The 120,524-nt window shown below is 38.3% G+C and overlaps 9 protein-coding genes, 2 long non-coding RNA genes and 1 other non-coding gene across 28 annotated transcripts; 9 read left to right on the top strand and 3 right to left on the bottom strand.

The window, feature by feature from the left end:
- Positions 1 to 12,488: 12,488 nt before the first annotated feature.
- On the bottom strand, positions 12,489 to 13,985 carry LOC133745865 (inactive protein RESTRICTED TEV MOVEMENT 2-like). Its single transcript, XM_062174027.1, has 2 exons — positions 13,793 to 13,985; positions 12,489 to 13,695 (listed from the first exon to the last, which is right to left on the bottom strand). Exons 1-2 carry the CDS (start codon positions 13,926 to 13,928, stop codon positions 12,650 to 12,652), a joined length of 1,182 nt encoding a protein of 393 aa, XP_062030011.1. The 5' UTR covers positions 13,929 to 13,985; the 3' UTR covers positions 12,489 to 12,649.
- Positions 13,986 to 17,456: 3,471 nt separating this feature from the next.
- Positions 17,457 to 19,803, top strand: LOC133745302 (uncharacterized). Of its 2 annotated transcripts, none has more exons than XM_062173361.1 (4): positions 17,457 to 18,264; positions 18,803 to 18,890; positions 19,288 to 19,374; positions 19,540 to 19,803. In XM_062173361.1, exons 1-4 carry the CDS (start codon positions 17,943 to 17,945, stop codon positions 19,643 to 19,645), a joined length of 603 nt encoding a protein of 200 aa, XP_062029345.1. In that variant the 5' UTR covers positions 17,457 to 17,942; the 3' UTR covers positions 19,646 to 19,803. The 2 variants fall into 2 exon arrangements, with proteins under 2 accessions (XP_062029345.1, XP_062029346.1); XM_062173362.1 differs by having other exon boundaries at positions 17,467 to 18,264; positions 19,526 to 19,803.
- A 10,894-nt stretch (positions 19,804 to 30,697) lies between these two features.
- On the top strand, positions 30,698 to 43,670 carry LOC133706447 (DNA (cytosine-5)-methyltransferase CMT2-like). Of its 3 annotated transcripts, none has more exons than XM_062131981.1 (23): positions 30,698 to 31,166; positions 33,012 to 33,046; positions 33,147 to 33,852; positions 34,841 to 34,875; positions 36,032 to 36,134; positions 36,343 to 36,447; positions 36,548 to 36,667; positions 36,801 to 36,894; positions 38,034 to 38,239; positions 38,333 to 38,398; positions 38,495 to 38,716; positions 40,000 to 40,058; positions 40,126 to 40,192; positions 40,278 to 40,607; positions 41,066 to 41,134; positions 41,211 to 41,297; positions 41,378 to 41,465; positions 41,886 to 42,004; positions 42,120 to 42,224; positions 42,529 to 42,572; positions 42,646 to 42,715; positions 42,793 to 42,896; positions 43,240 to 43,670. In XM_062131981.1, exons 1-23 carry the CDS (start codon positions 30,804 to 30,806, stop codon positions 43,406 to 43,408), a joined length of 3,366 nt encoding a protein of 1,121 aa, XP_061987965.1. In that variant the 5' UTR covers positions 30,698 to 30,803; the 3' UTR covers positions 43,409 to 43,670. The 3 variants fall into 3 exon arrangements, with proteins under 3 accessions (XP_061987965.1, XP_061987964.1, XP_061987966.1); XM_062131980.1 differs by having other exon boundaries at positions 41,847 to 42,004; XM_062131982.1 differs by lacking the exon at positions 33,012 to 33,046 and having other exon boundaries at positions 31,031 to 31,166; positions 41,847 to 42,004.
- A 725-nt stretch (positions 43,671 to 44,395) lies between these two features.
- Positions 44,396 to 49,109, top strand: LOC133743998 (uncharacterized). The gene is made up of 10 exons (XM_062172096.1): positions 44,396 to 44,727; positions 44,808 to 44,873; positions 45,055 to 45,235; positions 45,607 to 45,803; positions 45,954 to 46,004; positions 46,586 to 46,677; positions 46,868 to 46,932; positions 47,393 to 47,481; positions 48,465 to 48,569; positions 48,661 to 49,109. Exons 1-10 carry the CDS (start codon positions 44,446 to 44,448, stop codon positions 48,796 to 48,798), a joined length of 1,266 nt encoding a protein of 421 aa, XP_062028080.1. The 5' UTR covers positions 44,396 to 44,445; the 3' UTR covers positions 48,799 to 49,109.
- A 462-nt stretch (positions 49,110 to 49,571) lies between these two features.
- LOC133707579 (small nucleolar RNA snoR80) lies at positions 49,572 to 49,665 on the top strand. The gene has a single exon (XR_009845194.1). It is a non-coding gene; the product is annotated as a small nucleolar RNA snoR80 (small nucleolar RNA).
- Positions 49,666 to 49,838: 173 nt separating this feature from the next.
- Positions 49,839 to 56,491, top strand: LOC133743201 (mediator of RNA polymerase II transcription subunit 17-like). Of its 2 annotated transcripts, XM_062171056.1 has the most exons (10): positions 49,839 to 50,003; positions 50,103 to 50,304; positions 51,249 to 51,362; positions 51,545 to 51,630; positions 52,382 to 52,754; positions 52,850 to 53,311; positions 53,393 to 53,710; positions 53,828 to 55,097; positions 55,750 to 56,044; positions 56,189 to 56,491. In XM_062171056.1, the coding sequence occupies exons 1-8, from the start codon at positions 49,915 to 49,917 to the stop codon at positions 54,149 to 54,151; spliced, it is 1,968 nt and encodes a 655-aa protein (XP_062027040.1). In that variant the 5' UTR covers positions 49,839 to 49,914; the 3' UTR covers positions 54,152 to 55,097; positions 55,750 to 56,044; positions 56,189 to 56,491. The 2 variants fall into 2 exon arrangements, with proteins under 2 accessions (XP_062027040.1, XP_062027039.1); XM_062171055.1 differs by having other exon boundaries at positions 55,750 to 56,491.
- LOC133744683 (uncharacterized) lies at positions 54,901 to 56,249 on the top strand. Its single transcript, XM_062172752.1, has 3 exons — positions 54,901 to 55,064; positions 55,750 to 55,834; positions 56,076 to 56,249. Exons 1-3 carry the CDS (start codon positions 54,901 to 54,903, stop codon positions 56,247 to 56,249), a joined length of 423 nt encoding a protein of 140 aa, XP_062028736.1.
- A 10,975-nt stretch (positions 56,492 to 67,466) lies between the features above and the next one.
- LOC133745489 (myb family transcription factor PHL11) lies at positions 67,467 to 71,006 on the top strand. Its single transcript, XM_062173572.1, has 6 exons — positions 67,467 to 67,993; positions 68,504 to 68,580; positions 68,708 to 68,771; positions 69,038 to 69,116; positions 69,604 to 69,673; positions 70,315 to 71,006. Exons 1-6 carry the CDS (start codon positions 67,834 to 67,836, stop codon positions 70,729 to 70,731), a joined length of 867 nt encoding a protein of 288 aa, XP_062029556.1. The 5' UTR covers positions 67,467 to 67,833; the 3' UTR covers positions 70,732 to 71,006.
- A 662-nt stretch (positions 71,007 to 71,668) lies between these two features.
- Positions 71,669 to 74,929, bottom strand: LOC133745014 (proteasome subunit alpha type-3). The gene is made up of 2 exons (XM_062173019.1): positions 74,772 to 74,929; positions 71,669 to 72,703 (listed from the first exon to the last, which is right to left on the bottom strand). The coding sequence occupies exon 2, from the start codon at positions 72,669 to 72,671 to the stop codon at positions 71,922 to 71,924; it is 750 nt and encodes a 249-aa protein (XP_062029003.1). The 5' UTR covers positions 72,672 to 72,703; positions 74,772 to 74,929; the 3' UTR covers positions 71,669 to 71,921.
- Positions 74,930 to 75,658: 729 nt separating this feature from the next.
- Positions 75,659 to 80,225, top strand: LOC133746157 (uncharacterized). 9 transcript variants are annotated; one of them, XR_009864000.1, is made up of 7 exons: positions 75,659 to 76,806; positions 77,435 to 77,489; positions 77,699 to 77,753; positions 78,199 to 78,232; positions 78,330 to 78,591; positions 78,713 to 79,297; positions 79,985 to 80,225. It is a non-coding gene; the product is annotated as an uncharacterized LOC133746157 (long non-coding RNA). The 9 variants fall into 9 exon arrangements; XR_009863999.1 differs by having other exon boundaries at positions 75,661 to 76,806; positions 78,199 to 78,286; positions 78,419 to 78,591; XR_009863993.1 differs by having other exon boundaries at positions 75,667 to 76,806; positions 78,419 to 78,591.
- Positions 80,226 to 90,879: 10,654 nt separating this feature from the next.
- LOC133706870 (uncharacterized) lies at positions 90,880 to 100,643 on the top strand. 5 transcript variants are annotated; one of them, XR_009844766.1, is made up of 7 exons: positions 90,880 to 91,424; positions 91,718 to 91,789; positions 92,672 to 92,877; positions 98,079 to 98,198; positions 98,921 to 99,162; positions 99,368 to 99,562; positions 99,766 to 100,643. It is a non-coding gene; the product is annotated as an uncharacterized LOC133706870 (long non-coding RNA). The 5 variants fall into 5 exon arrangements; XR_009844767.1 differs by lacking the exons at positions 90,880 to 91,424; positions 91,718 to 91,789; positions 92,672 to 92,877 and adding an exon at positions 95,739 to 96,115 and having other exon boundaries at positions 99,766 to 100,639; XR_009844764.1 differs by lacking the exons at positions 90,880 to 91,424; positions 91,718 to 91,789; positions 92,672 to 92,877 and adding an exon at positions 95,740 to 96,075 and having other exon boundaries at positions 99,766 to 100,638.
- On the bottom strand, positions 94,654 to 101,311 carry LOC133706869 (isoflavone reductase homolog). The gene is made up of 4 exons (XM_062132417.1): positions 100,665 to 101,311; positions 95,407 to 95,647; positions 95,080 to 95,283; positions 94,654 to 94,943 (listed from the first exon to the last, which is right to left on the bottom strand). The coding sequence occupies exons 1-4, from the start codon at positions 101,004 to 101,006 to the stop codon at positions 94,780 to 94,782; spliced, it is 951 nt and encodes a 316-aa protein (XP_061988401.1). The 5' UTR covers positions 101,007 to 101,311; the 3' UTR covers positions 94,654 to 94,779.
- Positions 101,312 to 120,524: the final 19,213 nt, after the last annotated feature.

Genomic DNA, 120,524 nt, shown 5'->3' with positions numbered 1-120,524 from the left:
CCGACCTCACTGGTGCATATCCTCCGCCTTCAATTGATGCCCCTACGACACCCAACTCGTCTCGATCTCGTCAGGAGGTAGATGGGTTTTTGGTTCAATCCAATTTTGAAGATGGGTTTTGGTTTGTGTTGGCATCAGAGAGAGAGAGAGAGAGAGGATATGGGTTTTTGGTTTGCGTTGGCATCACACAAAGAGAGAGAGAGAGGGCGAGGGAGAGATGAAAGTACCAAATTACCCCTTAAAAAATAAATAATGGGATAAGGGTTAACAGTGTTAGTGACGGCATGTACACAAAGTGTGTCGGGTTTCATAGTCCATGTACTGATGTTGGGTTATATAAAAGTTGGCCACCAAAATTCAGAGTGGCCTTAAGTTCATGTACTGTTCTTAAAAATTTCCCAAATATCTATGTAATATCTTGTTCAACAGGTGTTCTAACAGTTCCATCTCTTGTGAATGTGCTGTTATCACCAGATACACTTGGCTTCCTCTTATCAAGGCCAAACACAAATCTTCCTACACCTTTGATCTCCAGATACCAGCTCTTGAACAGCAATCATGAGATACTTTCCTTCCTTGTGGATATCGAGACTTGGATCTTGAAGCTACATCATATAGAAATGGATTATCACTCAGAAGACCTAGAATCACTTCATTTTCTTTTGTGTAAGTTTCAATTTTCTATCGTACACTACAACAAAACTGAGCAACAGCCACACTTTGGTTGCCCATGATTTAAACAACTGTGGGTAATTCTCTATCAACAGTGACTTTAGTCCCACCAGTGCCTAGGATGGTGGTGAAGGCAATTGTTTATTAATTTTTATCTTATCTAGTCACAATTATCTATGAACGTGGCTAGCTTTATATTTAAAAATGATGGGATGGACTGATGGAGGGTTATATAGTGTGAAGACCAACAGGAAAAAAAAAATCGATTGTGCTGTTGAATGCACTCTACGGATTCATTGTCTCACCCAAATTCTCTCTCCCTTCCAAACCAAACCTAGCCGCCATCCATGGAGGGCATACACCACCAAGTCCAGATCTCCCTATATGGTGGAAGCCAAGCCAAGCCAAGCTGGAGCGAGTCCATCTTGAAGTTCTTAAAGGTTTAGAACTTCAGATCTTTCCCTCTTTGCTACTAGTACATGATATATTTCCCTCCTTCTCGATCGTTCTTGCTCTCCTTAGACTCATAATGATTCAAGATCTTTCCCATTCTGCATTTCAGTTTTTGGTCTTGTGCTTATCTGTAAAGTTTAGAAATTGTTTTTCTATGTATTTAATTTTACATTTTAGATTCTGAGTCAAATTGAATTAACCCAATTTAGTCCGAAAAAAAAATGTTTGGTAATCCCTGTAGAAACTAACAAGTAATTGCTCCATCTACCTTTTTTTTTTTCCCTGTGAATTCAAATCTTGGTTTGAATTTGTGTTTTAAGTATTGTAATTTCAATTCCTTACCTTTGAAATTTAAGGAGGATCATCCTCATATGAATTGTACGTGTTTTCTGGATGAAACATTATTTTTAGTTTAGCGACATGACTGATATTAGGTTGTTCTTGGTTATTTCAGAGTTTAGCCACATAATTGGTCTATGATCTAAATGCATGGGAATCCTAATTGGTGAACCTTGCTAAGATGATGTAACAGTAACATTCGGGTATGCTTATTGATTATAAGAGTCCAGAAATAAATTTGTTTCTTAAAAGTTCATGTCAACTTCATTTACCTTGAACTTTGACTTGTGTGGAAATACTTGTATCTATGCATGACAAACTAGCACTTAATGCTTGTCTGCCTTTACATGACAGTTACTACCTAAATTAGAATGCTTAATATGATTACCTTTTCATTTCCACTATAAAGACTGATTAATGGTCCTAACACATACAAAAAACCTCTGATTTTCAAGTTGTTTATTTCATTTGTTTACTATTGCTAGGTGATGGAAGCTATTTTGGACATGCTAAAAAGGATGGAAAATATCTTGATACCTATATTGTGATTCAAACTATGAGGTAAATACTTGTTGACAATTTTCTTTAAATTTCTATGTGGTTTGATTAACCTTCATAGGTGCAATGCATAGTTACAAGCAAACTATTATGTGTATCTAGTTATCTACTGAGATTATTGATATGCTAAAAGTAAGCGCGCAATTTAACCCTGCAAAATGTAATTGTTAGTATAAAATAAGTAAGGATCGTTCAAGCCGGGGATTGAGGGTACACCTGTAATTGCATAAACAAATAAAGAATTAATAAAAGAAGGAAGTATTATTTACAAAAATAAAACAAATAATGAAAATATACACATGAAATTAAATGGGGGATTTAGGATTATAAAATCAAAAATTAAAATAAATAAAATAAAGAAAATGTAAAAACACATATTCAAGGGTGGAACGCAAGGAACAAAGATCAAAACCACATTCATATGCAAGAAATCCGATTACAATTCCTATAGTTGATTTTCTATGTCATGAAAAAGAAGTTGACCATGTAAAACATTAATAAGCAAACGATTTCCCATATTTTACTTTCCTTGAATATTTAATCTAAGTGAAAGCACCTAAATTAAACCTATTGAACATGCAATCATAGTCTAGAAAGCTAGCTAATCAAGAACACATTCAACGCATTAAGAACAAAGAAAGGATGTCAACCAAAGTGCACAATCTAGTATGAGAAAGCTCATCTATTTGCAATCCTCCTTAATTGATTTCGACTTTTGTCCAAAGCCTTTACTAAATAAGCAAACGATTTCCCATATTTTACTTTCCTTGAATATTTCATCTAAGTGAAAGCACCTAAATTAAACCTATTGAACATGCAATCATAGTCTAGAAAGCTAGCTAATCAAGAACACATTCAACGCATTAAGAACAAAGAAAGGCTGTCAACCAAAGTGCACAATCTAGTATGAGAAAGCTAATTTATTTGCAATCCTCCTTAATTGATTTCGACTTTTGTCCAAAGCCTTTACTACTTATGAAATAGGTTCACAAAACTATTAGGTGAATTGTTTACCTAAATCTAGCCCCAATTACATGCATATATCCTAAGTTGGCCACCAAAGAACACATACATATAAAAGTTTTCTATAATCCAAAATCAATTAAGCAATCTCACATAAGCAACATAGAAATCAACACATAGAAATCAAAACTTTATTTCAAAACATATAAACGGGCTTTAAACTTTGCCCTTAACGTCATGTTAACTAGAATTCATAACCCTACGAATCAAACAAAGGAAAACAAAAGAAAGTATGAAATACACCGTGAAAGATGGATGACAAGCCTTGAGACGAAGAACTTGAAGATTCTTGAAAGCAAGCAACCTTCTAGGGACGACATAAGGGTGGATGGCGGCTAGGAATTTGATGTATTGCATGCCTTCTTCTCCTCCTTGCTTGAAGACGCAGAACTAGAAGACTAGAGAATGGAATTGATTTTTTGGTGTGTGAAAAGAATGAAAGAATTGATGAATGAGGACGTCCCAAGGATGCATCTATATATAGGGGATGTCCAAGCCTTCTGGATCCTTCTTTTAATTTCTAGGAATTATCTGATTGATCCACACAACTCCAACCAATCAGATAAATCCACGTCAGCATTCTTGTGTCATTGAACCAATGAGAAGCCTTCAAAATTGCACCTTGATTCTAGGAAGATAATCTTTGCTGAATTAAAATGAATATTTTCTGATTTTATCTCCTAAAATTCGTCCAAATAGGGGTGTGAGCAACAAGCAACGTATCTGGACTTGTTTCCATCCTTTCTGCATTTTGTAATCCCTTAAAACTCTCCAAGGATGATGCCAAACCCTTCTGGAAACCTCTAGGACATCCCCATGTGTAATATTATCTGAAATATGAAGCATAAATTCGGCCATGGACTTCCTGTTGTGATTTGGGCCTCCAAACAGAAATTCCCGTCAAAAGTCCGATTCCCAGGCAGCTTGACCTTCCTGTACTAAATAGGCCATAACTTCTTCTAGAAAAATGATATTAATAAGCCATAAAAAAATCTCTGGAAACTAGACATTCGAAGCTTTCCATCAATATAAAGATCATCATCTAGTTCATTTTGACCTGCTCTCAATGCTCTGTCGAAGTTGACTGACTTGCACGGGCAGATTTCTTGATTTGGACTTTCATGCGTTTTTTCTCCAAGTGCTCTCAGGTTTCCTAGCTCCATCAAAACTCCTTATGTCTTCAGGACTCCTAATCAAACAAGGACTCTTCACATGAAATGTTCTTGAACGTTCCAGAATCTTCTTTTTCTTTTCTAGTTCAACTAGGACTCCTTGTGTCATTAGGATTTCTTCTTTGACTGGGTTTCCTAGTCGGACCAGGATTTCCTGGATGGACCAGGAAAATTTCATTTATTCATTTTAGCTCATTTCTCCATCCTTATGCCTTGCCTTTGTCATCTCCAACGTCTCACATCCTTCTCATGTGTCTTTAAACTCATTTCTTATCCATTTGCTCTAAGGTACCTAAAAATAGAAACTTTATTAAAATTGATTTATTTAAGGAAATAACTAAGTAAAATATGAGAAAATAACTATTAAAACATCGCATTATAATGCTCCTATCAATTATGTGTTTAATCAATTCTTTTTTGGTGACTTGGGTTTCAACATACATCAATCTATTTTTGTGTTTTAAGTTTTTTTTCACTGCTGTCCTATCAATTCAGATGCTATTTGAACTGTGATGATATTGATGCAAACGCCTGATGACTATCTGAAGTCAGGGAAGCTTCTTGCACCAGAACTCATAACATAAATGTGATACGCAGTTGTGGAGTTATGTATCTTATAACATAAATGTGATATGTAGTAGTATGTTTCCCTCATCTTTACATGCTTTAACGTGGTCCTTTTAAGTTTAAATATGTTAACCTCGAATTATAAACTACATACTCATTGCTTTGCACTATGGTGCTAGTGGTTTGCTGTGCTAGTTATTTTTAGCAACTGATTACCCATGATTGATCCTACAGATGTGAAAATGCTTGTTGGGCTTTGCTGCTAAATTTGCCTCAGCAAGTGTAGTTGTTCTAGGATATCAAGAAGGCGCTATCAAGACAATTGGAGATAAGGTTGCGGCATAAATGAGGCAAAGCTTGTAGACAAAATATTCTTAGGTTCTGTATGCATTATTATGTGGTTGCTTGAAGTTGGCAATTGATTTTCATGTTTACAGTTTGATCCTTGGTACCATAATTATTAGTGAAATGCACTTGTTTCTTTCATATGTAGAGAAATTTGAAGTTGTAATTGAATGATTTCAGGAATTTTATAATTAAATATTTTGGAATGATTAATTTTATGCATCTTTTTATTTAATAATTTTTTTTTTAAAATTGCAAATAGAGATATTCACAGTTTGTATTAATGGTTTGTATTGAACCTAATAAAATATTGTTAAAATAGTTTAGAATTGGCACACATAATTGTGGGTCCCTTCATTGTCATACCCACGAAAGAGTTGGAATGTGGCACATTTGAAGGATGGCAACGGCTCCACAGCGCACTGACATTTTTAAAAGTGGCTGCAGCGTGGCTTTGGGCATTGGACACGAATAAACGTGTCTCTTACTTGTCGTTTTCTGTATAAAGCCATGAACATGGTAAGTGGCTGTAGCTTATAATTGTAGTGGTGGTATTGGATCAAAGCAGCATTTTTTACAAAATTCAGGGCATGCTAGGAAGATACATAATGTTGGAATTGTGGAACTCAGTATACAGAACATGGAAACCAGTCAACAATAGCCATTTATTTCAAGGAGAGCGTTGCATATTCCTTAATTAGACTGATAGATTGATATATTAATGTGTATGAATCTAGTACTAAAGGCCAAAAGCACCAAACTTGGTAAGGTCTTAACTCTTGAACAAAAATGTCTAATAGCTCATTAGTCCCATAAACATAATGATGCATGCAAATGTAGGCTTTCTTATGTGCTAGTTATCTCCATCTGAAAGAAAAGAAGGCGGTTGAAAACTTGAAAATAAAGTTCTTAAAAGAAGTAGACCATTGTACACAATTTTTGATAAAATTTTTGTAATGACAAACTACAGAAAAAACATTGATACAAGTAGATAAAAAGAATTGTCTAACAAGAGAGCCGCTTCTTTTATGGTCCCCATTCATCTATGTTTATCCTTGCAAGTCCACAAAGTTCACAGCTTCAGAGAAAGTAGCAGGTAACCATTCTATAACTAAACTTAGGCAGAGAAACACACCCATAAACAACTACCTTGACCCTAAAAAAGCTTGATTCAATATACTTCTATGAATGCAAGATTTCAGGGAGAAAAGTGAGTGTAACAAATCTAGACGGGTTGCAAGTTCTGCGTGTTATGTTGTTTAAGTGAAATCATTTTAGACTCACCTTCTTCTGAATAAGCACATTAAGCTCTTCTTTAAGCTTCAAATAGCAGTCCATCAAACTAGGATCCATGAAGAGGAAAATTCTAGTATATGTTGACGTATGTCATACATCAAGTTTTTTGAATATTTTAGACCGTTGGATTTAATTAAAAGTTGAATATATCTGACGGTCTGAAATATTCAATAATGGTAACCTGCTTACCCGTTAACCTGTATCAACTTTTTTTTTTTTTTTTTTTTTTTTTTTATGATTCCCAATTACATATTGAAAATAAAATTTAGAAAACCCTAAAGTAAAAAGGAGAAGAACTCCTTCGATTCTTCCATCTTCTTACACTTTCTTTGACTTTCAATCTGGGTCATCCATTTACTGAAACTGATGGATGAAGATCCCCCTTGGCACGCCTCCAGTAAAGGGAAGGAGAAGTAATTCCCTATTCCTTTTTCAATTAACCATAATTGTACTATAAGTGCTTCTGAACTCATTGCGGTTCTCCGCCTTTAGTGCTCTGTGCACGCTTTTCTTCTTCCGCTTTTTCTTTAATGTTGTACGACTTTTGCTTACAGTTCTTTTGTTTTTACAGGGTCGCGGATCCTGTTTCCCCTACCCATCAAAAATTAAAATTATTTGAACGGGAAGAAAGAGGAATTAATGTGGATCTTTCGGCGCTGGAGAATGTGCACTCCGAATTCCGCTATTGTTTGGTGGGTACTGTTCTTTCTGAGCTACCTTATAACTATCGCTACTTCAAAACCATGGTGATCGATCTATGGCGGCATCCGAATGATTTAGTGATTCGTGATTGCAGGGACAATCGGTATCTCTTCCAGTTTACAAATGCTGATGAGATATTGGATAACGAACCATGGGCTTTTGACAGGAAGTTGATTGTGTTGGCTCAAGTTGGTGGTGCTTCTCCAATCTCTGATGTTGTTCTAAATTCAGTGGCCTTTTGGATTCGTGTGTATCACTTGCCACTTCTTAGTATATGTGATCGTTTGGGAAGATTAATTGGTAACCAGATCGGAGTCTGTCAAGAAGTGGACTGTGATGTTAATGGGGATTCTCTGGGTGATTAATTTCGCATCCGAGTTCGGTTTGATGTCACTCAATCTCTATGGCGGAGAATGTTAATTCATTTTAAAGATTAGAAGGATCGTTGGGTGGAATTTCCTTATGAACTTCTTCCAGATTTATGTTTCAAATGCGGCATGGTGGATCATTGGACTAGTGATTGTAATCTCTGTGGAGTTCCTTCTCCTGGTGAAGGGAAACCGTTTGGGCCTTGGCTGAAGGTTGAAATGGATCCTTTTCGTAGGCATCGCTATGGCGGATGGGGCATGAAAGGGAAAATTTTAGAAATAGTACATGAAGTTTAGCCCACTATGCATTTGTGTACACGAAGTTACAAATTATGAACTTTGGTACACCAAATGTAACGTCCGACCCACTATATAGACACAACGTCATTAACACCGTTTACTCTAATGTCATTACTCATTTATCAGAGGGTAACTTAGTACTTTCACAAGTTTCCTCTCTCCTATTCCTTTTTTTTTTTGTAGGTATTTCTCTCCGATTCTCTCTACACTCTCTCTTTTTCAAGTTTTCCACAAATCCACCCCTTTCTCTTCCTCCATGGCTGCGACCGGAAGCTTACCAAGCCGGAGATAGGCCACCTGCAGAAGGCAGGCGCCATGCCTCTCCGCCACCTTTAGAAGGCCCATGACTCTCACTCTCTATCAGACCCCGAAATTTCCAGAATGGAAAAGCCCCAAATCGAAGAATTCCCATAATTTCCGTCTCTGAAATTTCCCAGTCGTTATATAACCAAGAGCTAAGCTACAATTTTTACATGTCAAAATGCAAACTTACAATAGCAAAATCAACAAACATCAGTTCATCCACCTCAAAAATTACATCAAATTGACAGACTCAACAAGACCCGGATGGTAAAGTAAAAGTAAAGAACCCAAATCGAGTCCCACCAAATCGTTCCAAGAAAGTCTACAGGGAACCACATCAAGTCTCACTAGATGGGTAATGCGCTGCTATTTCGACCGTCATTACTTAGTTACGGTTTCGCTAGATGGGTAATGCGCCGCTAGATTTTGCCAGGAAAGTTTTGCCGCTATTCTATTAGATTTGTCTAAATTTGAACACAAGATTTCTCTAAATTCAAACACAAGAGAAACTAAGGATGGAAAGAAACTAAGAATTGCAGTGGAGAAGTGATAGGAGAGCGATGGTCAGGCCGCCATGGCTCTGATATACTAGAATTTCAACTATGGACCAAGAAGGAAGAAGAGAGAAAGAAGAAGAAAGGAAGAGAAAGGCAGATAGATCTGATCTTTTGAGAGGAAAAAAAAACTATTTAACCATATTCTCTTATAAAGTTATAATAGAGGTCAAAAGTAGTAATGAAGGTTGTAATTTTGATAGTGCTTTAATATTCCAAGCCTAAGTCATATAAAATTGATGACGTAACGAATTATTGTAAAAAGTGGCAATCAAGTTGTAATTAGTGTTAATATTTCATTATAACAAGTTTGAGAGCCTTTTTACAAATAAAACAACGAATTGTGGTAAAAAGTGGTAATCTAGTTGTAATAAGTGTTAATACTTCACTATTATAAGTTTTCATAATCATTTTACTAATAAAACAACGAATGTGTTGCTATACTGGTAAAACTTCATATATTTAAGTAAATTTGTGGTGAGTTCTTTATGGTATAATAAGGTCGTCAATCTTGTAACTACTATCCTTTAGGAGTTATTTACTTATTTGACGATGTTTTTTTCCTGATTTTACGACAATCGAGGTCCAAAGTAGTAACCAAGGTTGTATATATTTGTGGTAATTCTTCAATATTACAAGTTTGAAAACCATGTGATTGATGAGACAACAAATTGTTGTAGAAGTAGTAATCAAGCTCTTATTTGCTGTAATTTTTTATATTACAAGTCTGAGAACCATTTTACTACTTTGACAACAGATTGTTGTCAAAGTGGTAAAACTTTATGTATATATAGTAAATGAGGCGTGAGTCCTTAATTGTACATTAAAGTCCTCTATTTTGTAACTAATACTTTTCTTGTGTAAATCTTATCATCCATGAGATAATTACTCGTCTGACAGTGCATTTTACTATAAATTACAACAATCGAGGTGTAAAGTGGTAATTATGGTTGTATTTATAATAATTACTTGAAATATGATTCCATTTACAAAAAAGACGATCACTTTACCAATGTTACAACAAATGTTTTGTTTATATGGTAAACGATCATATTAGACCAAAAATTTCTCAAGTCCTTATTCTTGTAATCTAGTTGTTCTTTTTTATAATTAAAGACCTTTCTTTTGGAAATTATATCATCGATGAGATACTTTACAATAAACGACCACATTGGATGTATTTAGTAATAATTATAGTTGTAATAAAAGTAATTACTATATTTACGATCTTCATTACAAGTTTTTGAACGATTTACATATAAAACAATAAATGAGTACTTAGAACAGTAATTTTTTTTAAAAAAAGTACACATGTCAAATTATAAGTGGATAACTTGTTGACCTGTACAACAGGTTTCACTAATTAATTTAATTTAATATATATCTATTAAAAAGTTGATGCATGACAAACATCAACACACCTTAGACTTCCCCCCATGAAGAAGTCAATATAGCCATCCAACATTTTCAAATGCCCAGCCTAAGGGTTGGAAAAAATATATAGAGGAATAAATTGAGAAAAAGGGAAGATATGGATCAGAAAATCACAAGCCAATTCCCTGGGATGAATGTCATTAAAAATCAAAAATGCACCCCATGGTTTTAGGGAACCACAAAACAGGATCAAAATGGAATCAAACACACTAGTAGAATCGAAAAGGCAAATGCTCGAGGAGGGCGATTAAGATGAACGCTCAAGGACAAGGAGATCATACAGCATCAAAAGAGAGGGAACCTCCTAATTGGGTTTAGGTCGAGACCAAATTTTAGAAATTTCCTCTTAGGACGAGTGTCCTAAAAGAAAATTTGGGGGTACTTGTAGGGGTGATCAGTAAATTCGGACCCACAATCATGACAATTAACCCCACCATGAATATGAGAATGATTTCAACCATGAATCCGATGATAAGTACGATTGTAAATTCAACAATGATGACGACCATAAATCGCGACAATGATTACAGCAATAGTGCTGTAATCGTTACAGCCATAAAGCACGACAATAATGACTGTCATAAAGCTTACAGTAATTACAGGCAAGGACCAAAATATCGACTATCGAGGTCAGAAAAATAGATATTTTGACCGAAATGTCGAGAAAGTATCGATATCGATAAATTTTCGAGAGAAATGATGGAAAGAGGGTAAATATATGAAGAAGGTATATATGTGAAAATGTACACCCAAATTACATCTCAGTGGGGATGGTTGAGGAGTTCTGACATACCATGGGCAACAAGGTTCAAATCACCTTAACGTTACCTTGCATTTTGCAAATTAGATAATTTCGAGTTTGGGCCCAAGTTGGGCAGTTGGGCCATTAGACAGAATTTCGAGAATTTCAGGAAAATTTCCCAGAATTTCGAGTTTCACATGATATTTTCTTGGTATATTAATTAAATATCGAGACTCTGAAGAAAAAAATATATATTGCTGAAATTTTGGGGATATTTTCGTTTTTTTCAGTTCTTGATTACTGGTATTAAGATGGTAGTAATTACAGGTATTAGAATGATAGTAGTCGTGACATATGACCCAAGTCCTCCCACACCTATAAAAAGGGGGACACGACGACCAGGTATAATAGCTCATTCTGACTCATTTGACTTCACTCAACTAAGAGAGTTACTAACTTGGGCATTTGAGTATTTTCTACAGGTACCCCCATTCCGCTTGTCCGGGCCACAGTCAAACTCCAAGTTAACGCTCAAAAGAAGCTTCTTGGTCGTTCCTGGTCAGCTCCCGTTCCAGTTCGCATTCATTGGTGAGTCAAAAAATTATCTTTGGAATTTCTCTTCACCAACAGCAAACCCCATACATCTTTTATTAGACGTGTGTATGATGACATTACCTTTCATCTTCAGGAGATGTCGGGTTCTTATTTCACTCATGCTTACCGTCAAGCCAATGTTGTAACTCACAAATTAGCTAGTTTTGCTTTTATTAATTCTCTATCTTCATAGTGGGATGTTATTTCTCCTACTTTTGCTTTTGTTTCTGATGTAATTTTGAAGGAGGCTTCTCCTTAATTTGAATAAGAGTTGTCATTTGCCCTAAAAAAAAAAAAAAAGGAAAGAAAAGGAGTTGTTGACCCTAATTATACCAATCTAGAACTGCAACAACAAACCACCTCACTACTATCTTTCTATATATATATAGAGAGAGAGAGAGAGGGCTTCCACTAAGAGATTTTTTTTTTGGCCATTTTAAGGAATCGCTTATTAGACCCACTTTTTGATCGTATTTCGGCATCCCGACTGTTCAGTTTTTAGTCCTAATATATAAATCATTTCTGTAAATTTTCAGCTAAATTAATGATCGTTAAGGTATCAAACTAGATTAAATTAATGGACGAATCAAATTTGTCCAACCTGAACCGTTCATGCTTATAGTGTAAATCACAGTTATGAATGCCTTAATGATTATCAATTTGGCTAAACATTTGCAGAAGTGATCTACACATATAGACCTAAAAACTGAACGGTTGAGATCTGGATATGTGATCAAAAAGTAGGTCTAATAAGCAATCCATAAAATAGTAAAAAAAAATGGATCCCTCACTAAATGGGCCCTATTTCAATTGAATCAGAGAGTCAACCAGCTCTATACAATCTCAATTGTCCTTCAGTTTATTCTCCGTCAGATTTCAACGTTAACTTAATTACATCTCCCAGCTCCTCTTTCAAACCCACAACATTAACAAGTATAAAACAAAGTAGAGGCTAACGTTGAAAACCCTGTTTCACAAAAATGTAACAGAGCTTACCGTGGTACTAATTTCCGGGTCTTAAGTTGAAAAAAAAAAAATCCCCTGATGAACTCTTCATCTGTTGCTTAAAAGGTAATCGTCAGTGACAAGTGTGCTTTCATTCCAGTGGGAGTTATAGATTACATCTTTGAATTAAGGTAAACTTCGGTGTATCTATACAAATGCATGCTTTTGTGTACATTTAGTTTGTAATGACATAGTATACGTGATTTAGAAGAGATACTATGCTTAGTTCTTGGGTTTTCCGGAGCACCATAAGTTGTAGGTCGTGTAAGCCCCAAATGCCACAAGAACAAGAACTGCTGCCCCCACATTTATTAACAGCTGCTTTTCTTCATTATTTACCCACTTGTCTAGATTTTTTATCCCTTGCTTTGCAGAATTGCAAACCTCTTCCCCAACACCAGTGCCAAAACGTTTGCTCTTCTTCTTTATCTTATCTAAAGTATTTGGGGCAAACCTTTCGATTACAGCTTCTTCTGTGCTTCTCTCACCAGTCATCTTACTCAGAGGTGTGTCGACAACATTTTCAGCATTCTTTGGTTCTCCCGGCTTCTCATTTTCCTCGCTTATGTATCTATCCTGAACCTCCTTTTTGTAGTCCGCCTTCGCCTTTTCATCTCCCATAGTTTTTGGTGGAATTTCATCCCTACCCTTTTGAGGTTTGGGCTCACTTGCAGCACTACTCAACGCGATCACCCTCTTCTCATCCCTTTGTGCCTTTGGCTCTGGAGCAGCTACTTGGGGGTCTTTAGCAGCAGTAGCAATAGCTGTTTGGTGAATGGCATCCTGACCCTTCTGTAAATTGGGCTCGACAGCAGGTTTTTGAGATGGAGGAGCAGCTACTTGGGGGTCTTTAGATGGAATACTTATCTTTTCCTTTTGTTTTTCGTCTCGGGCAGCAGTAGCAGCAGGTTTTTGAGATGGAGGAGCACGTATCTGGTCCTTCTCTTTCGAAGGAACCTTGTCGTCCTCCAAGACTTTCTGTGGCTTTGCCTCAGTAGCAGCAGCGGCTTTTGGCTTTGTCTCTTGGATTGGCTTGGCTGCAGCCGCTGCTTCTTTAGGATCTACTTTTGGGACTTCCTTTGGCAATGTAATGGTAAGAACGCCATTGTTAAACTTTCCATGAATTTTACTTTCGTGGCAATTTTGTGGAAGAGGAAAGGTTTGGTTGAAACGGCTCCATCTGTTGTTGCCAAGGGGTCGTTGTCCATGGACCCTGATCACACCAGGGGCGTGCACAAATGTAATCCTTACTTGCTCTTTCAAAAAACCTGCAAATAATAAACAATACAGAAAGCAATTGATAATTCTAACACACAAGCTACAAATTAATTGGAGTAATTTGAACTATATTAAAAAGTAACAGACCAGGAAGTTGAACATATATGATGTGAGCTTCAGGTTCTTCCTTCAATTCAAACTGGGGCTGGAAATCCTCATAAGTGGGACGAATGGATTGTCTTGGACGTGTATTAGTAGCACCAACGCGTTGCCTCATAGCCATCAATCTCTCTTTGTTTCTTTGTTTTGGTTCTCTATCTTAATTCCCTTGTTAATTTGCATCAGGTTCTACGTTGTATATATACATGAGAGTAAGTATTGGGTTTTCTTATGAATGAGACTATTCCTTTTTTGCTGATTTGGTTTTGTGGTGTTTTACAAGCTAGGCTAGGCTTCTATGTGTATCCCTGTCCCTGGGTCATCTACCAGGTATAACGTCTTCTACAAACAAATTCAAAGTTGGCAGCTGGCCAGCGGCTGCATGCTTATACCCTCAAATTGAAACAATGGAGTAAATCATTTCAGCTTGTTCTCTATAGTTGGAAAAAGATTCAATTTTCGGAGGTCAAAGTGCAGGTTGTGTTCTTCTCAGTACGTACAAAAGTGGAGTGCAGTAACATATATGATTAATAAAAACTATTAACTATTACCGTATATAGTGATCGTCTAAATAAACTTCTCTCTGTCTCATCTTTACAAAATTGACATATGTGGACAGAATACTTAAATAAATAAATAAATATATATATATATATATATATATATAGAGTCCGGTTCTGAAGAGGACGTCCGCACTTCGCTAACGTGCGGACGTCGACGCAGCTGAGGCGTTCGAAGCGGTGACGGCGGCGCGCGGCTTGCAGGAGGGAGGCTGGAGGCATCCCGGACAGTTCTGGGCAGTGTTCGAGGTCGGAGGAGGTCGGGGTTGTAGGTTCTGGGCAGCAACCCAACCTGCAACTGCAGGTTTTCTGCAGTGAGCTGCAACCCAGTCGTCGGCGACTCCACCTACTGCAGACCGCTCCGTCCGACCCCTGCCGTCCGCCCGCCAAGGCCCGCTGCTCCGTCAAACCCCGAGCCGAGCTGCAGTGCCGACGTCCGCACTTTAGCAACAGTGCGGACGTCCTCTTCAGAACATTTTCGTATATATATATATAGAGGCCGGATCGAGAGCGGACGTCCGCAACCCAGAAAAAGTGCGGACGTCGCTCCTCCGGCGTAGGGAAGGCGGCGATCGCTGCGCTGCAGGTGCCGGACGCACCCTCTGGACATCCCGGACGACCTCGAGCAAGCGGCGAAGGCGAAGGTGATCGGAAACTCAGCGGTGTGCTGCGAGCTCGCCGGAAACCATGGAAGCCCATCGAGCTCGACGTCGATCCCTTCGTCGACGACTCCAGCCGCTTCTGAACTGCTCCACGTCGTGGCCTGGTTCCGTCCGGCAGCAGAAACGCCGCCGTCGCTGCTCGATCGAGGTCGGAGGAGCGACGTCCGCACTTTTTCTGGGTTGCGGACGTCCGCTCTCGAACGGTTTTGTATATATATATATATATAGGATTTTTCTCAGGTAAGGATGTCCTTACCTAAGGTTTAGGTACGGATTTGGTGTTTTCACCCACTTTCTGATCACATTTTCACATCTTAACCGTTCAGTTTTTAGGTCCTAATGTATAGATCACCTCTGCAAAATTTCAGCCAAATTGGTGATCGTTAAGGCTTCCAAAACTGCAATTTACATGAACGGACTGAATCTGTCGAACCGGAACCGTTCGTATTTATAATGGTAAATTGCAGTTTTGGATGCCTTAACGATCACCAAATTGGCTGAAACTTTGCAGAGGTGATCTATACATTAGGACCTAAAAACTGAACGGTTAAGATGTGAAAATGTGATCGGAAAGTGGGTGAAAACCGGAAATCCGTACCTAAGGCTAGGTAAGGATGTCCTTAGTGTAGCCCATCCAGAGCGAGGTTAGGGATTAGGATCACTTTTCGGTCGTATATTTACATCTCAACCGTTCAGTTTTTAGGTACTAATGTATAGATCATCTCTGCAAAATTTCAGCCAAATTGATGGTTTTTAAGGTCTCTAACTCGCTTAAACTAATGGACAAACTGAATCTGTCCAACCTGAACCGTACTAGTTTTAAGGTAATTATCAATGCCTTAACGACCATCAATTTGGCTAAAATTTTATAGAGATGATCTATACATTAGTACCTAAAAATTGAATGGTTGAGATATGGATATGCGACCGAAAAATGACCCTAAACCCTAACCTCGCTCTGTATAGGATATGTATGTATGTATATATATATATATATATATATATATATTGCAAAAAAGTTTAAACGGTTTTGGATCATCAAAGATTCAAAATAGATATACAAGGTGTTCCACAATACAATCCTTCAAATTAAAAAAGAAGGAAAAACAAAAACTGAAGAGAAAAACTCCATGGCAACCAAAGTCAAGGAGATCAAGACGATTAGAATGAGTCATGATATTAAGTTTTTTTTTTTTTTCTTTTGATTCAAGATAGAGAGGTTCTATCCATACCTCCACAATTGTTATATGGACTAATTTTTGTAAAATTTATTTTTTCATTCTGCTCGTATTAAATCTTAACTAAAAAAAAAAAAACATCATCTTCTATGTCCATAACTGCAACCAAAGTATGAATATTTTTGGGATCAATCCACTGCCTTGGACCATGTCCTAGAATCTCAATATTTTAAGACTCCTCTTGTTTGAATTTTCCATCATAAGAGAAGAACAATTGAAGTGTTGAACAATTAAATCAGTTTGGTGTGACTAAAATCGCATCTCCAGCTTTTAGGTTATAGTGACTTGTATTGGATGTTGAATCATCCATTATCTTTGTAATTATTTGTCTCTATCAATCATGTCCTCCTTTTTTAAAAATATTATTATTATTATTATTATTATTATTATCTATACTATTATTAAGAGAAGAGAGTTTGTCAGTCAAAACAGAAAAATTTTATCAAAATATCCCTCAAATATTAAAAAACATTTGAACTGAAATATTTGAGAAAGACAAAATGGTCAATTCACAAATAAAAGAAAAACAAAAGAAATTTAACCAAAAAAAAAAATCAAAAATCAAAAACAAAATATGTGCATCAGTTTTCTCCACATTCTGTAGAATAACTTCCCACGTAATTATCCACACCCATAGGGTGTGTTTGGAGTCTAGTTATTATTAAGAGAAGAGACTTTGTTAGCCAAAATCTAAAATTTTGATAGAATTGACCCTAGAAGATTAATAAACTTTGAGAATTAATTAAATCACAAGGATAATTAAGACATTTACAAAATGTATTTTTGTTAAAAAAAATTTATAAAAAAAAAATACCCATAAGGCCATAACCCACTTTTCTCTCTTTCATTTTCATTTCTCTGCAATAACCAACTCTTTTCTTTTTTATTTTCTGGAAAAAAAAATAACAATAATAACTTGCACATGCAGAGTATGTGTGGAGAAATGCTAATTATTATTATTATTATTATAGAGTTACTGTTTATCATTTAAGAACTTCATGTTTCTCATCCTCTCTTTCTTAATGTTATCATCAAACTTTAGCATGATTGATTGGAGAACTACCCTTGTTTGAGCAATTATGGGGCTGAATTGTCCAACTGTAATTCATGAAAGTCCTATCAGTAATCATCTCACACTACAAGAAAAATGGTCTACGACAACATCATATTTACAACATATTATAAATGTTCGTTGTTGCTTATAGTTTTCCACAACGGGCAAACAATGTGTGTTGTTAAAAACTGTATACCACAACATGCGTCATTTGCATGTTGTTAATTTAGTTATTGACAACTCACCTTACACGTTTTTATTTTTAAGTTGTCAATTAAAACATTAACAAGTATAAATGCATCTTGTTAAATATTTTCAAAACAACAACGTGCAGCGAACACTGTTAAAACTTTGAGAAAAAAGATACAAGAAAACTTGCAGAACAATTGTGCTCAACAAGCACCTGTGGGCTGTGGACTAAAGTCACTACAAACTCAACTCGATCTTTCTCAAAGAAAAAAAGAGAAAAAGAAAAAAAATATTAAAAAATCAGCCCTCTGAATCCATCAGAGATCCAAAACGTATAAAATCCTGGGCTTGAAGAATTGAACTCTGAAGCTCTAGACTCTCATTCTCTCAAACGGCTTCGCCCTCACCAGCTTAAACCCTAAACCGCACGAAACGATGTCGTGGCTTCCCTCCGCCGTCGCTCTCAATTGCATCGACGACTTCGCCATGAAGCAAGACCACTTCTCCGGCGTCGCCGCCGTCGAGCACATCCCGCTCAGCCACTTGGCCGACGGCAGGATCGACTCTGCCTCGGCTGTGGTCCTCCAATCATTCGCGTACCTCCCACGTGCCGCCCAGCGTCAGCTACGTCCTTACCAGCTCATCCTCTGCCTCGGCTCCGGCGACTGCGCCACTGACTCCACTTTCACTGCCGACCTCGGTTGTCAATCTCCGAAGCATTTCGATGGCCGGATTTCTGGCGTTTACGGCTACGAAGGTACTTCGTTCTTTCTTCATATTAGGTGTTCCACTGTTTCGCACCTTCAATTTCATCGTCTTGGTTCCTATTGCGTTCTAATCAGCACAGCATGTTGTTTAGCTTGAAAATTGTTTGAAGAACTCAGCTTTTAGCCTCGCAGCTGCAAAACACTGTTATTCATTTGCTTCTTCATGTTTGCTTGTTCCTCCTGAATTGGCATATTGTCGAACACTAGGTATGCATTGAAAATAAAGATGATTCATGCTAGATAGTGAAATTGATATAAAAATTCGATTGAAGGATGTGAGTATGAGACATTGCAGTCTTACTGTGTACAACTGTGGACAGTATAATGAATGTTCATGAGAATTAGATAAAAGTGGTTTTGAGAGTGAATTTGAAATACTTTAATTTTAGCTGTATTGGGAATCATCCTCTGAGAGTGATGGTCTAATGGATGGTGTATCAGGTATTTGTGGCAACGTTTGATGTTTCGGTTTGTGTAATTTGCATAACGATCGATCAGATTGATGTTAATGTGGTTGTGTATATGCAGATGATGCAAAATGTGGTATGCCGACATGGATCTGCAAGGGGCTTACTTATTTTCTTATTTGCAGGCCTGGTTTACTTCTATCTCTAAGGTTGGTTTGTTGCCTTAAAGTAATCTTCAACTTAATTATTACTATACAGTGCTTTGAATTTATGCCCTTCTTTTATGTGATCATGTTCAGGCTTTTGATCTGTTGGAAATGGTAAAGGCAATCAAAGGTATTGTCTAGCAGAATGTTTTTGATAGAAAGCTGCAAGTAGTCAAGCAGTTAGCTGCTATCGTTACTCCATTATTGGTAATTGGATAGTCGGGTAAAACTATAAATGTTGAGTAAAGAACACAGGTTCAAAGATATTGTTTTGGTCATGTATTTCACTAGGGTAATGCACATAATGGTTTTGAGCAGAAGGCTAGAAGTTGCATGGCAAATGTTGCTCTGTACTCCATACATTTTGGTTACATTAACTTTTAGGTTTTCATTTGCATAGCTTTTCCAGCAGTCCATGGATGCTTAGAAAGGGGATTCTTGCAGCAGGAGAATCTGTTGCAACATGGTCTTCCTGTTGTGCTCTAAGGTAATTTATTGCTGGGATGCAGTAATAATAAACTAATCATCTTTGTTTCCTTTTAAATGTCACTCCACAGGTTAATCGATTTAATAACCTAAAACACACAGATGATTGGTGTTAGTTTCCTGACTGTTGGACAATGCTTTCATGTTTTCAGTATCTATCGCGCAGGCATAGCTTTAGATATTACAGGTTTCGTTGGCCAAACCAGCTGCTAGGATTCTTGAAGTTACTGGAAAAACTGCACAGAGCATTAGAACCCGATAGGATCCATTGAACTTCCTCTTAATTTATGATATTTGTAGTCACAACAATGCTTGTTTTGTCAATTACCAATGATCCACAAAGGATTCAGTACTTTGTCTTGCATTTTTTGTTAGGAATATATCTATTAGACAATATGGTACTCTTAATGAAATGTATATTTTTCTTTTACATGGTTAGTCTACTAATATTGGCATGGGAATGTGCTCAAGTAATGGTGAATGTTTACAGAGTAATCGAGAAAGGTAAAGGAAAGAACCCAGCAAATTGGGTGCAATAATATATATTGAAACATTATAACAACGTATTCAGTAATATGACAACATACCATGTATGCTGTCGAAAACTAAAGACAACATGCTGAGAGTGTTGTTAAAACTTACAACATACACTTGAAACGTTGTCGAAAATTTATGACAACGTGCAGAGCTCATTGTTGAATAATTACAACAACGTGCGTCGCCTCTTTTTGACAACGTGCAAAGCGCGATGTTAAGGACTCATGGACTTTTAATGACTCTGGCATCTACAACATGCGCCAAACGTTGTCAAAAGTGATTGACAACGTGAATTGCAAGTTGCTAAACGTGTTTTTTCTTGTAGTGATTTGACTAAAGTCATCAGAACTCTGGACCTCATAAGCAAAACTTAGTCTGATTAGCATGTCAGATAAGGAAAAAATAACTTGATCATCCTCAGTCTCTTTCAACTTGAAAGTACCCTTGATTTTGCAAGCATGATGAAACATTCCACATAGGAATTGTGATTATACTATGAAAAACTTATGTATCTACATATTTGGCTTGCTGAAGTTCTTCCCCTTTGAAGGTTTCAGGCCGGTGTTGCTTTCCATTTGCCAGAGCAATAGAAGAAGCTAGTCGGGCAGTCATGACATCCACATAATTGATTATGGTAGGTTTTTTTTTGGAATTTGCAAAGCAAACTAGCTCTAATCATTGGTTAAGGGAGAAATGATTGTGTTGGATTTTTTTTTTTAATTTGTTAATCTATTATTGTAGGTGAAATTGAGAAATGTGTTTAATGATAACTGAAATTGGGAGAGAATTGAGTCATGCTTTCATTGATAATAGAAGTCTCTTTATATAGAGGATTACGAGACATAGAATCAGAGTTGTACAAGGAAAGATAATCGTACAATTAATCGGATATCTATGAATATCTCCGAGAATATCTCTAATTCAAACCCTATTACAATTAGGTCAAGTAACCTAGAGTTTGGTCCAGACACATATTCTGGATTTACTTGAACACTCCCCCTTGTGTCGCCCAAACGTGGTGCTCCTCTTGTTGCCTCATTAAAAACCTTGCCGAGTAACAAAAACCCTGTGGGACAAAAATAACCTCGTCAAAGGGGAAAAAGAGCACAACACACTCTTCACGTTTCGAGACCATACATGTAGACATCTCCCCCTGATGTTTGCATCTCCCCCTGATGACAACGGTCATGGGAGTTCGGATAACTTCCGCAAACGATGATTCCAACATGTTTCTCTAAAGTGGAATTTAGGTAATGATTTAGTGAGCAAGCCTGCCACACTGTCCTCAGATTGAACCTAGTTCACTTTGATCTTGAGGAGAGTCTGTTGTTACTGATTATGCTTAGTGTTGTCGCTTTTGATGTAGCCTTGCTTCATTTGTTCAAAACAAGCAGCATTATCCTATACGCTCATAGGCTCATCTGTGGTAGACTTCAAACCACAATTGTTCGAACATGCGTAACTATGGATCCAATCCATATACATTCACGAACCACTTCGTGAAGAGCAATAATCTTTACATTGTTAGAAGATATAGCGCCTAGGGTCTATTCTGTAGACCTCCAAGATATCACGGTCTTACCCATGGTGAACACTTAAGAAGTTTGGGAATGACCTTTGTGTGGGTCAGAGAGATACCCAACATCAGAAAGACCTTCCAAAACACATGTCGTTTTGAGATGGGGATAGAGGACACAAGCTAGTGTTGGCGGCGTTCCTGGTGTGTGATGGGTCCGAATCCATCATATCTCTGTAGGGATAGAACAAGCCCATATCAATCGTACATCTCAAGTACCAAAAGATATCTTTTACACTAATCCAATGGCGTCGCGTTGGCGCAGAGCTATAACTAGCTAACAAGTTCACTGCAAATGAGATGTCAGGTCTTGTGCATTGAGCTAAGTACAATAATGCGCCTATTGTACTTAAGTAACGCATTTCTGCCTCTAGCACATCTTCGTTATCATCTTTCGGACGAAGAGGATCCTTTTCACGATCAAGACTACGGCCGATCATGGGGGTGCTTGAAGGTTTGACCTTGTCAAAATGCCTAAGCATCTATCAACACGATGCTCAAGTTCCAAACCGAGACATAATCGTGTTCTCCCAAAATCCTTCATCTCAAACTCAGATTTCAAGTGTTCAGCGGTTTCCCTTAACTCTTTAAGGGCTTCCAATGAAGATCATGTCCAACATGAACCGCGATAGAATCCGAAACTTATTATGGAAACGCGCGGGCATATCCCTTCCCAATCAAGTAGTCACTTTAGTGAGCGTTTCAATCTTATTGTAAACGCGCTCCGTGGTCTAGAGCCACTTGATTTGGGTAAATGAAGTTCACCATGAACCTTCATGTATATTCCGTATCTAGATCCCCATAGAGATATGTAGTGACCACATTCGTAAGCTGCATGATCAGTTATTCGGAAACTACCAAACTGACAGGGTAGTGGAGTGCAGTGACATCCATTACGAGAGAATATGTCTCATCGTAGTCGATTCTAGGGCGTTTTATGAGAATCCTTGCGCCATAAGGCGAGATTGCCATCTCTTTTTCTCATCACGCTTTCTAACGAAGACCCATTAGTCAATAGGTTTTATGTCAGGAGGTGTTGGCATCACTGGCTCAAAAACCTTCCTCTTCGTTAGAGAATCCAACTTAACCTGGATCACATCTTTCCATTAAGGCCAAATTTTTTTACGTTGGTATTCATTCATCAACGGAGCGTGGTTCGATATCATCGGACTCAACAAACTCATACGCAACTACATCATCAATTATGATGAAGTTTCTATCCCACGTCTCATGTACACTAGTGTAATTTTCATAGAGCTCTATATTCTCAGAAATAGGTTCTGACATTGAGGCGTCCCCCAACGATAACCATAATCTGGAAGATTCTCATGAGACAGATTTTGAGTGTCGATGATCCAATGATTGGTTTGTGCCAAAGTATCATTCGAACCCACGGGCCTCCCATGCATCCTAGCTGGGGCCATGGCCTATAACGCCAGAGTGCCACTCTCTTTGGCGTTGGCAACTTAAAAAAGAGAACATATCCAGGATTCCATCGGCCTTGAGATGCTGGCGGACATCACAAACCCACCTGTGATATCCAGAGCCAGTTGTTCTCAATGGAGCAAAGTCCAATTTTTTCAGGTTACTCATCCTGAAAGAGAACAAGAAAAATGGTTAGTTTCGGAGCGGAAAAAGCTACCACGAAAACATATAAAATTTCTGAGCGTAATCGCTTCCAAGAAATTAGGAATTTCTGAGCGTAATCGCTTCCAAGAAATTCAATTCCAAGAGGTATTGGATTAGATCGAAACAATGACGTAAGTGGTCAAACATAAATTCTCTACAAACTCTAATTTTGGAGATCTCAACAAGCTCTAAGCTTGGAGTGCGCATGAACCCCCACAGTTCGGCTTAATTAGGTCTCCCCTATGATGAAGAAAGGGGGGGTAGAAGAAGGGAGTTTGCAAGTCCCTGAGAAGAAGAAGAGAAATTGAATAAAAACTCAAAAAAGGGGAACTTTTAGTAAAAAAAACCTCGAAATAGGTTGCTGGAAAATTTGGCTGGAAAAAGTGGAAAGAAAAATGCCCGGAAAAGTCGTCGGAGCTTCTGACGTGGCACTGATGTGGCGGAGCTGTTGCTGACGCGGCGACGCTGACGTGGATAGGCTTCTAGGCTTGGTGGGCTTCTCTTCTGCTTCTGGGCTTGGGCTTATCTTCTGCTTCTGAGCCGTTGACTTCTTCTGCAGTGGGCCGCATCAACCCCTTTTTTTTTTTTTTTTTTTTTTCTGGGCCGCACATGCACGTGGGCTGCTTTCTCCTTTCCCTTTTTTTTCTTCTCTTTTTTGCCGGTTTTCTTGCAGTAGGGTTTAGCTGCCGGTTCAATATCTTCTAGACCGGTTTTTGGGCTATTTCTTCCTGTTCCTGAATCGTTGGTTTGGATAGCTTTTGCTGGAAAAATTTGGTAGAAATTGGAGGTCCGGAAGGTGGTGAACCGGTGGAGTATTTGTTGTGGGTGATTTAGAGATTCCGGTGGCCGGTTCGATAAGTTTCCGGCCAGTTCTAGTGGTCATGCCGCCGGTTCTGGATTCTTGGGGTCGAGGGCTTCAAGTTGTGTGGCGGAGGCAGAAAAGTTATCAAGGTTTTGTATTCGGATTTAGGGTTTTGGCTATTAGGTTTTAGGGTTAGGACGTCGTGCTGATAACGTGTTTAAGGACAACTGAAATTGGGAGATAATTGAGTCGTGCTTTCATTGATAATAGAGGCCTATTTATATAGAGGATTACAAGACATAGAATCAGAGTTGTACAAGGAAAGATAATCGTACAATTTATCGGATATCTATGAATATCTCTAATTCAAACCCTATTACAACTAGGTCAAGTAACCTAGAGTTTGGGCCAGACACATATTCTGGATTTACTTGAACAAAATGTGATTTTTAGTTATTTTTTTAAAAGAAATGAAAGATTTTTCACCTTTGATGAGTTAGAAGAAATCATCATTAGGACACACTCCAAGTAGCTAGGTGGGCGAAAAGTGAATGACCATTCTCATTGGAAATTATCAAAACAAGTTCATCAGCATTCAAAGACAAAACATTTTTTGGAGAATGAAAGCAAGAAGTTTGGATATCTTATTCAAACAAGCAGAGTCAAGTACCACTGTGCTATAGAACGTTTCTGTCTACTAAGTTTGGACACAACAGTAGTTTTCAGAACAATTTGTTCCTACACCTTACCAAAACTTGGAAGTGAAGCAAATTTTTTAGTGGAGAAACCTGCCATATCGAATAAGTTACTTTGGGGCTTACGAAGAGTAGGGTTCAGCTGAGCAAACCCCTTCTTAAAATTCACTACCTGTAAATTCAATTTTAGTCTTGTAATAACAGTAATAACGGTCTGGTCCTGCATGTGGCCATTCGGAATCGTTCGCTCAGTTCAGGCATGTGGTTTGGGATCGATGTTGTTGCTGCGACGGTGGGGAGGATTCAACGGCGGCCGTGGTCTGGTGTGGACGGTGGTGCGACTTCAGGGGTACGACATGAACGTTCGTGGGCCGGGCATGGCCTTCTCCCAATCTTGGATGGTTCTTGGGCCTGGGTTTAGGAATTGTGCCCAACTTGGGCAGTTATGCTTATTGCTTTTAATTATTTTGTTTTGTTAGTAATTGCTTATTTATTGTTTTCAATAAGGAGATGTGGGCGTTGTCCCGGTATTGGCACCTTGCGTGTCTTGATTGTCTTAGTTAGGTGGCGAGTTCCTTGCTTTGTCAAATGGTCGCAACCTCCTAGTGGCAAGATGAAACAGAGTGTCGCCAGAGTAGATTCCGTGCGGCAACATAGTAGGAAAGCTGTGCTATTTGTTATGATGCTTCTCCATTGTAGAGTTAACTTTCTGTTATGTCACCGCTTTGTCAAAGCAAATAGAGTTGCCAGACGTGCACTCTTTGCTAACTGGTGCATGTTAGAATACATTACATATTGTAATACGGGGTTCAGGCTCTATGTCCCCCCTTGTATTCTATGGTTTCATTAATCAAGGCTTGAGGGCAGCCGCACCGGCCCTCCTTCAAAAAAAAAATAAAAAAAAATAATAGTAATACTAGATGGTGGTGCAACCTTTGGCAATTCAAATGCCGCACTCCCTAGTTTTCGCGTTTCATGAGGCTATGATAGGGAGACACCTTCTATAGCCAATATTAGCGTCCTGGTTTTCAAGTCTGCCATTTCTTTCACCACATCTCATTATTTTATTGTACTAATTACAAATTTTTAAATAATTTTTCTTATATTATCAATGAGCTAGGATGGAGGACCACTAAAATGAGGATTAATTGAAGACTTTCTAATCAACGGTTTGTGAGACCTACTTTTCAATTACATTACGGCAAATCAACCGTTAAATGTTTATGTATGCATGAGTAGATCATTTCTGAAAATTTTCTTCCAAATTGCTAATCGTTAAGGTACTGAATTAGATCAAGTCAATTTACGAATCAAATCTGTCAAACATGAACCGTTCATGTTCATAACTGATAAATCACGATTATGAAAGTCTTAAGAGAAATTTTATTAACACATCCCTAAATACTTTTTTTTTTTTTTGAGTGGAAGACATCAATAGAACCAACACACACACCCATGCAGTGTATCCCAGCATAGCCAGACTAATCACTGCACCGCAGGCGCACGAACCATTGGGTGTTTTAACTAACCCAGGTCCCTCAAATCTGCTGGCCACTGGATGGAGCTGTGATTCGAACTCTAGACCTGGGGGTTCCAGACTAGGCAGCTCGACCAACACACCACACCACGTGGTTACATCCCTAAATACTTAATACACATTCTAATTTTTTTACATTTACAATCAGATTATATGGGTAAATGAAATGACTGAAAAGACATTCATATTAGAAAAGGAACTATAATTGGAATATGTTTAATAGCTTTTAATATTGTTATAAATTCAAGTTGAAATCTTTGTCATGAGTTCATGACAAGCTTGATTATTAGCAATTATGCATTACAAAATTCTTATGATCGTTCATATTGTTTCTTGGTAATTAATAGAAAGAAAATAAAACCTAGTATGATATATATAAACCCTAAGGCCCCGTTTGTTTAGCAAGAATGTCAAAATAAGAAAAAGATTTATTTTCCTTTCCAGACCTATATGGAATGGAATATGTTTTAGTATTTCCATGTGGGTGTTTGGAACATCACTGAAAATTAAATTTTGGAATTAATTTTCCATTCCTATTGTAGTGTTTGGTAAGTCATAAGAATGAAATATAAAATTATAATTTTCAATAACACCCTTTTACTAATTAAAGTACAGATATGACATCAACTTATAATGAATATTGGTGGGGGAATATAAATTTTTTAGAGGGATAATTAATGTAATTTTGTTTTTTTTTTTTTTTTTTTTTTTTTGAAATGGGGCTGGTGCGGCTGCCCTCAAGCCTTGATTAATGAAATTACAGAATACAAGGGGGGGACGTAGAGCCTGAACCCCAGATTACAGTAAGCATAAAGAGAACATCCTGAAATAATACCAAGACTCTCTACAAAATCTATGTACTCTGACAAGCACCAATTAGTAAAGAGTGCACGAATGACTACTCTATTTGCTTTGAGATAGCGGTGACATACCGGAAAGATAACTCTATAACGAAGAAGCATCATTGCAAATAGAACAGCTTTCCCACTATGTTGCCACACGGAAATAAATCCGGCGACACTCAATTTCATCCTGCCACTAGGAGGTTGCGTCCATTTGATCAAGCAAATAGCTCGTCGCCTCACTAGACCAGACAAGGCACACTGAGTGTGCAATCCGGGACAAAGCCCACGTCGCCCCACCAATATTCGATAGGGACTTATTTCTGGCATAAAGCCACGTTTAACAAAGAGTACAAAATAATAGAACAAAACAGAGAAATAATCTAAATAATAAACTGGGCCTAGAGCCAAAGCCCAGGCCCATGTACCGGCAAGCCCAAGTCTATGAAGAGAAGTGCAGAGAGCACGACGCATCCATCTCGCCTGCTCCTCCCACGCCGTCGCACCACCGGCAGCTCCATCACCGCCAACTTGACGACTTGCAAGAGCTATCTGACCCTCCAAACCTCCATCCTCCCCACTACTCCGGCAAGCCAGGCCACCCCTCCCCATCTCCAAGCAAATCTGGCCAAACCCGATCAAAGCAACCTGATCGGGTCGTAAACCAGAGGAAGCCAGCGACGCCATTCGGGCACCACCAACAGACCTCCGATATCGCCAACCACCACGCCGTCCGCGCGCCATTCTAGGATAGGACGACCCCGCTTGCCTGCCCTCCAACCACTGCAGCCCTTCGCCGTCAGAATCTCCAAGCGATCTGGAAAGCGCCGTCAGCCCCCAGCAACATCTTATCCGACCGGACAGCTTATTTCCGGACACGAGGTCCATTCTGTCCCGTCCGACGATGACGCCGTGAGGGTGCGTCGCCGGACAAGCACAATTCCCTGTTTGCGTTTTCTCTTACCTAGGGTTTTTCTCTAGAGAGTTTTTGCCTTAATTCTCTCGTACTTATATTGTAATTTTGTCTTTGACAGTGAGAAATGGAAATAGAATACCACTCCTGACTAGGTAATTCTATTCAGGCTTTATGAGGGAGTAAATTTCCAGTCAGATCTCATTTTTTATTTCCTTTCCAATTTCTAATTACAACCAAATGACACATCTGAATGGAAAATGAAATTAATTCTCATTCCATACCATGATTTCCTGTCAAACGGGGCCTAATTGGAATCTTCTTCTACAAGCTTGACTACTAGCAATTTTGCATTACAAAATCCTTATGATTGTATATGTTGTTTCATGATAACTAATGGAGAGAAAATAATAACAATGTAGTTATAAACCTAGTTGGGATCCTCTTCATGTGTTCTTGATTATTTTTCAACAATTTTGACTACCAGCAATTTTGAATAACAAAATTGTTAAGATTGTACAGGTCGCATGATAATAATTGAAAGAAAATTAAAATTATTATGATGATTCTGATAATTAAATGCATTTAAATTCATTATGATATATATAGAATGTTGTGATTATGATAAAGTTTAGCATGATGATTTTAATATTGATTTATATATAGTGATTTTATATAGAATTGTGAGATTTGAGGATAATTTAGGTAGTTTGAGTGGTGTATTTAATAAAAGGGCTAAAGTCTGTTTAGTCCCTGTACTATGTCTCTCTCATCGTTTCAGTCCCTGACATTCTAATTTAATCTGAAAAGTCAGGAGGTCTCAATTTCCGTCTAATAGATCCTTTCCGGGGGAAATTATGAATTGGCATTGGGTGAAATGTCCAATATACCCCTCAGTTATTTATTTATTTATTTTTTCTTTTTCCTTTTTAATTTCTTTTTTTTCTTTTTTCTTTTTCCTTTTTAATTTCATTTTTCCTTTTTTTATTTTTATTTTTTTCCTTTTTCCATTTTAATTTCTTTTTTTTCTTTTTTCTTTTTCCTTTTTAATTTCTTTTTTTCATTTTTTTCTTTTTCCTTTTTAATATCTTTTTTCGTTTTTTTTTTCATTTTTCCTTTTTAATTTCTTTTTTTTCTTTTTTTTTTCATTTTTTTCCTTTTTAATTTCTTTTTTTCCTTTTTTCTTTTTTCTTTTTCATTTCTTTTTTGCTTTTTAATTTCTTTTTTTCCTTTTTTATTTTTCCATTTTAATTTCTTTTTTGCTATTTCTTTTTTTTTTCTTGTTCCTTTTTAATTTTTTTTCCTTTTTAAGTTCTTTTTTCTTTTTCGTTTTGCCTACTTTCTACTTCCTCAACCCACCAATCTCATTCCGATCAAACTCCACAACCCATCTGTTTCCCAATCAGCTCGGAAATTTGCCGCTAAACCACTTCCCTCTTGTTTTCACAGCCTACTTCTCTCTCTCCCACTCAAATCCCACTTTCTCTCTCTACATCAAGCCTCAATTTGGAAACTTTTCACTGAAAATTACCATTTTTTAACTTTTCACTGAAAACTACCATTTTTTCAAACTCTGAGGTTTTTGGGTCTTGCTCAAAATGGTGATTTGGATTTTGGGTTTGGTTGAAATGGTGGTTTTTGATGGCCAAGTTGACAAAAACCAGAAGTGAAGAAGAAGAATAGTGATGGAAAAGAAAAATGGCCGCTGGCGTGGAGAACAAGAATTGGGGTTTCGGGTCGATTTGGATTGGTTCGCCGACGTGGCGCTACTGATGCAGCAGAATACGATGGTCATTAAAAAGGAAAAAGAAAAAAGAAATAAAAAAGGAAAAAAGAAATTAAAAAGGAAAAAAGAAAAATAAAAAAAGGAAAAAAGAAATTAAAAAGGAAAAAAGAAAAATAAAAAAAGGAAAAAATAAATTAAAAAGAAAAAAGAAATTAAAATGGAAAAAGGAAAAAAAGAAATTAAAAAGGAAAAAGAAAAAAGAAACAAGAAAAAAAAAAGAAATAAAAAAGGAAAAAGAAAAAAAAAATTAAAATGGAAAAAAAAAAAATGAAAAAAAAAATAAAAAGGAAAAAGAAAAAAGAAAAAAAAGAAAAAAAAAAGGAAAAAAAAAAGGAAAAAAATAAATTAAAAAGGAAAAAAAAAGAAAAAAAAATAACTGAGGGGTATATTGGACATTTCACTCAAGGCCAATTCCTAATTTCCCGCGGAATGGACCTATTAGACGGAAATTGAGACCTCAGGGACTTTTCAGATTAAATTGGAATGTCAGGGACTGAAACGATGAGAGAGGCATAGTACAGGGACTAAACAGACTTTAGCAAAATGATAGAATAAGAAATCAAATGGGTGGTGTATTAAGTAAGAGGTGTGTATTAAAGTATTTAGGGATGTGCGAACAAAATTTCCCATATCTTAATGATTTTCAATTTGGTTAAAAAATTGCATAAATCATCTACACATAAATATCTAAACATGTAACGGTTGATTTGTGAAAATGTAATTGAAAATAATCATGTCTCACACAAAACTCTTCAACTAGTCCTCAGTCTAGTGGTCCTCATTAGAAGATCTCCTCCAAAATGGAAGGCTCATAAAATAATTTAATTTCTCTTCCTTGTAGAAAATAAAAAGTAATTACTTTCTTTTTCGCTAACGAAACGTACTATAAAAGAATAATAGAATAATAGTACAATTAGCCTTAGACTGTGGAAGTGCTATTGTACCCTAGACCATTAATAACATGTCCTGCCCACTGACTGCCTCGTTAGCTGTGTCATGTGCTAGAGGACAGTCGACAGTGGACAGTCCCTTTTATCACCTTTTCGAACTCATTGAAAGTTAGAAACCACCACACTCCCATAAATCCGATTCGCTTTCTACTACCTTCTTCCCATGGCTTCTCTCAAATCCAAATCGGACCCCAATTCCCTCGCCGTCACGGTGTTCGACGAGAATGTGGCTTGCGACGAACATGCACGGCCGCTGAACTTCGTCGATTCGAGATCTGCATTCTCGGCCGGCCTGCCGGAGCTCGCTCCGGCGCCGGAGATGGCCGTGAAAGACGGCGTAAGGGAAATGCAGGAGCACCGGAGCCTGAGAAGGTCGCCGAGACTGTCTCCATTGCCCGATCTGCCCTCGCCCAGCAAGAAGGCCAGGGGTAGTTTGGGAAATGTGGCCATTGACAATTGTGTGAGGAGGTCGCCGAGACTTGCGTCTGCTGACGTGGAAGCCGGAAAGGGCAAAACCTTTGTTCAGGTGCATGCGCCCTCTCACCCTTTTTGATTTATTTCTTTTTAAATTTTTTATTTTCCGCCGTTATTGTTTTTTTCTGGGTTACGCGTAACTGCACATTCTTTGTCCGAAAATGATATTTCTTTTTTGATGAAAATCAGGAAATGATAATTGCAAAGTGTAAGAAGACAGCTTTTTTTTTTTTTTTAATTAAGATACGTTTTTTCTGGCCAATAAGTGGCTATTTTCAGGAAATTGATAATTTCAAGTGTAAGAAGACACTTTATTTTTTATATTTTTTATTAAGACACATATTTTTGGCCAATAAGCAATAGAAATTAGCCACTTATTGGCTAAGTAGAAAAACATTAGCCAAAATTAGTCATTTAATTGTTGAAAATTGCCCAAATTTAATTCTAAAAAAAAAAAAAATTAAAGTTGAGTCACTTCATTAATGAGGTGGTACAAAAAGGTCTGTACATTTCCAAATCTACCCTTTGATAGGGTAGATTAGAATTTAGAAGTATAGGGGAGTGAAAATAGGACGTAGCCCACTAGATGACCAGCTGGGCTGACGTGGGGCCAGAGGTCCACAGACCAGGGAACTTGGGTTTAAAGTGGGGCTCTGAGTGACCAAGCTGTAGCTGTAGGCTGTAGGCTGTAGCTGTAGCTTGCCCTCCAAGGAACGTGGAAAACTGAAAAAGAGTAGTCACCAAAAGTCGGTGAGAGGGACCAAATAGAAATGTCCTGTTTCCACAGTTGTTTTGGCAGGAGAAGAGTAGGTGTAGTAGCAATTAAGGAATCCAAAAGAAATTTCTTTTCTTTCTTGATCTTCCGGTGTAGCTTACGATTACATCTTTCCTCTTTTTGAATTTTCCTTATCGTTTCCGACTTACTCTCCATTTTGGGAATGATCTACTAACTTGATGAGGACTTCACCATTTATGCACCATTTTCCTTCTTTTGCTTCCTTTGCTTCCCAAACCTATAAAGTACAATACACAAGTAAATTACTCAAAATAGCGAGAATTTAGCCAAGTAAATATGGAGAATTTGATATAAAAGTATAAATTATGCATCTATCAGTACTACAAAAGTAGTTTAGTATTTATATTGATGGAATTAGGAGCCTCACTCTCTGCTCTTAAGCATGAGTTTATCTCTCTAGTCATTGGCAGGATACACAAGGGTCCAGATACTTTGATGTCCTTTTGTCATGATGTAGTCCCTCTAGTCTGTAATATCATAGGCCACTAGATGGGTCAGAATTAACGGTGCTCAGCCAGACTCACAAGTGAGAAAGTGTGTCTGGTACTGAGGTATATCAACTTGTTTTCATTGTAGATCAGTGAATTTTTGGGCCGAGCCGGAGTTGAACCAGCGTAGACATATTGCTAACGAATTTACAGTCCATCCCCATTGACCACTTGGGCATCAACCCAGGAAAAATAAATTCCAGGCTTATTGATACCTACTCATACTCTGGGATAGACATAAATCTTAATTGAAGTTAGGTCTCTTAGATTTGTTTAAACTCTTACCATAACAATTAGCAAGCATGAGAGATGTTCCTGTTTTACATTTTGCACAAGTGCAATAAATGATTTTGTAAAAATTTGTTAACTAATGATGGTTCACTTTGGATAACTCTATTTTTTATTATCCCTCAGAGGATGTTGAGGATTTGGAATGCTTGATTTTTCTCTTGACCGTTGACCTGGCCTGTTTCTTTATTTATATTTCAAAGAAGTTATTTTGGTTTATGTGTCCAATTCATTTGTGTGTTTGCCTTGAGTATTTTTTTTCCTGTCATTTTTTTATCATTTTAAATTATTCTAAATCTACGAGTGGATTCCTTGGGTTATACAGCATAAGAAGTGCAAGGGTGGAAGCATGGGATCGAAGTGAGTGATAGTTCACAGACATGATAGTTGTGTGTTTCTTCCCAGTCTTTATACCATTCATAGGCCACGTTCATTGACTTTTGCATGTTCACTGTTGCAGTGGGGATGAAGAGAAAGATACTGAGAAGTTTACAAGGAGATCTCCGAGGTTGATGAATCAGTCTGAAATGAAATGTTGCTATCCAAAAGTTTCAACACAAGAGTTATCTTTGAGAAACTTGGAATCCTGTGAAAAGGGCTGTTCCAGGGCCATGTCATTGAGAACTGCAGACGCTGAAAGATCACCTAGAGATATAAAACTTGAACACTTATCTGATTCAAAGGAGAAATGTCCTTCTAAGAAGATTTTGGTCAACAAATTGAATGAGAAGCACATAAGAAGATCTCCTAGATTTTCCCCTAGTGTGGCAGCAGCAAATTCCAATTCAAATTGTTCCATTGAATTGTCTGGTTCAAAAGGTAAGGGTTCTTCCAAGAAGATTATGGTCTCATTAGGAACATCTGATTTAAAATGTTTTGATGGGAGATGCTTGAGGCAATCTCCAATAAGAGCGACATCTATGTTTGAGGTTAAAAGAAAAGAAACAGAATGTGCTTTCATTCAATTGCCTGAGACTGAAACTAGAGAAACAGAACATGCTTTTATTGAATTGCCTGAGACATTTGTGAATCTACCTCCAAAGAACGTGAAAACCTTCGGTTCTTCAAAAAACAGAAAAAAGAACTGCGAAACTAGTTTCTTTATCGGAGATCCGATTCCTGATGTTGAAGCACAAGAAAGATGGGGTTGGCGGTATCAATTGAAGGTAATGATCAACTTATTACTTACTCTTTTGCATTCTTCCACTTCACCTTCATTATGCCATCAGGGGAACATGATACTTAGTTACGTATCTTTAAACAAACTCTCATCACTCTGCCTAGATTTCTCTTTCTTCTTCTCTTCTCTGTAGATGCTAGATTTCTATCTCCTTTAAATTATTACTATCTTTTTCTTATCCACTACTGGATAAGCCTTGACTGCTACATACTGGAACTAGTAAGAGCACCTAATTGGCAACTTGACAACCGACCTTTAGAGAAGGACCTAGCCTATCTAAAATAGTGTGTCAAGTGTGACTTAGAGTGAGGTGTGCCATATGTTTGAATGCCTCTTTGGTTAAGTTTGTTGAAGAAACTTTCTTTGTGTTGGGCAGCTACAATGTAATGTTCATCCTTTTTTTTGTTTGTTTGTTAAAGTCATAGTTCTTGGTGGTATGAAGAGGGGTGAAGCATTAGGCAGATCCGGACTGATGGGCATGTTTGGGGATAATTGTTGGGAAAGAACTAGGATCACTTTTGACCGATAGGATGAGGGGTTGGATTTCTCTGTGTTATAATAGGTTTTTGGGAATTTTATTTGCGCTTCAGTCTCTACCTGAATTCTCGAAATGTCTTTCTTTGCAATACTTTTAGATTTACAACACTGCTGTTCTTTATGATTCATGCTGTATTATTTTTTATATTTTTCTCATTGGTCAGTTGAAGGTAACCTGTTTTCACTCATCTGTGCCTCTCTCTCTCTCTCTCTGAAATTAATCAATGGTGGTTCCTTCAAAAATATATAGTGGCTTTTTCCTACCATAGCACTTGTATCGAAAAAGGGGACAATCTCTCATTCTACATCACTTCAGAAATATACGTTTGTTTAGTCATTTATTTATTTTTATATCAAAAGAAGTCTTATTTTGTAGTAAATTACATGTCTATAGTCTTTAATATGTTTTTGTCTGTGTTTTTGTTGGAGTTTTGCAGAGTCAAAGATCTAACAGTCAGAGCATGAAGCTAAAGTGAGTAATCATTGTTCACAAATTTGTCTCTTTTGTTGTTTTACTGTGTCTTCCTTAACGGCATCTTATTCCAAGGGGGTGAAATTGGCACCCTCTTTTTTACAAACCACACCCCCTCCATGCACATAACGGGGTGCTAATTTCAATCCCCTATTCCAAATGCTGATTCTTGGCTACCTTACTGTTAAAGAGCACATTGTCTGGACCAAGTTTAAAAGATCAGCAGTGACAGATATATAAGTACTGAAATGGGGTATATCAGAAATGGAGAACATTTGTTGGAAGACAAAATATCAACCCTCGGAGAAAAGAAAATATGGGCTGATGTAGTTGAATATAGGCAGATAGTTCAAACCTTGATCTGGGCTGGTGAGGTGTTCCAAAATGTAATGACATATGTTCCCATATAACTATTTTACCACTGTTTCTTTAAAATATTTAAAATTGAGATGAAAAAAAAAATCCATTTAGATTTCACCCACACCCTGTGTTTCCCTTCTGTCTTGCCATCTATATGTCTATATGTTGCTGCTTCTCAATGTTCTCAGAGCACATGGCACCGGGAAATTAATTATCTGTAGGTGGAGCAGAAGGAAGTGACACCTACACTGGGGGTCCATACCCTTTTGTGGCTATAAAGTATTAGCGAGAGAAGCATCTTCTCCACAAGTGGTGAAGTGTTTATTACTCTGGATGGAGAAAAATTTCAAGGCAGGGACCATTTTTTAGTTGGAGATAGTTGCCACTTCCTTGTGCTCCTGAAAGGAAGTTTTTTTTTTTTTTTTTTTTTTTTACACTTCATGGTGCCATATTATTTGAAAGCATATGCGATGAGATTAGTTGCTCTTGTTGCGGAGGGACTGTTGGTAATGAGATTGGAGGAATGACATGATGACAAGAGAAACGGAAAAGAGGATAGTGGGGCGAGATAAAACAGACTTTTTGATTTTGTTTTATTTTATTTATTTATTTTTCTTTAGAAGGGAAAGCATGTTTTCAGATGAAGGTACATGGAACATGTGCCATTACATAATTGGGCCACCTCACTAGTTAGGACAGTGTGCCCTTGCTAGTGAGGACTGAAGCTTATGTACTTTTCATATACACCATTTTGGTTCTACGTTTCTTTGTTATTAAAAAGCATGCATTCTTGTAGCGATGATGGAGAAGATGAGATAATTTTGAACGTGGAATGCCATTTTGCTCAAGCTAAAATTGGCAATTGCATCTTCAGTCTTGGGGATTGTGTATATGTACAGGTACACTGCTGACAAGGCTTAATATTGTTCTTTATTCCTTTTAGATATAGGTAGTTATCTACTATATAGTAAAACTCAGTGTAGCTCTAGTTACAGTTGTATTCGATTTATAATAAGGCTCATGCATACTTTTGGTTCTCTTGGGTATTTCTATTGGAATTCCTACATGGAAGCAGCATTTCACTTAAATGTTAAAGTAATATTACAGGGTAATGAAGGAAAAAAAGATGTGGGGAGGATCATAGAGTTTTTCAAGACAACTGATGGAGAAAATTATTTCAGAGTTCAGTGGTTTTATAGGGTTGAAGATACTGTGAGTTTCTGAATATTTTAATTCTATTATATAAAGTATGGACTGGTCATTGATAGTATTCATTGTACTAACCATGCTCTACTTTTTATCTGTTTCTCAGGTTATCAAAGAAGTTGGAAGTTTTCATGACAAGAGGCGTTTATTCTATTCAACTGTAGTGAACGATAATTTGATAGATTGCATTATTTCGAAAGTCAATGTTACACAGATATCACCTAGGGTATAACTAATTCTCAATTATGCCATTGTCTCATTGTTTTTCCTTCTGTATAATCATCTTACAGAATGGATTTTTACAGGCATACGTGGGATAGGATATTAATTAACTATTAGTCTGCTGTGATTTTTTACAGGTAGGATTAAAAGTGAAATCCATTGCATCGTCTGACTTCTACTATGATATGGAATACTGCATAGACTATTCCACATTTCGCACCTTGGTCACTGGTGAGTTGGGTTCATCTCATCATCAATTAACTGAAAGTGAGTTGATCACAATGTGACAGTGAGAAATTTATATATCTCATCAGACCAACTTTCTAATATATATCTCACAATATATATGGTTCGCATATTGATAAGTTAAGATATCTTTCTTGTGTCTCTGCATGCACCGATGAGATAATTAATAACAAAAGGAGGTACCTTGCAGTCCATTTTAGCCAATTCCCAGAACTTATTATTTTCTTTACTTAAACGTTAGTTCTTTTTATTCTAGTCTACGTTTTGTAGTACAGAATGAGGAGAGAATTTGATATTGGAAGGATAAGCAGATTGGGTGACTCACCCTTATGTTAATTATTCCATTACATTTATTTTCTTTATAGGTTATTACCTATTTGATCCATATCAATTTCTAGAACTAGATGACTTTCATTCCCTACTTTGGAGTTGGATAGGTCTAGAAAATTTGAGATTTGAATCTTTAGAATTTTCTTTTGCAATGCCATGAGTCATCCCTTTATATTTAAACTCATTCTCAGCCTGGTTAGATACAAGTTTAAGCTGGATTGTTCTTGGAAAGGGTCAAGACTTTTCATCTTCCTGTATCTTTGTTTATTGCAATATATCATGCTTATGGTGGAAGGAAAAAGAGGCAATTGTTTTGTTGAATTGAATCCCAATGGCTTCGATAGTGTTCGATTTACTGGCATATTTATCGGCATTTCCAGGCATTCCATTTCTTCATCCTTGTGGATTTGGTGGACACTTTTTCCTGAGAAGATTTTGTTCCTTTTGTTATATGATGTTAAAGCTAAAGTTTACATATTTGGTGGACTTATGCTTCACCTCTATTACAATTTTGGTTCTTAATTATTATCTGTTTCTTATGAAAGTAAGTAAACATAATGAGGCTTTTTTGCTGGAAAAAAGTTGGGATGCTTTCTTGAATAATTTACTAACGAAGATGATTAAAATGGCATTTGGAAATGGTTTGGTAATTCTAGTAGCATCTTTAAAACTTGTAGTTCTATTACTAGTACTCTTTCATGGGACTCTAATATCTATTTAACATGCGTACAAATTGTTTATATTTGTACAAAATGCAAACTCAACATTTCTCAGTTGTTTTTTTTTTTTTTCAGATAATTCTCTTAGGAGCCATAGCTTCTCATCAAGCAATTTGATAGAAATGGAGTCTACCTTGCAAACTGCCAAGTCTCTGGGGAACAGTCCCAGTTGTGATACTTACAATGCAGAGTTTTCACTTTTAGATCTCTATTGTGGTTGTGGTGGAATGTCAACTGGATTGTGCCTTGGTGCCAAACTTTCTTCTGTTAACCTTGTCACGGTATTTATGAACTTAAATTTCAATTTCTATTCCTTTTGCATTTCATATTAAGAATAGCTTCTGTACTTATTAATCCTTCTTGCCTACATTAAGAAATGGGCCCTTGACAGTGATAAATCTGCCTGTGAAAGCTTAAAGTTGAATCATCCAGAAACACATGTGAGTATGCCTTATCTATTACTTGGTTAACAGCCAATCAATCGCTGTTTTTAATGTTTAATATCATTGAAGATAGTTCTATGCTTCTCTCTGTAGGTCAGGAATGAAGCTGCCGAGGATTTTCTTGAACTATTGAAGGAATGGGAAAAGTTATGCAGACAGTATGAGGTCGATAATGTAGAGAGAACTAATCGATCTAGATCGGAGACCTCAAGAGTACCCAAGCACAATGATGAGACTGAATTTGAAGTTTCCAGGATTATTGATATCTGCTATGGTGACCCCAATAAGACAGGCAAGCGTGGAGTAAACTTTAGGGTAAATATATATCTTTCTTAGATGAATGTGTCATCATTTTATTGCATTTTCATTTAGCACATTTTATCAGTGCCAGGGAGATTGGCAGCATATTCATAAATAAAGTAAGAAATGCTGCTGACGATTAATCCTATAATTTCTAATGAATCTTTAGACAAAAGCGACTTGTTTTAGGATATGACAGCGTTGCTACTTGTACAACAAAAATACAATTGACTAACTCAAGAGCTTTGACAATGAAGATACTGCTAATTAAGGTCAAAGCAAGCAGAATTTCACCAGTTTATTAGATATCATTATTTGATTAGTGACTTTATAGGTTTGGTGCAGTCATGAGTATAGTATCACATTCTATGAGATTATTACTGAAATACACATGACTAATGCAAACTAGAAAGAACAAAGTTTCCTTCTGTATGGCTAACAATTCCTTGTTTTTGGTAATTGACATTTTACCATGTTAGTTTGTCCCGTGGTAATTGAGATTCTACCCAACTGTGAATTGTTGACCAATCTTATATGGTTTCACAGGTTGTGTCCCGTGGAGCTAGGGTTGATCAACTTTTCTGATTTAAGAGATACACGTTGGTATATAAATTAAATGGATATACATAAAATTTATGTCCAGGATATTATATTCGGTGCATTTTAGTCTAAGTTTTTTTATGAAATCTAAGAAGTGAACATACTTGGTTTTGAGTCATACGGTAGTTCTGTATAGGAAGAGCAAAGTTCAGGGCCATACAACAGCCTTGAAAGTTAAAAGTCTCTTTGCGACTCCAAGATATTTATGTAAGGGAGAGGAGGCAACGTAGTGGTCCATGTGTAAACCATGTATGCTTCCCTTTGATATATCAGGATTTTACACAAGGAGTGTAGCAGTGTTATACTACCTTTTTTACTGGATGGCGGTAGAGATTGGAGTTGCTAAAATTTGTCATTTCCGATTAGTAAATAGATAAAATAAATATACATGCATGTTTCCTATCCTATCTCACGTCATGGATCGATGCATGCAGTATTTCTGTTGCATAAGCCTTGTGTTCTTTTCATTATACGTCTAGCAAAAAGAACTATATTGGTGGTTAATGGATATGATAATGTAGCTACAGCGATGCAGACTACATTCCAATCTCTTATCTAATTCAAATCCATGAGTAGTTCAAGAGCCCTAGACTTTAAAAGATATCAGAACCTTCTTTTTCTTTATAATAACTTGTATCTGATGATTCTGATCAGTAATCTTCGCCCTAGATGATTCATTCTTCTACCTGTTTCACTAGGTGCGTTGGAAGGGTTATGGTAGCAGTGACGATACATGGGAACCAATTGGAGGCTTAAGGTATTGCCACTTGTTGTATTGGTTTTATGTATGTGTGCATCGATACTTACTTCTTGTACCTTCTCAGTAACTGCAAAGAGAGTATACAAGATTTTGTAAGAAATGGGAAGAAGCTGAAGATCTTGCCACTTCCAGTAAGTAGTAACTTATTGCACATCACTGTAAAGATATTGGTATTCTGTTCCCTTATACTGAAGCTAATAAATAAATATATGCCAGGGGGATGCTGATGTAATTTGCGGGGGCCCACCTTGCCAAGGAATTAGTGGCTATAATCGCTTTAGAAATGTCGACTCTCCTTTGGATGATGAGAAAAATCGTCAAATTATAGTCTTCATGGATATAGTAAATCTGTTAAAGCCAAAGTATGTGTTGATGGAAAATGTAGCAGACATTCTGAGATTTGATAAGGCTTCTCTTGGAAGGTATGCGCTCAGTCGTTTGGTGCAGATGACTTACCAAGCAAGGCTAGGAATAATTGCTGCTGGTTGTTATGGCCTTCCACAATTTCGATTGCGTGTTTTCTTGTGGGGTGCTCATCCTTCTGAGGTGACCTTTTAATGTTTGAAGTTTATTTTATTTCGGATGCTTTGAGGTAATACAGACACAATGGTTCATTTCCATGAGTTACCTTGGAATCTATATTTATGAGTCAAGTATCCTTTAGTTAATGTTAATGTTAGGTTTTCTAAAATACAAGAGCAGTCAGTACATGTATTTCATTAATACATAGTTACCGCATGACTGAGCCTGTGGCCATCCCCAGACTTGAAATGAAGAATTAGATCAAAATAAATACATTTCTCTGTCAGTATATCCAATGATTAAAATGTATGTGTGAGGCTCAAAAGTCCATACCTACTGCTATCCAATGCTTAAAATGCCTAATGTTATATGTGATGAATCAAGCTTGGCAAAGTTCTTGTCGGACAGCTTGACTAACATAATCATTCATGTGAACCAAACAAGAACATGACTGCATTTTTTTTTGCCATTTTTGCTCGCAGAATCTACCCCAATTTCCTCGTCCCACACATGATGTTATTATTAGATACTGGCCTCCGCCAGAGTTTGAGGTACTCCTTATTACGTTCTATGGTAAACCTCAATTCCTGTTTTCTTTCCGGTTAAATTGTTTACCTTCATGTGCAGCGCAATGTTGTTGCTTATGATGAAGACCAACCTCGTGAGCTAGAAAAAGCTCTTCTTCTTCAAGATGCCATCTCTGATCTTCCTGCAGTGCGTTCATTATATTTAAACCTTCTACATATTCTTTTACATTTGAGAAAGAATCTAATTTAGCTTAGTTAATGCTGCAGGTCAAACACAATGAAACAAGTGAAGAAATGTTGTTCAAAAACCCTCCTGAAACAGATTTCCAAAGATATATAAGATCAACACAATATGGTAATATTAATACTCGGATTCTGCTCTGCAGCTAAATTTTCAAATCCTTTGCTTTTGCTATTATTAGTATGGGTGTTTGTTTTGGTTTTTCCACCTGATAGGCAAATAGGGCCAGAGGAAAAAGGACTTGTACTTTTGGCTTACACACTAAGGCTGACATCTGGAATAACTGTGTGTCACATATAGCGTATCTCGAAAAAGAAAGAAGTTATATATATCCTTCATGCTTAGCAACATTTTTTCAGATAATGATATAAATACGTTTCTACTTTTCATGTCATACAGAGGTTTCTTTAATAGTAACTTGTCAATCTAATTGATTTTGTAACATAGATAGTAGCAACTGAATTTTTCATATCTTCTATTCTGTGAAATGTTTAGGTGACTTCCATCTTTACTTTGTTTATGCTGCTTCTGCAGAGATGGTTGGATCTGCATTAGATGACACTAAGAAAAAGGAAAATTTGCTGTATGACCATCGATCTTACCCTTTACACGAAGATGATTATGCACGAGTTTGTCAGATTCCGAAAAGAAAGGTTGGATGTACATTAGCTTGACAGTATGGTTGAAAGTACTTCTATGTTGCTATACCATTTGATATTGTTAATTTTTTGACCCATCTTCTGTTTCCAATCGATTAACCATTTCCAGGGAGCAAATTTCCGGGACCTACCTGGTGTTGTTGTAGGAAGAGACAATGTGGCTCGGAGGGATTTGACTGAAAAGCAGTCAGTGTTGCCATCTGGAAAGCCATTGGTAAGTGCTGATGTTATTTAGCCTCAAAGAGAACAATATATGTGCAATATAACGTTGAGAATCTGAACTTATCCTTTGTGCCCCAAGATCGTATTTGTGGGGGTGCAAGTGTATACATAATGTATGGCCCTAGTTTACTCTGTCAGTTATTTGCCAAATTATGTTCCCATAAATTAGTAACTAGATAAAAATTTAAAGATACTATTAGATGGAAGGTGAAAATCTAGATTATGACTTTTCCCTATATTTCTAGTTTTGAGTATAATGAAGATTGGCTCATAAATACTTCTATTATTTCTCTTAGGTACCAGACTATGCCTTTACTTTTGAACAAGGGAAGTCTAAAAGGTGAGTCCTCATGTTCTGGTCTTACATTTACTCTTTACGATATGGTATTCTTCTAATCATGGGGTTTGGTTAGACCATTTGCGAGGTTATGGTGGGATGAGACCGTGGCCACTGTATTGACATTCCCAAGTTGTCACAACCAGGTTTGACCTTCCTCTTCTCTAGTTCATTATGGAATCTCAGGTTTCAGATATTGTATTAACATTATAAACTTCTATAGGTTGTATTACATCCTGAGCAGGACCGAATCCTCACTCTACGAGAATGTGCAAGATTGCAAGGCTTTCCTGATTATTATAGGTTCTGTGGCACGGTTAGAGAGAGGTATAAGGACCTGATTGACATTGCTTCTTGAGATATTAATTCTTAAGGGCTTCCTTGGTTATTGTAGTTGAATAGAGTTTTTTTTTCCCTTCATATTTTTGTTTAAAATCATAAAAAATGGAGAACTATGAGAAGTTGCCACCAGAACTGAATCTTTGAAAAATGGTTGGCACTGGTGTGCAATTAATTGGTAACCAATGGTCTTGGAAGTGTTATATTTGAAACAAGCTTACAGGTCCAAAAAGTGCAATAGCTTGTTTAGTTTACTTTGCAAAATAATGACATGTTTTGCATATACTGTAGAATATACTGTCAATTGGATTAACCTGTCTACTGTATGCAGGTACTGTCAGGTTGGAAATGCAGTTGCAATTCCTGTCGCGCGAGCTTTAGGATATGCATTGGGATTGGCAGTTCACAAATCCAGCGGGAATGAACCACTGCTGACTCTCCCCCAAAATTTCTCTCATTCAAACTATTTTCAATTCACAGAAATTTTGCCCCCACCATAAGTTGCGGCATCATACAAACTTTGTATCAAGGGAAAGTGCATCTATTTGGGGTGGATAGGATTTCGACCACAATATTTGAACTCTGATTTGTCCAATTTTAGTCCCTTTCCAAATCACCTCCTAGTTGGACTTTCCCGACGCCTTTCCTTCTTCAAGGGCTGGTTCGATTTTTCTCTATCAATTAGATAGGGATTGCTTCATTTAACCAAAATCCTAATGTTGTGTTATAATCCCCAAATGGGTAATTGTTTACATTTACAGATATTCACCACTACCTCATTCTTTCAATTTACCTAGCATATTTGACATTTTATGTATGCATTCCTAACGTAGCTCGTCACATTCTGCCATGCATATGAGTTGCAGCATAGTGCTACTTTTGAAATTTGGAGTGCAAAAAATGGTAGCTCATGAATTGTTTCCAAAATTACACTTCCAGACTCTTGAACCTTGTGATTAATTTTAACCTAAGCATTGATAATCTCTCTGATTAATCGGCAACTTAAGTAGCATGTATACCTTTGGTAATTCATCTTCAATTCTCAAAGGGACTCAAGTTCAGTTCGGTTCTCGGTTTCGGCTCAAAACCGAACCGAAGCAAACCATGTAGGAAACAAATAGCTAGGGTAAACTTGCTCCGTTGGGTCACCATGTCACCTACTATTCACTACTTTTTAGTGTTAATTTCACTCTATGGGTCACGGGCACAGTGTATTTCGTGTCCTGGGTCATCCGGAGTCACTTTTTGGGTCACCATTGTGACATGCAAAGTGATCTGGTGACCCATGTCACCATGAAAACTGTGCCCGTGACCCAGAGGGTGGGAATTAACACTAAAAAACAGTGAATAGTGGATGACCTGGTGACCCAACGGGTGAACTTGCTGTAGTGTAGGGTCGTTAGAACTTAGAACCAAATATCAACAAAAAGTAGGGGTCAAAACCAAAATGTTTCTAAATAAACAAGGGACCTTGATAAAAAGCCCCCTAAACCCTTCCCTGGGTTTAAGCCCTGTTTCCATTTCTCTGGGTACCGAAATGGCTACGAGAATCCTACTCTCAAGAACATCCCTCAAGAATTTCAATCACTTCCTTCATCCTCCTATCCACGATTCCTCATCCTCCTCCTCTCAATTCCTCAGAAGCCTCTGCTCTCTCGTTTCCCGACAATTCAATTCCCGCCATGCCAAGAACCCTCATCCTGGGTATTCCAGGAGCATGGTCTCTGCCTCAAGCTACAATCTTGACGAGAATCCGAGCTTGGGTCTCGATACCCGTGTTCCGGCGACCATTATCACCGGCTTTCTCGGTTCCGGAAAGGTGGGGTTTGGTTTCTCTGCTTCTCATTGTCTTTTTTTCAACCTGGGTTTTCATCAGTTTTGTTGTTTATGATGATGCAGACTACATTGCTCAATCATATACTAACATCTCAACATGGGAAGCGGATTGCGGTGATAGAAAATGAGGTATCTCTTACTCTGTTTTGTTTTCCCTATGCACTTCAAACACACCCATCAAGAAATATGAAGCATTAAGCATCAGCTTGTTAACTTGTTCAGAATATTTTGTGGAATAATTTCCATGTCGGTAGTTGCAATAAATTTTGTTTCCTGGAAGCTGAGTTAGTAATTTTTACGGTAAATGCAGTTTGGTGAGGTGGATATTGATGGGTCATTGGTTGCTAGTCATTCATCATCAAATGAAGACATTGTCATGGTTAATAATGGTTGCCTGTGCTGTACTGTTCGGGGTGATCTAGTAAAAATGCTCTTGCAATTGGTTAAGGAAAAGCGAGACAAGTTTGATCATATTGTCATAGAAACCACAGGTATCTTATATTAATACCTTTTGCTAAGACTTCTCAAATTTTACTTTGGTGAAAGTGGTGGTGCTATAAATGGTTAAAGAATTTGAGTCTTTTGAAACTGTTTGGACACAAATTAAAGGAGTTCTATTTGATACTACTAAGTTTCTGTAACAAGGAAAGTAAGAAAAACAGAGAGAAAGGGCCGTAATGGTGTTTCTTTTATTAGACTGAGACGCAAACCTAGGATCTGAACCTCTACCCACCCCTCCCGAGACCGCTTGAACTAAACCTCTTGGGGAGGCCAGATTTTGCATTCATTTTAGGGTGCCAGTTTCTGTTGAAAGATTGGGGTGACAGTATGCTGAGCTTGACATGTTGAGATCTTTCTGCAGGCCTCGCTAAGCCATCTCCTGTTATAGAAACGTTTTGTATGGATGAGCTAGTTTCACGACATGTGAAACTGGATGGAGTTGTTACTTTGGTGGATTGCAAGCATGCAATGCAGCATCTGAATGAAGTTAAACCAAGATTTGTGGTGAATGAGGCAGTAGAACAAGTTGCATATGCTGATCGTATTATATTGAACAAGGTGAGGTTTTATATCTTGCCTTTTCACTTTTATCTTTTTGCTTCTGCTTTCTACTATTGTCTATTCCTAGACAATCACTTCCCCCGAATACAAGGTAAATCTCAACTCTGTTTTCAAAAGCTTATTAGTTTCTCACAACTGTTTTGGCAGATAGATTTGGTAACCGAGGCGGAGTTAGAGACATTGACCAAGAAAATCAAGGTATTTTGTTCCAGTGGTGATGATTATCCAGTTGATTTGTTAGTTTGAATGAAGAATACAACAGAGTATAATAGAGAGAGGAAGATATGTAGATGGTAGGGTGGATTGAAACAAGAATATAGTCCTAGGCTGACCAAAGTTTGCACTAAATGGAGCAGGGTGGGGGTACTGGAGCGGAAATGTGAGCTGAAGGTTCATTGGCCAAAATGATGTCTAGTGAACTTGCACACATTTTACATTTCAGTGTCCTCCTCATGTGTGTCAAAGTGAAAGTGATTTAAGGTGCTACTGTGGCATCTGAGTGCAAACGGCAAATAGTAAACTTTTAAGATAACATGCAAGAGTAATATTCTTCAATATTTGAAACCGGGAGTATTCTAATAGTGCATAGAATTAAAAAGGAAAAATTGGGTTAATCACTTTGCATGCAAAAAGCTGAACTTTGAACTAGATTGGTAACATTTGGTTTCTATTTGTATTGATGCTGAACTTTATTGCATCTTTTAGACTTTTTGAAATTCCTCCCCTAAAAGAGAACAAGAAACTAATTTCACAAACTTTACCTGGTGCACTGATGCTAGCATATCAATGGGATGGCGCAAATCAAGCTAGCTAAATTTGGATCCGTGGACATGGACTTTGTTCTGGGTGTGGGAGGATATGATCTCGAAAGGTCATTGTCTAATCTGTATTCTTGCGTCGAAATCAGTCCATACATTTCTTTTTTGAACTCTTTTTGGTCATAATTTGTCATTTCAGGTTCTTGTCACAGCGAAGAGATTTGTTATGCTTAACATATATTTATGTATATCTGTGTGTGTTTGTATTCATCTTGGTAACACATTAAACACCTGGTTGTGCAGGATTGATAATGAAGTTCAAGTCGATAGTTCCTGTACTTCCTCACATCACCATGAAGCTGGACATGGTGCGCATTTCTTTCTTTTGTATTTTCCCCCTTTATTTTATAGATGAAGTGTTTCGCATCTCGTTCCCTTCCCACTCCTCCCGCGCTGATCTGGGTTTGCAATACAAGTTATGATCTTAAAAAGGGAATTAATCTATTAAATCTACTGTCGAACAAAACAAGTTGGTCTCCAACCTAAAGTTAGAATAAAATGAATGATTTGTCTGTGTAACATTAGAATTCGAATAATTAAAAATTATTGAAGCTACATAGAGTTTACATGGTTTGATCACTTGAAACTTTAATATGTTAATCACCTTTTCTTGTTCGTTACTCCAATACGTTTTTACTTCTTCTGGACTTTTATTTTCTAATCAATTTCTTAATCAGATCATCTACTTTGGTATTTCTCTAAATTGACTCTAACCTTCTCTTCTGTTCCATTTAATTCCAAGTTTCTAACTTTGCTTGGGTATTACAGAACATGACAACCATCACCACGACCATGTACATGATTCTACTGTCTCAAGTGTCAGTATTGTTACCGAGGGAACCCTTGATCTTGATGAGGTAGATAAATCTAATCTAAGTTCTTTCTTATACATTTCTATTATTGGTTTCTATCTATGTGCGTATGTGTGTACTGTACTTTAGAGTTAAGCTCATCTTGGAAGCTAATTAGGCTTTTAGTCTTACCTAGTATCTATGCCACTAGATGACAAATAGATTGAATTCCACTGCTCTCTCTCTCTCAAATATTAAGCCACTAACTGCGGGCAAATCTACTTGTCCAATGAACTTTTTATAATAAGAATCAAGAGCAAAGAGACTTTCTTATAGAAATTGTCACAACTATTTCTCAATAGTTACGCATTTAGGATGGCTTTCCCAATGCGTGAACAGCATTTCTACTCAGATTTGTTCTCCTTTATAAATCTTCCTGTGGGATGCCCTTGGTCTGTTCTCCCTCTTCCACTTTTTTAGGTGAAAAATTGGCGTATCCAACCCAAAACTAAGTGGTAATAGGAGTTGGCAATAGGAGAATCCCCAGGACCTTACCATTGCTATGCAAGGTTTTTACATCCCTGATTTTGAATATATTTCAACATATTGTAATCTCTATGGGGAAAAATGAACCGTATGTACCTAGTTAGTGAAGTATGTACGTAGTAATTAAGTGATTTAAGATAAGCACATGTAGGTCAAACTATCCAACCATCCTTTGAAAATGATAATTTGAGAACTAATCTGTATGAATTGGGAAATGGATGAGTATGACCAAAGGCAGTTTGGTGTTGCATCTGCATTTTCAGAACTAATCTGTATGAATTGAATGGATAAATTGGGAATACATTTGATTTTCCATCTATAAGGAATCATTGTAATTCCTGGGTGAGAGAGTTGAAACTCCTCAATTTCCACGTGCACAGAAGATGTTTTGTTTAAGAAATATATATAATATATGTATGTTCTAGGGAGAGGCAACTCCAGTTCTGTTTTGAACTGTTTGTTATTTATTGTTTCCACTTTGTATATTCAAATTGATGGAACAGGTGGATGACTGGTTGGAAAGACTTATTGAAGAAAAGGGGGAGGACTTGTACAGGATGAAGGGCGTTTTATGTGTTAACGGTTCTGATCAACGTTATGTTTTCCAGGTTCTCATTCTGCATTTGTTTCTATTTTGTAATCTGACGAAACATGTACCATTGGTTTAACTTGTATTTCTGACCTTGCTCAACTCTTCAGGGAGTGCACTCTACGTTGGATGGGTGCCCAGGGGGCACATGGGGACCCGATGAGAAGAGGATTAACAAGCTTGTGTTCATAGGAAGGAATCTGGATGAAACTAGTCTTAGGAAAGGTTTCAGAGGTTGTATAGCATGATCAAAATAGTTTATGAATGTGTGTGATCACCTAATGAGTTGAAAATGCCCAAGAGTCGGTTGTGAAAACTCAGAATTTGGTCAAGAGATTACAATGTTGTTACAGACTTGAGACTCAGGAAGTGTGTGATCCACAAACTCGTGAGAAACTTTAGGTAGTTGCGGAATAGGGCTTGGGAACAGGTATGGATCCTTTCCCTGGTTTGGTAAGTCCATACATGTGATTAGTATTTATCATATGACTAACAAGTACGAAAAGTTATTAGTTGACATAACTCTCTCACTCCCATTTATGTGAACTCAAATATGATACATCTTTGTTTCATCAGCCGCATTATGATGTCCTGGTGAATGCCCTTCTGGTTTACCATTTGCAATAGCCTAGTGGTTGCTGGGAGTTTGTGTGCTATTTTTGATTCTTGGAAAGAATATTGTTCTGGATTTCATCTCTACCTTGCAAAATTAAGGGTGGTACTATAATGGGGGCCTGCAGCAATTGCAGACAAAGGTTTTCTTTTCTTTCCAGTACACGACAAATTCGGGTGATATTTTTATTATTACTTTTTGAGAAAATAATTTGAACTAATAAGAGAGGTTACACCAATACGTAATTTAGAGTGAAAGCCTAAGTTTGAAAATTCGTAGTTACATACTAATTAGGTCAGTTGTCTGCAATAGTCGCAAATCTAAAGGCGGATATAGTCTTTACTCCAATCATATGTCAAAATAAATAGTCTTTGTAGAAAAAAAAAAAAAATCTTGTAAATAGTGTAAACTTTAAAAGTGCTTGGACGCCAAATTGACATTGTGGCCATTCTGATCTGTGGATTTTCAATGCCATTTGATCCGGGAAACTCCACAAACATCTGGTATCAATTATCAATTAGTCACTACGAGAGCAGGAGTGAAATCGTTTGATCCTCTTTTTTAAAAGTGAAAAGTAAAATTTCTCAAAAAAGAAAAAAGTGAAAATTTTACCGGTTGAGAATCGAGAGAGTTGAGAATGGAAGTCTAATAATAGGGACAGAGATGTCTTTTCAACAAATACAGAAGCGGTACAGTGAGGCCAATTTGTAAGGTAGGCTGTGCCCTAATTTTAGCCGGAGAAGATCGAATTATGGACGGAAAACTGGAAATCTCTCTGGACAAGCTCCCTATCAAGCGCCTGGAGGTCATCGAAGAGAACGGCCTCGAACGATTTCCACCGTACGATCCCTTCCTTCCTTCCTTGTTTCAACTTGTCGCCTAAGCTTCGATTTTCGAAGGGCACAAGCTCTGATGCTTCTTTTGGTTTTCCATATCCAGCGATGTAGGTTACGAGGAGAAGCGGGAGTCGCTGATTCGGAGAATCGATTTCGCTTGGGCGGTGGAGAAGGACGACAAGAACAACAAGCAGAAGAAGCGCTCCAGAGAGACCTCCGCCGCGCAATGGGAGTTTCAGAGCATGGTCGACAATCTACAGTTGGCTCACCAAGAGCTCTCTGTCATTATCGATCTCATCAATACTGTAACTCTCTCTCTCTCTCACTTCTCAGTTCTCAGTTCTCACTTCAGTTTAGTAATCATGATCATATTGTTAATTAGGCTGTGAATTTCGTAGAATTGCTCCGGAATTTAGCCATGAAGGGACAATTTGGAGCTTAGAAGAATATAAGAATAGCTTTAATCAAGCAGAGTTTTACTTCTTAATAGATGTTAAGGATTGCTTTTGCATGGTTTGGATGTTACGAATACGGAATTAGGTTGCTTAGAGAATGTAAGATAAGCAAAGAATACAAGGGGGCTGCATGTGAAAATATACGGCTGTAGAATATAGTGGAGATATTTGATAGGCAGAGAAGATTAGAATGGCGCGGGCACAAGGATGAGGCGCATGAATTGAGAGATGGTTTGAGTTTTTTTTTTTATGTCCAAACAGTCTTGCTGCCAATTTAAGACGTGGGTGGGGTGATTAGGGTTTTAACTCTTTGGATGCATAATGTATTACTCGATCATCCTGCATTAAGACACAACCAGGAAGCCTTGGGATGCATTACTGTAACTACCTGTGTCCTTGAACTAGAAGGCAATGCTAATATCGGAGCTGACACTAACCGGAGCCCCAAGCTTTTCAGAAGCTACTCTCACATTCATCACAATGTGTTTGTGTGTGTGTGTGTTTTATTTTTCTTTCTCTTTTTTCATGGAAAAGAAAAGGATCGGAAGCATTTATGAATCAAAATTTTGTTTTGTTATTTATCAGGGCTATAATTTCCAAAGTGATGCTTAGGCTCTGATAGTATGCATCTACCTTTAGTTTTTGCATGATATCACCTTATGTAATGGGATCTACCCCTTTCTGTTTCAACTTTTATTAATCTTTTAAGGGAGAAACTCAATATAAGGAGTCAGACTTCTGATGCTAATGAAAGGTGACTGTGGAGTAATCTTGCTTTATCTTTTCACGTACAGGTGGAAGCTAATGATGCAGTTACAGTAGCTAGCATGACCCGGCCGAGGCCATTTCCTAATGAAGCTCTGTCTGATCTTGCTGTGTCTGCCGCCACCAAGCTACAATGCTTCCGAGTACGATCTCCTGTTTTCTCTTTTTACTTTTCCTTTTGATCCAAAATTCATACACGCTAGATACTTCGCATCAATGGCATTATTCTTTCATAATGTACTTTTTAGAAAAAATTTATTCTCATTTTTAAGTTATGTATTTTTACTTTTACAAATCTCTTTATGTGTTGTTATTTCTGTTGCAGCATCTTGGAAAATACTTTAAGCAGTCTGCCAATGCTTTGGAGCAACAGATGGCCAGGGAAGCAAGATTTTATGGTGCACTAATCAGGTGAGTCTACAATTTTGTATGCGCCATATGGTTGGAGAGTGAAGCACTCAATGTGTCTTAATGGCTATGCAAATTTATTTCATGCAATGCACACCTTTCTGCCTGACTCCTTCCAAGTAACCTTATAAGCCTTTCAAATCTTGTTGCTTCCTTCTTGTACTTAGGATTTTGTAGTTTTTTCTGTAACTAAAACTTCAATAAAATGAATTCGCCCAGACCGAACCAATCTTATTATTTTCTTCATTACTGCAATGCGCCAACTGAAGTAGAATGCCTTTGGCTCCTCTTCAAAGAGACAGAATAATAACATTGAAATAGCTCACTATTCAAGCCATGAGATCAATGCTATTAACTATGGCGCAGAAGAAGCTCAGGTTATGAAATTGCTTAGCCGTTAATTAATTAAGTATTAATCAAAGAAGGGGTCTAAAGGGGTTTTAGTTCAACGAAATAGTGATTTTCTAGTTACTGAATATATAAATAGATATAAAAAAATAAAAAATAAAAATAAAAATAAAAAACTGAAAGGGGATCCTCTGTTCTGAAATTGGAATCAAAGGAAGGTAGTTAAGATGGCTTGTATGTTGTGACTTGTAATAATTGTATCTTTTTCTCATGGAAAACCTTGGAATTTTGCTGTCTAGTAATTTATTTTTCTCAACATACTCTTTGTAATTGCAAAAATATTCATAATTATCTTACAAGAATATTCAACTTACTCTGCCTATCTTCTATCTTAACAAACAAATAGATTGCAGCAGAACTGGAAAGTTAAGCGGCAGCGTGCGGTAGCTTTAGCTTCTGGAAATGAAGGCTTCACCATAGACCTGTTTGACAATTCATTATATGATCCTGCTGGAATCTTTAGGCCATCCCCTCTGTCTACAGTTTGTGTTGACCATGACTCAGCTGGCATGCTGGCGATAAATTTACCTCCAAAGTCATATCACTCTCTTCAGTTTGGTTTTCTCAGTGCTTATACAGATGATATGCCAATTGATTCCAGTAAAACCAAAACTCAATCCGCATGTGATGCTGACAAAGAATCTGTAAGTGATGACGAGTGTGTTAAAGAAACGCATTCACTTCTTCGTGAAGTCCATCAAGCGATCTTCAGTGAGCAGGTATATTCTGTTCTTCTTTCTTCTCTTCTTTATCCCTCTTTCACATTTGTTTATTTATTACTATTGGTTTACCGCTCTTCGCTCTTTTGTTGCAGGTATTTGACTTGGTAAATCGTGAAGCATGTAACCAATCATTAGGAGTCACTGTTACTGGAATACAGGAAAACTATATACAATTGAATATAGGTCAAGAAACCTCTGTGTTCATATCCCTTGTCCCAACTAGTCAAGGTGAGGAAACAGTTGATAGTTCAAGCACCCAGAATTTAGAGAATGCAATTCTACCTTTGGATACACTGGATGGACTGAATTTACCAGAGGATAAACCGGATACCCCCAAGAAAAAGTCAGTAATTCCCAACCAAATTAGTTGTGAAATATATCTGCTACAGATATTTCACCAGCATGTATTTCTCAAAGCTAAGGATAGACCCACTTCCGGAGGTGGAGTATCTGGCCAACCGGCAAAAGAAGGGTCTGGTCTTCTTGGTCACTTCTGCATGTCTTTGGCTCATCGGATATTTTCAAACAAAGTTCTAATGGAGCTGGAAAATGTGGTAAAGTCCTAAACTCTATATACCAAATTTTGAATATTGTCTGTGGTTGAAATTTCCTCAGTAGTATTCGTGATTCTGTAGGTTAGAGGTGTACCATATATGCAGTTGACATCTCATCCCACTTGGCATTCACGGACATCGTCATGGACACTCTTTGTGAAGATACCTCAATCTATTCTACATGCATGCCAAACCCGAGCATCAGACTCACATCACAGGAAGCATGTTACCAAGTCTCAGTTTCATACTAAGGTGGTTGTAACTGATGATTGCATCAATGTCGAAGGGGAAGGTGCTCCTAATGTTGTAGGCCTGTTCAAAGGGACTTCCCAGGAAATCTGTTCAATGAATAGATATGACTGTGATTTGGCCGATCTTTCTGTGATAATTTTACAGCAGGTAATTGTTATTCTAAATGTATATCAGTCAAGTTAACCAATTACGTACCACATGAATTATTTGCGGAGGTAAGCTGGACTCTTGTGGAACTAAAATGGTTGTGGACTTATGCAACAGGTTGCAAGCCAAGTTATACGCTGGCTCCACGAAGAAGCTCTAATGGTTGGAATAAAAGCAAACTGGGACTTCCTATGTTTGTCTTTTGAGCTGGAGCAGGGTGAAACACTAAGCTTGGTGGCACATGTGGATCCAGAAGATACTGAAGGATGCATCTCGTGGTGGTTGGTCATGGAGGATGGTTTTGTAGAAGAACGAAAACTCAGTTTGGACATCTCGGATGGTGCATCCGAGTCTAGGAAGTTCTTAGGCCATCTATCCTTGGAAGTGTTATATTCGACAATGATGGACTTGGTCGGCTTGTGCAATGGAGGTGGTAACTGATGACCAACCATGACGTTCTTTGTACTTTCCAAGAGATTGCTTGTGGTTGATAATATTTTGCTAGTGATATGTCAATATAATCAATACAGGTTATTTTTAAAAGTGGGTCGACTGCACAAGGCATGGGCCACATGGCTAATTGGTTTTTCTTTCCTGTTTGGTCCATAACTGGCTAATTGGCTTTTCTTTCCTTTTTGGCCCATAACTTATCTGAAGAATGTCAAGCATTTGTTGTTGGTTAGCGGAGTAATTTGAACTTGGGCTCCAGATGGGTTTGTTCTGGAATTCTTGTTTGGGTCTTTGACACTCTTTTTTAGTTTCTGTGTTCAAATTTGAGCTGGTATTGAGGGAGATTGAGTTTCTGATCCATTGGTTATTTTAGATTGTTTGCTTTGATGAGCATGCAGAGTTCTTTTAGTTTAAGTGATAACTATAGGGTGATCGAAAACCTGTACTGCATTCTCTTTATACCTATGTTTATTTTGCATTTGATTTTCGGAGATTTTGATAGAAGATATTGAAAGACACTGTGGGTTAGTATTGATATTAGAGGTTTAGAAGGATCAGTAGAACAGGACAAAAGTGTTACTAGAGTCTTTGTGGAATTGTGGACTGGGTTTAGCAATTGGAGTGGTTTGTGCTGCTTGAGGAACTTGTAGGTTGATTGGTTTAATGGATTGTATTGTGTGTCACTATGTCGGGTGGCACACCAACTGGTGGATATATGAGGCAGAGGCATAGCCAGGGCTATGCGTCAAGTGGAGATGATCTTGAGGATGATGCATGCTCGATGTTTCATAGTTCGCCAGCTTCAAGTCCGAGAGTTTGATCAAGCAGAGATTGCAGAGAATGTAATTTGGCTTGCCACAGCTGCAGGCATTGTATGCTTTGGTGATTCGAAATCCAACCTGATGTATCTCTGGTGGCACGATGACTGAATGAGAAGGTATAGAATTTCCATGCCTGTTTGTCTGGTTTGCTCGCATATAATCTGTACTACTTGCTATTGTTTCATTAGTAAGTAGAGTAATTTTATGTAATACTAAGGATGAGTGATACTAGCCCAAGATGGTCGGTGGTACGTAATACCACTGAGTTGCCTGATTTCTTATACATGCTTTGATAGAGCTTAAAACTTTCTTTGCGGTGTTGTTTTTCAATCTCGAATAGCAGATTTGGTTAGGAAAAATTGAACAATGTACTCTATTTCTTGCAAGTTAGTTGCTGTAAGTTTATCACCTGCACAGTGGTAGCAATATGCTTCTTTTCGTGTGTTCATAGAATACAGCTGAATCGTAGCATGGTCTAGTTCTTCGTTGTAAAGTAAAGGTAATCATTTGTTTCGCAATTCTAGTAAGTATGGTAAGTTCATGGTCAAATCATTCATGCATTGGTTTGCTTAAGATTTGGATTAAATCTTTCATAATTTTGCCGTGTTTGGATTGCTGTAAGGGAGCAAGCTGTACTTGCATGAAATTAGTAGTTCCTCAAGAATTAGATAGTGTGTTACTTATTGAGATTCAACGACATTCAAGTTGGCCAAAAAAAAAAAGACATTTAAAGTTGCATTTTTTCTTATCTTTTTATGTATCTTGTAGGTTGCCGTTTTATATTGGGATGGTGGCCGTGGTTTTGAATATTATCATCTTGCCGTTATACAAGTATGTCAGCATGGAGTGTCAGGCAATTTGATAAAAAATGGGAATTAGCTAGTGTATCTGCTCTGTTATTTGTGACACTACTTGGTGCCATTTCCTTTTGCCTGTAAGAGAAACCGTAATTCAGTTGCCTTCTACATTCATCAGGTGTTGTGTTTACGTCGCTGCTTCTGACTTGTTGATCTGTTCTTTGGCGGGTTCTGCCAAAATGGGGGTTCTTGAACCTTCCCTTCTGGTACAGCCTAACTTTCATTATGTTCACGTAGGTGAACAGTTATAGTACTTGTGGCAACTGTGTAATTACTCTATTCAAGTTCCAGTTCAGGCTGTTTATGGTAGGCATGGTAATATTTCAGTACATTATAATTGGGATATGTAGGAAACAACATGATGCGCTGCGTACAGATAATGCCTCCTCAGATAGTGAGAAACAATACTAAGATAGATCATGAGCTGCTAACTCAACCATGGACGGACTGTCACATCAGTAGTGGATCGATTATTGTCTTTCAATCAGTTGGGTTTCATATTTACATACAATTTCTTTTGATGATACACCTGATAGTACAACAGAGTTCTTTACAAACCTGGAGTGGACTGTTTGGGATGTTGATGCCGGTGAGCATTAATTGTGTAAAAATGTTGAATCTTCTGGATTGAAATGATGCCTTTGTTTCTGATATGAGTCCATCTTTCACTAGGGAGGAGGTTCTGGCATTGATTTGGCTAATTCAGTTCTTCTTTACGTTTCTCTTTCAGATTTCCTCTCTTTAGTACTGTTGTAAATGATCTGTGGTTGCACCATATTTGCACACATATTTTTATCTTTCTTTGAAGACATTTGTGACGCTGGTGAGTTGAGAGTTGCGAATTCAGCAGAGGTGCCATGCATCTTCAATTGTCTTCTAATTCCTTCACTCTATTGTTTCAAAATTGCATCTTTCAAGAACATTTCCTTTAACTTACCAACAAAATTGCAAAGGTTCATCTTCATCTATTAAAGAAAAGCTGCAGGGAAATAAGGTTTGAAGCTTCCAGAGTTGAAAATGTAATCTGGAATTGTTCTATAGTTCTTAGTCCTTCCGCGCACTTTTTCATAACAACGGCTTCACCATTCGTAGAGCATGTTCGAAAAAAAAACGAACACGGAAGCCTCGAATACATTTTTTTAATGAATTTTATTACTCTTTTGATTTCGAGAAATCGTAAAAGAACGATGTCATGAGTGAAGAGGATCCGAATCACCCCTTAACGAAACTCCTTATCATAATCAGTAAATCCTCCAAGAAGATTTTCAATCAAGGTAAAGTTTTGTGGTTCCTTAAACACAGGAGGGATATCAGTAACGATCACCCAAACCTGACATGTCTCATGTGTACTTCAGCGAGGGGGAGAACTTCATCATAATCCTCCAAACAAACAGGAGCCTTGTCAAAACTCCAAGCCCCACCATTAAGAACTTTGTTTTTGTCAAAAACAGTGATGAGCAAAGGAGAAGAGAAACTGATTCCCCACTCTTAAATCCCTTATTAACGACCCAAGTACGAAGGAAATGAGCCTTGAAAGCGGTGGGATCAACCAAACATGTCAAAGGTTTCCCAAGCAAATACGATTGGGTAGATCTGCAAACTTGTTTTTTCAAGATCAGGAGTACCACCCCACTCAACAAGAACAAGGGAGGCGGTAAAGCTAGCAATCACAGCATCGATGGAGGTCATGGAGGATGTGGAAGAGCTAGGGCATAGTCGTGGAGATTGTTTTGGTTGAGAGAAAAGACACTCCTTGGGTTTTTGTTTTTTAAGGTAGTTTCCTTTCATTTTTTTTTTTTGATTTGTCAATCACACGGTGTCCTCAAAGGCTTCCTAGGCCCAGAGACTAATCCGTGCTCGGGAGATCTTGTCAGAACGCTTCCTCCCCCCTGGCCACCAAGAATATATTGGGATTTAACTCCAATAAGCGTCGGCGGGATTCGAACCCGGGTGTGGGGGTTCCACACCTGGAGGCTCTTACCAACTCGACCACCTGTGGTGGTTGTTTCCTTTCATTTTTAAATGTGTTTAATTTCCTACTGCTACTTTTAGTTTCTTTCAGTTGTAACTTAATTTTAAGAGCTAATTTCATTTTATCTCCCTAACATTTACATGGTAAATCAGTTACGGCTCTGCACTTTTAATTTCATTACATATATCCATGTGCTCTCCAATTTAATCAATCATGTTCGATAATTTATTTTTTTGTCAAGTATTTTGTAAATTGAAAATGTGGCTCTAATGGGCTTTCTTGTATGATGACGATTCACTCATTTGGCATGCAAAATTATATCGTATGTGACTATAATTTCAAAAGGGTTTTTATCACCACTAAGGTCAAAACTTTGTTATATCGGACAGAATGATACCCAATTTTCAAAAGTGATCAAAGAGGTATATAGACTTGTAAAAATTGATCAACTTCATACCTCCGTCCATTTTCTGTCACATCTCCGTTAAAACTAAGAGTATATACCACATTTCACTCAATTTTTAGTTTGAAATGACAATATTATCCTCCAATTCTTTCTCTTTCTCTTTTTCTGTTCTCCTTCTTCCTCGTTCTTCTGCAATTAGTGAGCTTTCTATAATTTGAATTCGAAAATTTGGAATCCGAAATTGAATATAGAAATGCACAGATGCAAAATCAAACCCAGAAATTGAAGTGATTTATGGTCAGAGAGGCCATCAACCATCTATAACCCAATCTTCTTCTTCTATAGAATTAAAATCTTCCATTCAATTTCAATTCCACCGTCGATCTTAGAAACAATAAAGTTGGGATGTTTCCCACCTTATGAAGAAACAAAGAAGAAGGGGGAGGGTAGAGATGAAAGAAGAAGAGAATCAACAAAGTAAAATGAAAAATAATTAAAAAAAATTTGCGTCAAAATACTATTATAACCTCACTCACAAAACACCGCACCATATGTGATCAATTTTAACAGAGAAGTTACAAAAAATAAGCCGAGGTATCAAGTTGATTTGTTTTTAAAAATTTAGATATCATTTTGATCACTTTTGAAAGTTGGGTATCAAGTTAATTTGTTTTTAAAAATTTAGGTATCATTTTGATCACTTTTGAAAGCTGGGTATCATCTTGTCCGGTGTAAAAAAGTTAGACACCATTGGTGATAAAAACTCAAAAATATATCACAAAATAGTTGGCAAAAAAAGCCAAGGGTTGGACAAGATTGATTGAAATTGGTAAGTACAGGGGCACGTGTGATGAAATTAAAAGTGCAGGGGCACAAATGATTTAGGGTGTAAATATCAGGGAGGTAAAATGAAAATGCCCTAATTTTAATTTATTTATTTATTTCTACATTTCTTATAGGTTTAAATTATATATAAGCTAGTTCAAGTATATCCAGAATATGTGTTTGGCCAAAACTCTAGGTTACTTGTGCAAGTTGTAATAAGGTTAATATTAGAGATATTCTCGGAGATATTCGTAGATATCCAATCATTATACGATTATGTTTCCATGTACAACTCTGATTCTATGTTTGTAATCCTCTATATAAAGAGACTCCTATTATCAATGAAAACACAGCAAATTCTCTCTCAAATATCGATTCCCTAAAACATATCAGCACGAAGTCCTAGCCCTGAAACCCTAATATCGTAGCCTTCAAGCCCTAGCAACTTCCGCCCAGCACGAGCAACAGCCTTGCCTCTGTCCTGCCTAGCTCTCTTGCGCACCCTCAGCACCGAAGCAGCAGCAGCTCCTGCTTGCTTTGCCAGTGAAAAGAAAAAAACACATAGAAGGAGGAAGAAGGAGCTCTAGGTCAAAGGCAGAAGAGAAAGAAAAAAACAAAAAGGGGAAGGAAGAGGCCCACATTTTCAGTCAAAGGCAGCAAAGAAAGAAAGAGGAAGCAGCCCACGTGCTGGTAGAAGAAGGAAAAAAAAGAAAAAGAAAAAGAAAAAGAAAAAAAGGAAGAGCAAGCGGCGCACACTTTTAGTCAAAGTCAAAGAAAAAAATGTATTTTTTATAAAATGTTTCTGCTTTCCATATTTTCAATTTTTTTTTCTCTGGGACTTGCAACCTCCTTCCTTCTACACTCCTTTCTTCTTCATAGGGAAGACCAAAAGCCGAACTGTGAGAGTTCGTGCTATCTCCAAGCTTGGAGCTTGTTGAGACCTCTGAACTTAGAGTTTGTTGAGAAGATACGATCGATCACAAGCATCATTGTTTCTATCTAATCCAATACCTCTTGGAATAGAATTTCTTAGGAGCGATTACGCTAAAAAATTCCTAATTTCTTGGAAGCGATTACGCTAAAAAATTTCTATTGCTTTCGTGGTAGCTTTTTTCCGCTCCAAAACTAATCCTTTTTCTTGTTCTCTTTTCAGGATGAGTAACTTGAACAAACTGGACTTTGCTCCATTGGGAACAACTGGCTCTGGATATCACAAGTGGGTACGTGATGTTCGCCAGCATCTCAAGGCCGAAAAAATCCTGGATACGATTCTTGGGCCTAGCCAAGACATTCTAACTGTTGAGCAAGCTCAAGCTTTGGAAGCAAATAGAGCAGCCTTGGAGACAAATAACGCGAAAGCCATCATCCTAATGACTCGTCATATGGATGATTCTTTCCAGTATGAGTATATGATTGAAGAAGACCCCAGAAGGCTGTGGGTGTCACTCGAAGAAAAATTTGGCAATGTCCGTGACTCCCTGCTTCCTGACTTAGAAGTGAGATGATATAGCCTCCACTTCTGTGATTTCAAGTCAGTTCTTGACAACAACTCAGAAGCACTTCACATTAAATCCTTGATGGAATTCTATGAAAAAGATATCACAGATGCGATGTTGATTGAGAAGACTCTCTCTACCTTCCCCGTCTCTGCTTTGATGGTTACTAAGAACTATCGAATCAATGTTACTGCAGGACGGATCACAAGATTTCGATCATGAGCTCATTGGAGCCATGAATGTTGCTGAAAAGCATGACAACATCCATGTAACTATAATTTGAGACCCGTGGGAACAGAACATATTCCGGAATCCAATTATAATCACGCCCCTAAGGGAGGGCGCCAAGAGCGAAACCCTAAATCTAGGGACATTTCTGGACATTTTGGTCCATATTCTCGCTTTAATGAGGAAGGTAACTGCCAAAATAGGCGAACACGGAACCGAAGAGGTCAACTTGGGAAGAGAAAGGGAGGCAACGCCTCTGGCCATGTTGGTGGGGCCACCAACATTAAGAGCTATCCAAATGACGCTTTCAAAGCGCCTCAATCAATGGAGTCTAAGCACAAAGATGTATGTTCCCGATATGGAGTATCCGGTCATTGTGCACACATTTGTAGAGCTCGTGAAGATATTGTCACCGACTACAAAGCATATTGTGAATCAAGAGAAGCTCATTATGTGGAACAAGAAGATCAAGAAAATGATCTAGAGTGAAGGGTTGAAGACTTCAAATCTGGCCGGAATCAATAGATCGCCAATTTAGTTTAAGTCTTTATTTTTCCAAGAGATGTAATAGGCAATTGCCATATATTTTGTAGTAAATGTCATTGGTTTAGTTTTTCTTCTACTAGGCTCATCCAAAGTGAGTATGATATCTAAGAAGGTTTTGAGATAAGTGGTATTTAAGCGAGCTTTGCTCCACCAACATCTCTCTACTCACCTGGTCATATTTATTTTGGAGTTACCAAAAGAAGTCAAACGACTACCATTGTTTTGCATTAGCTAGAATTTGGATTAGATTCTCTTAATGGTACGTTAAGAAACAATGATGTATTCCGTTGGCTTATGAATAAAAATTCGAGTTCTTTTCATTATGACTCCATTTTGATTCTGAGCATATTACTTTGTGACTTCGATGGCTGGGCCATCAGAATTAGTTCAAGGACATGGAATAGCTCAAGTTCCCCTTGCCAAATTGCACCTTGATTACTGTCACAGAAACTCTCTACACTCCTAGGGAAAATCGCACCCTATGAATAGCCAACGGATTCCATGCAGAAATGCATGTAGAGAACAAAAAAGAGTTCCTTTGCACTACCTCTAATGATTGTGTATAAAGATGCATCTTAGAGAAACGTATGTGTCTCTCTAGTGGATTTTATGTCGCCACTATTCGAGTTATTAAATCCAATAAAGTTATAAGAGAAGATTTCTTGGATTTAGACACATATTGGCTTTTTCACGACAGGATAGGTCATCCTAGTCATGATATGATGATCCGTCTACTAAAGACTTCACACGGACATCCATTCTTTCGAGCAAAACGAAGCATGAATCAAAGGTTGATTCCGGGACTAAATGTGACCGCTGCCGCTGCCTCTGGTGCCGCCGCCGTCCACCACCAGCCTAGGGCTGGCACAGTCCCTATCCATGACGCTATGAATGGTGTCCATCATGGTGATGGCGCCCCAGGTGATGCTGCAATCACTAACTTTTCTTCAAATGGCGTTTCAGATGCTCAAGCCCAACCAAAATCCTCATTGGTTACTTCTAAGGCCTCTCGCTCATTTTACAAAGCTCGTTCTTTAGGGAAATTAGGACTAAGACCGTCCTATGCAAATGATATAAAAATAGGATTGATTCAACCAACTTGCGAACGTTTAAATATTTCATGATGTTGGTTGACACGCAAACATGCTGGTCACGTGGTATGCCATTGGCCACCTGTAAATGCTGCTTATACTACACTCCTAACACATATCATATGATAACTGGCTCACTTCTCAGATCATCCTATTTAGTCAATTAGACTTGACAATGCTAGAGAGTTTACATCGAAAACTTTCGATGGTCATTGCAATGGGACTGATGTTGGACATCATATTCCCATGTACACACCCAAATGGTCTCGCAGAAACGACTACAATGGTAGCCCGGAAATTGATAATGCGCACCAATCTCCTTATATCCGCTTGGGGTGATGCAATATCGCATGCAGCTATGCTAATTCGTCTACGACCCACCGCCCACTCAATCTATCTCTGCATTACAGCTAGTGACTGGATACAAGTATCTCGTACTTACGCATATTTGAGTGTGCCATTTATGTGCCTATTGCGCTGTCACAGCGCATTACGATGGGTCCTCATTGACGAATTGTGTAAATACGTTGGATATGAGACTCCAACAATCGTCTGCCACTTAATACTCTTGCTAGACGATATCTTTACCACTATATTTGTGGATTGTCACTTTGATGAGACAGCCGTCTCATCGTTAGGGGTAGATAAAAACACAGATGTTCAGCAGGAATGACATGAATTGTCGTGGTCTGTCCCTGCTATGTCTTATTTCGATCCTCGTTAAAGTGACGAGATCACACATATCTGCTGCAAACATTCTTGCAACAAATGGATGTCCCTACGAGAGGACGTAACGCCACCCTACATGAAGGTAGGCATGACACCAACGCCATAAAGAATGGCACTCTGACGTTACAGGCCATGGCCCTAGCTAGGATGCGTGGGAGGCCCGTGGGTTCGAAGGATACTTTGGCACAATCCAATCATTTGATCATTGACACTCAAAATCCGTCTCATGATAATGTTCCTGATTATGGTTATCGTTGGGGGACGCCTCAACGTCAGAACCTATTCTTGAGAATATAGAGCTCTATGAAAATTACACTAGTGTACATGAGACGTGGGATATAAATTCCATCATGATTGATGATGTATTCGCGCATGAGTTTGTTGAGTCCGATGATATCGAACTATGCTCCGTTGATGAATGGATGCCAACGTAGAAAAATTTGGCCTAAATGGAAAGATGTGATCTAGGTTAAGTTGGATTCTCTAACGACGATGAAGGTTTTTTGAGCCAATGATGCCAACAACTCCTAGCATAAAACCTATTGTCTAATGGGACTTTGTTAGAAAACGTGATGAGAAAATGAGATGGTAATCTTGCCTTATGGCGCAAGGCTTCTCACAAAACGCCCTGGAATCGACTATGATGAGACATATTCTCTAGTAATGGATGTCATTACACTCCACTACCCTGTCAGTTTGGTAGTTTCCGAATAACTGAACATGCAGCTTACGAATGTGGTCACTATATATCTCTATGGGGATCTAGATATGGAATATACATGAAGGTTCATGGTGAACTTCATTTACCCAAGTCAAGTGGTTCTAGACCACGGAGCGCGTTTGCAATGAGGTTGAAACACTCACTAAAGTGACTATTTGATTGGGAAGGGATATGTGAATGCCCTCGCGTCTCTAAGACAAGTTTCGGATTCTATCGCAGTTCATGTTGGACACGATCTTCATTGGAAGCCCTTAAAGAGTTAAGGGAAACTGCTGAACACTTGAAATCCGAGTTTGCGATGAAGGATCTTGGGAGAACATGATTATGTCTCGGTTTGGAACTTGAGCATCGTGTTGATAGATGCTTAGGCGTTTTGACAATGTTAAGCCTTCAACCACCCCCATGATCGTCCGTAGTCTTGATCCTGAAAATGATCATCTTCGTCTGAAGGATGATGACGAAGATGTGCTAGAGGCGAAGGTGCCCTACTTGAGTACAATAGGCGCATTATTGTACTTAGCTCAATGTACAAGATTAGACATCTTATTTGTAGTGAACTTGTTAGCTAGACATAGCTATGCGCCAACGCGACGCCATTGGACTGGTGATATACGTTTGTTCTATCCCTACAGAAAGATGATGAATTCGGACCCATCACACACCAGGAACGTCGCCAACACTGGCCTGGATCCTTTATCCCCATCCCAAAACAACATTGGCGTTTTGGAAGGTTTTGTTGTTGTTGGTTATCTTTCTGACCCACACAAAGGTCATTCCCAAACTGGTTAAGTGTTCACCATGGGTAAGACTGCGATATCTTAGAGGTCTACAGAACAGACCCTAGTCGCTATATCTTCTAACCATGCAGAGATTATTGCTCTTCACGAACTTCACGAAGTAGTTCGTGAATGTATGTGGATTGGATCCATAATTACGCATGTTCGAAGCAATTGTGGTTTGAAGTCTACCATAGATGAGCCTACGATCATTTATGAGGATAATGCTGCTTGTATTGAACAAATTAATGTATTAAACAAATGAAGCAATGCTACATCAAAAGCGACAACACCAAGGATCATCAGCAACAACAGACTCTCCTCAAGATCAAAGTGAACTAGGTTTGATCTGAGGATAGTGTGGCAGACTTGTTCACTAAGCCATTGCCTAATTCCACTTTCGAGAAACATGTTGGTAGCAATTTTTACCGAAGTTATCCGAACTCTCATGACCGTAGTCATCAGGGGGAGATGCAGACATCAGGGGGGAGATGTCTACATGTATGGTCTCGAAACGTGAAGGGTGTGTTGTACTCATTTTCTCCTTTGACCGAGGTTATTTTTGTCCCACTGGGTTTTTGTTACCCGGCAAGGTTTTTGAAGAGGCAACGAGAGGAGCATCACGTTTGGGCGACACAAGGGGGAGTGTTCAAGTATATCCAGAATATGTGTTTGGCCCAAACTCTAGGTTACTTGTGCAAGTTGTAATAGGGTTAATATTAGAGATATTCTTGGAGATATTCGTAGATATCCAATCATTGTACGATTATGTTTCCATGTACAACTCTGATTCTATGTTTGTAATCCTCTATATAAGGAGGCCTCTATTATCGATGAAAACACATCAAATTCTCTCTCAAATATCGATTCCCTAAAGCAGCTATAATATATTCAATTTTTTAGTCAAACACAAAACTGGTGCTAATATATTCATCTAAAGCCAGAATAGGTTGTTACATACCCTTTCGCTGCCATCTACAGACAAACAAGAAGAAAGTGGTAGTACCTACAGTGGTACATAGAAATAGACTCACTCATTATACATTCATGTATGTAGATATAGTGGGAGTCCTCCTTTGGTACTACTCTAGAGGCGCTAAGGTACAAACAGTGCACCCAAAAGTGCATTAGCTTCCTAAAATGAATTTATTGTAAAAGGCAAGCTAAAACATAAGGGAAGAAGTTCCCAGTCAGAGCCCATCAGGCCCGGCTTGGTCAAGGCCCACATCCATCTCCAAGACGCCATGTCGTACGTACCATCCGTAGCAGTTTCGCCTGACCTGCTCAGCCCAGCCTGTGCCGCCACGACCCAAATCTTCACGCTCCACACCGCCACAAAACAGCACCGCCTCGATCCAGCGCCTCATAATCCTCACCGCCGTCGATCCAAGCCGCTATCAACAAGGTCTTCCTGTCTTGGTCAGCACAAGCACCGCTTAGAGATGATGCCCCAGAAAAGTGATGCCAGAGCCATCCGGTATACCCTAAGTACAAACAACCACCCAAGGAGCTCCCTCGAACAATATACATCAAGAACCCATTTAGCAACAGCGCCCAAGACGTCAGCGCCACCGGAGGCCAGCCTAGACGGCAGGGCGCCACCGGACGAGCACGAATTCGCACTCAGAAAGACCGGCCTTACGGTTTCTCAAGGAGAGAGGTTTCGGCCTTACGGTTTCGTGCTATATATAATATATTTAATTATATTGTCTGGTTGGTCTTTTATGTATGTTAATTACTAATAATATACAATTACAATTCAAGATGGAATTTTTTATTTATGAAAAATAAGGATCATGTCATTAGAGTCAACACGGTTGAATTAATCGTAACCGACTAACTTTTAGGTTAATCAATATGATCAGTTAACTGAATTTTCAGTGCGATTTTAGTATCGAAAAACTAAATCGATTTAACAGAGTCCACCCCTAGCCCAAACAACGTCGTCTGTTGGAGGAGAGGGTGGTCCTAGTTAAGGCTTTGGCTGGTTGGCGCACTTGACTCTTCTTGGGTAACATCTTTGTTTAGGTTTACTTACTCTTTGTTGGTGAGTTTTTCTTTGGCCTAACTCACGTCTGTTTGTTTCCTTGATATTATTGAGTTTATTTCTATTAACTTTTTCTAATTTTATTATTTTCGTGATTGAAGCGGGTTTCTTCCCTTGGCTGTGGCAAATCAGTTTTTTTTTTTTGGCATAACTGACGTAATTTGGATAACCCCCTAGCCCAGCTATATCATCAAAGGAAGAGCATGGTGTTGTGTCAACGATGCATAATTAAAGTTTTACACTCCGAGTTCATAATTTTCATACAAATGTCGGTTTTAAGACCTGTACTATTTGAACAGGTTGCATTAAAAAATACGACAAATTGCTATGATAGAGAGGTTGTTCACGTCACTCGTGACTCAAACTCTAGTAAGTAGTAAGTACTAACCATCAATTTGAAACAAAGACTATTCATTACTCATTATTTTGTTCTAACGAAACCAATTAACTAGTCGAAGCATCATTTCCCTTGTTGGAAGCGCCCTACTTATCCACCGGCAAACCCCCTCTCATAATTGATAAAAACCATGATCACCAGATCCCCCCAATTCTTAAACAAAAAAATCCAATGTCAACCAAATCTAACCCTTCTCATGAACTGGGGACTACAGGACAGAACAATATTCGTCACGGACAAAATGCCCGGAGGGCCCCACACACCCCCTCCTCGGGCAGTGAGAATATTCTGCAGTCCCGTCGCATGCGGTGGTCGCGCAACGTGTCTCCCCCTGCACATGTCTATGCCCTAAAGGCCGAAATGACCCCTCCCCATTTCTCCATTACTATTATTACTACAGTGCTCTCACCTCGCGTCCTCGTCCTCGTCCTCGTAGAGACCAGAAAGAAAGAAGAAGGAGAAGACTTTCGAATATTCCACGCTGGCTGTCTTCCCACGTGTTGCTTCGCCTTTCTCTTCAGATTCGTCGCCGACCTTTCCTCTCCAACTATTCACAACATGCATCTCTCTCTCTCTCTCTCTCCCCTTTTCAGTTTTTAATATATAAACCCTAGTGTGAGCTGAAAACAACGCATTCTTCTTGTTTCTTGTTCCACCGATGCTTCCTCTCTCCCTCTCTCTTCCCTAAACTTATTCCTTCTCCGGCGGGCTCTGGTTCTGTGCGAAGAGTAATTCCAAGCAGTGCAACTTGGGAGTTTGGGATGGAGATGAACTACAACTACGGCGGCAGCGGCCAAGAGATCAGCTGTCCGTACGAGAATGGGGTGATGATGACCAGAGACCCCAAGCCCCGGCTGAGGTGGACGCCGGATCTTCACGGCAGATTTGTCGACGCCGTCACTAAGCTCGGTGGCCCTGACAGTATGTCCTAGCTCCTTCCTCTTTATAATCACCTCTTCGTCTAGTTTTTACTTTTGTTATTTCTTGGATTGAAAACTAGGATTTTTTTTTTTTCTTTTCCAATAGAAGCTGACATTTCGAGGATACAATGCAGTAGTATTATAAAACATGAGTAGAGTATTTTTTTTTTTTTTCATTTTTATTTGATATCTTATGCAGTTAGATTGTCGGTTTTAGTACCGAAGAAGTTATTTAGCTGATGAATGAATCCCATTTGATAACAGAACAAGGTCACGAGTTGTATAGATCGACTTTATTGGCCTTAATGGTTAGGGTACAACTTATAAAGCTCTGATAGTTTGTAGGTTCTGTGTTCTTATATCAAATTTGCACGAATTCTAATGAAAGTAGTAATTTATCTCAGTATAGCAATATTATAAGCATGCAAATTATGAACATCATTAGGCAGGTACATGGGTCCTTTCAATTCTCTGATGAGAATTTAATATTGAAGAGTGTTTCTGTTTTCAGAGGCCACTCCTAAGTCTGTCTTGAGGCTAATGGGCTTGAAGGGATTGACATTGTACCATTTGAAAAGCCATTTGCAGGTATAGCCTTGCCTCCTAATTTCTTCTTTTCGTATCTAATTTCCCCTCCCTAGTCAGTATTTACTTCTTTCAATCACTGGTGTTTTGATGCATCAGTGCATGCATAGCTAAACTAGTCATTATGCAGAAGTATAGACTCGGACAGCAATCTCGGAAACAAAATTCTGCAGAACAAGGCAGAGAGAACAATGGTGAGCTCTTTATAAATCTTGATACACATTAAATTCCATAGTAAAATGAACAACTGATGATTTGAAAACTCATTTCAAAAAACTAGTTGACCCTATTTATCTAGGATTCTGTTAGCAATTATAAAGTGGCAAACACAACATTTCTGATGCATGAGAACTCATTTTATTGTTCTTCTGTCATTTTTCATCCATATATGTTTTGTGTTTCGCTCTATGTTTTCGGCCTTGGAACTCTTACACTATGCCTTTTCCTTTTACAATTTTAGGGGATTCATTTGTACATTTCAGTAATCATCATTCCACAGGGTCAACCACCAAATCCTCAAGAGGTAATGCAGAACAAGGGTATGTGAAACTGGCACTTGTCAACTACAATTAATTACTCCTTGGGTTTTATATATTCTTTATTAGAGTTTCCAACTGTTCTCAAATTTTGCTGTCAACTGATGTGCTTACTTTTTATAGATAGATGAGTGCCAGATTTAAAATGTTAAAAGAGATGAGAGCTAGAGTTAAACTGGTACTTGTCAACTACATTTCTTACTTTTCAAATTTTTCTATCAAATAAATCTAAATTGTTGCCCTTTTTTTAGACAACATTTTCCGTAGTAGAGAATGTGCCTTTATTAGAAATAAGAGGTATTCTAGTAACCCAAAATAGCAACAACGGTTTTTCGTTTCTACTTGCACCTTCTTATTATGCTAAGCAGGAAGATGGCCAACAAAGTCAAACTATGATTAGTCCCTCATTAATGTTCTTAGGTGGATTTGTGTGATTTCTGATCTTAAGATCCCCAACCTGGATACTGATCAATAGTAATACTGAAAACAGAACAATTCCGCTTTCGGAGGAACTCAAGTGTCAGATTGAAGTACAGAACAGATTGCAAGAGCAACTCGAGGTATGTTGTTTTGCCATTAGCACTCATGGTCAAACAGTTTACTAGCTTATATTTTTCATGCTCAATAATTAATGATCGATGCTTGTTTATCATCCTGGACTCTTTTTCATGAGAGCCTTAAGACCAATGTTTTAAAAGGCTGAGGCGTAGCCAAGGCGTTTTCGGGAGAGCCTCAGCAAGGCGTTCGCCTTGAGGCGTAAGGCGTAAGCCTTACGTATAAATTAGTTGTATTTATGTATATAACTAGTCTTATATATAGAACATGTATTGTAACCAAAAACTAAAATTTGACAACCAAAATCAGACTACTCCCTCCCAATTACACAATGAAACTCAGAAACCAATCACACAGACTAAAAAAAACAGAAGTTGGGAATTGTTTACATACAATTCTGATGGTAATGGCTCAAAGCTTAAAAGCTGATTATCAGCATCATTGTTACTGGCTTCACTGAGATCCCTCAAACTTCTCCTTGAAGGAGTCTTGTCTATGCAGCCACATCATGTGCCCCTGTACTCATATCTAATTTTGCCACATTTTAATGCAGAATGTCAAATTGGGAATGGGAATAACAGTCGTCGGATAAAATTAGTTGACTGCATCCCTTGTACTCATATCTAATTTTGCCACATTTTATTAGGTTCAAAAGAAGTTGCAAATGAGAATAGAAGCCCAAGGGAAGTACTTACAAGCTATATTAGAGAGAGCTCAACAGGGCCTCTCTATTGACATGAAGGGGCCAATTACTGCAGAAGCCACAAGAGCGCAATTGACAGACTTCAATTTGGCTCTATCAAACTTCATGGAGAATATTAGCGAAGAAGAGAGAAGAGTAAACATAATAGAGATGAATGAGGCTTATAAGAAGAGCAATGGTTCGACCTTCCAGATTTATGAAGAAGGGAATATTGGAGAAGAAAATAAAGATTCAAAGCTCAAGGTTGAGAGGGGTTCCATACATTTTGACTTAAATACTAAAGGTAGTTATGATTATGTTGGTACAAATGGAACTGAATTCGAACCACGATGCTTTCGTTTACAAGATAGTTCACTTTGATGGCAAGCGTGTAACACTTTGTTGCTGCTTATATTATATCCAAAAGTACAGGGTGCTTATATTTTGTTAACACAAAAGAACAAAGGAAAATGGTTTTCAGTTGTTATCACTCAATTGTGGTTGTAGTTTATGGTTTTAATCTGATATCCAAGCCATCTTAATGGAAGTATAGTGTACCAACATCGAGCACAGATTTGCCTCTATGCATTTCAATTTTCTGCATTTGTAGACATTTTCTTTTTCTTTATTGTAGAGATCAGAGACATTTCGAGTGAGCTACTAAGCTGCACCTTTCTTTCAAATTAAATTAAAACTTTTCTGTCGTTGCCAAAATATAATGGATGGTTTCTGTGAGTACAATAGCATTATGCCATTATGTCCTGGTTTTGGTGGAGTAGCTAGGAAGGATGATGGATGTCATCGGTTGTTTTGAAATATAACTTTGTTTTGTGTTTTGACTCCATGCATTTGGCATTTTGATCATTTTCATGTTTCATCTCTGGTTCGAAACCGATCATATCCATATTTCTTCTTTGATTTAGTCTACTCTTAACCCAATTTCTCACACTTTCTCACCACTTGGCTAATTTCAAGACCTTTGGCATTTGATAATGGTCAGTTTGTGACGGGACCCATGCAGCGCGGCCATCTTCCCTTGTGTTATTGACCTCGTTCGTGACAGGCGCGGAGCCATTCAAGTGGCCATCTTCCCTCCTGAATGTTATTCAATCCTCTTAATGAATGTACACTGAATTTTCAATCAAAATTATCGAGCACCACAAATATCATTCCCACCACAAAAGGGATACGCATGGCATAACAAGCAGGTCGACTGTCATATGTTCTTCCATTCGACTGCATAGTCGGGTGGAAGTCATTTAAGTCTCGTGCAAACGTTGAGAGAAACTTCTGTTGCTCAATGAAGGGCTAGTTTCAGTACGTCAACTGATAAAACCATTAAATCACAAATAGAAAAAGTGCAGGATGACATTTTCACTGTGCCAATAACAATTTCATAGATGAAACTAAATCAAACTACTTAATCCGTTCATAAGTATCTAAAACCAGATGAACTGAAAGTAAATAGAAAGGAACAGTAAAGCCAAGTTCATCAGGACAAAGAAAACACGCCAAAGTTTTGTTTATTTTGGAAGTGAAACTCTGTTCTCCCAAACATCCTCCAGCTTCAATTAGTCTGCATCCATTTCTTCCAATGCTGCTCTTGCCGCTGCCTTTGCTTCCTCTAGAAGCTCATCTGGAACCTTCTGATGCAGACGGTTCGATTCATCGCAGACCCAGCTCATTTCCAATTCAAAGTCTTTGTCCTTCGCCTCATCGTGTATTCCATAAATGATCTTGGCTACTTCAATAACACCTTGCCGACAAGTCAATTCTGAAAGCTTCAACTTTTCAATCTCTGTTTTAGCAGCCTGCCTTCCCTTCCCTATTGCTGCACCAAAATACCTGTAAGAAACACCAGAAGGTTCAACCATGTACAATTGTGGCCCATCTCTGTCATAACCTCCAAGGATGATCCCACATCCAAAAGGTCTGAGCCACCAATATAGTGTGCACAGATGCACATAACTGGCAACACGTTCAGCAAGTTCCTTGATAGGAATCTGATCACCATAGACATTTTCATAGTTGGTAGCTTCCGACTTTGTCCTGGCAACAATCTGCCTGCCATCAGCTGCTAATCCTGCCACTGCCATGCCAGAGTGGCGATGAACAGAATGAATTCTTCTGTTCGAACCAGGCAGCATCATCTTTGATGCAATGAGCTTTTCCACACCCATAACAACTCCATCCTTGCATTTGATCCCAATAACAGTCCCAGAGTTGTCAACAGCTTTGGTTGCGTACTCAATCTGGAATACACGGCCATCAGGAGAAAATGTGGTGACTGAGAGATCGTAGCCTGTTCCTATGCTACTCATCTTCTTGTTCTGGGTTTTCTTCTGCTACAAAGCTACACATAGGGAGCCTGTTAAAAACCCAAAAGAAAAGAAAAAAAGAACAAAACAAAAAAAGGAACTTCCAAATTATATCTATTTGGTTCGGCTAAAGAAAGAAAAGCAAGTTAAGCCAACCAAAAAGCTATCATTTTCTATTTTGCTAACCTAAGTCTATGCATAAAGTGTTAGCATCTGGCACATTATATCTTTGATACAGTCCAATCAGTTAGACGAGTTTTAGGTTGAAAGACAGGTTAACCCTATGCTGGTCAAGGAACTTTAGGGTCACCTCTGCTGGTTTAGGCTCACCTCTGCCAGTCAAGGAACTTTAGGCTAACCTCTAAGCAAAATCAAATGTCAGAACACAAACAAAGTCAGTTTATCATTTTGATTAGATTCTTCAAAAGCTGGACAGATTTGGGAAAATTATTTGTTAAAGGTTTTGGAAACCATATGAAAAGAAATGAGAGCTAAAATTATGTAGGTAGTCTTAGTAATATCATACACTGGTTTCCCGTCTAAAGAGAGCTACATTTTTAGGTTAAATTAACGTATAAATTGGAGCAGGTTTGTTATTTCCAAAGAGCTTTAGGTTTTCAAACAACAAAAAATTTCCATGTAACAAGACAAGATGAAAGACACCAATGGATGGAAGTGATCAATAGGAACTCTTATTACTCCACATTCCCTCAAGATATTAACAGAATAGCTTAGGGTACAGCTCACAATGATAATCAATTATACCCAGACAAGATGAAAGACACCAATGGATGGAAGTGTTCAATGGGAACTCTTATTACTCCTCCACATTCCCTTAAGATACCAACGGAATAACTTAGGGTACAGATCAAAGAGTCAATCAATTATACCAAGACAAGATGAAAGACTAATTTCTAAGAACATGGTAATTGCACAAAACACAAAAATCAGTTTGGACTGCTATTAACCCAAATGCAGATGAAGGAGAGACCACAAACCCCAAAAAGAAAAAAGACACCGCGTCATGTCAAATTCTACTTGAAGCAAATGAAACCTAATAGGAAACTGATCGAGTGTCCTTTTCACCCAAATGTGAAAGTGAAAACAAAGCCAATAATAAACAAAGGCTCTAAAGTCTATACATACCAAATGACCAATACAAATCAATAGGTAATAAAAAAACAGGATGGAGGACTTGAGTGGCAGCTAGGTATCAAAAGGGTAGTAAAGAGCATTCTAGGACCGAGTGTGATCCACAATGCAAAGAGTACTCGCTAGATAATAACAGGCTTTACTTGGGATCTTGCTCAATTGGGCTTGGGAATGTTAAATTAAATAATGGCTCCAACTGTCAGGATTGCTGCCTTTTATAAATGTGATATGGGGTTAAATAACCCCTGTTTGCTAGTTTTCTCCCAGGCTTTGCACTAAGAAATTGCAGCTTACAATTCTATCTAGATTTGTCAATGAAACCTAACCCTAAGTCTGATACCAGTAAACCTAGCGGGTGTGATGCTAGTATTTTATAACCCCCATCAACCAACAATTTAGCATCAGTAAAAAGGCCTAAATCAAACCTTTCTACAAATTACTCCCCTTTGTCCTGCATCAAAACCGCAAAAAGAAACCTCAAACAGAAAATACCGAACCGGCAGTCCACGAAATAACCATATACACAAGAAGCAACATGAACTAGGCCCAATTCTCTTGAACTAAGTCGCATTTATTGAGCTATCATGAGAATACTCCAAGCAACAACACATACATTAGCAGCTACTGCAATAAATCTCCATGGTAGATGATATATAAACTATTCCTTCGTAAAATCCAACACCAAAAGCGATAAAACTTCACAATATAACCTTTTTCAAACAGAGAACAGAGATCGAGCACTGCACTAAGAACAAAAAAAAAAAAAAAAAAAAAGCAAAAACAAAATCGAGACAGAAATCAAACAAACTAAATCGATCGGAAAACCAAAATTAAGATAGATTGGTTTGAATCCAAGTGAGAGGGAAGCTGAGATGGTTTGGGGGTTAGGGTTTTGGAAATTTGAGAAGAAGATAAAAAGGGGATGGGGAAGTGAGAGATCAGAAATCGTACCGGAGGCGGTGGGCGTCTTGGTTTCTGGTCGGAGCCGGACGGTGGTTAGGGAAAGAGGAAGCCGGTGGGGGAAGCGTAGGCGTCGTAGAGAGGAAGAAATTCAGTGATTGGGAGTATTTGGAAGATGTGAGCTCAGGACTTTGGTTTAGTGGAGTTTTGTATTTCGCAAAATTACAATTTGCACCCTATATTTTTCGTACATACCCTTGGCTTATTGTTTAAGAAAACTTTTGTTTTTTTTTTTTTTTCTCTTTTCTATAGAAATCTTTTGTTTTTCAGTATTGGTCTTCATTCTTCATAAACAGATCTTTTGTTTTGGTCTCATGCACACACTTAGGTACAACAACAAAAAAAAAAGAAAAAGGAAATTGGGAACGGTTCTTACGCTATAAACCCTAAGTAAGCATATACAACTCATTGCATATCATGAGCTTGCTAAAAAGCCAACTTTACAAACAAAGAATAGCTTCATGCCTACTAGTGAAAAATCATTGTTGTGTCTTTCGTTCACTTATGCATGTAATAGTGATACAAATAAAATGTCTCTTGTTGTAGCAAACAAATAAGAGCAACTTTTTATTCATAAGTCTCTTGAACATGCTAGTCAAATTCGAGATAATTACCAACTTCAAAAAGAAATCATGATAGGAACCACTTTAACAAGTATTATTAGGGATCATTCAATCACCCAAAAGGTCCATACTTAGACCAGATCGACCTAAATAGATTAATAACAATCGAGAGAGGCAAGACATTCTCCTTAAAAACTCAAACAACAAAGGAACCAAGCATGCGCAAGAAACCCAGGATAAACAAGGGCCAACTGGCTCTAACTTGAACCCAAAGCCGAGAAAAGGCCAAAGCCAAGGTAACCTTAGCACCGGTTGTTGCCATTAGCCACGTCATTAACGCCATCAACCAGAATCAAAGATCCAATTGTTGGCCACCCTAGCAAGCCAAGCCTAGAACCAGATCTCCACCTCACCCCTATTGCATCGATCGAAAGCTCGGACAAAATGGAGACCTCCATATAACTCGCAACATGATCACACCTACGCACACTAGAAGTGGTCAGGCTCACCAAACATTGGAAACACCGGTGCTATACTCGACTTCAGGAGACGGTGCTGAGATATCTCATTAACATCACTAATGATGCATGGGCATCTACTCTGAAACCAAAGAGAAATACCCAAGCTCCACCTTACCTCAAAGACTTTGTGCCCGAGTAAAAGAGGAGCAGATCATTTGGCTTTGTTGAGTTTGCTGCTATTGATGTGTGATTGATTTGCACAACTACAACAAGATAACGGGTTGTAATACAAGGACAAGGAGTTAAAATTCCTTGCATTTGATAATATTATCCAAAGAATATTGCAAGTCCTTGCGTTTGACTCTTATCATTTGCAAAGAATGTAAGAAGTCCTTGTATTTAATCTTTTGAAATCCAGAAAGTGATAAAGTCGTTGTATATACTTTCATAATCGTTGCATTGAAAATCTAAATGCAAGGACTTCAAGTGAATTCCTTGCCCGACCCCTTACAATTATTGACTCCGCTCTCGGTGAGGTGAGTCTATCACTTGGCTATTGGAGGAAAATAACAAAATTCTCCTCTTACTCCGAAAAGAAGAAGACCCCAGATCCACGAATACCCCAACCTTTAGATCTGCTTTCTTACTGTCGATCTGGTACTACGCATGAATACCCACTCCCAAACTGAAGCTAATTTCTCCATTTCAAGCACCGTCGTCATCCGGTCTCTTGCTCCTGCAAACTTTTAAGATCTCTCTCATGGGTTTAAATTTTATTCCACGAGATTTTTATGGGTTTAATTTCTCAATTAGGGTTTTAATTTCACTTCTGGGTTTAATTTCAGAATAGCTGATGGTGAAAATCTTTCATTCTTTTTTTTTTTTTTTTTGTAGCTTTAAACTGTACCAATCTACTGATTGAGTAAAACCCATATCATCTCTCGGGTCATTTCTGAGTCCTATGACGATTGAAGGTGTTGGGTTTCTTTTGTTTCATTTAAGGTCAGTCTAATATCTCTCTGTGGATTGGAATAAGGGTTTTTGTTGTCTATTTTGTTGCTTTCTGTTTTTCATATTCATGAGGTTGAAGTTAATTGTGACTGTCATATCAGGTTCATCATGTATGTATCATCTTATTTGCGTTTGGTTGATCTTGCTTATATGGGAATATAAATTTGCTATTGAAAAATGTCAGTAGGATATGCTGATTGTTGGTTAGGTGTTTCGATCGTTGGGGAAAAAGAAAACGAGTAGAACTGTGAAGGTCCTGTTCGATTTATATTCATTAGCAGTTAGCAAAATTGAGGTTCTTGGTTTCGAACAGAATTTGATGCAGAATATAATAAGGAAAGTACTCTGTTTAGGGTTTTCTTAGGAATATATAGTTTAGCCTATTGTTATTAGGATACCTCTTAGTTGTTAGCTTATTGTTTAGGATTATATAGATAAATAGATGCATTGTATTAGTTGTTAGACAGATTTGAAGACTTGATTTGTAAGCCAATAAACCTGCTAAATCTCTTGTTCTCTTCTTAATTCTCTTCCTAATTGTCTACCTTCTCTGTATCTAAGTTTTCTGTTCCCTTACTCCAATTTTAATGATTTAGTTCTTTTGCTTATTGTCTTTCAGGCTAACTTCTTGAAACTAGTTTAAAATGGTTGATAGCAACGCATCATCTACAAAGGTAACTATGGTCACGAAGCAATAAATAATATACCAGCCTTGGTTTTGTTAAAATCACAGAAGTGTGAAGCTGAAAAGGAAATCCTAAGAGTTGGGTCATCTGTGATCACCTGGGCATTTTTTTAATTTACAATTGTGAGATGATATGGATAAGATATATAGCTCTTCATTGGGTAGAGGAAATAAAATAGATGCATTTTACTACTGCAGATGCTCCTTAATTCCAGTAGCTAAGCTACAGTAATGCTCAATTCTAGTAGCTAAGGTTAGTTCTATATCCCAATATATAGCTAACATCTTAATAAGTGTTTGTACCATTTTACCAACAATTTCATATCTTGGTTAGTTCTGTCATATATATTGCATCCTTGAATCCCAACCACCTTACGGCACGAGCATTGCTAATTAGGGAACTCCACAATTCCGCTAAGATCTATTTAAGGCTCTAGAATTCCCAGGTTAGAAACTGAAATTGGAAGTTGGCCAATTGATAAATGTGCGCACATTTACTTTTCTGGACTAAACTTCATTCTTTCTTTTTTGGGCATCAGTATCTTCAAAGTTTAGGGATTATTCTTTTCATGAGTTCTTATGATTAAAATGCTCTACTGTTTTTGCCTTTTTCAATTCGTTTGTGCTTTAGGTACCTCATTTTCATTCTTCACAGTAAGCAGCAACAGTTTCTAACTATATTCTTATTAATGCAACAGGTACAATTAATCTAGGCCAACTTTATACAATAAGGTACAAGTTCATGACTTGCATGTCATTTTGAAGGAAACATCAAAATATTGAGTTGTGAGTGTTGGGTGAATATATGTTTGTCTCTATATATCTGCAGTTTTCGGCATCCATTAGGTGGAGTATGCTAAAGAGTCAATTCATACATCTACGAGATTGAACTTTATAAATATCCAATTCAACTTGTAGGTACCTTTCAGGTGTCTTGCTTTTGAAACCATCATTCTGTAATTCTGTACATCAATGGCAACAATGGAGTGCGTTAGACTATCTTAACAGGGGTTTTCTGTCTCTACTCTCTAGTGATTCCCACCATCTTGTATATCCAACTGTCTTACCTCACAAGGTAGGACAATTTTGAGGTAATTCTCTCAGTTACATGTATATCAAGACTTGTACTGCTTCACAAAAAGAAATACACCATTTAGTTTGTGCATATTCTGAACTGATACCAAACTCTGTTTTTTTTTTTCCCTTTAACAGGTCTTAAACAATCAAGAAGGAAGACTTATTGTCTTGACTCTTGAATGAATTATGGTAATTGCTAGGAACTGAAATCTAGGCTTTCTATTAATATAAATGATGATTGATAATTATCTGATTGAAGAAACTAAGTAAACCATTCATATTACAAATCTAGTCCATGAGAAGTTACTACTTACAAGTACAAGTTATAAGGGAGTGGGTTGATTAGTTAAGGGACCGGTACTGTGTACTAAAGATCTGGAAGTCAGCAGAAAAAAACAGTGGGTTGATTAGTTAAGGGACTATACTTTGGTACTGTATACATAAAAAAAAGAAGTCAGTAGAATCCCTTTCAAATGACTTGATATTTTAAAGAGCTATACTTTGGTTCTGTGTACTACAGATCTGGAAGTGCTCATGTGTTGGGTTTATATATGATTTATGATTATTTTCTAAGTAAACTGGTACACCTAAAATAGGCATAATAATTTAACCCTGCAATCACAAATATTAATCAATTGTAGTATAGGAAAGAAGGGGTCTTCCGCAGAGAGATTGCATTTGTGTTTGGAGTGGAAGTTGAGCAGCGAAGTCTTCACAGAGGTATAATCCTATACCTTGAATATGGATTTGTTTAATTGTTGGAAGTGTTCATGCCAATTGGTTCTCAAATAGCGATTCTAGTTTGGGATTATACTTGATTGTCAATGTTTGAATTTTATGATATGTTGACTTGTGAATTTAAACGTGAAGCAAAATTGTGATGGTTTAGAGTCCGGTGGAAAAGGATATGTTATTTAGCATTGTTTAGCTAAAGTGGGAGTTAATTTCGTTGGTGTTAATTGTCTGGGAGCACGGGTGGTATATTAATTGCAAGGGCTGTTAAAGGCAGAACCTTGGTGGTTGTAATCAAGAAAGGTTACTGGAAGTACATTGTGCTCTTAGACTTGTTAATATAGTACTTTGGGGTGGTGGTGAATAATAAGGTTAATTGTATATATGAGCTTGTCTGCTTGACGAATGCTATATGCTGGTGATGTTATTTATCAATTTTTCAATGGTATAAAAAATGCTCTTCTTTCACTTAAAGCTATAATTGGTTATATCATCTCTATAAAATTTTACTGCTTTATATGTTTGCATCTTCTTGAACATTGTTTTTTTTTCTATTTTTTCCTTGGATTCTTGTAAATGAACTTACATATTCTAATCATTAGTCACTTCTATGAGTAATCTGCTAAGTTTTTGGTCATGCTGTTTCTCAGCTTTTCTTATCTTTCTGTTATTCAGGTATATATTGGGGAGTAGCTGCACCACTATATGCCATTGCAAGAACGGACAGTAAGCACTGATGCTGACAAATTGTCTCAAGTTTCTGTTTCAAACGCCTTTAAGCGTCGTTTGTATGGATCTGGAACTAGATGTGTTCTGTGATCAAGTGAAATACTGCTAAATTGCAATTTTCGATGTACAAAGGAACCAATTGTTTTTAATTCAAGGAATAAAAAAAAAAAAGTCTGGAATGACATTTGGGGTATTTTCTGTTATTCAAATTTAATTTTTTTTTTAATTTTTTAAAAAACTAAATGCAAGGAATGATATGCAAGGAATTCTCCTTGTATATCAGTTAACCATAGTTAACCTCAAGTGTTCAATTCCTTGCATTTGAGATGAACAATTCCTTGCATTTGAGTTTACAAATGCAAGGAATTTTCAAGTCGTTGTATTTGCTCTTTTGCAAGGGCCTCTTTGCAAGGACCCAAATGCAAGGAATTTCAGGTTTTTTACAAGGAAAAAATTCCTTGCAAAAGGCCATTTTTCTTGTAGTGTGTTGAGCGAGTCTTTGAATACAAAGACGTTTCAGATGAGAAGAGGGTGAAGATTGTGGCAATCAAGCTGGTCAAGCATGCATCTGCTTGGTGGGAGCAATTGCAAGTGTGAAGAGAACGTTTGGGTAAATCCAAGATCAAAACATGGGAGAAGATGAAGAAGGAGTTGAAGAAGAAGTTTCTACCTAAAAATTACCTACAAAGTAATTTTTTGAAGCTACATAACATTCGTCAGGGGAATCGGTCTGTGGATGAGTTTACTGAGGAGTTTGATCTTCTTACCATGAGATGTGGTATGACTGAAGAGGAAGAGCAGACAGTAGCATGATATCTGGCAGGGCTGAGGCGTGAGATCCATGATTTTGTGGTGCTACAACCATGTTGGAGTTATAGTGATGTGTACGAATTGGCTATCCAAGTGGAGAAGCAATAACGAGCACATTACAAGCGAGGAGCAAGTGAAGATTATGAATACAAAAGAATAATTTCAGCAAGTGCTCCCAAAACCACACCTATTATTGATTCTAACAGACGTGAACCAATAAAGAATCAAGCTGAACATAAGACAGAAGCTCGGGAGGGCAACAAGGGCCAAAAATGTGAAGTGCTTCAAGTGCTCAGGCTTATGGCACATTGCATTTGATTGTCCCAACCGAAGGATTGTGAGTTTGGTGGAAGAATTAGGGGAGAGCAGTAGCGTGAGGTTGGACAACCCAACCACCTATGATGACTATGGAGACCAAGATGCAGAAGAAATAACCTGGAGCGATCATGGGGACTCGCTAGTTATTCGGCGGGCAATGAACACAAAAAAATTGATGATGATTCTGAGTGGCTCCGACACAACATCTTTCACACAAAGTGTGCCGCAAATGACAAGGTATGTTGTGTTATTATTGATAGTGGGAGTTGTGAAAATATTGTTGCTCAACATATGGTGGATAAGTTAAATCTGATAACTGAGAGGAGGCCTAAGTCTTACAAGTTGTCTTGGTTCAAGAAGGGAAATGATGTTATTGTCAACCAGAGATGTTTGGTGTCTTTTTCTATTGGCACTAAGTACCAAGACTCACAATGGTGTGATGTAGCTCCCATGGATGCTTGTCATATTTTGTTAGGGCGTCCATGGCAGTATGATCGGAAGGTTGTACATGATAGGCACCTAAACACCTACACCTTTGTCAAGGATGGTAACAAAATTATTTTGGGACCATCTAGATCAGAGCACAAGCCCAAATCAGATCAAGTAGAAGGTGGCAATCTTCTCACTATGTGCAGATTTTTTAATGAGGCAAGAGAGAGGGGTGTGGTCTATATGCTTATGGGAAGAGAAGCTGATGATACTAAACTTAATCACCCTGAAGAAATAGCTTCATTATTGAGAGAATTTGCTAATATTGTTCCAGAAGAGTTGCTTACAGGATTACCACCTTTGAGGGATATCCAACACCACATTGATTTTGTACTAGGAGCAAGCTTTCCAAACAAACCACATTATCGAATAAGTCCTCAAGAATATGACGAGCTGAATAAGCAAGTGACGGAGTTGTTGGAGAAAGGAGTTATCCGGGAGAGTATGAGCCCTTGCGCGGTGCCGGCTTTACTTACACCCAAAAAAGATGGTACTTGGCAAATGTGTGTGGATAGCAGGGCCATAAAACAAAATTACCGTGCAGTATAGATTCTCAATTCCACGCTTGGAAGACATGCTAGATCACTTGTCAGGTGCCAAAGTATTCTAAAAAATTGATCTGAGGAGCGGATACCACCAGATAAGAATGAGGCCCGGGGATGAGTGGAAGATTGCATTTAAAACCCAAGACGACTTGTTTGAATGGATGGTGATGCCGTTTGGGCTTACCAACGCCCCTAGCACATTTATGCGTGTCATGAACCAGGTATTTCGTTCTTTCATTGGCAAGTTTGTGGTTGTGTATTTCAATGATATTCTGGTTTATAGCATTGATGTTAATCAACATGTGGGACACTTGAGACAAGTCTTTGAAGTATTGAGGGAGCAGAAGCTTTATGCAAATTTCAAGAAGTGTGAGTTCTTAACAAACAAATTAATCTTTTTGGGTTTTATTATCTCTGCTGATGGAGTACAAGTGGATCCAAAAAAGATTAAAGCAATCTTGGAATGGCTCCTCAATATGTTCATGATGTTTGAAGCTTTCATGGGTTGGCTTCCTTTTATCGAAGATTCATCAAGAATTTCAGTTCCATTGTGGCGCCAATGACAGATTGTTTAAAGGCCAGTGTGTTTAAGTGGATAGATGCAGCTGAAAAGAGCTTTCAAGCAATTAAAATAGCCATGACAGAGGCTCCTGTGTTGGCTCTTCCAGACTACCAAAAGGTCTTTGAAGTTGATTGTGACGTTTCCAAGTTCGGGGTTGGAGGCTTGGAGCGGTTCTAAGTCAAGAAGGTAGGCCAATTGCGTTCTATAGTGAAAAACTCAATGATGCCAGACAGCGATACTCAACCTATGATGTTGAATTCTATGCTATCATGCAAGCTCTTCGGCAATGGAGGCAGTATCTTATTTATAAAGAATTTATTCTTTATTCTTTATTCTTTATTCTTTATTCTTTATTCTTTATTCTTTATTCTTTATTCTTTATTCTTTATTCTGAGCATGAAGCACTCAAGTTTATTAATGGTCAACAAAAGTTGAACAGGCGACATGCAAAGTGGGTTGAAGAGTTGCAAGAGTATGATTTTGTAATCAAGCACAAGTCAGGGAGATGCTGATTTTTGTGATGTGTGGGACAATTGTACCAGCAAGGGGCCACAACAGGATTTTCATGTCCAAGGCGGTTATATGTTTAAAGGGAGTCGATTGTGAATCCTTGAGAGTCCTTTGCGTTTCTGGATAATCGAAGAACAACATGGAGGTGGTTTAGGTGGGCACTTTGGACGGGACAAAACTTTGGCATTAGTGAGTGAGAAGTTTTATTGGCCAAAGTTACAAAAGGATGTGATGAAATATGTTCAGCGGTGTTGAACTTGCCATCTAGCCAAGAACTGAAGTCAGAATATTGGGCTCTACACTCCTTTGCATGAACCCCAAACTCCATGGGTGGATGTCAGTATGGATTTCATTGTAGGACTTCCAAGAACAAGAAACGGACATGATTCAATATTGGTGGTGGTTGACCGTTTTTCGAAGATGGCACACTTCGTACCTTGTAAGAAAACCATAGATGCAAGTCACATTGCAAATCTTTATTTTCGGGAGATTGTTAAGCTGCATGGAATCCCCTCTACTATTACTTCAGATAGAGATACAAAGTTTGTGAGTCATTTTTGGAGGACGTTGTGGCGTAAGCTTGGAACTATGTTGCAATTCAGTAGTGCTCATCATCCTTAGACAGATGGCCAAACTGAAGTAGTTAATAGAACTTTGGGTAACTTGCTAAGGTCTTTAGTAGGAAGTAACAAGGGCAGTTGGTGTGAAGCTCTCCCTCAAGCTGAGTTTACTTATAATAGATCCAAGCATATGAGCATCAAGATGAGTCCTTTTGAGGCAGTATATGGGCACAATCCTAACAGCCCCATGGATTTAATTCCACTACCAGTTAATGACAGGTTCAGTGGAGATGCATAAGATATGGTGCAGCACATCAAGAAGCTTCACGAGACCGTACGGCAGAGATTGGAAGCAAGTAATTTAAAGTACAAAGAGCATGATGATCAGCATAGGCACCAAGTTGAATTCAAAGTGGGTGACTTGGTATGGATAAATTTGAGGAAAGAAAGGTTCCCAAGCGGAAAATATGGAAAACTACATGATCGAGGTGGAGGACCATACACGGTGCTGAAGAAGGCAGGATCAAATGCGTACGTGCTTGAACTACCTGCTGATATTTGTGTCTCTCCTACTTTCAATGTGTTTGATTTGCAAACCTATCATGGGGAGAATGATTTCATTGTGACTGACTCGAGGGCGAGTCCTTCTCAACGCGGAGAGTCTGATGCAGGGGCATCTACTCCGAAACCAAAGAGAAAGACCCAAGCTCCGCCTTACCTCAAAGACTTTGTGTCCAAGTAAAGGAGGAGCAGATCATTTGGTTTTGCTGAGTTTGCTGCTATTGATGTACAATTACCTTGCAGATTAAGTGTTGATCACATTGCTGAATAAGTGCAGTTAGCTTTTATTTCCCTTTTTGATTGAATGTAATCTTTGCTTTATTCTTTTTCTTCCTTAAATGTTCTTAGGTTAATTGAAAGGCTATTTAAGCCTAACTTTGTAATGTTTTCAATATCTTATTTTTGAAGAATATAAACAGAAAACGTAGCAACTTTGCTGCAAAAGTGAGTGTTGAGTTCTTTGATTTCTGGTGTGGTGTTGCTAGTATGTTCAGACCTGTGTCCATTTTGATTCCCCATCAACTAATGATTCCACCACTACGTCATCGACGACTCTATATATAATCGTCCAACTATAGATATCTTATAGACAGACCAACAACCACCGCCGTTGATAATCGTACCAGCACCACCTTTCTAATGACTCTAAGGACTCTTTAATTAAGAATCGTCCAGCCGGTGGTTTCATGAGTTGACTGAAAACCTTCATTGACCAACTTACCAGTGATGACCTGGATTTTTGTTATTTAATTTTGGTAATTAATAATGGACCAGTTGTACGAATAATTGTTATTGTGCTTTATTCGTAGGTTGTATGTGAAGTGGAATGGTTTTCGTACGTATAATTATTCGAATTTCACAGTTTAGGGGGTCGTGTGAAGTTTGACTTTTTATATGTTGGGATTCTTGGAAAACTTCCTTCACGAAAGTTGTAGAGCGCGTCGCGTGGACATGCAGAACGCGTCAATCGGAGTTCGTATGAGAAAGTTATGGCTTTGGGAAAAAGTTTCGGTTTTAGTATAAATAGGGAAGTTCTGAAAATATCTTCATAATTTCATTTTCCTTTTCCGGAAAGCATTCCTTCTCTCTCGGCTGCACCTTCAGTATCAAAGATACCCGGCCGACCCGACCCGACTTTTCCGGCGAGTCGGCGGTCTCCGGCGGCGAAACTTTCCAGATCAGTTCGCCTCCTTGCTCCGGTTGTCCCTCTGGCATCCTCTAGCGGCGATTCTCAACGGTGGCGGCGCTAGAAGGCGGCGAAAATATGTGTATTTAGACCCGATCGGTTCTTCGATCTCCTACGTAGACGAAGCTTCAAACCAAGCTTGGGGAGCTCGCAGCAGCCTCCTAGATCGATCTGTGGTGGTTGTTTGGATCGATTCACGTGAAACTTGGTTCAACTCGGATTGAACAGTAATTCACGGCTTGCGAGGTAGTTTTCGATTATTTACGCTTAGTTTCTGACTTCGTGCTAGTTTTGAAAATTGTTAAGCATGCTGAGATGAACATCTTTGATGTTGGAAGTTTTGTGAAATATTGAGTTTTGGCCGGCGGCGGTGCGCCACCTCCTGTGGCGGCGTTCCGACCATGTAAGGGACTGTTTCTGGTATTATATATCTTCTACTCATCCATACGAGCGTTTCTATATATAATACGCAATTTTTGGAGTTCGTATGAATTTGTTATGATTTTTACGGTTTCATACGAGTTGATTTATTTGATCCGTGAGGATCCGAGCGTCCGATCGACTTGTGGTTTGGACATATAGATAGTGGAAGTATTCCGGAGACTTTGGGAGGTCTCGGAAGTGGTTTCGCCTCAATTGGCGTTACTTTGATATTTTAGTTCGATTTGGGGATTCGAACTTTAATTAATTGTGATTCGTTGACTGAATCAAGGCTGTACTTTCTTAGGTACTTGACGAAGTATTTTTGGACGGTTATTTTATGGATTGGCTGCTTTGTGCTATATTGAAGACGCAGCGGGAGTTTCGAGGTGAGTAATCTCACAAGGTTCATTTACGAACGGAATACCCTTATCGTTTTGAGAGTTATTGATTAACTGCAAAGTATAGTTGGTATTAGTAGGCATTCCTGAGCGGATGGCTATGTATATATATATTTACGTGATATATATATATATATGTGTGTGTGTGTGTGTGTGTGTGTGTGTGTGTGTGTGTGTGTGTGTTGTTGTTGGATTTTGTTGATTTATGAAAACAATATGCATGAATGATGCTTTTTATTGTTTTGTGTTGTGGCTTTTCGGAAAACAAATGATTGTGGAATTGTTGATTCGATTTGTTTTGAAAAGCGTTGAGATTTGTGTAACATTTTGAGTCCTGAGTGACTTCTTTAATTTTTTATTCCGAGGTACTAAGAAGTCCGAGGAATGAAGGTCTATGACCTTGGGCAGAATATCAGGTAATCACGTCTTTGGTCGGACGAGTGGTTACGAATTCAGTTAGAGCTCTAGTCTATCTGTCATTTGTGAGTCATGGGGTAATGGTGCAAGGTTATATCTAACTCATGAGATTACGTGTTTTTAGGGAACAAGGTGTGAGTTGCTTCCTTATTAACGGTTTTTAAAGGGACAAGGTGCAAGTTGTTTTCCTTATTAACGATTTGATAGAAATCAAGGTGTGAGTTGCTTTCTATGGTACGATTGATAGAAATCAAGGAATGAATTGCTTTCTATGTTACGCTTTGATAGAAACCAAGGAGTGAGTTGCTTTCTATGTTGCGTGTTTTTAAGGAATCAAAGTGTGAGTTGTTTTCCTTATTTCCAGTGTGAGTTGTGTTGATTGTTTTGAGTTACTCATACGAGCTTTCACAAGCTTACCGAGTTTGTTGTGTGGCAACCCGGTACACTATTCAACTGTGTAGGGGTTAATCTTGCAGGTCAGGGTAATTGTGGCTGAAGTTGGGGTAGCGTACTTGCAGCTTAACGGTAGGAAGCCAATTTTGTGACCTTACCGTTATTTGGACTTCTGTTGTAGTAAACTCTGAGGAGCATTTACGTTTTATTTTGTTGTTGACAATTTGATTCGTAAGCTTATGTAATATATGACTCTACGGAGCGGGTTATTATTGACATAGTGGGTTCAGGGCATCAATCTGTATTTAATTTAAGGATTAAATTTTGTTTAGTCCCTGTACTATGACTCTGTCATCGTTTCAGTCCCTGACATTCTAATTTAATCTAAAAAGTCCCTGAGGTCACAATTTCCGTCTAATAGGTCCTCGCCGTCCAATTATTCCGTTAACAGGCTGACGTGGCACAACCTTAATTGAGTGCTACATCAGCAATTTAACGGCCCAACTTGACGGAATTTTAACGGCGAGGACCTATTAGACGGAAATTATGACCTCAGGGACTTTTCAGATTAAATGAGAATGTCAGGGACTGAAACGAAAAAATGGTCAGAGTACAGGGACTTAACATAATTTAATCCTTAATTTAAAGGGAAAATGTTTCCAGGTATTTGATATTGATGACTGAACGATCACGCATGTATAATTATGGAATTGTATATCGATTTTTATTTGTGTTAAAAATCAGGGGCGTGACATCACCCCCTTCTCGACCAACAACACTTGTTGGCAGACTGATGACTCCCAACCGCCTGAACTACGATGTCATTCTCTTACTAAGATATCAAACATGATTTCATAATTTTTTTATTTTCAAATCTTAAAAATGAATAATTTAATTTAGTATTTTCATTTTCGTTACAACAATATGTAAACATCACCAAATAGGTCCTTAAGTTTCCAGCTTTAGTGAAAAATAAAAATAAAAATAAAAATAAAAATAAAAATAAAAATAAAAATAAAAGACATATTCAGTACATAGATGGTAAATTTTGGGGTCGTTCTAGCTTTACTCTCATTCATAAGGGGTGTCACTATCGCAAGACCTCAATTTCATGGGCTGTTCTCCGGCCCGTGCAAGTATATCAAGCTTAATAGTTTATATAGATGAGGGCTAACTAGCCTACTACCAAGTATTCTCTTGACGGATTAGAGCATCTCCAACAGTAGAAATTGTTTTTTAGTTAAATTTAGAAAGTTGTGAAATATAGTTATTGGTTTAACAATGTTGCTCCAGCACTAGTAAATAATATACTATGTTTTACCATATTGTAAACTGACATGTGGACAAAAGAGGAGAGAGAAATATAACTTTTGCTTTAGTTATGTAGGATACTCTAGCTAAATATAGCCAGCCATTTTAGCTATAGTAGTTAAATTTAACTTACCTATAGCTAGACTGTTGGAGTTGAATTTTGCATTAAAAATAGTTATATATAGCTAAAAATTAAATTTAGCTACTCTGTTGGAGATGCCCTTAGAAGGCCGGGTTGGTATGCGTTTGCTATTACTAGCTTCTTGTTCTCATGGGTTCTTAAGCAGAGTTGTCTAGAATTGAATTAATCTTATGAGTGTTGATGTGTAACGCCCCGGAAGGATTATGTTACAGCGCCACAAGCCTCTGAACACGAGTCTGCAGCTTGTGCCTTAAACCAATGCCACAAAAGCTTGTAAGGCCTTTTAGAATTGTGGTGAGATAAACGTTTACAATTGAGTTTGAGAGTACGATTCGGAAGCAAAAAGATTTTACAACAAAAGAGTCCTTATTTACATTCCACAAAAGTCACGAGTCCAATGTTCGAGTTCCAAGTTCACAATAAGTAACACAGACCAAAAGAAAGGTAGGCGGATAATAAGAATTTACAAGGTTCCCAAAACAAAACAATATCACATTCACAGTTTCAAAAGGAGGGAGATTGATCAACACTTGCCAAACCAACAGTCAAGTCCAAAAGAAGATATTTACAACTTGACGATGCCAACACCAAGTGTCTAAGCCTGATCTTCAGCTGGCTCCTGCTCAGTTCCTGGGAGGAAAGTAGGGGTGAGCATCACATACGTTCATCGCCCAGTAGAGGAGCTCAACCCCACTAGGTTTTATAAATAGCATGCAGTAAAAGATTATCACAAATGAGAAATGCGTAAAACGTATAAATAACGTAAAGAAAATCATAAAGTATGCGACTTATATACGGGATCCCAATATCTCACAAACCAGATGACCGGTCCCATAGACCAACTACACGGCCTTACCTCAACTAGAATGTTTACCAGGTAGGCGTAGCAAGAGCGTCCACTACCTAGCTACACACACGTACTGAGTCCGTCATTACGATCGAAATACCCGGACGACCGGTGTAACTAACCCTCTGGAGGTTAAGGGGATCAAACCCAAGGAAGTTAGTGCCACCCTTCCCTCTCAAGTCATCTAACTTACTTGACTGTATGGCACGGCCTCGACACGTTATTAATAATTTCCCGTGTCGATAAAAATAAAATAAAATAGAATAAAGTAAAATAAATAAAATAAACCGAAACCGTGCGTAAGTCATGCAATACTTAAAACGAAAATAGAAATAAAACTCTAGCGAGGCGTAGGTGAGTCCCCCCTACCTGGAATCCATGCTCAAGAAATATCCGAGCTTCCACCTTCGTTGCTCAAGTCTTGGGTAACTGGAAATCCTAAATCCGACAATTCTAAGTTAGTAACTTCCTTAGACCAAATAATTTATCCTTCACCTGTATAGTTTTTTCAACCAATCATAATTACGTAACTAGTTTCAACGAACTACTAGCTTTCACAAGGAAATACAATTCCATTTTATATTTTTTCTTGTTGTCGACCCACAACTAAACAAGGCATATACCCACTCCATACCAACAAAGAAGAAAGCTTAGAGTAAGCTTTACAATCTTGGATCATGATTACTTACCCTTTGTAGTTTGTACTTTGCGGCAGCAACTTCCATATACCAAACTTCCAATTTTATATACCTAACCACACACATGAATTCTCAAACTAAACCTTGAATAAACATTGGCCTCCTTGACCTTTAGTTAACGTAGGTACCACAACTATAGGCTACTGACCAACTTCACTTGGAAATTCCTTATATAAAACAAAGGCCAAAGACCTTACTTAACCGATTATAGTGATCCACAATTGTCGACCTTTCCCATGAACTCGTCATGTTTGTGTACTTTAATCTCAAACCCTTAAATCAAGAATTTTACCTTGTGAAAATTTCTGAAAAAATATTCTCAAGTATTAAATAATCATTGAAGTCGAAAATTTAATTCCTTAAACAATTTCACTAATACCTCTGAATTTTTCTGGAGCTCACAGTTCCACCCCCTTTAAATAAATTTTGTCCTCGAAATTTCATAATTGGTCAAACGGTCAACAATACTTTTATTTATAATTGGATATCGGAGCTAATTATTATGATTTTTCAAAGTTTTGGAAATTAATTAAGGTAGACGAAATTATCTCGGCGGGATCTTAGCCATCCATTTTCTCCACCGACTGATCGTGGCAGTTGGATTTCGTTTAAAATGGATGGGATCAGATCAGATCGATCTAGCGGGAAAGGATCGGAGCCTCTAACCCGCGAAAGAGACCGGCGACCTGAAAAGGAGACCCGGCCGGAACTCCTCCGTCCGGCCACTTCCCTGAGGCGCACCACCGGCGTTCGACTCCTCTTCTCAGCGCCGACACGCCTGTGGTGGTGGATCGCCCATGCATGGACCATGAAGGGAGATTCGAAGCTCGAAAAGTGCGAAGCTTTTCCGGCGACTCCGGCCACCGTTTGGGTTGTCTGAGGTATGAAACGTAATCCTCTCGTCGAGTTCCACATCTGGGTAAAATTATTTTTTGGAATTGATCGATTTTTAATGATTTGCGATTTTGGGTACTCTCGGCTTCGTCTGAGTTGCCGTGCATGGCGGCGATTCTGGAGTTTCTGGGCTTGTTTTCGACGTTGGTTCTCGTCCTAGAATCAAGAAGTGATGCTATAGTCCTTGCTGCACTTCGGACTGAAGGAGAGAATTGGGATGTGCTTTGCTTTGCTCGACGTTCACCGAGCACTGTGGCTGCAAGTTCATGCTTGCTAACGCAATCTGTTAGGTCATCAGATTGAGCTACTCTGATTGTTGAAGGTACATTCAAAACTTCAAATTGAAGATTTGTTCTTTTAGGTAGTCCTCAAATGGGATTACTAAGAAAATTGGGTGTCCATAGTAATTCGAATGGGATTACTAAGAAAATTGATTGTTAATGGAAATTGGTCGTTATACCAATTTCAAGTAAATTGTGCGCTAATGGGGATACTTATCGAACTTGTTCCGATTGGTCAACCATTGGTCAATCCTGGAAAGGTTGGTAAGATGATTAATCAAGATTTTAAATAAGTGTTTAACGAATTATTAACGATCATTATGTTGGAATCTAGGACTCCAGTTACCGGAGGAACGGAAGGTTCGTGAATCTCGGACAACGTGAATTAAACGACTTCGGAATTCAGGTATAGGGGATTCGGGGCCTTTCTCGGTTAGTAGCTTTCTTGTTTTATATAAAGTGATGCATGATGCATGTTAAATGATATGGTATGGTTGTGTTTAAATGCAATGCATACTAACCATCCAGTGAGAGACATCATTGATGGCTTGAGAGCGAAGGGGGGGGGGGGGGGGGCACTGACTTCCTTGGATTCAATCCCCAAAACCTCTTGAGGGTTAGCTACATCGATCGGATGGTGCGCGATCGTAATGACGACCTGATTCCGTGTGTGTAGGTAGGTAGCGGACGCTCTCGCTACGCTTACCTGGTTATGAATTGATTTGAAGTAAGGTCGTGTAGTTGGTCTATGGGGCAGGCCATCAGGTATTGTTTTGGGCCCGCATTCATTTGAAGTTCATGCATCGGATTTCATATTGGAAAACAATTTAAGTTCGTCGTTCTTAAAGAAAATGCATTTACATTGTTTTTATACTGGCGCCACAAAAGATAAAAAGTTTTCAAACCAAGCCGGGGTGAAGCCCCTACTGAGCAGTGAGGACGAAAGCTCACCCCTACAACAGTGTGAATGTAGGTTTTGTGCACTAGTGACAGAATTGATGGACAGAGCGGGTGTGTGGAGTCAGCTTGGGTAAATGTTTGTAACAGAAGGTCCCAAAGTTTAATTCAATTTCTTGAGTATTTAATGTTACCTCGGAAGTCGTTGGTTGATCATCCATTAATTCAGATTCGATATTCGAACAAGTTGATTATTTCTTGTTTCCTTATTGACTTAAGCTTTAGACGAACCGATATTTGAAATAAGAGTTTTAAAATTTTCAACTCAAAATTATTTCAAACGTTTTCGTTATGCAGTTTACGAAAAATTATTTAATAAAATGCCTTGCAGGTTTCTGGAATGTAAATCGAACCATCGGTTTATGTTTCAGGTCTCGCAGCACTATGTCGTGCTCATGCAAGCTGGTGAGTTGCAGTTTGGGGCGTTACAGTACCAATTGTAAAGGTCAAATGGATTCCTTCATGGAGTTGAGGAAGCCACTTGGGAACAGGATTCCGACATGAAGAAGAAGTATCCTCACCTATTCGACCAATCAGGTAATTTTGACGATGAAATTTTTTTTCTTTTAGGGGGGTGGAACTGTAAACCCCAAAAATTTTATTTGGTTATTTTGTAGCTCATTAGAACGTGAATTTTATTTCTGAGAGTTGGAGAATGAGCTAGTTCCAATTAGGTAAGAATTTTTCGATTAAGCTTGGAATTAAAGGTTCTCGTTTGGTTTTAGTATGGTCTAGTTTACGAGATCCCAATATCTCACAAACCAGATGACCAGTCCCATAGACCAACTACACGGCCTTACCTCAACTAGAATGTTTACCAGGTAAACGTAGCGAGAGCGTCCACTACCTAGCTAAACACACGTACCGAGTCCGTCATTACGATCGGAATACCCGGACAACCGGCGTAACTAACTCTCCGGAGGTTAAGGGGATTGAACCCAAAGAAGTCAGTGCCACCATTCTCTCTCAAGTCATCTAACTTACTTGACCATATGGCACGACCTCGACACGTTGTTAATAATTTCCCGTGTCGAACATGGAATTCCGACAAGCATTGTCTCGGATTGAGATCCTAGATTTACGTCACGACTTTGGACCAAGTTACGCGCTGAATTAAGCTCCCTCAATATGTTTAATGGTATGGGTTGACCCAACTCTTCTATAGGCCCAATTTACAAATAGACCATACTAAAACCCAACGAGAGCCTTTAATTCCGAGCTTAATCGAAAAATTCCTACCTAATCGGAACTAGCTCATTCCCCAACTTTCGGAAGTAAAATTCACGTTCTAATGAGCTGTAAAATTCACGTTCTAATGGGCTACAAAATAACCAAATAAAATTTTCGGGGTTTACATTGATGAATCTTGTGACATAGTTGATGGCAGCATTGTATAGAAGAGGTACTTAAAATTTTGTTTACTTACAAACCTAAGAGCTAGATTACATTCACGACAAGGGAATGTAACATCGTGGTTCCCACTAGTGCATGTTATAGTGTCAAATGGCCTTCTTTGCTCATAGAATATGAGAGAATTTTTAATGAAAACCACTGAAATGAAGACTTCATGAGAATTTTCTTGTGAGACTCATTTTTTTATTACATTTATGCAAATCAATCGTGATGTTTAGATATTCATGTGTAGATCATTAATGCAATTTTTCAACTAAATTGGAAATTATTAAGACATACATAATTATGATTTATCATTTAAGAACATGAACAGTTCAGGTTTGAAAGATTTGGTTTGTCTATTGATTTTATCTAGTTCGGTATCTTACGATTAACCATTTGGAAGAAAATTTTCAGAAGTGATATACTTATGCATACATAAACATCTAATGGATGATTTGCAGTAATGTAATAAAAAAATGAGTCTCTCAAAGCGTTGATTAGAAAGTCTTCATAAAGTCCTCATTTTAGTATCCCTCATTAGAAACTCTCCCCATAAAATATATACAAAATATTATTGTATCCGCTCTAAAAAGTTGTTTGATTTTCGCCCTATAAACATAGAATATTAAGAATTGCTAATAGTTGTTATCTATATTGGTCCTTTTAGAATAATATTTTATCTTTCACTAAATCAAATAAACATATGTAGCTAGGGTGGGATGAACGATTAACAGCCTCCACCAACTAGCCAAATGAGTGCTTTTGGCGAAGTAGATTGTTTCAAAAGCTCAAACTTGTCATAAACTATATGTCATAAGGAAAGAAATAGACCAAAATAACGTTTAAATATGAAAAAAAAAAAACACTAAAAAGAAAGTTAACCTCATGGGCAACAATAGCAAAGTACAAATGGCATAAGATAGAATGAAGAATAAAAAATAAAAATAAAAACCATTTATTAACTCTATAACCATTAACCACAGCTCCACACAACAACACACGCATTGGCTGTGTCTAATTATTCATCAGCTGTTTGACTATTACTTAAACATAAATTTTCAAGAATTCATCCATGCGAGTGTACTTCACTTCGGGATAAAGCTTTGAAGCTTCTTCGGCATTTTCCCCTATTTCAAAGTTTGTCAAACAACCTTCATAGTACATGTCATGGAAATGACCTGCTCCAACCTGATTTGCATAGTCCATATCTGAAATATATAAATGTATTACGTACTGATCGAATAGACCTTCATGATACATAACATAATGCTAACATGGCTAAGAGGTGTTAAAACGAATCGGTAACCGGCATTCCGGCATTAGAGCATTGTTTGGATTAGGTACCTTTCATAGAGGCAAGGAAGTCTTCTTTGGAAAGGGTAACCTTTTCTAGTTTCTTTCCAATAAGGCCTTCCCAGATCTCCACCAACTGTGTTTGAGAGACTATGCACTCGGGCGGACGAAGGTGCAATGTTTTGTTTAATGTTCGGGGATCATCAATCGTTTTTATTGCGTATGTTGCAATGTCATCCTCATCCAGAAGTATCACTAGAGAAATATGCACAACAAAATAACAGTATAATCTTACATCGACCATACGTAACAATAGATCGAGTACGTGACGATCGAAGATTTTTCCAATCTAATTAGATTCAAAATTAAATCGCGTACCTTTGCGGTTGCCATCTCCATACATAAGCACCTTATCCCTTGGAGGAACCAGTGTTCCCATTTGGCAGAGGTTGCCGGCATGATAAGCCGCGAAGCCAATACCACATACATATGTGAAGGGGATGTTAGCATCTTCTATTGCTTTTCTCACTTTCATTTTGTCATCAAACGGAACTCTTCCTGGTTCAAGAGCATTTCCCATACGTGCCACGTCCATGCCATACTCTGATGGCAAGAAACGCTACAAGAAAAAAAGAAAATAACAGAAGGTTAATAATTCCTTTTCAATGAGTTTGTGACCATTTCTCAATGACCATCCATGTAAGAAATCAACCAAGTGGAAATCGTTTCTAGTCATTTTGATTATATACCATGCTCGTCATTATGTTTTTGCACACAAATGGTGTATATATACTAAAACAGTGTTGCTGCTGCACTGTAGCTTAGTAACAGTACCGGCTCGGATCGGCCGCGGCATTTTTTTTTTTCTATTTCCGCTCCCTCCTCCCCCTTCAGAAAGTGATTGCCAGAGAGAGAAAGAGGTTTTCTGTGTCTTCTGGGTCTCCTCACTATTCTGCGAGAGAGAGAACGAGGGAGTGAAGGCTGATCCGAAAGAGAGGAAGAACAAGGAACGGGAAGAGGAAGAAGAATTTGATACACCAAGTTGTGGTGATGACTTTTTTCCTGAAATTTCAGTTCTTGATTGAAGGTTTGGTTTGCCATGCATGCTGGGTATATGCGAGAATTGGATTTCAGAATTTCTTTTTTCTTTTTCTCTGTTTGAGTTGAAAGCTCTGTGGGTTTTGAAGTAGTGGGTAGCTGAGATTTAAGAGCAAATAATTGAACTCAATCGAGCATGATTCGAGTTGTGTGATCCGAAATTGGAAAACCCAATCAAAAATTCAACTTGGCGCATTTAGTTCAATATGATTTGATGGTCTTGGTGCATTTAGTTCAATCAAAAATTCAACTTGGTGCATTTAGTTCGATTCATAATGCATAGATGAACACGTGTTTTGTGAAGACTTCAAGTTCAATGTTCACTGGGAACTATAAATTGCATGGGAGAAAATATAAAATAACAAAAAAACACATGGAATTCCAATTAGTGACTGTCATCGTTTGGCCACCTTGAGGAGGAATACCAGCCGCAATTTCAAATTGAATTCCAATTTAGTTTTGATTCAAGTCAATTCTGTATAACTTAGGCTGTTTTAGTAGAATTACTGCAGTGTTGTGTTGATGCAAAGAGCAAAATTGCCTTTTGTTGAAATTTCACGAACTTGATAGTGTGAATTGAGAATTTAGATGCATATGAGGTCAAGTTTTTGGTTGAAATTTGGAGTCGTAGAAAGCAGAGAACTGTAATATGTGCCGAGATATCAAACGTGGGAGAACTATGATACTATTTCTATGGTTGTATTTGAGAATGTTCAGTGAGAAAAACAAAGATTTGGAGATGCACATATGATTACATATGCATACCGTATACATAATTACATATACATACCGTAAGTTCTTCACAAAGACATACAAGTCTCATATCATTTAAGTATATGTATACTTCTGTTGCTATATAAATGCATGGAATCGTGGTACCAATTGATCAGGTCATTTTGTCAAAATATTGATGACCAGGCTGGTACCAATTGATCAGGTCAATTGGAAAAGGATATAGATAGATGATGCATGTATCTGCTATTAACAGTTGGTAGTGAGTCAATTTTACATATATGTATGAGCTTTAGAATACTGTGATTTTCAGCAAGCGACAGAGAGTAAAGGATTTGAGTGGTTTTTACGATTGAGTATCCTAATAATTGATTATTCAACCATCATCTGTATTCGATCTGCGAGAAAGATTGTATATGAATAAAGCAGCAGCAGCATCACGAGTTGGCCTGACTAGATTTTGTTATGGCTTTGTCTAACTTAATATTTAGTTGCCTAATGTTTTGGATCATGGACATTTTATTATTTTAGATATGAAAAATGCGTAGTCGAAGCTGGGTATATATTAACCTTAACATTGTTCTTTTTTCTTGGCAAATATAGCATATGTTGTTTTCAACAGCTTTAGTTTAATTTGGTTTTTAATAGCTTTTCAATGACTTTAGTTTCCTTGGCAAATATAGCATCTGAAAGATGCATATGTTCGTTTTTCCTTGATTGAGTTTTTTGTTTCTGAATTTTGTGTATTTTGTATATTAAGATGTAAATGAAAAGTAATTTGGGTTTAAGTTTGGGTTTGAATAGAGATGAGACTAATGATTATTTTGCTATCAAACTGATTAAACTAGAAAGGAGTAATTGGCATCCAATATGCATCGTCACATAAACATATTACAGTTAAAGTGGCTCATAGCCACATAAAATGGCTAGCACTAGCAGCTGGGATCAGATTTATTTGTTGGGACTGACTTTGACAAAGTTCTTTTGCAGATACAGAGATTTATTTGTTGGTAATTTTTTTGTGTTTTTCCTTCTTTTGCCATGGTAACTAATTCAGATGTAAACACCAGGACAGATTTAATGGGTTGATCTTTGTACCATTTTCTTTTCCTTCTATTGTTTTTTTGGTTGCCGAAAAGGTTGAAATCAGATATTACGTCAAAAGAAAATTTATCAATTTTCAAGAAACTACTAATATCCTAACTTGGTTCTTTGGACAGCTCTGAGAGGACTGGATCTGCAGACTGGCTTTTTTCACCTTGAGGCAAATTAAAGCTCCCACTAATAACTTTGATCCTGTAAACAACATTGGGGAAGGCAGTTTTGGTTGTGTCGACAAGGTACTGTAGTTTTCATTTACTATCTTTGATTATAGGCCTTGATTTCATAATGATTGAAAATTGAATAACCTGTTTAATGCAGGGCATATTATTGGATGGCATTACAATTGCAGTTATAATGAGAAAATCATTTAATTAAACAGTAATTTTTGTTCTTTACTCAGAAATAAAGCAAATTAGAGAAAATGAGAAAGAGAGTGGTTTTGGTATTTGATTGATTAGTCAAACACAAGCTTGGCACTCGGCCTTTGAAAACATAAATTTTGATATTGTCAGCTTTGTTGTTTCTAATTCAGCTAAGCAACTAGAAATGATTTGAATTAAGGTGTTTATATATGTATGGGGGATTTTGTGTTTGAGAATCCAGAGGATACTTTGCAGTCATGGCACATTGATGGTTATAGTTTATTTGTTGATGGGTAAATCAACTTTTCTATTTCAAAAGTTCAGATTAACTATTTTCGCTGTTTGTTAAGTTTCTTAAACAATATGGTTTTGATATGGACTGTATGGATAGTGGAGATTGGATATGAGCAAGCAGATTAAGATACAATTTGCAGGACACTATTTCACATTGCATTGTTTAAATAAACTCAACTATTCTTAACATGACAAAATTTTTTTGCCAAACTTCAGTAGTAGTTGTCTTAATAACCATGTGACTTATGTGTTCATGGTTCATTTTAATGTGACTTTTCTAACCTCAATTTGACATTTCACAGGTCTATCCAAATTCATGGACTGCAATTTACGTACCTTTGGACAATGTGGGAATGTGGAATGTGAGATATGAGAATTGGGCCCGACAGTACTTAGGCCAGCAGTTTTATCTTCGTGTATACTTCTGTATAATCACATTTCACCTATTTAATTCTAAGATTCTAAACACACCAAGCAGCTTTTGACAGAAGATGAAACTTCAGCATTCTCAAGTCTCCAATCACTCTAAGCATCGCCGATTCTGGTATTTACTAAACACCGAGCCACACATCTCTATATATTTGCTTTATCGCAAGATTGCAATTACAGTCGGACTTCGAACTTTTGTGGCCAAATATAAGCACTTAATTGATTCAGTAGCATGTGTTTTTGATTAATGTTGACACTGTTTTTGGAAGTTTGTTGACTACTCAGCATTTAATGACCATGGTTTCTACTGTCTTTGGCAGAATCAGAAAATGGGACAGTGCCTTGGTTATATCTAGGCTGACCAGTTTACTGTTGCAATCAGAGAAACTTTTGGGAATTTGATGATGTGCTTGAACCTGGTTGTCATTGTTTGTCTTGGTGTTTGGGTAGCGCAGTAGCTGGTCATCTCTTTCTACGAGTGCAGCAATTGGATGTTCGCTGAAACAAAGACAAAGGTTTGTTTTTAATTTCCTTTGTACACAAAAGATTGACCTTCTATGCACAGAGTAAGCACTGCACACATACTCTAGGTGCATCTCTTAGTTCTCTCACTAATGTAAAGTCTTTTGTGTTGTTTCTCTTAATTGTCCATGTATATATTTGTCCTGTTTTGGTTTAGTTATTTAAGCTGCTGATGGTTGTTGCTTATTTTTCCCAGGTTCATGTGCTTCCGTCCATTTGGGATCTTTACTTGGGTTTCCAGAGCATTTTTCTCAGTTGTATTTGCACTTTGTTTTGTGCTATTTCATTTTCAGTTTCATGTTCATTGTAATTTTTCTTTCATATGAGGTAAGGCTAACGTCCCACTCTTCCAACTGTAGTTTGTTTCTTTTGTATACAAAAAAAATGGAGTACATAATTTTCTTACCTTTTTTTTTTTTTTTTTTTTTATATTTTAAACTTTGAGTAAATGATGTTCCAAGCAAAAGCGGAGATAAGGAAAAAACAACCCCGCAGCAACGCGTGGGAGTAACTAGTTGTATTTATTTGTATGATTGAGATAACCAATTGGTTTATAATGTGACGCCTTTTTTTATATTGAAAAAAATATTTTCTACGTGGTTGTGATCTCAAATATAAATGATTATGATCAATGTATTTTATTTATTTATTTTTTTTAAAAGAAAGGGCCGATGCAACTACTCTTAGGTGTTGATCATTAATGAAACCAAATAATACATAGGAAGGACATAGTGCTTAAACTCCAAATTATAATAAGCATCAAAATAACAACTTGACATAATAACAGACGTTTCAACTAAAAATATGTATTCTAAACTGCACCAATTAGCGAAGAGTGTACCCTATAGAAAAACGAAGTAAATTACTACCTAACTGAAATTTAGGTAAAATCCAAATAGTGAAAGGTATTTGCCTATCTCATTCTATCAATTTAGTCAATTATGACAAGCAGCCGTCCAAGTCTAGAAACTTTGGCTACCCGTCCGGCCGTCCACGCTTAAAAAAAGTTCAAGATATATCATTAAGAGGCTGATCCAATTTATCTAATATATGCACAGAGAAATCTGATTAAGAAAATAAACCTTGAATTATTACCTTAACATTTCCAGCTTCTTTAATGGCTTCAACAAGCTTGAGCTGCAACATAATGTTGTGACTCCGGATATGTGTCCCCGACATGGTGCATATGACAACATCAACTAGCTTGACAGCGTCGACGAGGCTCTGGAAATCCGAAAACGAACCCTCGACGAGGTGAGCCCCTTGCTTCTTAAACGAGAAGAGCATTTGTAGCTTCTCAATGTCGAGGCCGATCTCTGGCGCCGGCCTTTGCAGAACATAAGTCTGGTGGCCTGCTGCTAGGCTTGCCTTGACAATCCTTCTCCCCATGTAACCAGTTCCACCAACAACAAGAACCTTGCTCTTTGTAGTTGCCATTTTCTGTGTTTTTAGCTTTCCAATATTTGCTCCATTAGCAAAACCAGCTCAGACCCTCATATATAGATGATCCAGAGACAAAATGGTTGGTGTTCGATGGTGCATGTAAGTGGAGTGGTTGGTGATCTAGCCTTGATTTTTTTATATTTTTTTGAGAACAAGATATAAAGAAGTCTAAAAGGCAGGCAAACCGCGAAAGTAGTAGTTGCTGGAAATCGATGCTCAGTTCCTTATTAATTAATCATTATCAAATCCTTCTGAAGTTGCTCAGCTCTGAAAATCAACACAAATCTGGTGAGGAATGGGACCAGATGTCATGATCTATTCCACCCCTAATTTGATAATTTCGTTGGTGATGGTTAATTTATACTTTATAATCCATAATTATGGTCCCACAAATGTTACTTTAAATTGAACGAGTTTATCTGATTTTTATACATTTCTTCTGTAGTAGGTTGGTAACTTTGCAAATTATTTGATTTGCCTTCATTATTTTACAAGTTATATTGTCAAATTATATCTTCAAACCTTTTTGCAGCCACGCCCCCAGAACTTCTTTTAGTTGTGGGACGAATTGCGGTAGCAAACTGCTAGTTTTTTTTAATTTATTTTTTTTATCGAGAGTGAGGTAGCAAGCTATCTCGGTTACGTTAACGGTTTAGTAATACATCCATCCAGTTAGTATTCGGACCAAGATCCACTAGAGTATCCCAGCAAAGCCAGACTAATCTCCCGCCGCAAGCGCATGAACCTGAAGGCCCCTCAAACCTGCTGGCCACAAACTGGTGGGAGTTGAAATTCGTACTCTAAACATGAGGGTTTCATATTAGGCAGCTCAACCAACCTTATCACACCAAGTGGTTGCAAATTGCTAGTTTTGAATAATTGATCATTAATTTAAAAAATATATATAATTGAGTGGAGTTTATTCAAAAACCATGTAATTTAAGTACACAAAAATGGTTCATGCAAGTAATGCGACAATCATGTCTTTTTTATAAGTTCTATAGATCAATGTCTGAAACTTCATCTAGCAGGGTGAAATTTTAGATAAGTCGATCATTAGAAGGAGAAACTATACCTTAAGAAGTTCTTTCGTATATGATATATAGCAAAATATGAAAGGAAGCTAGCAACCAGTCGAAGCCTAAAAAATTTTCCGCCACCCACTCTTAGATTAACTTAACTGTATAAACAATAAGCATCTTGTTTTAATTATTATGAAAATTGGGTGGTTTGGCCCGTTCGGCTTAAAATGCTAGCCGCACGTTCTTGCAACAAAAGAAAGTGCAATCATGACGTACCATATTGTCATAACCCAAAATAACCGATCAAGTAAAGTAGGTAACTTAGTGAAATACACAGATCTACATCATTAAGAACTTTTTTTTTTTGGTCAAATACATCATTAAGAACTGATTCATGAATTTTTTTTGTCTCTAATTCGCAACCGCCACAATATTCAAACAACATCAGACATTTATTTATTTTATATCCATGGCTTACACACATGCACAACATGATTATGTTCTCCTTTCTCCCCTATTTCAAAGTGAGTCTTAAGAGAAAATATGATAGAAATGCCCAACTGCGACCTGACCTGCAAGCTAGAGTCCATACCTAAAAAACATATATTACTCAAAGGATTCTCTAATCGGTAATATCTACACCATATAAATTAGTTACTTAAGAAAACGCTGGGTACATAAATCATTTTCTGTTGTAGAGAAATTGAAATTGAGAGAAATTCGCTGTGTCTTCTCATTGATAATAGGGGACTCTTTATATAGAGGATTACAATGCATAGAATCTCAATCATACAAGGAAAGTAATCTTACATTGAATAGGAATCTAGATCCTTCTAATTTAACCCTATTACCACTAGGTCAAGTAATCTAGAGTTTGGGCTAAACACAAATTAGGTTTTACTTGAACACTCCTCCTTGTGTTGCCCAAACGCGGTGCTTCTCTCGTTGCCTCATTAAAAACCTTGCCCAGTAACAAAAACCCAGTGGGACAAAAATAGCCTCGGTCGAAGGGGAAAAAGAGCACAACACACCATTCACGTTTCGAGACCATACATGTAGACATCTCCCCCTGATGTCTGCATCTCCCCCTGATGACTACGGTCATGGGAGTTTGGATAACTTCCGCAAATGATGCTACCAACATGTTTCTCGAAAGTGGAATTTAGGCAATGACTTAGTGAGCAAGTCTGCCACACTGTCTGTTTGGCTCCAATTTTGTTGCAGCTGGTCAACAGTCTCTTTTCTGCGCGGGCGTGCCAGCACCGTTCGGGTGCGGTCGTCGAGGGTGTCCCTTGACCTGACTTCTATCAAGCGATTGTAGACGAGGAGAGCACCAACCTCGTCGTGGGATTCTTTGTGCCTCGTGGTGAGGACTTTGCTGAAGTTTCTTCTTGTTCACAAGTCGATACTCAATATTGCAGATTGAGCAGAGCGAAATCACCGGAAAGTATTGAGATCTTACTAAAGCGTGACTTTAGCTTGGCTGGGTTGCTAGGGCGTTACCCTTGCTTGGCTGGTTCTGTAACCGTTGTGGTCGTGGCACTACCGTCGGCTCCCGAGGAGACTAGGACCGAAGCATGTTGACAGAGGGTTTGGTGGTACTGAAAGTCGGCTTCTGAGAAGACTAGGACTAGGAGTCTGATCACCGATAAGAGAAAGAGAAGGAGAGGAGTTGCTCTTAGAGAGGTTGCTCTAGAGAGAACTTAGATCATCTTAGAGATGTTTGTTGAATTGTGTTGTCTTCGTTGTCTTCTTTTGGTCGCGGCACTACCGTCGGCTCCCGAGGAGACTAGGACCGAAGCACGTTGACAGAGGGTTTGGTGGCACTGAAAGTCGGCTTCTGAGAAGACTAGGACTAGGAGTGTGATCACCGATAAGAGAAAGAGAAGGATAGGAGTTGCTCTTAGAGAGGTTGCTCTAGAGAGAACTTAGATCATCTTAGAGATGTTTGTTGAATTGTGTTGTTCTTTTTGGTCGCGGCACTACCGTCGGCTCCCGAGGAGACTAGGACTGAAGTACGTTGACAGAGGGTTTGGTGACACTGAAAGTCGGCTTCTGAGAATACTAGGACTAGAAGTGTGATCACCGATAAGAGAAAGAGAATGAGAGGAGTTGCTCTTAGAGAGGTTGCTCTAGAGAGAACTTAGATCATCTTAGAGATGTTTTGAATTGTGTTGTTGTTCTTTTGTTACTTGTTGTAGCCTCTATATATAGGCTACCAAGCAACACTATTTGGCCTTAAACAACTCATAATGGGTTAGGTTTTAGCACTTAAACATTAATGGAATGTTAGGTTTAAGCACTTAAAACACTAATGGAATGTTAGGTTTAAGCACTTAAACACTAATGGAATGTTAGGTTTAAGCACTTACTGCTCCAATTTTGCTGCAGCTATATCTCCACCAAGAACTCAAAATGGGCCTTCGACCTCTTCACATCAAATGATCCACAATGAGTGTATAACATTGTGGCAAATTTTCAGAGCTTTCTTCCATGTGGTTGGGCCGGAAACGCTGCTGGACCTCTTACAGGTCCAGTTTTCCAGTTTTGCTTCTGCAGAAAATTGGACTGATTGTTTTAAGGCCTTCCACTCAAAACTAGCTCTGGTACTCTTCATAAGAAATGATCCTTGGGCTGTCTAGAATGGATGTACAGATTTTCAGCTCATTTCGAGTTCATTTAGTCAGTCTGCCACCCCTCCTTCCTTGTTTAGCTCGGTTTCTCCTAGCCGAAGTAGGAAAATGTGCTAAAGTTGACTTTTCATTTCCATGCTTCCATCATTTCCTTTTCTTGCAGCTCGCATAATCTTCCATAGTAGGCTTTATTTAGCCTCTAAATAATATATTTCGAACTTGTCGACAATATATAGCTTGAGCCACTGACTTTGGCTCAATTTCTCCAAGACACGCCTTGTCAGGCCAAAATGCTCATTTTGGGTCCAAACACTGTCCTCATATCAAACCTAATTCATTTTGATCTTGAGGAGAGTCTGTTGTTACTGATTATCCTTGGTGTTGTCGCTTTTGATGTAGCCTTGCTTCATTTGTGTAGGCTCATTTGTGGTAGACTTCAAACTACAACTTTTCGAACATGCGTAATTATGGATCCAATCCATATACATTCACGAACCACTTCGTGAAGAGCAATGATCTCTGCATTGTTCGAAGATATAGCGACTAGGGTCTATTTCTGTAGGCCTCCAAGATATCACTGTTTTTACCCATGATGAACGATTAACCAGTTTGGGAATGACCTTTGTATGGGTCAGAGAGATACCCAATATCAGCAAAACCTTCCAAAACACATGTCGTTTTGGGATGGGGATAATGGACGCAGGCCAGTGTTGGCGGCGTTCCTGGTGTGTGATGAGTTTGAATCCATCGTCTCTCTGTAGGGATAGAACAAGCCCATATCAATCGTACATCTCAAGTACTGAAGGATATCTTTTACACCAATCTAATGGCGTCGCGTTGGCGCAGAGCTATATCTTAGCTAACAAGTTCATGGTAAATGAGATGTCCGGTCTTGTTCATTGAGCTAGGTACAATAATGCGCCTATTGTACTTAACTAGGGCATTTCTGCCCCTAGCGCATCTTCGTCATCATCCTTTGAACGAAGAGGATCCTTTTCAGGATCAAGACTACGGATGATCATGGGGGTGCTTGAAGGTTTGACCTTGTCAAAATGCCTAAGCATCTATCAACACGATGCTCAAGTTCCAAACCGAGACATAATCGTGTTCTCTCATAATCCTTCATCTCAAAATCGGATTTCAAGTGTTCAGCGGTTTCCCTTAACTTTTTAAGGGCTTCTAATGAAGATCATGTCCAACATGAACCGCGATAGAATCCGAAACTTGTTATGGAAACGCGTGGGCATATCCCTTCCCAATCAAGTAGTCACTTTAGTGAGCGTTTCAACCTCTTTGTAAACGTGCTCCGTGGTCTTAGAGCTACTTGACTTGGGTAAATGAAGTTCACCATGAACCATCATGTATATTCTGTATCTAGATCCCTATACAGATACGTAGTGACCACATTTGTAAGCTGCATGTTCAGTTATTCGGAAACTACCAAACTGACAGGGTAGTGGAGTGCAATGACATCTATTACGAGAGAATATGTCTCATCGTAGTCGATTCCAGGGCGTTTTATGAGAAGCCTTGAGCCATAAGGCGAGATTACCATCTCTTTTTTTCACTACGCTTTCTAACGAAGACTCATTAGTCAATAGGTTTTATGTCAGGAGGTGTTGGCATCACTAGCTCAAAAACCTTCCTCTTCGTTAGAGAATCCAACTTAACCTGGATCGCATCTTTCCATTTAGGCCAAATTTCTCTACGTTGGCATTCATTCATCAACGGAGCGTGGTTCGATATCATCTGACTCAACAAACTCATGCGCAACGAAATGCGCAACTACATCATCAATTATGATGGAGTTTCTATCCCACGTCTCATGTACACTAGTGTAAGTTTCATAGAGCTCTATATTCTCAGGAATAGGTTCTGACGTTGAGGCGTCCCCCAACGATAACTATAACCCGGAAGATACTCATGAGACGGATTTTGAGTGTCGATGATCAAAGGATTGCAATGTGCCAAAGTATCCTTCGAAACCCACGGGCCTCCCATGCATCCTAGCTGGGGCCATGGCCTATAACGCCAAAGTGCCACTCTCTTTGGCGTTGGGGCCATGCCTACCTCCGTGTAGGGTGGCGCTATATCCTTTGGTAGGGACGTCCTTCCTTGCAGGCATGTTTGCAGCATATTTGTGTGATCTCGTCACTTTAGTAGGGATCGAGATGAGACATAATGGGGACAGACCACGACAATTCCTGTCGTTCCTGCTGAACATCTGTGTTCTTATCTCCCAATAACGATGGGAAGACTGTCTCATCAAAGTGACATCCGCAAATCTAGCGGTAAGGAGATCGCCTAGCAAGGGCATGAAGTGGCGGACGATTGTTGGAGTCTCAAATCCAATGTAGTTGCCCATTCGTCTGTGAGGACCCATCATAGAGCGCTGTGGCGGCGCAATTGGCATATAAATGGCACACTCAAAGATGCGTAAGTACGATACTTGTACCCAGTTACTAGCTGTAACGCAGAGGTAGATTGAGTGGCGGTGGGTCGTAGACAAATTAGCATAGCTGCATGCGATATTGCATCATCCTAAGCGGAAGGTTGGTGCGCATTACCAATGTCCGGACTACCATCGTAGTCGTTTCCGCGAGACCATTTGGGTGTGCTCATGGGAATATGATATCCAACATCAGTCCCAAATGCAATAACCATCGAAAGTCTTCGATGTAAACTCACTAGCATAATCAAATCCAATTGACTGAATAGGATGATTCGGGGAGTGAGCCCGTTGTCATTTGATGTGTGCTAGGAGTGTTTCATAAGCAGCATTACAAGTGGACAATGGCACAACACGTGACCAGCGTGTTTGCGTGTCAACCAACATCATGAGATATTTAAACGTCCGCAAGTTGGTTGAATCAGTCCAGAGAATCCCTACGGATTCTATGTAAGAACATAATGAGTATTTTCATATCTTTTGCATAGGACGGTCTCAGTCCTAGTTTCCCTAAGGAACGGGCTTTGTAAAACGAGCGAGAGGCTTAAGAAGCAACCAATGAGAATTTTGGTTAGGCCTGAGCGTCTGAAACGCTATTCTGAAGCAAGTTGGTGATTGCAGCATCACCTGGGGCGCCATCACCATGATGGACGCCATCCATGGCGTCATGGATAGGGACTACGCCAGCCCTAGGCTGATGGTGGACGGAGGCGGTGCCCTAGGCAGCAGCGTTGGTCACACTTAGTCTAGGAATCAACTTTTGATTCATGCTTCATTTCGCTCGAGAGAAAAGATGTCCGTGTGAAGTCTTTTGTAGACGGATCATCATATCACGACTAGGATGATCTATCCTGTCGTGACAAAGCCAATATGTGTCTAAATCCAAGAGATCTTCTCTCATAACTTTTATTGGATTAATAGCTCGAATAGTGACATAGAGTCCACTAGAGAGACACATAAACTTCTCTAAGATGCGCCTTTGTTAGCAATCATTAAAGGTATTGCAAAGGAACTCATTTCCGTTCTCTACATGCATTTTCGCATGGAATTCGTTGGCTATTCATAGGGTACGATTTGCCCTAAGAGCGTAGAGAGTTTCTGTGACAGCTGTAATCAAGGTGCCATCTGGCAAGTGGAACTTGGGCTATTCCATGTCCTTGAATTAATACTGATGGCCCAGCCATCGTAGTCACAAAGTCATATGCTCATAATCAAAATGGAGTCATAATGGAAAGAACTCGAAATTTTATTCATAAGCCAACAGACTACATCATTGTCTCCTAACCATTAGGGGAATCTAATCCAAATGCTAGCTAATGCAAAACAATGGTAGTCGTCTAACTTCTTTCGGTAATTCCAAAATAAATGTGACCAGGTGAGTAGAGAGATGTCGGTGGAGCAAGGCTCGCTTAAGTACCACTAATCTCATAACCTTCATAGACATCACACTTACTTTGGGCGAGCCTACTTTGAAGAAAGACTAAACCATTGACATTTACTACAAAGTATATGGCAATTGCCTATTACATCTCTTGGAAAAATAAAGACTTAAAACAGAATTGGCGATCTATTGATCCCAGGCAGATTTGTAGTCTTCAACCCTTCACTCTAGATCATCTTCTTGATCTTCTTGTTCCACATAGTGAGCTTCTCTTGCTTCACAATATGCTTTGTAGGCGGTGACAAGTTCTTCACGAGCTCTTCAAATGTGTGCTCAAGCTTTGCATTAACATCGATTCGATAGTTCTTAACAATCATCAATGCAGAGACGGGGAAGGTAGAGAGAGTCTTCTCAATCAACATCGCATCTGTGATCCCTTTACCACAGAATTCCATTAAGGATTTAATGCGAAGTGCTTCCGAGTTATAGTCAAGAACTGACTTGAAATCACAGAAGCGGAGGCTATGCCATCTCACTTCTAGGTCAGGAAGCAAGGAGTCACGGACGTTGCCAAATCTTTCTTCGAGTGAGACCCACAGCCTTCTGGGGTCTTCTTCATTCATACACTCGTACTGGAGCGAATCATCCATATGACGAGTCATTAGGATGATGGCTTTCGCCTTATTTGCCTCTAAGGCTGCTCTATTTTCTTCCAAAGCTTGAGCTTGCTCAACAGTTAGCACGTCCTGGCTAGGCTCGAGAATCATATCCAAGATTCCATCAGCCTTGAGATGCTGGCGGATATCACGAACCCACCTGTAATATCCAGAGCCAGTTGTTCCCAATGGAGCAAAGTCCAATTTGTTCAGGTTACTCATCCTGAAAGAGAACAAGAAATTAGGGTTAGTTTCGGAGCGAAATAGGCTACCATGAAAACATATGAAATTTCTGAGCGTAATCGCTTCCAAGAAATTAGGAATTTCCGAGCGTAGTCGCTTCCAAGAAATTTGATTCCAAGAGATATTGGATTAGATCGAAACAATGACGTAAGTGGTCGATCATAAATTCTCTACAAACTCTAAGTTTGGAGATCTCAACAAGCTCTAAGCTTGGAGTGAGCCCGAACCCCCACGGTTCGGCTTAATTTGGTCTCCCCTATAATGAAGAAAGGGGGGGTAGAAGAAGGGAGGTTGCAAGTCCCCGAAAAAGAAGAGAAATTGAATTAAAAAACTCTAAAAAACGGAAACGTTTAGTAAAAAATACATTGAAATAGGTCGCCGGGAAATTTGGCCTGAAAAAGTGCCCGAAAAATGACCGGAAAAGTGCACGAAAAGTCACCGGAAAAGTGGCCGGCGGTCGTTGACCGGCGTTGACCAGGGCCTGACGGAGCTGACGTGGCAGTGGTCCAGTGCTGACGTGGCGGATGCTGACGTGGCAGAGGGTCCTAAGGCTGACGTCAGCGGTTTCTGGGCTTGGGTCAGTGGGCTTCTGGGCCTTCTTTCTTCTTCTGGGCTGGGCCTTCTTTTCTTCTCTCTTTCTTCTTCTTTTCTTCTTTTCTTCTTCTGCCGGTTTTCTGCCGGATGATTCAGTCGGCCGGTTCAGTGAGTTTTAGACTGGTTTTCAGTGTTTTTCTTTCGAGTCTTGAAACTTCAGATCAAGTGGCTTCAGCTATCAAAATTTGGTGGGAATTGGATGTCCGGAAGATGGTGAACCGGTGGCATATGTGATGCGGGTTGTATGGAGCTTCCGATGGCCAGTTCGGTAGATTTTCGGCCGGTTCTTGGGGTGGCGCCGCAGGTTCTAGACTCCGGGGATCGATTTCTTCAAGGTGTGAGGTGGAGGCAGAAAAGGCTTCAACGTTTTGTATTCAGATCCAAGGTTTTTAGCTTCTTGAATCAGGGTTTGGCTATTTGTTTCAGAGTTAGGGCTTCGTGCTGATAACGTGTTGCAGAGAAACTGAAATTGAGAGAAATTCGCTGTGTCTTCTCATTGATAATAGGGGTCTCTTTATATAGAGGATTACAATGCATAGAATCTCAATCATACAAGGAAAGTAATCTTACATTGAATAGGAATCTAGATCCTTCTAATTTAACCCTATTACCACTTGGTCAAGTAACCTAGAGTTTGGGCTAAACACAAATTAGGTTTTACTTGAACATTTTCCACATTTTCTTTTCACTTTTTTTTTTTTTGAATTGGAATTGATTTCATTAGTAATCAAGCCATGAAAACAGGTAAGAGTCTAACAGAACTTACAGATGGAATCCCGGGATAAACCGGATAACCTATCCAAGTCACAACTAGACTCATTAAAATATAGAGGGACGCTGGCTGAACAACAACCCTAAACTACGCAAGAATAATCTCGCTCTCTAAGGAAAATATATTCATCTAGTCTAATCTGTCAATCATGCAATTGTGGTACAAATATCAACTAGAAACATCTTAGAAAAGCTTATAGAAATTACCCCTACTTCAAAGGCTTGAGTCCAGAATGTCTAAAAGCTTGGAGAACTTAAGAGAGTGCTAGTCCCTTCCCCTTAGGGTTGGAACCAGCACCATATTCAGCCTCCTCGGTAGCCAACAATCTCGGCAACAAGTTGCTCCTCGGGCTCTTCTTGAGGGTCTGCAATATAGAGCCCCCCTTTTCAAATTTGAGCCAAACTAGCCCAATCACTTTTGGCCCATGAAAAGCAACCCTAAGCCCAGCCAACTACGGCCAGAAGCCAGCCCAGTCAAACCACCGGCCAACCTTAATTCAAAACTAGGGTTTTCAGCCGATTTTTCCTGACCTTCTTCTTGCCCGCAACCTTTCGCCGCACAGATCTCCAGCAGACCAGTCCCAACCACCGGCCCAGTCATCGCCGGCCCACCTACCGCCTCCACAATGCGCGGCACACTCGCATCACCATAGCCCTAGTTAAGGTTGTCCCAGCCCGACGCCACCGAAGGACCCAGCGCCTCCAGCCGCACAAACCTGAGCCCAAACTCAGTCAATTTCTATGACCATTTCTCATATGGAATACAAGCATTACCTATAGACAAGACCTTGAGAGACTTGATTTTCGCGAGATTAGCATTTCTAAACACTTAGATGTTAAATTTATAAATAAAATTTAATCAAATGAACGTCTAATAATTTTTTCTTTCCATTTCCTTTTACAATAACCAACAAATTTGAACTAACTAATTAAGTTGGAACGAAAAAAGTTAAAAAACAGAAAGTAAAAAGACCAAAAAAAAAAAAAAACAAACAACAATGAAAAAGGCAAATGGGAATGCGGTGGCTCGATCCCGTGCTGCCACAATCATTTCTTTCTGCCTTAGCCACCGCACCACAGCAGTGGATACGTTAATCTGGTCTTCAGTTTTGATTTAAATGAAGCTGAAATTGGTTTCTTATGAGGAATTTTGCTGATTCTTCTTCAAGACTTCGACCTCCTCCAGAAGACTTCACAATCTTAATTGTTCACCCGATCGGAGCTCCACCTGTAGTAGTTCTAAAGTTCCATTGCGTGGAAGTGGGGTTTTAACTTCTCAATCAGCCTACCATAGCATTGGAAAGAAAAGGAATCATATTTTAGATGTCCTAGCTTCTGTGAGTTTGGAGGCAAGCCGCAAAGAATTTGTTTCTCCAAAGTTAACTGCCAGTCCTCTTCGTAGGTTATGTTCATCAACATATGAGTTTGGGCGGAGATGCTCAAAGACTCCAATTCATCCCAGAATTGTGCTAGCCGTTAGAGCAGCCCATGCTTTAGGGTATGTGATCCATCCCCTGCATATTGTTTTATTCCATCATAAACTTTTTCTTTTAGGAAGCAATCTAATTCAGTTTGGGGGTGTTGTTGACGTGATTTGAGGATTGTGAGTGATGCGAATCTATTTTTCATTGAGATGGTTTTGAAGCATCTTGGTCTAGAGGAATATTTTTCAGAAATCAACACTAACCCAGGTTATGTTGGTGATGATTTCGGCGGAGAAGAAGGACAAGATTCAGACGACTAATTACCCTGCAAATCCTCCTTTGGCTTAACATAAATATCGAATTGTTAATAGTTCATCCTTCTGGTTTGCCATTGATGGATAGTTACCCCCTCGATCTGTTTCTACTTTCTACCTCTACCTCGGTCTCTCTCCTCGCTGGATAAATCCAAATTCACCCAATATAGTGATATACAGATAACGAGAACATCTTCATTTCCCTTAATAAAATGGCACGTGCACCTCACATGTGTTGACCCGTTTGCTGAAGCGTGAAAAGCTCCGAGCACCGAAGACGTTCTCTGTTTTATCAGTGCAAAAGTCAGTATTTTTAAAAGATAAAATTTTACAAACGGTACCTCAAATAAAAGTCATTCATCACTTTGGTACATTAATTTCAAAAACTATCATATTGGTACCCTAACATTAAAATTTGAACCACTTTTAGTACCTAACATCTTTGACGGCGTCAAACCTCTATTTCTCAAAGGATATTTTCGTCAATCCATATTTTTACTCAATTTTTTTTTCTTCAACTCAATTACTAACATTTTTCTCAACTCCCACTACCAAACTTCAAGAACACCTGGAGTCCCCTCTCGATCACCTATGCAATCGAAAGAAACCCACCCTCACCTCCTCATCCATCTCTAGATTTATCTAGACCATCCCACCTCTCCAAATTAAAATCGAACCCATCCCAAAAATCTTCTTCTCAATCTTCAACCACCACCATGGCGGCTCAAGACGATCCGGTCACCAACGCCGAGGACGCCGACACTTGCTACGTCATTCTTTGGCGACGCACCACCACCACTAGTCTCCTCATCAACACCTCCGCCGGCCCGCCACCACCTAATACCCAATTCTCTTCTCCGTAATTCCATCAATTTTAACCCAAAAAATCCAAATTCTCTATGTTCATCAATGCAATTCAATTCAATCCAAAATTGTAACCCCATCAATTTTTGTTTCTTTGGTTTGAATTTGTTGTTCTGCACTTCTGCTTTCTGGGTTTTTGGTGGCATGGAGGGTGGAGAGAGAGAGAGAGAGAGAGAGTGTGTGTGTGTGTGTGTGTGTTTTGCGATCCGAAAAGTATTTGTGCATTATGCAAGCCATATATCCAAAGGGAAGAAAAGAATCAAAAGGATTGAACACCAAAAACTGTACATGGTATCTTATGGAACGCCTTTACTGTGGTGACCCGAGAGCGGGGTCCCACAGCGCCGCGACCCCGAGCCAATGAGAAACCGACATGTCATGAATTAACATCCCGATAACTCATCAACCCGAAATCGCAAGGCCTTTTGGGTTTAGATTGTTGGTTTACAAAACACTTTCTTGGACAAATCATTCTAGCAACCGAACAACATATTTTTAAAGGCGGAATTTGAAATGGGCTAACGGATTTGGGCTTACAATAGGAGCCCAATTTGGAAAATAACAAATCACTAAGTAAATACAAGTATGAGAGACGCGCCCCAGGGTTACGGGTCTCCCGAGATTTTGTAAATAAGCGAGTAGAAAACAAATAAAGTAAATAAATAAGAGACTTCAAAGTCCGGTAAAGGACTAAGATCTTAATTTAATAAAGTCAAAGAAAAATACGCCAAGCCGGACCAAGTGCCTCCCCTGCACGCTCCCCGACCACAAGCTCGCTTATGGAACTTCATCACTCATTGCCTTTTTTTTTTTTTTGGACAAGTTTTACATCGGCAAGAGGGGAAGAAGAGGAAAAAGCAAAAAACTTGGAAAAAGAAAAAATGAGAAAATGAAAAGACGAAATTATCCATGAAATAGCTTACGTGGCAATGGAGTTGACGTCGTCATAGCCGGCAGGTACTAAAAGTGATTCAAATTTTAATGTTTGGGTACTAATATGATAGTTTTTGAAAGTAATGTACCAAAGTGATGAATGACTTTTATTTTGGGTACCGTTTATAAAATTTTCTCTTTTTAAAATTGATGTGGATTGCTAGTTTTAATAGTAGTGAGGGCTGGTTTTATTTAGGGGGGTGTATTGTATATGGAATTAGTGGAACTTTTAAAGAAATCTATGAAATTTAAAAGTCTGGGTGTATTCAATATAGACTTTTAACAGTCCATGAAAGTCTTGAGGTATTCAATTAGGATTTTTAAAGACTTCATGAATTCCACCAAAATCTAGAGGTATTCAATTAAAACTTTTAAAAATGAAAAAAAGTACAGAGGTATTCAAAATATCATTCATACTTAGGGAATTAGAAAATCATGGATAATCATGGACTTTGTAGTGTTAACTATACATACCAAACTCCAATAATTTTCCAGCCTCCAGACCAAAGATTTGAAAAAGTCTATCAAAGTTTCCTCTTTAAGAAAAAAAAAAAAAAAGAGGTCTATCAAAGTTATTCTCTCTACACACAAAGAAGTTGGTCCTTCATCATCTCTCTTTCTTAATTTTTTGTTTTTTGTCTAATCTTTTATGATATCAACGTTTTTTGATACCCAACATGTTCATTGTAGTTCTTGAATGTTATTTTTGTTTTTTTTTTTTGTTTTTTTTTCAATTGTGATACTTCGAACCCTAATAGCAATAAAAATGATTTATGAAACCCTAAAACCCAAATATTGTGGTCTACCCCTAAGACCTTGAATAGTGTTGCTATGGCATACTAAATTTTATCTTATTAATTAATTATTCTCATTAATTTGAATTTATATTATGGTTCAAAGAAAGGTTGAACAATTGAATTTCAATTGATTGATTTTAGATCAAGACATTGACCAATATTTGCTACAATATATGTTAATTGGCGAAAACAAAATTGATGAGAATAATTAACCATAAACATCAAGTTATCTATATTGCATATTTATGTTGTTAGGAGATTAGGAATGAGAACAAACTTGCTAGACAGACTAACGATCATTCATTTGAGTCAATTTCTATTAGAAGATACTTGAGCATGGAAGAGACAACGAGTTATTATCTTGTTTTGTGTTTGGGCTGCATTTATTTTATTTTTTTGTTTTTATATTTTGTACATGCTAGGAAATCTGTAGAAGTCATTCATAATAGGGAAAATGGTCCGTACGGTACCCCGCCTTTGGCTCCTTATAACTTTTGGTACCTGACAAAAAAAAATATTAATATTAATACGGTACCTGAAGTTCTCTGCCCGACCGAGAATTGGTACATATGGCCGTTAGCTCCATTACGGAAGTTGTCAAGTGACAATTTTTGAAGGGTATTTTTGTCATTTTATGTCTTAATCCTCACTAATTCCAGTCATGTCCCAACTGGACAATACTTGTGGTCAGCCATTCCTAACCATGCTTGACGTGGCTTCCCTATAGCTAAACACCTGTCTTTTAACTTCTTTTAGAATCTTCCCTTCTTCTCAGAGCTCCTCTTCTGCTCAGCTCTTGGTTATGGATCCTCCACCAATCAACGTGGCCAGAAGAAGATGAGAGAGACTGAAAAACAAGAGGGGTGTTGGGTATGGGTAGAATCTGAAGGTCCTTCTTCAACCTTTCACCAATGTCCTCCCTCGCGGCCAAAAGCTCATCTCCAAAGGTCTCTAATGGAGGGAGTCTGAGATCGCTAATGGAGCCAAGATCATGCTCACGGCAAACCCAGAAAATCTAAATTAATTGGCAGAACCATTAGTGCCAAAATATGCAACTTCTCAGTCTATTCTTCAATTCACAATTGCCCCATATGCATCCTCTGTTATCCATCGCTTTTACGTATTTGGGTGTACCAATTTGGTTGACATGAGTTCTCTAGATTCAACCAAGATGTAGAAAAACCAAATCTGAACAAATTTCAAATCAAGATGCATGTAAACCCAACATGAAAATCAAAACCAAAAATGCAGATCTCTTCCCAAATCAAAATTTCATTGTTTTACAAAAATAGGCGCTGTTTCAGGAGGTTTTGGGCGCCTGGAAGAAGAACGATGTGATGGAGATAAGGTTGTAAGGTCGGTGAAGCAAAGAGGCAGCTGATAGCTGTTATCCCTTTGAGAAAAGAAAAAAAATTGTATTTAACTGAAAGGAGGAGGCTGCGGTACTTGTAGAGCTTGTCGGAAAGGGAGTCGGAGCTCCCTGAGATCGGAGGGCGGAGAATTGGTCTAAGACTCGAGGGGTTCGGCGGACGAAGGCGATCTGTAACGGATCTGCTTCCCCTCAAGCTCCAGATTTGGGTCTGAAATCCCAATCCCAATGCAATCACACACCTTGCTGTTGCGATTTTTGGCATGTGTTTGACCAAATGCATGTGCATAAGAAGAAGAAGGCGAGAGGAGGAGGAGGAGGAGAGAGAGAGAGATATATATATATACGGAAGTTGTCAAGTGACAATTTTTGAAGGGTATTTTTGTCATTTCATGCCTCATATATATATATATATATATAAGAGGCATGAAATGACAAAAATACCCTTCAAAAATTGTCACTTGACAACTTCCGTAACGGAACTAACGGCGATATGTATCAATCCTCGGTCGGGCAGAGAACTTCAGGTACCGTATTGATATTTTTTTTTTGTCAGGTACCAAAAGTTATAAGGAGCCAAATGCGGGGTACCGTACGGACTATTTTCCCAATAAAGTATATAGATTTTCATAAATCAATAAAAGTCTGTTGCTAAAATCAATGGTTTTAAGAAATCCATAACAGTCTATCAACTTTTTAAAGAGTCTATGGATTTTTCGAAAAGTCTGTCATTTAAAAAAAGTCTACACAAATCCAAATACAATACACCCCGATTAGTACATCAATTTGACGTTGTACTTCTGAACTTTTACTTCAAACCGGACAATTCAGCGAGTCAGTTTGGTTTACAATCTGGACTTGCTTCAAGCAACAGTAGACAACTCATGAGCAATGTTCTGACCACAAATTTCAATAGCACATTGTAAACCACTCATTTCAATTAAATTATTGTCTGATAGTTCTAGAGTTTCATTGATTGTAACGTTCTTGTTTTTTTTTTGTTTCCTTTAGGGTCACAGGGAGGCCCAAGCAAAAAGAAAACTAACTAGAATCAAAAGTAGATGAGCATAGTTGTAGTCTTCTCAACTGCAGCAATGTCATCCAGGAGAGCTGTAAGGGCAAGTTCACTCGTTAGGTCACCAGGTCACCCACTATTCACTACTTTTTAGTGTTAATTTCGTGCCCTGGGTCACCCGGTACAGTGTTCTGGGTCACCCGGTACAGTGTTCTGGGTCACCATGGTGACCTGCATAGTGTATTTCGTGCCCTGGGTCACGAGCACAGTGTATTTCGTGACCCAGAGAATGAAAATATACACTAAAAAGCAGTGAATAGTAGGTGACCCAGTGACCCAACGGGTGAACTTGCTCTAATAGTTTGTACACGAAGTTAACCATGTATTTGCATTTTCACGATTAATTGAACATCTGAAAGCCCTATAATTTACAACCTAAAGTATTAACAAGAATTCCAGGTGATCGATCTTATCAAGCTAGCTCTAATTAATGGAATAGTATCTGTTCTGCTTCTGATTGTGTAATTATTTTAGCACCAGAAGTAATCGACCATTCGACCTCCAACGTGCAATATATGTTATGTATCAACAAATAAGCACAAAGTTAGAGCATGAAAGTCAGTAAACTGGAAATATGTATATACAAATCGATATCAAGAATGTCTCGTGAATATGAAGCCACATGCATGAATAAGAGGCAAAAGACTTTTTAGGCTTGCATCTCTGGTTTATATGTTCTAGACTGCAAATGAACTGACTCGCTGAATCACAGATATATGTGCTAAAGAAGCACAGTCAACGTTAATACGTACAATGATTAAGGACCCGTTCAGTATCATTTTGCGATACTGTTTTTTATTTTACAAATTCAAAATTACTTATGTAATTTGCGTTCGGTGCATTAAATTTGAAAAACAGGAAAAACAAATTTTAGGAAACAATTCAAGAATTATGAATAAATATGGAAAATAACTTTTTGACGTTTTCCTTGTTTCCTGAAAACAACCCACCCTGCAATTAGAGAAAGTGATTTATTTTTATTTTTTTACTTTTAAGCACATAGATCCACAAACTCTTCTCTTCTCTTTCGATCTTTCTCTCTTTCTCTCCCACAATTTCCATTGAGACTTATCCTCTCTTCTCATGATCTCATCTACTTTATCTGCTGTTTTAGGGCCCATTCGGTATCATTTTGCGATATTGTTTTTTATTTTACAAATTCAAAAACTTATGTAATTTGCGTTCGGTGCATTAAATTTGAAAAACAAGGAAAACAAATTTTAGGAAACAATTCAGGAACTATGAATAAATATTAAAAATGACTTTTTAACGTTTTCCTTGTTTCCTGAAAACAACCCACCCTGCAAGGAATAATGCATGTCCAAAATAAAATCCAAACTTAAATTATTGCTTGCTCACCCATTTCAAACTCTTTCTTTCTGTTACGTCTAGGGCACCAACCATTTAATAAGAGTGACCTTTCCTACAAAATGCAAAACCAAAATTTAGCTTGCTTGCGACAAATTGTGTCTGAAAAGGAAAATTGATAGACATCGATTACCTACTACATTGTCTCTCTCTATATATAGGTATCGTGTCTTTGTTATAACGGAAGACATAACCAGAGAGCTAGGCAAAGACATGCCAAATGCAAAGAGCAACCTTAAGGTTCTTGCAGTAGGTGGTACTGGGTATATTGGGAGAAGGATTTTTAATGCAAGCCTAGCACAAGGCTACCCGACTTATGTCATTCAAAGGTCGGCAATAGAGATTGGCCTCGATATTGAGAAACTACAAATGCTTTTGTGGTTTAAGAAGCAGGGGGCTCATCTCGTGGAGTCGTGGAGGGTACATTTTCTGTTGTCCAAAGCCTTGTTGATGCCGTCAAACAAGTTGACGTTGTCATTTGCATCATGTCGGGGGTGCATTTCCAGAGTCACAACCTTTTGTTGCAGCTCAAGCTTGTTGAAGCCATTAAACAAGCTGGAAATGTTAAGGTAATTGACTCCCATATACTCTCTTATTAATAAACATAATACTTACACTATGTCAAAAAGGCCTTCAGACGACACAACTGTTCTGTCGTCTGAACGAACAAAAATGTGTCGTCTAGTACGATGTCGTCTCTTGGGCGTATCGAACGACAGAAGAGTTCTGTCGTCTGAAAATTCAGACGACATAAAAAATGTGTCGTCTGATGAGTTTTGCATTTTGGGAACATTGTGAGCTGTTTCTTTAAAAGCATTCAAACAACGGTTTTGTATTGTCTGATAAACAAAACAATGACAGTATTTTTTGAAATACTATTCTGTGAAGCATATTGCAAGACTTATTTGTGTGGTCTGAATGCCCTTAAATAAGAAATATGAAGACTCATATGTAGTGTCTTCTCTCATACAACAACACTTAAAGGTTGTGCTAATTTACTTTACACGACAATTATATGTGGTCGTAAAGTGTATCAGAGGACAATTAAGTGTCGTTCTATGGTTGATTTGTATGACATTTAAGTGTTGTGTGAAAGATTTTTCAATTATACATATGTGATGTTGGGAAATGGTTTAGACAATAGATTTCTGTTATGTCAATCTCATTACGACGACAATTTACTGTCGTTTGAGATTATTTAGACGACAAATTTTTGTGGTCTAAATATAACAAGGACCACTAATAGTACGTGTTTATATTGTCTGTAATCACGTCCAATCACACTTATTTGTTGTTGTTATACACTGTGCAGCTGCAACCACACATTTTGGTGTGCTTTTGTTGTAGCTTGCAGTTTGTGATGACACATTTTAGTAGTCCCCTGTACAATTAGTATGCATGCATTCTGGAAATTAAAATTGCCCATTAATGAAAGTATGAAACCATAAAATCCACATTCAAAATCATTCATTGCAATTTCCATTAATCCACTAGTATCTCATGTACACAAACTTAATCATGAACTTCAGTTCAAAATAACTCATATATACTAATTTGGATCTGAAGACAAGTCTAAATGCTTAATGAAAGAAAAATTTCTACTAAACACAAGTTAATAA

This window comes from Rosa rugosa, chromosome 4 (genome assembly GCF_958449725.1).
Source record: "Rosa rugosa chromosome 4, drRosRugo1.1, whole genome shotgun sequence".
NCBI lineage: Eukaryota > Viridiplantae > Streptophyta > Magnoliopsida > Rosales > Rosaceae > Rosa > Rosa rugosa.
This window is presented reverse-complemented; position numbering and strand designations above follow the sequence as displayed.

What these genes read in the sequence shown, in the direction of transcription:
- LOC133745489 (XM_062173572.1), top strand. Translation starts at nt 67,834, where the DNA reads ATGGAGATGAACTACAACTACGGCGGCAGCGGCCAAGAGATCAGCTGT. An exon ending in ATTTGAAAAGCCATTTGCAG is followed by an intron (nt 68,581 to 68,707) that starts GTATAGCCTTGC and finishes GTCATTATGCAG; the next exon opens with AAGTATAGACTCGGACAGCA. An exon ending in ACAAGGCAGAGAGAACAATG is followed by an intron (nt 68,772 to 69,037) that starts GTGAGCTCTTTA and finishes TTACAATTTTAG; the next exon opens with GGGATTCATTTGTACATTTC.
- LOC133745014 (XM_062173019.1), bottom strand. Translation starts at nt 72,671, where the DNA reads ATGAGTAGCATAGGAACAGGCTACGATCTCTCAGTCACCACATTTTCT.
- LOC133706869 (XM_062132417.1), bottom strand. Translation starts at nt 101,006, where the DNA reads ATGGCAACTACAAAGAGCAAGGTTCTTGTTGTTGGTGGAACTGGTTAC. An exon ending in TGGAGATGGCAACCGCAAAG is followed by an intron (nt 95,284 to 95,406) that starts GTACGCGATTTA and finishes ATATTTCTCTAG; the next exon opens with TGATACTTCTGGATGAGGAT. An exon ending in CTTCCTTGCCTCTATGAAAG is followed by an intron (nt 94,944 to 95,079) that starts GTACCTAATCCA and finishes TATATATTTCAG; the next exon opens with ATATGGACTATGCAAATCAG.
- LOC133744683 (XM_062172752.1), top strand. Translation starts at nt 54,901, where the DNA reads ATGCGTCAAGTGGAGATGATCTTGAGGATGATGCATGCTCGATGTTTC. An exon ending in GATTCGAAATCCAACCTGAT is followed by an intron (nt 55,065 to 55,749) that starts GTATCTCTGGTG and finishes TGTATCTTGTAG; the next exon opens with GTTGCCGTTTTATATTGGGA. An exon ending in ATGTCAGCATGGAGTGTCAG is followed by an intron (nt 55,835 to 56,075) that starts GCAATTTGATAA and finishes ATGTTCACGTAG; the next exon opens with GTGAACAGTTATAGTACTTG.
- LOC133706447 (XM_062131980.1), top strand. Translation starts at nt 30,804, where the DNA reads ATGGCTTCTCTCAAATCCAAATCGGACCCCAATTCCCTCGCCGTCACG. An exon ending in ATTTCGCACCTTGGTCACTG is followed by an intron (nt 36,895 to 38,033) that starts GTGAGTTGGGTT and finishes TTTTTTTTTCAG; the next exon opens with ATAATTCTCTTAGGAGCCAT. An exon ending in TGAATCATCCAGAAACACAT is followed by an intron (nt 38,399 to 38,494) that starts GTGAGTATGCCT and finishes TTCTCTCTGTAG; the next exon opens with GTCAGGAATGAAGCTGCCGA.
- LOC133743998 (XM_062172096.1), top strand. Translation starts at nt 44,446, where the DNA reads ATGGCTACGAGAATCCTACTCTCAAGAACATCCCTCAAGAATTTCAAT. An exon ending in ATCGTATTATATTGAACAAG is followed by an intron (nt 45,804 to 45,953) that starts GTGAGGTTTTAT and finishes CTGTTTTGGCAG; the next exon opens with ATAGATTTGGTAACCGAGGC. An exon ending in CATTGACCAAGAAAATCAAG is followed by an intron (nt 46,005 to 46,585) that starts GTATTTTGTTCC and finishes CACTGATGCTAG; the next exon opens with CATATCAATGGGATGGCGCA.
- LOC133743201 (XM_062171056.1), top strand. Translation starts at nt 49,915, where the DNA reads ATGGACGGAAAACTGGAAATCTCTCTGGACAAGCTCCCTATCAAGCGC. An exon ending in GGCCTCGAACGATTTCCACC is followed by an intron (nt 50,004 to 50,102) that starts GTACGATCCCTT and finishes TTCCATATCCAG; the next exon opens with CGATGTAGGTTACGAGGAGA. An exon ending in TAATGGAGCTGGAAAATGTG is followed by an intron (nt 53,312 to 53,392) that starts GTAAAGTCCTAA and finishes GTGATTCTGTAG; the next exon opens with GTTAGAGGTGTACCATATAT.
- LOC133745302 (XM_062173361.1), top strand. Translation starts at nt 17,943, where the DNA reads ATGTCGTGGCTTCCCTCCGCCGTCGCTCTCAATTGCATCGACGACTTC. An exon ending in TGGCGTTTACGGCTACGAAG is followed by an intron (nt 18,265 to 18,802) that starts GTACTTCGTTCT and finishes GTGTATATGCAG; the next exon opens with ATGATGCAAAATGTGGTATG. An exon ending in GGTTTACTTCTATCTCTAAG is followed by an intron (nt 18,891 to 19,287) that starts GTTGGTTTGTTG and finishes TCATTTGCATAG; the next exon opens with CTTTTCCAGCAGTCCATGGA.
- LOC133745865 (XM_062174027.1), bottom strand. Translation starts at nt 13,928, where the DNA reads ATGGCTATGAGGCAACGCGTTGGTGCTACTAATACACGTCCAAGACAA. An exon ending in CATATATGTTCAACTTCCTG is followed by an intron (nt 13,696 to 13,792) that starts GTCTGTTACTTT and finishes TATTATTTGCAG; the next exon opens with GTTTTTTGAAAGAGCAAGTA.